The sequence below is a fragment of the Suncus etruscus genome, chromosome 19 (genome assembly GCF_024139225.1).
Source record: "Suncus etruscus isolate mSunEtr1 chromosome 19, mSunEtr1.pri.cur, whole genome shotgun sequence".
Lineage (NCBI taxonomy): Eukaryota > Metazoa > Chordata > Mammalia > Eulipotyphla > Soricidae > Suncus > Suncus etruscus.
Window position 1 is genome coordinate 7467784 of NC_064866.1, and position 102500 is coordinate 7570283.

The 102500-nt window shown below is 44.2% G+C and overlaps 1 protein-coding gene and 1 pseudogene across 1 annotated transcript; both read right to left on the reverse strand.

Moving 5' to 3' along the window:
• Positions 1–34195: 34195 nt before the first annotated feature.
• On the reverse strand, positions 34196–70385 carry ATP1A1 (ATPase Na+/K+ transporting subunit alpha 1). The gene is made up of 23 exons (XM_049765903.1): positions 70247–70385; positions 57973–58077; positions 56690–56749; positions 53976–54179; positions 53297–53410; positions 52598–52732; positions 52400–52517; positions 51832–52100; positions 51217–51415; positions 50825–50934; positions 48402–48536; positions 48003–48195; positions 46329–46504; positions 43339–43475; positions 41504–41654; positions 40362–40530; positions 40089–40243; positions 39488–39611; positions 38671–38816; positions 38457–38587; positions 37552–37653; positions 34931–35022; positions 34196–34553 (listed from the first exon to the last, which is right to left on the reverse strand). The coding sequence occupies exons 1-23, from the start codon at positions 70256–70258 to the stop codon at positions 34525–34527; spliced, it is 3066 nt and encodes a 1021-aa protein (XP_049621860.1). The 5' UTR covers positions 70259–70385; the 3' UTR covers positions 34196–34524.
• Positions 70386–72788: 2403 nt separating this feature from the next.
• LOC125997808 (uncharacterized) lies at positions 72789–72962 on the reverse strand (annotated as a pseudogene).
• Positions 72963–102500: the final 29538 nt, after the last annotated feature.

Sequence of the window (102500 nt, forward strand, 5' to 3'; positions counted from 1 at the left end):
TTGCCTCTCTTTGTAGTTCTGAGTTTTCCATCAGAAATCAAGCTTATGCAAAATATCACTGACAAAGACAGTATAGTATGAGTTGCTACAACCCTTTTTGGGGCAGCTAGGCAATAAAACCTATCCAAATATTCATCATTTGGAGGCTGGTGGTTCAGCACGAGAGGTGAAGCTTATGACTAGCATATGTAAAGCCAGGTATGTGAGCCCTGAGACTGCATAGCTCCCTAAACACTTCCAGGTGCTGAGACTCCTCAGGGCTGCTGGATATGGCACCTGTAAAAATGTTTTTATAATTTTTATCCTGCAATTTTAGTTTTAGGAATGTATCATAAGAAAATAGTCAAAGGGCAGAGCAATAATACAGTTTGCAAGGCATTTGCCTTTCACAAAGGTGACCCATATTAAATCATTGGCAAGTCATATGGTCCCTTGAGCTAAGAGTGCTTCAGGCTCACTTTGCTAAAAGTGATCCCTGAGAGCAGAGCCAGAAGTAAGCGCTGAGCATCACTGGGTGAAATAAAAAACAAAAAGGAAGGAAGGGAGGGAGGGAGGAAGGAAGGAAGGAGGGAAGGAAGGAAGGAAGGAAGGAAGGAAGGAAGGAAGAAGGAAGGAAGGAAGGAAGGAAGGAAGGAAGGAAGGAAGGAAGGAAGGAAGGAAGGAAGGAAGGAAGAAAGAAGAAAGAAAGAAAGAAAGAAGAAAAGAAAAAAGAGAAAGAAAGAAAGAAAGAAAGAAAGAAAGAAAGAAAGAAAGAAAGAAAGAAAGAGAAAGAAAGAAAGAAAGAAAGAAAGAAAGAAAGAAAGAAAGAAAGAGAAAGAGAGAAAGAGAAAGAAAGAAGTAAGAAAGGAAGGAAGGAAATATTTGAAGGGTTCAAAAAATTTTTTACTAGATGATTTATCATGGCATTATTTATAAATGTATAAATTGAAAGTAGTCAATATTTAGAATAATTGGGCACTGGTTAACTAGCACTTATTAAATCCCTCAAGAGATTAAGCACACTCAATGAAATTGCAGAATCCCATCAATGGTAAGTTTTCAAGCAGTAAATATGCCATGAATCCAATTTTGAAAAGAATAATAAGAACTCATAGAAAAATAATAGGAGAATATGCATCAACATTTCTCAAGAGTCGCTTCTGAATGTGGATGGTTGCTTCTTTCTACGTGAATTTTATTTTCTGCTTTGCAGATGTGCATCTTTTACCATAAAACTTTTTTTTGTTTGTTTGTTTGTTTTGTTTTTGGGCCACACCCTATGATGCTCAGGGGTTACTCCTGGCTATGTGCTCAGAAGTTGCTCCTGGCTTCTTGGGGGACCATATGGGACGCCGGGAGATCGAACCGCGGTCCGTCCTAGGCTAGCGCAGGCAAGGCAGGCACCTTACCTCCAGCGCCACCGCCCGGCCCCTACCATAAAACTTTTAAGTTTAAACATATATATATATATATATATATCTTAAATACTAATTAGGCATGAAATATTGGCAACATATTTAATAACCCTCAAACGTTCTGAGCAGCGTTCTGGCCTTTATGTATGAATATCAGATATGAGCTTTACTTTCTGAGGTAGAGAAGAAATTTCTACACCTGAACTAGGGTGTGGGCAAGGCAACTATGAGATGAGATTTTTTTGGGAAATGTTGCTATTAAGAAAGTCTTCTTTTGTTTTGTCATGCCTGGAATCAAGCCCCAGGCCTCACAAATGCAAGCTATATGCTTCATTGTGAAACCATACCCATACGTTTTTAATTTTTGTGTGTTGCTGAGGATCAAATTCATGCATACAAAGAATGTGCAAAGAAAGAGTATCCCTAGTCCCTGGAAGAAGAAAAAAAAGTGTTTTTTTCTTCCTGTATGTTGTTGAATTAATTATTAATTATAGAGAGTTCTAGTGGTGGTGGATGGATGGTGGTGAGGCCTTTCTCCACCCAACCTGGCTGGCTCCTGCAGCTCCTTCTGCCTATGGGTCTGTTGATTCAGGATAATGGTGAGGAAATGATCCACAGACAGTCAGTTGAAGTTTTTGGAGACATTTTTATTACAAGGCCCTAACCGCCATGTGCATATCTCACATGGCTTCTAAGCTAAACAGCCTTTTTCTTCTTCCTCTGCATCCATGCTGTCTCTCATCTCTCTTGCTGCCTTTGCTCCTCCTCTTCCCCAGACTAACCCCAGACCCCTCCCAGCTGTGGGAGGGTCTCACCATCCAGGTGTGTTAGGCAGAAAGTTGGGGGAGGGCTTGTTAGTCTAGCTGGAGAGAAAAGACTCTATTTACCAGGGTGAGAGGGCAGAAAAGGAACCAGCATTGTATTACACAGTCTCAGTGACCAGGAGACAAGATGCTGTCTGAGAGTGGCTGGGCCTGAGTGTAGTTTGGAAACTAGGAAGAAGTGGGAAGAGGGTAAACAGACTTTGTCTTGGTGGAAAGAAGTTTTCTCTTGTGTCTCCTTAAGTAATTGTCTTGCATCACATCAGAACTCAGATCAGACCAGTGAATCCCTTCAGCAGAGCTCTGATCAGACCATCTGTGAAGGGTGTGGTAGGGCCAGTGTGTCAGAGGGGTGCCCTGCTGGAGAGGCAGCTTTGCCCACCTCCAACTGGGAGGGCACCTGTAGTGTTAAATAATTAAAGATGGTGCTGGATGGAGATGGATGGAGGCCTTTATTCTTAGGCCATGGCCACGTGGCTTCATCCCCCATCAACCGGCGGGTCTGGGGTCCAGGAAAGTGACGGGTATTGAACTCACTCACAGGCAGGCTTTAGAAATGAAGATTTTTCCCCTGTTTTTGGGTTCTTGTGACTCAGGGTTATGTGAGGATATCCATATACTTGCAGTCATACCAAGGAATAGAATTTCTGACTCTTTCCTCAGTCATCTCTATTTCTCCTAGTGATTAACTTATAAATAAATCAGTTGGGTGAATGAATATTTGTTGAATACATTAATAAAAACATCTTATTTAGTTAGAAGATTTTAGAGAAGGTGCTTACAACAAAATCCACCAACATTCATAACTACTCCTAGCAGTTAAAAAAACTTGCCTTCCACATGGTCTACCAGGATGCAATCACTAGAACTCCAACTGGTTCCTTTAGCCCTACCAAGAGTAACCCCTGAGTGCAGAGTCAGAAATAAGTCCTGAATACTGCAGGGCATGGCCCCTAAAGAAGCAAATAACTGAACCACCACCCCCATGTTGCCATGTGTCTTCTTGACTTTTTTTATTTTCAGTTGAGAAAAGCCTGGAATCTCTCTTGCTTAGTTTCTCCAACACTACTTGGAAAGCTGAGGAGTTGGTTGGGTTGGGATAAGGGAGCCTAGGGTAACTATAAACCTGCCAAGGCACCCAGAAGCCAAAGCCTGCATATTCTCAGAGTATAGAAGGCCCCACAGTCTAGCTGATTCTCTTGACAAATAGTCAGGTTTTCCCAAATATTGTGCCTCTGTGCTGGGCACAGGAAGGGCAATGGGGGAAAGAAGGGCTGCATGACACAAAAACCCACCTACCTCAGAAATATTTCAGAATAGCAGGGCTGGGGTGGGCAGTAGTGCAGGGCAAAGGCACACCCTGGACACTTAGTAGTCTAGTGAGCATGCTGCCCAGGTCCCCAAGACATTCTGAGTAATAATAGTTAACAAGAACTTGGAGGGCCTCCTTGATGTCAGATGCCCTGGTAAGACCCCTGTTTCCCACACATACCTTGTGTTCCACCCACATCGCTGCCTGGCTGGCACCAGGCTGTTCAGTGTGCCAGCAGAAGGACAATACAAATTGCGTTTGCAGCTGCAGTGTGGATTTGTTCTAGAGAGTAGGCAGGTGGGCAGGTGCCTGAAGCCTCATCCCCCCATTCTTCTTGACCTTACCTGCAAGACCCCGCCCATTTCCTGGGAGGGGTCTTGAAAAGGGTAGATAAGGCTTTAGCCAGAGAGGATTAGGGCTTTTGGCCCTTTTGGCTTTTTTTGGTCTTTGGCCAGCATCGAGGTCAAAGGGAAGATGGCTGAAAGGAGTTAAGACGCAGGGCTAGCTAAGAATGGCTGAATGCTTAATTGGTTATGATATAGGCCACACATGTGGTGGATAGGGCATGAATAAAGTTGATTTTCATTTGCTGAATGAGAAATGTAAGTGGTATGTCCACAGTAAAGTGTGTCACAAAAAGAACTGAAATTTAAATAAATACCGTGGCAAGAAGAATATGGAGGGGCCAGAGAAATAGTGCTGTATGTATGATAATTGTTTTGCATGTGCCAAATTGATCCCTGGCATCTCATACGGTCCTTGGAACACAGTCAGGAGTAGTAATTCCTGAATGCAGGGCCTGGAGTAACCTGAGCATTACAGGATATGTCCCAAAAATTAAAAAAAATAATAAGATAATAATAATAATCTTGAAGATATTCTAAATAAAAGACAGCAAGTGTCTTTTATTTAGATGTCCAGATCAGTAGATTTTGACATCAAGATATTTGACATGCAGATATTGGTACATGGTTGCTTGAGATTGAGGCATTTGCAGAGAGGTTGGGGGTGATGGCCAAGTAGAGCTGTATTTCTGTGTGTGTCTGTGTGTCTGTTTGTGATAAAAACTTTATTATGGGGATGGAGTGATAACACAGTGGGTAGGGCATTTGCCTGGCACACAGATGTCAAGGATTTAATCCCCAGCAGCATATGGTTCTCCCAAGCACTACCAAGAGGAATACCAACAAAATATAAAGCTAAAAGTTAATATAGTAGCAGGGGTTTAATGGAGCTCCTTATCCTAGAGAATCAAATGGAGCTTTAGATTGGGGGTAGGTGGATGGGAGCGTCAGTTGACTGGACTCTGGACTCTTTGTTCCCTTTGGTAGCCCAGGGTGTGGCCCAGCTCCAAGTGGGCTTGTTGCGTGGCCACTAGACTCTAACAAAGCCTTAGTTTCTGGAGACAAAGACTAAAGCATGAGATCAGACCATTTGCAAGGCAATGATTCCTTTAATTGCAAGAAAACTCGCCATAAGAGCCATCTACTGCCCTCCCTCTGCAGGGCCTTCCCCCTAAAGTAGAGGAGGGGTGATGAGCTGACCTGATAGACTACCCCAAATGCTCCATAGCTGCCCAGAACCATCAAAAGCCCTCCTTAGCTCCTTTTTTAATCCCTGCATCATCTCTCCACCTTTTTTCTAACCTCACCAGACTATTCTGTGCTTCATGCATTTGTTGCTTTGCTATGAAGCCCTTTCTCCATTATTTCCTCTGAAAAATCCATTCTGCCTTCAAGATCTGGACCAAATGCATTTTTGTCCACCTGCCATGTGTTCTGATCCATCTGCTTCCTTCATGCTATCCAGTATCACAATGTCTCTCACTCCCTCCCCCGCAGTGCCCCCCCACAACCCAACCCATTTTCCTGGGTGGCTTCCTCCCCATCTGCCTATTGTGGAGATTCCAGGATGGTGAGTGAGCTCCTAGGGGTGGGTGATCCTAAATGAGGCCAATTTGTATGCTGGGGGCGGGGGTTATTGCAAATTCAACACATAGCAGCCTTCCAGAAAGGTCTGTGGAAGCATCTAGCACTTTTCCAAGTAAAAATGGGCTATGTTCTGCAGATACTTAACATAAAAAATTTACCACTAATAAGCTAGAAACTCGGGGCACTGATCCCATAAATCTCAGGTAACCTGTATGCAGAGTTTCAACCCCATTGGCCCATTTGTTCATTTTGGGATACAGCCAGCAGTCATCTCTGCCTTTCTGTATCTCTTTGTACCTTCCCTCAGGTCAGTTAGTATCTTATTAAGTGCCAGAAGCTTCCAGAATGTCCTGGGAACAGGGGTCCACTGAGAGAGCTGTGGGGGGACTGCTAAAGCTGAGAAATTTTCAGTTCATTATGTTCTGTTCAGTGAAGACACGGCTGATATTTCTTCTTTAGACCTTTATGTTTTTCTGCCAAATATAAAAATAGTCCAACCATTTGCATCCATATTAGTGAATTGCAGAGTAGCAATGATGACTTTTTTTTTTAGCGGAAAATGGTTATTTTTTTTTCTCTGTGTGTGATTTTTAAAGTCCTGTTGTCCCTTTGCAAAGAAGTTGATTATGTATTGGTGCCAATTTACTGTCCAGAGAAGCACATCTCTAAATTTTTAATGACAGGAAAAGAAAATGGGGCTTTGTGGCCTTGGCTGGACACCAAGTCTATTTAATTTTTGCAGAGGAAAGACAAAATAACAAGATCATGAGCTACAATTTTGGTTTCTCCTTCTGTTTCCCAACAAATCGCTTAAGGAATTCCCATCTTAATCATAACCATGAGTTAAGATATATCTAGGTTTTCAAAGTATAAACTTATACTTTTCTTTTGACTCTTAAATGTCAATTTGGGGTTGCATATACTTTGCAACTGTTCCCTTTGAGTAGAGCCAAGAACTCTGGTCAAATCAATCAATGGTTCATTTGACTTAATGAACTGAAAGAACATACGAAAATCCATTTGATGTTACTCTCTATTATTTCCATTACTTATCTTAGAATTTTTAGCCAGTACATATAAATAAATATATCCATCTTGCATAATTAAATAGTCTTTTATATTTACTTGATTGATCATAGACCCCTAAATAAAGATTTTTATGGTACCACAATCTCCAAAAACTATGAATCATTCTGAAATCTCATCTTCTCTTCCTAGAACAAATGAGGATCTGAAGGTACTTAATTTTTTTCTGCCCCCCCCCCGGTACTTAATTTTTCATGTTAGAATATAACCTGTACATATGCCAAAGAATCTCTCTTCTTCTTTTTGTTGTTGTTGTTGTTAGTTTTTGGGTCACACCCGGCAGCGCTCAAGGGTTACTCCTGGCTCTATGCTCAGAAATCGCTCCTGGCAGGCTCGGGGACCATATGGGATGCCGGGATTCGAATCACCATCGTTCTGCATGCAAGGCAAACACCCTACCTCCATACTATCTCTCCGGCCCCCCAAAGAACCTATCTTCTGCTGCCACCTCTTCTCCTACGTTGTTCCTGATTGTTCAGTCCCCTCCTCTAAGGAAACTTTATCTTGTACACACATATATACACTACACCACACCACAGACACATGCACACACAATATGTACACCTACAAACTACAAGCAACACTTTTTTCTGTTCTGTTCTTCCTCTTTAATCCCCTTTTGACAATTTGAGTCACATTAGTTCTACTGAAACTATACTCTTGGCTCTTCACTTAAAGATCACTCGTAGTGAAACTTAGGGACCATATGGATTATTTGGGATCAAACCTGACACAGTCATCTGCAAAGCAAATACCACCCTACATGTTATATGATACTTCAACTCCAAAGAAACATGTTTTACAATGCCACCAAAAATCATTAATTAGAGGTTGGATATATTATCTATCTGTCTGTCTGTCTATCTATCTATCTAGCTATCTATCTATCAATCATCTATCTATTTAACTATCTATCATCTATCTACCTATTTATTTAACTATCTATCATCTATCTACCTATTTATTTAACTATCTATCATCTATCTACCTATTTATTTAACTATCCATTTATCTATCTATCTCTATATATATCTTTATGGTCTAATTACATTCCTTATGACTAAAATTGTCATTCAACAAACAAGAATAGGGGCTGGGAAGGTGGTGCTAGAGGTAAGGTGTCTACCTTACAAGCACTAGCGTAGGACGGACCGAGGTTCGATCCCCCAGCGTCCCATATGGTCCCCCAAAGCCAGGGGCGATTTCTGAGCACATAGCCAGGAGTAACCCCTGAGCGTCAAATGGGTGTGGCCCAAAAACCAAAAAAAAAAAACAAAACAAAAAAACAAGAATAAAGGAAATGTTCATTCTACAGAACAGGTATACTTATTTCTATCTCCCAGCTACAGATTAGATGAGAAGAAATGCAAAATTAAAGAGTAGCAGGTAGGGGCTGGAGAGATAGCACAGCGGTAAGGTGTTTGCCTGCCAGGGGCAAGTTGTGAGCAAGGAGCCAGAAGTAACCCCTGAGCACTGCTGGGTGTGACCCAAAAACCAAAGAGTAGCAATTAGTCCATCACATTTCTGTATTATTGGGTTATACCTTATGTTACCCCAACATGTATAATCTTCCAGTTCATTGAGTCAAATGAACTGTTGAGTCATTTGACCAAGTCTTTGTCTTTACTCAAAGAAAAACAGTTGCAGAGTATTTGACCATCCCAACCTGACATTTAAGAAGTGAACGCTCCTCATCCCATAGATACTTTTAAAATATTAACTTGCCTTAAGTAAGAAAAGAAGAGCCCAAAATTATCGCTCTGCTTAGACTCCGAGTCAAGGCTGGAATACTTAGCATAGTCGTGTGTAATAGCTCTTTAGCCCAGAGGTCCAGCAATATGGGTCTGTGACTTTCTAATGTTGCCCCCATGGGACATGGGACATGTCCACATGGGAATGGGACTTCAATTATAACAGCTCCACTTTGCTGTTGTTTTGGTTTGGGGAGCCACACTTGGCTATGCTTAGGGCTTAATTCTGACTCTGTGCTTAAAAATCACTCTTAGGGTCCGAAGAGATAGCACAGCGGCGTTTGCCTTGCAAGCAGCCGATCCAGGACCAAAGGGGGTTGGTTCGAATCCCGGTGTCCCATATGGTCCCCCGTGCCTGCCAGGAGCTATTTCTGAGCAGACAGCCAGGAGTAACCCCTGAGCAACGCCGGGTGTGGCCCAACCCCCCCCCCAAAAAAAATCACTCTTAGAGGGAGCAGAGCATTGGCACAGCGGTAGGGTGTTTGCCTTGCACGCAGCTGATCTAGGATGGACCGTGGTTCAAGCCCCAGAGTCCCATATGGTCCCCCAAGCCACAAGCGATTTCTGAGCGCATAGCCAGGAGTAATCCCTGAGTGTTACCAGGTGTGGCCCCAAAAAACATAAAGCAACTAAAAAGAAATCCCTCTTAGAAGGACTCAAGAAACTGTACGCAATGCCAGGAATCAAATCTAGGTAGGTTCTCTGTAAGACAAGCACCTTTCCCACTGTATTATCACTTAGGCCCCTAGGACAGTTCCAATTTTTATCTCCTTTTGGATATTGAGTTTCTATGAGTTTCATTTTTTTCTTTTTTTTTTTCTTTTTTTTTTTTTTTTGGTTTTTGGGTCACACCCGGCAGCGCCCAGGGGTTACTTCTAGCTTCATGCTCAGAAATCGCTCCTGGCAGACTCGGGGGACCATATGGGACACCGGGATTCGAACCGATGACCTTCTGCATGAAAGGCAAACGCCTTACCCTCCATGCTATCTCTCCGGCCCCCATTTTTTTCTTAAAGAGTTCCTTTGCTTAAAGAAAAAATGTAAATTATAATAGAGACAAATCTCTCTTCTACTCCTAAAATTTCGAGATTTATTATTTCACATCAAAACTGTAGATGATAACAAAATACTAGACTATTTCTCCTTTGATACAAGCGACACAGAGGACTTCCTGAGCATATTGGGCAATTGTAGCCAAGTCCAAGAAGCTACACTCATAAACAGCAGAAATTGTTTTTCATGGTTCCAAAGACTAAGAGCAAACTGAGTGTGAGCAAGCAAGTCTGAAAGTTTTTTAAGTCTCAGACTATTTTCTTAACAGTTCCTCTCATGGTAGAGAGAGATGGGGTCCTTCCTTCTTTTCTGGGAAGGGGGAAGTTAAGGGGCAAAGAAGTTAATGTATTCCTTTTCTCTTGCTTTTTTTATCACTAAGAATGAATACCTTAAAATACCTTAATACCTTAAAACAATTCAGATCTGTTTGTTTAGAGTGTTGTGAGCAAGAAATCCTTCTCTCTGGACTAAAACCAAACTGCTGGTAGGTCTGCAACTCAAAGAGAAAATGTGTGTCCCTACCCAGGGATATACCCTAGGAACACAAAAATACAATTCAAAAATCCCTTCCTCACACCTATATCCATTGCAACACTATTTAGAATAGCCATAATCTGGAAACCACTAAGATGCCCTTCAACAGATAAATGGCTAAAAAACTGTGGTACATATACACAATGGAATATTATGCAGCCGTCAGGAGAGATGAAGTCATAAAATTTTTCTATACATGGATGTACATGGAATCTATTATGCCGAGTTAAATAAGTCAGAGGAAGAGAGAGACACAGAATTGTCTCACTCATCTATGGGTTTTAAGAAAAATAAAAGACATTGAAATAATTCCCAGAAATGAGGGCTGAAAGAACCGGCTCACAATATAAAGCTCACCACAAAGAGTGGTGAGTGCACTTAGGAAAATAACTACACTAACAACTATCATGACAATCTTAATGAGTGACAGAAGTAGAATGCCTGTCTCAAATACAGGTAGAGGTGGGGAAAGAGAGAGGGCATTGGTGGTGGAAATGTTGCACTGGTGAAGGGGGTGTGTGTTCTGTTTATGATTGAAACCCAACTACAATCATACTCGTGACCATGGTGCTTAAAGATTTATATATGAAAAATAAAAGGTAGAAATTCCCCAGTCCAAAAAAAATTTGAGTCCTTAACTTTTCTGGAGCCATATGTAATCCTAGACTGTGGCCCCCTCTTTTATTCTCAAGGCCAGCAACAGTGAGTCAAGTAGTTTCCACAGTAGATTTCTCATTCTTCTTCACTGTCACATCTCACTCTTAGTTTTATTTATTTATTTATTTTTGTTTTGGGGATATTACCTACAGGTTCTCCTAGCTTACTCTTGGCTCTGCACTTAGAAATTACTCCTGGCAGGTTCAAAACATTATATGGGATGGTAGGATGTACAGATCAGATAGAACCCAGGTCAATTGTGTGCAAGACAAGAGTGCCCTCCTTACTATACATCTATCTCCCTCTGACATATCTAACTCTTCTGCTGTTGCTGCTGCCTCTTCAAAACATAAAGATCCTTGTGATTATACTGAGCTCATTAAGATAATCCAGTATAATCTTCCTATTTTCCCATCCTCTGATTATCAACCCTAATTTCAGCTGAAACCGTAATTCCCTTTAGCAATCTAATTAATGCATTCAGTAGAATAACAGAGACATCTTTTGGGGGGAGGTACTTTTTTTTTGTCAACTCTACCTAAAAATAGGTGTCATCATGTGGCAATCCTGATGAGGATAAGAAAAGAAGTGAAATCAAAGAAATGAAAGAGCCTCAATATATTCCATGTGTAGTTACGAGGTTTCTCTCTTATTGCTAAATAACGCCTATTAAACAAGGGAGGCCACAGATGGGATTCCCCCCAGATGGTTGGAGATTTCTCTGCAGTTATTTGGGAGTGTTTGGGGATCACCTCCTTTAGAAATAAAAGAATGAAGGACTGGAGCAATAGCACAGTGGCAAGGCGTTTGCCTTGCAGGTGGCCAATCCAGGATGAAAGTTGGTTTGAATCTGGGCATCCCATATAGTCCTCCGAGCCTGCCAGGAGCTATTTCTGAGCACAGAGCCAGGGGTAACCCCTGAGCACATTTGGGTTTGACCCAACCCCTCAAAAACCAATAAAACAAAAAAAGAAAGAAAGAGAAGAAAGAGAAAGAAAGAAAGAAAGAAAGAAAGAGAAAGAAAGAAAGAAAGAAAGAAGAAAGAAAGAAAGAAAGAAAGAAAGAAAGAAGAAAGAAAGAAAGAAAGAAAGAAAGAAAGAAGAAAGAAAGAAAGAAAGAAGAAGAAAGAAAGAAAGAAAAAAGAAAGAAAAGAAAGAAAGAAAGAAAGAAAGAAAGAAAGAAAGAAAGAAAGAAGAAAGAAAGAAAGAAAGAAAGAAAGAAAGAAAGAAAGAAAGAAAGAAAGAAAGAAAGAAAGAAAGAAAGAAAGAAGAACTGAAAGGCTGGCTTGGCAAAAGAGAGTTGGGAGAGAGTTGGGCTGCAAAGCAGTCCCATAAGGGCCTTTGCTTATCCCCCCCTGAGAAGATTCTGAAGCTGCAGTGAGGGAAGTAGATCTCTTGAATCTTGAAGCCTCTTAATGTGAACTGGAATGTTCTCTTAATGTGAACCCCCTAGGAAGGGGGTGCTGTCTTCATAGCCCTCTACCTCAACAGTTATAAATTCTATCAGTATCTAAACCCAAAAGTAAATGATAAGAGGACAAAGAAAGAGCTCAATAGGTTCTCTCATGCAGGAGAGTGAGTTTAGTCTACAGCAATGCAAAATCCCTGAACACTTTAGGGAGTGACCCCCAAGTTCTAAACCCTGAGTACCTCAAGGTATGGCCCCAAAATAGAGACAAATGCTCTGAGAAATCTGGGAAACTCATCAACACAACCAACACAATGGAACTGGGGACTCTAGTTTGGAGGTGGCTGTCAGTTAACTAGGCCAGGAGGGGAGAAGTTGGGCAGATTTTTCAAGGTTTGACTCCCTGAGTAGCCAGAATACATTGGAGATGTAGGGATTTGCTCAAGTAGGCAAGAAGTTGATTCAGAGGGATGTTTCTCATTGCTTTCCTAAGCATCAATCTCAGTAGGAACCATACCCTCTACTCGGTGGATGTCCACAATACCTAATGACCACCCACTTTACCACTGGGAGTGACAGAAAGAACACATCATGGCGACAAGTACCTGAAGATCTGGTACTAAATAAGTAGATTTACAGAGCAAGCAAGAAGCAGGCCTCATCTTTCATTCCAGAAACCCAGACACTGACAAAAGTGAGTCAATTCATTCATAGTGGTTGGTTTGCAAGGAGGTTTGGGGGAGCATGGTCCCATGATCAAATGTCATCGATACCTCCATTCCTTATCATCTGAAAGAGGAAGGATATGGTTCTAGATCATTTAAGACTCACAAATTGTTTCACTTCTCTCACAATAAACTCTCCCTGAGCCTTGTAGCCCTAAGTCTCCCTCAGCTCTACTGGCACAGGTGGGGAGTTAGGTTGGTTTAAGGCTCAAGCACGTTGGGTGACAAACCCTCTTAGGGATCGTTGAAGAACCCCAGTATCCCAAAAGAAATGCTTTAACTTTTTTTTTTGATCTGCCACCCTCCCCATTAGGACATAAATCTTTCCATTTCATGTTTCAATACTGATTTAATTCTATACACAGGATGGCTACAACTCACTAAGAACAGTTTCAAGGCTTTCACTGAAAGGAAGTTCTGGAATATAAATGGAAGTATTCCAAAAGTTACACCCTCTTGACCTACTCATTCAACTCCTGCATGCCTACCACCTAACCCCAGGGAATGAGAATACCTTGTTCTCAAGAATGTTTATGACTTTCTGAATGACTGGCATGGTAAACATTTGAGTTGGCAGGAAAGAAGTGACTTGCACATAAAACCAATGTTTAAAATGCTACCCTAGCCGGAGAGATAGCACAGCGGCGTTTGCCTTGCAAGCAGCTGATCCTGGACCTAAGGTGGTTGGTTCGAATCCTGGCATCCCATATGGTCCCCCGTGCCTGCCAGGAGCTATTTCTGAGCAGATAGCCAGGAGGAACCCCTGAGCACTGCCGAGTGTGGCCCAAAAGCCAAAAGCCAAAAAAAAAAAAAAAAAAAAAAAAGTGAAAAGCACTTTGGGGCTGGAGAGACAGCACAGTGGTGTATGCCTTGCAAGCAGCTGATCCAGGACCTAAGGTGGTTGGTTCAAATCCCGGGGTCCTATATGGTTCCTTGTGCCTGCCAGGAGCTATTTCTGAGCAGATAACCAGAAGTAACCCCTGAGTACTGCCAGGTGTGGCCCAAAAAGCAAAAAAAAAAAAAAAATGCTACCCTAAAAACTATAGCTAGGAAGAGTCTGTAATAACAGGACCAAAATATGTACAAAAGACCACCCTAGATTCACATTAATAAATGCATTTTTATCTTAGCAATGTCAAAATGAAGCTCTATCCATGGAATAATATAAAAGCATGCAAAAGGCAAAGATAATCTACTTGGAAGGCATATCATAAGATTATTTTGCTGATCTGATATTTTCAAAATGGTGACATCTCTTTCTTGCTTGGTGGTTGAAAGTGAAGCAGAAATATTGCCTCCTTGCTAGATTCCAGGGAGCTGAGGAGCCTTGACCATGTCCAGGAGGTGCTCCCAGCTTGAGGGACCCGGGGAGCAGAAGTAGAAAAGGCACTCTTTGGCTTTGCTCTCCCTGAAAGCCCAGTTGGTTCGATATACACGAAATTCTCAATTCCCTGGTTTAGGACCCTCCATGAACTACTGTGCTGTGTGGCCAGACCTAGCATGTGTCTCCAAGTTTGTAAACTGCATTATAGTTGTGATGAACGTGGATCCTTTGCAAGCATATTTCAGGCCTGATGCTTAGTATCCACTGTGACAAAGGTGACTACCTTGTGGGCTGCATGAACCCCAAAAGAAAGAAGGTGACCTCGGTAATAGAGTGCTGACCCCAGCATAGGCACCTCAAACTCAGATGAACCCTGTCCAAGTACATGCCCACAACACTCCTCAAGTTTTCCAGGGGTGATGTGGGTCCTTTAAAAAGATAGTGCTGCAAGCCTAGATTCATTGCAGCACTATTGACAATAGCTAGACTCTGGAAACAACCAAGATGCCCTTCAACAGACGAATGGCTAAAGAAGCTGTGGTACATCTACACAATGGAATATTATGCAGCCGTCAGGAGAGATGAAGTCATGACATTTTCCTATACATGGATGGATGTGGAATCTATTATGCTGAGAGAAATAAGTCAGAGGGAGAGAGAGACACACAGAATAGTCTCACTCATCTATGGGCTTTAAGAAAAACAAAGGACATTATTGTAATAATTCCAAGAGATAATAGAGAGGAGGGCTGGAAGGACAGGCTCACCATGTGTAGCTCACCACAAAGAGCCAGAGAAATAACTACATTAACAACTACCATGACAATGTTAACGAGTGAGAGAAGTAGAATGCCTGTCTCGAATACAGGCAGGGGGTGGGGGAGGAGGGAGATGTGGGGGACATGGTGATGGGAATGTTGCACTGGTGAAGGGAGGTGTTCTTTTTATGACTAATATCCTACTATAAAAATGTTTATAGGGGCCAGAGTGATAGCGCAGTGGTAGGGTGTTTGCCCCACATGTGGCTGACCCAGGATGGACCTGCTTTGATCCCTGGCTTCCCATATGGTCCCCCGAGCCAGGAGCGATTTCTGAGCACACAATCAGGAGTAACTTCTGAGCATCACCAGGTGTGGCCCAACCCCCACAAAAATGTTTGAATCATGGTGCTTAAATAAAGATATTATTAGAAACCCTTAAAAAATAAAATAAAATAAAATATTCTGCCCCCCCCAAAAAGAGAGAGAGAGAGAGAGAGAGAGATAGCCTGCAGGGCTGTTGAATAGATAAAATGAGATAATATCTAAAAGGGTTAGCAGGTCACTGATGCCAAAAAGAAAATAATTTTCTCTGCCACTTTGCCTCTCCTCCCTTCTATGGTGAGTGAGTGGGTGTCTTTTAACAATTGAGAAAGGCACATTGTAAACTTGGCATTTATTTTTATTTATTTATTTAGTTAGTTAGTTAGTTAGTTAGTTAGTTAGTTAGTTAGTTAGTTAGTTAGTTAGTTTTTGGTTTTTGGGTCAGACTCAGCAGCACTCAGGATTTACTCCTGGCCCTATGCTCAGAAATCGCCCCTGGCAGGCACAGGGGACCATATGTGATGCCGGGATTCAAACCACTGACCTGCTGCATTAAAGGCAAATGCCTTACCTCCATGCTATCTCTCCGGCCTCTATTTTTGTTTTTTGGGCCACACCTGGTGACGCTCAGAGGTTATGTGCTCAGAAATTGCTACTGGCTCTGGGGACCATATGGGATACTGGGGGATCAAACCGCGGTCCTTCCTAGGTCAGCCACGTGCAAGGCAAACACCCTACCTACCACTTGCACCACCGCTCCAGTCCCTGAATTTGGCATTTAATCAAGCTTTGTAAATGGTCCTGGTGCTTCTCTTGCAGTCTACACACATTCAGTAGCACGGCTGCAGGTGGGTAGAAAGAAGGCAGATGATGTGTAGAGTAGTAGGGCAGGAGGGAAACCCCCATTCTCATGCCCAGGCAGTGCCCTGAAGCGTTATACCATTCTCTTTAGTGCTCTCTGCTCTTCCCTGCTCTCTCTTGTCCTGAATGCCAGCAGCAAAATTATGACTTATTCAGACTGAGAAAAGCAGCACCCTAAAATGCCAAACCTGCCAGCAGGTGAGGGGCCTTCCAGAGCCTTCAGCTGAGCAAGGCACTCCCTAAAAATAGCCACGTAGAGGTCTTGCTCAGGTCAGTTCCTTCTTGCTTTGGAAAATCAGGGATAGAGAAAAGAAAACTGTCTTCATTCCATTGCCCAAAGGAAAAATTTAATTTGTGTGTGAGTTTATCTTTTTTGTTTGTTTTAGGGATACACCCTGGGATGCTCAGGGATTACTCTTTGCTCTGCCTTCAGAAATTATTCCTGGAGCTGCTGGAAGACTATCTAGGATCCTGAGGATTGAACCCAAATTGGCCTTGTGCAAGGCAAAAATCCCTCACAGCTGAACTATTGATCCAGCTCCAGCGTGTGTGTTTTCTAATTTTTGTTTTCTTTTGTTTTTGGGTCACACCCGGCAGCACTCAGGGGTTACTCCTGGCTCTACATTCAGAAATCACTCCTGGCAGGCTCGGGGGACCATATGGGATGCCGGGATTCAAACCACAGTCCTTCTGCATGCAAGGCAAACACCCTATCTCCATGCTATCTCTCCAGCCCCTTTTCTAATATTTTAATTAAAGCACTGAGATTTACAATACTGTTTAGGATAGAATTTCATGCATACAACATTCTAGAACCTGCAAACTCCCTTCCCCTGCCAGAATACTCCCTTAAATCTGCCAACCTGGTTTTCCACCATGTTTGAATTTAAAGGGATTGGTAGGTGCACTTAATTTATAGAGCCCTTTCTCTTTCTGGTTATTGTGCTGAAATCTCTCTTAAATCTCACAAATGACTTCACAATATTTTGCCCTTTTTTGGATCTTGGAAAACAAAGTCTTTGGAGACTCCAAGGCTTGCCAAAGGTCGCTGCTAGAAAACAGTCAAGTCAATTTGTGAATATGAGTTGATCTTGGCTCTCAGCAGGGTGTTCTTAACCACATAGCCCTGAAAATATAGATCCACATTTTCTGCTTTTGGGTGTTCTCAGTTTTAGACCAGTTATGTAGCTCTAGTAAAGAAGAAAGCTGGCGGGCCTGGAGAGATAGCACAGCGGCGTTTGCCTTGCAAGCAGCCGATCCAGGACCAAAGGTGGTTGGTTCGAATCCCGGTGTCCCATATGGTCCCCCGTGCCTGCCAGGAGCTATTTCTGAGCAGACAGCCAGGAGTAACCCCTGGGCACCGCCGGGTGTGACCCAAACACCAAAAATAAAACAAAAACAAAAACAAAAAAAACAGAGCTGGGGCTGGAGAGATAGCATGGAAGTAGGGTGTTTGCCTTTCATGCAGAAGGACGGTGGTTTGAATCCTGGCTTCCCATATGGTCCCCTGAGCATGCCAGGAGCGATTTCTGAGCCTAGAGCCAGGAGTAATCCCTGAGCCCTGCTGGGTGTGACCCAAAAACAAAACTAACAAACAAAAATAGAACAGACCTGAGATTTAGATTTGATCCCTGGGACTGCAAAAGTTAATAACAAATCTAACATTTTCTTTCTTTCTTCTTTTTAGTTTTTGGGTCAGCGCAGCAGAGCTCAGGGGTTACTCCTGGCTCTATGCTCAGAAATCACTCCTGGCAGGCTTGGGGGACCATGTGGGATGCCGGGATTCAAACCATCGTCAGTCCTTTTTGGCTATTTGCAAGGCAAACCATACCACTGTGCTATTTCTCTGGCCCTACTTATTATTTCTTAATGTTCATGTTTTGATTTAAGCATTTTCTGCAGGACATGTTCTGAGGCATATCCTCCGCTTTGCCAGGTTTTCTTCACTAATTTTTTTTGGGGGGGGGTCATGCCAGCCAGTGCTCAGTGATTCCTCCTGGCTCTATGCTCAGAAATTGCTCCTGGCAGGCTTTGGGGACCATATGGGATGCTGGGATTCGAACCACTAACCTTCTGCATGCAAGGCAAACACCCTACCACAATGCCATCTCTTTCCGGCCCCTCCTTCACTAATCTTTTATCTGTTGCACATAATGTATACATAGTAGACCTGTGAACTCAGAACCACTCACAATGGATCTGAGTGAGGAAATTCAGCTCCATGATACCTGTGGCTAGCCACAGTGAAATGTCTAAGACCCTTTCTGTGGGAGGCTCAGGGATACACCCTGCTGTGCTTAGGTCTTACTACTGGCTCTGTGCTCAAGGACATTCCTGGCAGCACAGTGCTGGTGACTAAACCTGGAACCACTACATGTATGACAAGTATCCTACCCACTATAATATTGCTTTAGCTCCACTCCAGACCCTTTGCCTACAGTTGCAATAACTCAGTAAGGTTGCCATCTTGGAACCTTGGATATCCTTGGATAGTGAATCCTATCCTCTCCCCCACCAAAGGATTGGTGCATTTTATGCTTATTCCCTTCTTATGACACAATGTTGGATTTCATAGGAGGGGGAAATGCTCAGTTGAAATGCACTGATAAGTCAGTGCGCATGTGTGTTCGTGTGTGTGAAGCTCATCTCTCAGCACCAGCTAAAATGAGAAACAGCCAGTCTGTGCCAGAATTGAGGACACCATATGCTGGCATTTCTAGGTCTTTCTAAGAGTTACATAACTGCCCCCCCCCAAAGCCAAGGGGCATAATCAGGGCCAGCTATGGGCCATGCTTCCAAAGAGGAATACTGAGGAAGGACTGACCTTGAGGAGACAAGGGTGTTTGCCAGGCAGTGGAATGCTCCCAGCCTTGGGGCTTGAACAAAAACTGTATTGAGAGAGTTAGTTCTCTGTGGAGAACAGACCTTGCTTGTCTCCCTGTTTTGTCTTGGGGGCTTATCAAGGTGAGTTCTGACCCTCTGGGGAACGGAAGATTGAATTCAGAACTGGGCACTGCCAGGCCAGTCTCTGGTGATCTTCCAGTCATCTCTAATTAGCAGATTCTAGGGCCCACAGTGCCCCAGGATCTGGCCTAGCAGAGATGAGGTGAGATGTCTCTCCTTGAGGCAGGCAGATAGCTTGCTGAGAATCTTCTAGAAAAATTTCCTCCCCACCCTATATGTCTTTTCTACTAGATTAAGTTTATTTTTCTTCCAGGCCCTGGTTTGGAGAACTGGGGCCTAAAGAGCCATGCTTCTTTTTTGTTTTCTTTTGTTTTTGCTTTTGGGTCACACCCGACAGTGCTTAGGAGTTACTCCTGACTATGTGCTCAGAAATCACTCCTAACTTGAGGAACCATATGGGATGCTGGGGGATTGAACCATGGTTCATCCTGGGTCAGCAGCATGCAAGGCAAACGCCCTACCACTGTGCCATTGCTCCTGCCCTGATCAAGGCATATTTTTTAAAAAAAGCAAATTATTTTGCTTTCAAGATCCATTCACATATTGTCATAATGTTACATGTCACCATGTCTCAGATTATCATACATATTGCTAATCTGTTGTGGGTGCTAAGTGCTGCATTGTACATGGCTGACACACTTCTCTCTTACTGATGGAAAACTCTCTTCCACCACAAATGTGACAGCAGAGAATTTTCTATTAAACTTTCCCAGTGAGAGTGAAATCACTAGTCATATGGCATATGTAGCTCACAATTGGACCAAGAAAACTAGACAATTACATGATTTATATAAATAAATATAACACAGTTTATTCCACACTTGTGTCCAACATGGGCATGTCAACTCTAGCAGCTCTTCCTAGCTCCTTCCTTGCCTACTTCCTTTCCTTTAGTGCAGCAAAATTAATTGGGAGGTAAAAGAGAGTAAATTGGTTCTTTCTTTGCTTGAGATTGACTGTGGTCCAATTCCAGAACCACATATGTTTTTTTTTTGTTTGTTTTTTGTTTTGGGGCCACACCCAGCATTGCTCAGGGGTTACTCCTGGCTTTCTGCTCAGAAATAGCTTCTGGCAGGCACAGGGGACCATATGGGACACTGGGATTCGAACCAACCACCTTTGGTCCTGGATCGGCTGCTTGCAAGGCAAACGCCGCTGTGCTATCAGGGTTTACTCCTGGCTATGCGCTCAGAAGTTGCTCCTGGCTTCTTGGGGGACCATATGGGACACCGGGGGATCGAACCGCGGTCCGTCCTAGGCTAGCGCAGGCAAAGCAGGCACCTTACCTCCAGCGCCACCGCCCGGCCCCTGCAATAATATTCTTGTCTATTATTTTAGAAAACACTTCAAAGCTTGCAGCCAGTTCTAAATGGCTGCTTCCCATTATTCCCATTATTAATCTTCCAAAGCTGCATAAGCTCCCCTTATGCAAAAAAATTCTCTACACAGTTTTGCTTTTTAAGATCTGCATCCAGAACATCAAGAGGGAGGAGGGGCCAGAGAGATAGCACAGTGGTAGGGCTTTTGCCTTGCATGTGGCCAACCCAAGACAGACCTGGGTTCAATCCCCAGCATTCCATATGGTCCCCCAAGCCTACCAGCTTCGATTTCTTAGCACCCTGCTAAGTTAGACCAGTGACATTTCAAAGTCAACAAAGGCATGCCAAGAGTTTTAGGAGTCAGAGTGGCTTCCCAAGTAGAGCTGCTCATGGAACTAGGAGCACATTCCCAGAAAAGCTGGGGGGGGGGGGTCCATCAGAGCTACACTTTGTGATGAGTGGTGGAGCAGACATATGGCATTAGATCATGGGTTTTGATTTTTATTATAAGGATAGTTAACTGAAAAGACACCAGGCATCAACACACACTACACTCCAAAAATACCCAGAATACTCAGTTGAGGGATGTGAGTCCAGTAACACTAAGAGTTTCATTCAATTCAATTCACTAAGAGTTTCATTCAATCTATCTCTCAGTTATCCAGAAAATCATTCCTGGTCACCTGCTGTGTTTACGGTCTTATCACTAGCCTTAAGGATTGAATGAAACCAGGTACTTGTCCTGCCTTATTAGTATAATAAGGAAAAGGAGTCATCACAGAGGCCAGTGGCCAAATTCTTCTCCTCTTATGATCTTTTGCCAAGGATCTAGAAAGGGCACAGAGGAAGGCGTGACTCATTCTTAGGAGTAATTCTTAGGAGTAATCCCTAAAAGCTGCTGGATGTGGCCCAAAAATAAAAAATAAAAAAAGAGGAAGGGGGTCTGAGGGAAAGAAGGATGGTGTCAGAGAGTCCAGAACCAGCAGGAACGAAGTTGCAGGTGTCATCTCTCAGCCCTATTAATGCCTGGAAGTCAAACTGCCACTAACCTAACTGCAAGGCTAGGCAGAGATGTTTGGGATTAGAGCCCTGACTTCAGCCACCCAGTTATGTAAATTATAGTTTGGTCACTCAGTAGCTCCTGGGGGCAAATTCATTTGAGTAACTTTTCAACAGCATGGGCTTAATTTCCAAAACATTTTCCATGATCTTGGGTTTTACCACCCACTTTAACCTTCCCTGAGCTTTGGATTTTTTCAGAAAAGCAGTACCTTCCTCCTGATCTTGGCACCTCATTTTCTACCCAATATTTCCTGAGAGAGGTTTCTGGTAGAACATTTGAGGAGCCTGGACTCTGAGCTCAGCTGCTCAGGGATGAAGCAGATTCCTCCATTGCAGTCATTTATGAGTAGTGTGGCTTTGGATTAAATAATTCTGCTTCTCCAAGTCATGGGTTGGAAAAAGAGCTGAGTGCAGAGAGAGTTCCTCCTACACGTATAAACACTAGATTCTGCACCAGAGGATACTCGTGGTGTCATGGTGAAGTGCATGTCTGTGACTGCCTATAGTGAGATGCCTCTTAATGGACACACATCAAGAACAGATGAATGGCTAAAGAAACTGTGGTACATATACACAATGGGATGTTATGCAGCTGCCAGGAGAGATGAAATCATGATATTTTCCTATACATGGATGAGTGTGGAATCTATTATATTGAGTGAAATAAGTCAGAGGGAGAGAGAAAGACACAGAATAGTCTCACTCATCTATGGGTTTTAAGAAAAACAGAAGACATTTTTGCAATAATTCAAGGAGACAAAGAGAGGAAGGCTGGAAGGTCCAGCTCACGACATGAAGCTCACCATAAAGAGTGATGAGTGCAGTTAGAGAAATAACTACACAGAGAACTATCATAACAAAGTGAATGAGTGAAGGATGTAGAAAGCCTGTCTAGAATACAGACAGGGGTGGAGTGGGGAGGAGGGAGATTTGGGACATTGGTGATGGGAATGTGGCACTGGTGAAGGGGGGTGTTCTTTACATGACTGAAACCCAACTACAATCGTATTTGTAATCAAGGTGTTTAAATAAAGATATATATAAAAAAGAACTGTTTGCAATGTCAATTATGGTCTACATTTTGTCTGCATCATTTAATCTTCCCTGGGCCCCTGTGACAATGGCCTTTGTTTTGTAGACAGAAGAATTTGGAGAGAAGAATATGCCCAGAATTCTTACCTCATACATTACAAAAAGAATGTTCCTTCCATGGCTGAGCCTTGGCCTCCAGAAATTGCAGAGTGAGAGGATGAGTCATGGAAAATCCTTAGCATGTGGAACTCTTTGGACCCAGATGCCTCATAACCCCACAACCCAACTTCACTCCAACCAGGAGACCATCCTAAGAGGAACTCAATTGTACCCCCCTGTCTGCTATAGCTGGGTTGCTTCATGGGGCAGGGGCATGAAACAGGAGACCCACAAACTGAAGCCTGATCTCTTTCTGCTTCTCTTTCTTTTTTTTCTCAACTCCTGGGTTACTATCACTCTTGTGGGGTCCAAACCCAGGCCTTCCACATATAAAGCTGTTTGCCATTGTAGTCACAACCCTGCATAGGCTCTCTCTCTCTCTCTCTCTCTCTCTCTCTCTCTCTCTCGCTCTCTCTCTCTCTCTCGCTCTCTCTCGCTCGCTCTCTCTCTCTCTCTCTCTCTCTCTCTCTCTCTCTCTCTGTTGTTTTGTTTTGTTTGCTCGTTTTTAGACCACACTCGGGGATACTCAGGGATTGATTAGTCCTAACTCTGCACTCAAGAATTACTCCTTGGGCCGGGAAGGTGGCGCTAGAGGTAAGGTGTCTGCCTTAAAAGCGCTAGCCAAGGAACGGACCGCGGTTCGATCCCCCGGCGTCCCATATGGTCCCCCCAAGCCAGGGGCGATTTCTGAGCACATAGCCAGGAGTAACCCCTGAGCGTCAAACGGGTGTGGCCCAAAAAAAAAAAAAAAAAAAAAAAAAAAAAAAAAAAAAAAAAGAATTACTCCTAGTGGTTCTTGAGGCTTCATCCATATGGGATGCCAGTATCAAACCCAGGCCAGCAATGTGCAAGGCAAATGCCCTGCCCACTGTGCTATTGTTTCAGACCCCTGGTTTCTGTCACTGTCACTGTCTCTCCTCTCTCTCTCTCCCTCTCTCTCTCTCTCTCTCTCTCTCTCTCTCTCTCTCTCTCTCTCTCTCTCTCTCTCTCTCTCTCTCTCTCTCTCTCTCTCTCTCTCTCTCCCTCGGTCATGCCAGAGCAATCCCAGGGCTTCGCACATGCAAGGCAAGTATTCTATCTTACTGCTGTCCATTTAGCACTTCCTCTGTTTTCATATTGTGATTTCTGGAAATAATGCTTCAGTGAACGCAGCGGACATATGCCTTCTTGAGTTTCTCTCTCTGTATTTTCTTCAGATAGATCTCCAGAAATCGAAGATGGATCATACGTTATGTCTATTTTTAATTTTTAAATTAAATACCGTCTCTGTAGTGCTTACAGCAATTTACATGTCCACCAACAGTTCACATGAATTCTTTTTTCTGTATCTTCTTGCTATCATGTATTACTTCTTGTCTTTTTGATAATAGCCACCCTTCTAGGTGTGAGATGATCTTTTGTGATTTTGATGTCTATTTCCCAGATGATCAGTAATGGTCAACACCTTTTCATGTCCTGGCTGACCATATGCTTGTCTTTGAAGAGATGTTGATTTGGATCCTCTGCCCAAGGACCAAAGAGATTATGGCTGACCCATATTTGATCGTTGGCATTCTAGATGGTCTTCTGGACCCTATCGGGAGTGATCTCTGCCAGGAGTGAACCCTGACCCAGGAATAAACCTTAAGCACCACTAAGTGTGGCTTAAAAACAGAAACAAAATTGGGTTTTATTTTACTATTGAGTTGTATGAGTTCTTTATGTAGTTTAGATATTAATCCCTTATCAGTATGTTATTTGTAATGTTTTTGGGGGGTGGACACATCTATAGTCACAGACTATTTCTGGGTTTGTGTTCTGGGGTTAATCATAGTGATATTTTGTGGGAGATGGAACTCAGGTCTAACCCAGGCCTCTCACATACAAAGCAGGCACTCAACCCAGTAAGCTATATCTCTGTCCCAAATTTGCGAATATTTTCTCTCATTTAGTAGGTTGCCCTTTCATTTCGTTCTTCCCTCTTGCTACTAGATGTCTTTTATTTGATATGATTTCACTTGCTTTGACCGGTGTCAAGTAGAACAAATAGTTACCAAGACAAGAAGCTTACTGTCTTTGTTTGCTTCCAGTTTTGTTGTTCAGGTAGTTGGTTTATGTCCTAATCTGTTTTGAATTAGGTTTTGTGTATGGAATAAAATAGATGCTCAGTTTTATTCTTTTGCATATTGAGTTGCATTCCCTCATTGGCAATTACTGAAAAGATTGTTCTTTCCACATTATATATTTTTGACTCATTTGTTATAAATTAATTAACTTCTATATGAATGGATTTCTTCTTTATTCTGTATTTATATGTACTTTATTCTGTACATTTTACCTACATGTCTAGTTTTATGCCAGTCTTCTTGATTGCTGTGACTCTGTCATAAGTTTATGCACCTCATAGTGACATTTTGGTCAACAACAGACCACAGATGTGTGTGTAGTAGTAGGTGTGTAGTGGGACATACAGCTCAGGTGTGTGAAAGTACATTTTTTTGGGGGGTCACACCCAGCAGTGCTCAGAAAATGGTCCTGGCAGACTCAGGGGACCCTATGGGATGCCGGGATTCGAACCACCGTCCTTCTGCATGCAAGGCAAACCTCCATGCTATCTCTCCAGTCACACAAGGTATTCTGTTTACTTCTCTGTTTATTTCTTCATTGACCTTCTTGGTTGGTTCAGTAACAACACATTCTTTTTAGTTTTCACATATTTGTGAATTTTCTGGTTCCTTATTGTAACTTAATTGTAGTTTTATACATTGTGATCAGTAAAGGTGCTTGCTGTTTCAATTATTCTAAAATTTATTCAAGACTTGTGGCCTAAAATACAACCTATCCTGGAGAATCTCTCATGTGCATTTAATTTTTTTGGGGGGTGTGTGCATTATGGGCATAAGCCTAGCTGTGTTCAGGGATTACCTCTGGCTCTGTAATCAGGGGCCACTCATAAATAGTCCCTGGGATCAAATGCAGGTTTGGCTTCATGCAAGGCTTTATAAAGTTAGGCGATTCTAAATTGGGTGTGTAAATATTTACAAATATTATATATTCTTGTTTGTCTCACCCAATTATAATTATGTAATATCTTTCGTTCATCCTTATTAGTTCTTATTTATTTATGATTTTTGACTCACACCCAGCAGTGTTCAGAGGTTACTCTTGGCTCTGAACTAGAAAATTATTCCTGGTGCGCTCAGGGGTCCAATATGGGATGCTGGATATGGAATCTGAGTTGACTGCATGCAAGGCAAATGCCCTACCCGCTGTACTAGTGCTCTGGAACCTAGTCTTTATTTTAAAAATCTGTTTTGGCGTCTAGAGATGTAGGTCAGAGTTCTTAGCTTGCAGGATTGATTCCTAACAACACACACACACACACACACACACACACACACACACACACAAATTTTGCCTGATATGAGATTCTTACAGGCAATACACATCTAGTTTCTTATCTATTCACTCTAATTTGAAAATACAATCCACCTATATTTAATGCTAATTACTAATACTACCGCCATTTGGATTTCTTTTATCTTATTTCCTTTTGCTCCTTCCATTGTAATCTGATTACATTTAGTGATTTTCTATTTTTTAGAAAAAAAACTTTTGTGCACTTATTATAGGTTTTTGGCTTTGCAGTTATTTGTAGCTGCAGATGTAGAGTGTCCATGGGTGGTGATTTCATATTATATCACTATCTTAAACAAGAAGCACCTTCTCTGTATTTTATTTTATTTTTGTTTATTGGGCCACACCTAGCAGTGCTTAGGGATTACTCCTGGCTCTACCCTCAGAAATCACTCCTGGCAGGCTCAGGGGATCATATGTTCAGGAATTGAACCCGGGTCCATCTTGGGTTGGTCACATGCATGGCAAATGTCCTACCCCTGGAAGCACCTTAATCTTTAAGTGGAAAGTGTTGGTCATTGTATCAAGTGCCAACTTATCTTTAGAATACACTAAACATAGCACTGGGGAAAATGGGGGGAAAGAACAGACATATTGCACCTCAGGTAATATACATTTTACCAATGGCATCAAATAATTTGGTGGTAAACTTAATCTTTTACATGTTGATTTTCAGTGATGCATACTTAAAACTTGTATGTCATAATGCAATGTTACTTAAATAAAAAAAATCATTGCATAAGACCAGAGAGAGTGCAGAAGGTAAGGCATTATATATGGCTGTTTGGATTGGATCCCTGGCACCACACATAGTCCCCCCAAAACCACCTGCAGTTATCCTTAAGTACAGAGATAGGAGTATCCTTCCTAGCGATTATCTTTTTTTTTTTTTTTGGTTTTTCGGCCACACCCGTTTGATGCTCAGGGGTTACTCCTGGCTAAGCACTCAGAAATTGCCCCTGGCTTTGGGGGACCATATGGGACGCTGGGGGATCAAACCGAGGTCCTTCCTTGGCTAGCGCTTGCAAGGCAGACACCTTACCTCTAGCGCCACCTCACCAGCCACTCCAATCAATTATCTATCTATCTATCTATCTATCTATCATCTATCAATATAACAATCTAATATAGTGTGCCCCTTGTCTCTCTATCTCTCTATCTCTCTATCTCTCTATCTATCTATCTATCTGTCTGTCTGTCTGTCTGTCTGTCTATATCTATCTATCTATCTATCTATCTATCTATCTATATCTATATCTATCTAATAGTGTTCCCTTGTCTCCCCCAAAGAAGCATAAATGAGTAACAAAATCATGAGTTCAATGGAGGAGTAAATTAACTATATAATTTAGATATAACTATATCATTATCTATATAATTGAAGATGACAATCTATTTTGACAGTTGTATTGTATCATGAAAATATTTGAGACCTACAGATTCTAAAGGGCTGGAAACAGGCTCTAGAAAAAACTCTATGGTAGATAAAATACCCATCTTGAACATGAGGCCTTGAACTTGTCCTCACCAATGCCCTGCAGTCACTGCATATACCTGCCTGCTTAACCATTCAAGCTTTCTTTAGGCATTATCTCACCCAACTTTGCACCCAACTTTCTCTTGTTCATCCTGTTCATCTTTCGGGATACTTGAAAAGCTCAGTGGGTCTGTTTGGACTCAGTTGACTCTGGTGCTCATTCCTGTATTTTTTTATTTTTAAGCACATTGGCCAGGGTGTAGCCTTTCCAATATATGGCACAATTGATGCTTGTTGAATAAATGGATGCTTATGATCAGATTCTTTTCTTTTCAGGGAAACTGAGGTACACTGAATGGTGCTCAAGGGCCACTCCTGACTCTTCTCAGGAGTTACCCTTAGTGATGCACTCAGGGGACCATATATTGTGCCAGGGATCAAAGAGGATCAGCTGCATGTACATCTCTATACTTTCTCTCTAGCCCCAAGTTTATTATTGTAGCCCAAACATGTTTTACTGTTTTTGTTTGTTTGTCATCAGGGGTCATTCCTGGCGACTTGGAGAACCACAGGGTGCAGGGGGATCAAAAACAGTTGAGCGTGTGCAAGGCAAGTGTCCTACCCACTGTATGATCTCTCCAACTATCAAACATCAGATTTTATTTTTTGATATTTTGCTCTCATAGTGAATCTTTTTTTAAAATTATCTTTATTTAAACACCGTGATTACAACTATGATTGTAGTTGTATGATAACATTCATGTAAAGAACACCCCCCTTCACCAGTGCAAGCTTCCCACCACCAATTCCCCAGATATCCCTCCTCCCCACCCCACCCACACCTGTACTCAAGACAGGCTTTCTATTTCCCTCATTCATTCACATTGTTATGAGTTTTCAGTGTAGTTATTTCTTTAATTGCACTCATCACCCTATGTGGTGAGCTTCATGTCATGAGCTGCACCTATATGGGAAGATGGAGGGAAATAAGGGTTGGGACTGAGGCAGTAAAAGATTAGAAATGAGCTTTGTAAGGGCAGTATCAAGGTCACAATACAAGATGGATATTATGCATATATAAACTATATGCATAAAATACTATCAATAGGAGACCAAGGAAAAAAATTTCCAGTGACTGTCTCAACATAAATCAGTGCTAGAACGACCCGCCCTCCTCCCAAAGCGCATTCTCATTACTGTAGGGAGAGGTAGGGGGAAAGCCTGATGTCGCCTATAGAGCCCACCTGAACTGGTGCCCAGGGAAGGCCTGGAGTCTAGGGGAAGATGAGAGGGATGGAAGGAGTCCTGCCAAGCATCCCAGCTCTCCCCAGGCTAGGAAGAAGGCCTTCGGCATGGGGACTCCCAAATCCCATACCTGAGAAGAGCTGGCCTTCAAAATCAAAGGAGAAACTGGAAGCCAGATATCTGCCCGCCCTCCTCCCCATGCACCTCCTCCCTGGAGTATGGAAGGAGGAGGTAAGCCTGAGGACTCCTAAGAATCCACCTGAACCCACTTCTGGCCATCTGAGCCAGCACTCGGGGGGGGGGGGGGGTGGGGTGGGGTGGGGGGGGCTGGAGTCCAGGGGAAAAAGGGGGGGATGGCTGGGGGCCTGCCAAGCCTCCCAGCTCTCCCCAGGCTAGGGAGAAGGCCTCCCACATGGGGCCTCCCCAAATCCCATACCTGGCAAGAGCTGGTCTCCAGAATCAAAGAGGAAACCGGAAGCCAGATGTCTGCCCACCCTCCTCTCCATGCACCTCCCCCCTGGAGTACGGAGGGAGGGGGGAACCTGAGGACCACTAAGAGTCCACCTGAACCCACTTCTGGCCATCTGAGCTGGCACCCAGGGAAGGCCTGGAGTCAGGGGAAAAAGACTTTGGGGCCTGCCAAGCCTCCCAGCATCATAGTGAATCTTACATAAGATAAACACATGCACGGGTTTGACACAAATCTTGAATTTGAGCCTCTGTCTCTCAAGACTTTGTGAAGTTGGAAATTAGGAAGTATAAGAATGACTCTTATGAACAAGGGCCTGGAAGCCTGGTCCATGATAGGAAGCTTGCCACAAAATGTGGGGTAGTTACAGGTAAGACAGAGAAGGAACCATTATGACAATGATAGTTGGAAATGATCATTCTGGACGAGATCTGGGTGCTCAAAGGAGATAAAAATGATATGTTTGACTGGTATGCCTGGAGCCCAGAGTTATGCCAATAAAATTCAGGGGTGAGGCCTTCTTGTAATCAGGTCAAAGATTTTTTTTTTCCATTTTCCCCATAATTTGCTGGGCCTATGCGAACAATGGTGATTGCCACTTTCACATCTTTACTACTATATTTTTTTCTAACACTTATCCTTTAAGAAAAAGAAAAACAAACAAACAGCATACTGAACTTAAAAAAAATAACTGTAGTAGAATGCCTGTCTCAAATATAGGCAGGGGATGGAGGAGGGAGGGGGGCATTGGTGGTGGGAATGTTGCACTGGTGAAGGGGGGTGTTTTTGACTGAAACCGAACTACAATCATGTTTGTAATCATGGTGCTTAAATAAAGAATTTAATAAAAAATAAAGAAATTAAAGAAAATTATATGATTGACATTGGGAACATTGGGAAATGTGCAGTGGTGAAGGGATGAGTGTTGGACATTTTATGACTGAAACTCAATCATGAACAACTCTGTAACTATCTCATGGTGATTCAATTAAAAGTTATTAAAATTTCAAATAAAAATGTGTCAAATTGGGGCCAGAGTGGTGGCACAGAGCGTAGGCATAAGCCTTGCACATGCTAGCCTAGGATGGACCTTGGTTTGACCCCCTGGTGTCCCATATGGTCCCCTAAACCAGGAGCGATTTCTGAGCATAGAGCCAGAGTAAACCCTGAGTGTCACCGGGTGTGGCCCCAAAAGCAAAATAAAAAATTGACTTATTAATATGTACAATATATGAAAATGTGGGCCAGAGAGATAGCATGGAGGCAGGGCATTTGCCTTGCATGCAGAAGGACAGTGGTTCAAATCCTGGCATCCCATATGATCCCCTGAGCCTGCCAGGAGCGATTTCTGAGTGTAGAGCCAGGAGGAACCCCTGAACACTGCTGGGTGTGACCCAAAATCTAATATATATATATATGTAAATGCATGTTATTATTAAGACAACTTTTATCGTGTAAGCTTTATCACCAGTCACACCTACTCTTGACCTTAAGAGAAGTTAACTTTACAAGTGTGGAAATAAAACCAAAATGACTTAGGATGATAAAAAAAAATTTTGGAAGGGGGCAGGAGAGAGCATGGAGGTAAGGCGTTTGCCTTGCATACAGAAGGACTGTGTTTCAAATCCTGGCATCCCGTATAGAACCGAGCCTGCCAGGAGCAATTTCTGAGCATAGAGATAGGAGTAACCCTTTATCGCTACCAAGTGTGACCCCCCAAAAAACCAAGCAAACAAAACAAAAAACGTGGTAAGTGGCAGCAGGAGAAAAATCTGCAGAGAAACAATGACACAGGCACAGGTCCTTGGGACTTGTCTAGATTCAGAGCTTCCCCTTTTAAACTGGAGTTTAATCCAGTTATAGCAATTTCTGCTGGGTCATGCCCTGGATGCAATGTCCACCAAGGTTACACTTACTGCCAAGTGTATCTTAGAAGATGATACCAAATCAGATTTTACCGAACACCAAAGTCACCTGAAGATGGGAGGTTAAAAATATCAGGAATGCACCAGAGAGCGGGTTAAGAGCTTCCTTACACCTTGCTGATCAAGGTTTGACCCTGGCCTGGCATTGCATATGGTTCCCTGAGTTTTGCTAGGAGTCGTTCTTGAATGCAGAGCCAGGAGTAAGCCTTGAGCAATGCCGGATGTGCCACCCACCCCAAGAACATTTTTCTGAAAAAAAGAAAATTTTTTTTTTTTTTTTTTTGGTTTTTGGGCCACACCCTGTGACGCTCAGGGGTTACTCCTGGCTATGTGCTCAGAAGTTGCTCCTGGCTTCTTGGGGGACCATATGGGATGCCGGGGGATCGAACCGCGGTCCGTCCTAGGCTAGCGCAGGCAAGGCAGGCACCTTACCTCCAGCGCCACCGCCCGGCCCCCAGAAAAAGAAAATTTGGCACGATCCAGCACTTGTCAGGCTTGTTTGCTTTTTTTTTTGTTTTTGTTTTTGTGGTTGTTGTACAAGTTTTATTTTACCCACCTCTAACTCTAGCTCAAATAACCTTTCTTTTTGCTCCACAAAGGCAAAATCTCCTGATGGAAAGTCAAGAAATTCAGTGGAAGGGCCAGAGAGATAGCATGGAGGGAGGGCGTTTGCCTTGCATGCAGAAGGACGGTGGTTCGAACCTCGGCACCCCATATGGTCCCCCGAGTCTGCCAGAAGCGATTTCTGAGCTTAGAGCCAGGAGGAACCCAAGCACTGCTGGGTTACCAAAAACCAAAAACAAACAAACAAAAAAAGAGATGCGGTGGATCCTCTCCTGACCCACCAGTCAGTGAGTCTAAATTTGGGGTCTTCGAATCAGTGTGTGTCCAGGTTTGGAGCCTCCCAGAATTACCCAAACCTATGACTTTAAGTTGTCTTTTTTTTTTTTTTTTTCATTTTCTGGGGGTACACCTTTCTCTCATTACTGCATGTTCTGGTCAGCATTCCAGGGAGCATTCCAGGGGGGCAAACAAAGAAGAGTTTCTAGAACAGTCATGTCAGCCATGTCACAGTGGCACCATAAAAACCATTAATGAGAGATGTCCAGAGAGAGGACCTCACTGATGCCAGAAATCTCAACCCTTTAATCCTGAGATTAGTTTGGTAACTTAAGCCCAGCCCAGTTCAGTTCCTGTAAGCCAGAGGCCGCAGGAGGCAAAGTCGGGGTGATCCTTGAGTGCAAAGTCAGTAGTAAGCCTTGAACATTGGGGGGTGTAACCCAAACAACTAAAACAAAACAAAACAAAAAAAGATTCCTCTACAGCAGGGCCACAAAATGTTGTACAGAGGGCCGTTTTCGGTAAGTGTAAGCTAAGCAGAGCTCATGAAAGATGCTTTGCTGGGGCTGGAGAGATAGCACAGTAGTAGGCATTTGCCTTCCATGTGGCCAACCAGGGAGGGATCCAGTTCAATTCCCGGTACCCATATGGATTCCCCAGCCTACCAGGGACAATTTCTGAGTGCAGAGCCTGAGTAACTCCTGAGTACTATTGGATGTGGCCCAACAACAAATCAGCCAATTAATAAATAAAGTTCAAAAAATTTTTTTTCTGAAAAAAGAAAGATGCTTTGTTAAGACACATGGAGATTGTCCCAGGGGTAAGTGAGCAAGGAAGGAGGAACATTCCTAGGTCTTTCACTTGGTTCCTCCAGGAAGGGCTGGGGGACAAGCCCACTTCCACCTTAATGACTGGGAAAAGCACTATCGATAGTGGTGGTCTGAGTCCATGATCTTGGCCATCTTTTTTTGCTTGTTTTGTTTTTTTTGGGGGGGGGGGTCACACCCAGCAGCTCAGGGGTTCCTCCTGGTTCTACTCTCAGAGATTGCTCCTGACAGGCTTGGAGGACCATATGGGATGCCGGGATTTGAACCACCGACCTTCTGCATGCAAGGCAAACGCCTTACCTCCATGCTATCTCTCCGACCTGGATCTTGGCTATCTTTATTTGTAAAAATCCACTCAAGTGCCATCAACTTGACTTCCTAGAGGAAAACAACAAAGTCTGACCTATGATTCCAGCCAGAGAGATCATTGCCACTGTTGGTGCCAAAGGGAAGGAGTGTCTGCATCAGCCAGAGCGAGGGTGGTACCAGAGGACAGGCAAATAGCAGCATTCAGGGTGATGACTGCCCAAAGTATCTCTGACATTGACTCTTTTGAGAGTAGGAGTTCTCAGTCTTGACCCGGAAGTAAATAGATCCTTGTCACCTTTTCTCCTAAAATAACTTCTGGCATACAACTGTGTTCTGAAAGGCAGTAATCCAGTCTAAGTTAGGAAGAGTTGTGTGGTGGGGAACTGCTTGGTACCAAACACAGGCCCTCTGTGTGCTTGGTACCAAACACAGGCCCTCTGTGTGCTTCACATATAAGTTTTCTGCTTTTCAGACCAACTCTAGGGGAAGGTGTGTGTGTGTGTGTGTGTGTGTGTGTGTGTGTGTGTGTGTGTGTGTGTGTGTGTGTGTGTGTGTGTGTGTGTGTGTGTGTGTGTTAGAAGACAGCAGAAGGGCTGGGAACAGGGCAGGTTCTCAATGCATGGAAGACCCAACAATCTCCTGAAAGGGTGTGTGTGTGTGTGTGTGTGTGTGTGTGTGTGTGTGTGTGTGTGTGTGTGTTAGAAGACAGCAGAAGGGCTGGGAACAGGGCAGGTTCTCAATGCATGGAAGACCCAACAATCTCCTGAGTGTGTGTGTGTGTGTGTGTGTGTGTGTGTGTGTGTGTGTGTGTGTGTGTGTGTGTGTGTGTGTGTGTGTGTTAGAAGACAGCAGAAGAGGGGCCGGGCGGTGGCGCTAAAGGTAAGGTGCCTGCCTTGACTGCGCTAGCCTCGGACGGACCGCGGTTCCGCGGTTCGATCCCCCGGCGTCCCATATGGTCCCCCAAGCCAGGAGCGACTTCTGAGCGCATAGCCAGGAGTAACCCCTGAGCATCACCGGGTGTGGCCCAAAAACCAAAAAAAAAAAAAAAAAAAAAGAAGACAGCAGAAGGGCTGGGAACAGGGCAGGTTCTCAATGCATGGAAGACCCAACAATCTCCTGAAAGGTTTCCTACCCAAAAGAAGATTCCATGCCATATTGCCCGAGGAATCGCATGACAACTCAGAATGTATTTCTCTCTCAGTGCCCTGAAAGGATTCACGCAGGGGACTTAAGTCCATGATCTTGGCCATCTTTATTTGTAAAAATCCAGATATAAAATGTATTCTCTTTCTGTCATTCAAGGTAACCCTTTTTTACAAAAACAAAAAGGCACATAAAATCCTTTCCTGATGTCATTCCCCCTGACGATGGTTTTTCAGGCAGCCCTCCCCCCCACCCCCCGTATAGCTACATGCTTCATTCCGGGACATCTGGCTCCCACATGCTTCGGTGCTTTCCTACCGGCGTAGGGTTCTGAACTCGAAGACGGAAGTACACAAAGAGGGCGTGGGAGGGGTGCAGAGTGTGGCGTGGTTGCTTCTTTAACGTGCAGGACTAGGGTTCTAGTAGTAGGTCTCCTTCTCCACCCAGCCTGCAGACACGAGGACAGAGATTTACTTTGGTTACCCTCCTCCGGGGGATGGCAGTAGTGAGGGTGACATTGGTGTGGGGGCTGGAGAGTGAGCGTGGGACCTTCCACTGGGCTTATCTGTTACCAGGAGTAAGGGGCCTATGGAGATGCCACTGTACTAGCTGTTGCATGTTAGTCTCAAATGATTGCTTCTTGGGCCATCACTGAAATAGATCTCTTGGGGATGGTACTGAGGCCATAGTTAATGGCTAGGTGACCTATCTCAACAGGATTGGCATTCCCAAGAGAGGTCAGGATTCACCAGAATGGAGTGATGTTAGATACAATGGCAGCAATTCCCCAACCCACAACCCCAGAGCTGTATCCCTGGTAGTTACCTCCAGGGCGCCTTCTGATGATCAACTTTCTGACTTCGTCATACACGAAGATGAGGAGGGAGTAGGGGAAGGCACAGAACCACCAGGTAGGTCTGGAAAGGAAAAATAGGTACCAGTTATCACAAAGGACAGAGCCTGCAGAGAACAAAAGTAATGGAGTCACCAATCAGGAGAAAGCCCAGTTGACAGAGCTTGTACAAATAGCACCTGGAGAGCAGAAAATCAGACCTGATACAGGAACCACCCCTCACCAGTTTTGCCTTTAGTTGGATTTTATTTGGGGGGAGGGGAACTTTTGATGCCACCCTGGAATAATTTCTGATAGCATCTGAACTGGAGTCAGCCACATACAAGGCACTTGCAAGTGCCTTACCTTCTCCCTCTGGACTAGCTCTCTTGTCCCAGTCTAGTTTCTTTTACTTGTTTTTTGGGGAGGGTGTCTATACCTGGCAGTGTTCAGAGCTTACTCCTGCCTCTTCTGATGGTGCTTGGGGAATCATTTGGAATGCTGGGGGTTGAACCCAGGTCAGCAATTTGATCACAACCAGAGGTATTCAGGGATACCTTCTGGCTCTGCTCTCAGGGATCATTCCTGGCAGGTTTTGGGAACCACAGAGTGGGATATCAGGGATTAATCCTGGGTTAGCAAACATGCAAGGCAGAAACCCTACCTGCTATACTACTTCTCCAGCCCCTCGTCTGGTGACAATGAACTGAGTCTAGTCCCACCTTGCCATCCAGAATAGCTGCTCACTTATTTTCCCTTTCTAATATGTTTGGGAAACTCGGGACAATGACATGTGCGCACATGGATTCCTATTTTGACTTTTGGGTCACACGTGGTGGGCACAGTGGCGTTCACCTGACCCACTGAGCTGTCTCTCCAGCCCTGTCTTGGTGCTCTAAAAGATAACAGGTTTAAACCCACACCAGCAGTTCTTTATCGTCTTCTGACAGGGAGATTTGGGGGTAAACACTGTTTTCTAAACCCCACACCCCAAGAATAAAGAAGGTGGAGACCAAACAGATCCTGGGTCCATAGGGAGCCACCGCAGTATAGTCCCCAGCCTGGTAACAGTGCCCAGCCTGGCTTTGGCAGAAGCCAAGCTTTCATGACAACTAGCTTCCTTCGGTAAACACGCGTAGAAAGGTTGTAGCAAGGCATGACCTCCTCCACTTCCTGTCCTGTGTGCCCCACGAATGCTCCAAGATGACCTTGTTTGACTTGGCCATCAAAGTAACTAAACCGCCTTCCAGTTCAAGCAGAAGCTGGCAAGGGCGAGCCCCGTCGTCATAGCAGTTGTCCCAAGATGCCACTGGGAGGCATTTTCTGTTTCTGCCCTTAAGAGAGCTCCCTGACTTCTTCTAATCTCCTCTAAACAACCATAGCCCACTCTGACAGCTTCAATAAGAATGAGGCATGTCCTATTATTGTTCAGCATGCCAATCTGGGTATACTGCCCTGAGGGCTTTCCAGCTCCAAACTGGTGGGGACAGAAATGACAAATGCTAAACCTTGCCTGCCTGGAAGGAGGTGGGGGAGACATTATTACATGGGAGACAGAGGGCAAGGCTACAGGCTGATGCAAATGAGAGGGAAGCGGAAGAGGATTTAAGGGAACAGGTAAGCAGAAAGCAGAAGATTTGCCTAATAAGTACTTTCATGGGAACAGGCCAAGTGAGAAACGGTGAGACAACAAATGACAGAGACAGACACTGGATGCCAGCAGGCCCTTGTACCACATACTCCAATACAAGTCACAAAATGATCAGAAGGGGGGGGGGTCCTGATAATTCAAGTTTGTTGCAGTGCAAAATAATTTTCTTGTTTTGGGCTAGCAGATTCTGACAGTGCTTCTTCCTTTGATTCACTCAACTGTGATCTGATCGAAGGCACAAGGCCCAGAAAAGTGCGAGGATAGAAGGGAACTTGGTTATTTTTTTTTTTTTGGGGGGGGGTCCATTTTGTTTTGTTTCTTTTTGGGCCTCACCCTGTGAAGCTCAGGGGTTACTCCTAGCTCTGCGCTCAGAAATCACTCCTGACTCAAGGGACCATATGGGATGCCGGGGATCGAATCCAGTTCCGTCCTGGGTCAGCTGCATGCAAGGCCGACCTACCGCTGTGCTATTGCTCTAAACCCCCGTCAATTTCTTTTTATTTTGGGGCCACACCCAGCAGTGTGAGCTCAGATATTACTCGTGGTTCTGTGCTCAGAAATTGCTCCTGGCAGGTTCAGGGGACCATATGGGGCACCAGAGATCGAACCCAGGTCTGGCCTCATGCAAGGCAAATACCCTACCGCTGCACCATCACTCCAGCCCCAGGGAACTTGTTTTTAATCAAATCAAAATCTGGAACCCCCTAATTCCAGTACTACACAAGTATGGTTGGCAAGAAAGGCTTGGCCTGTATCATAAGCTGGGCTGAGTCATCCAAGAACTCTTTGGCCCCATCATGGCCCTTCTTTGGTCCAGTGTTGAGTGCTGGTTGTGATCATTGTCATCCTCACTGACTTAATCTACAAGGACAAGTGTGCATGGCAAAAAGTTATGAGAACATGCACAGGGCAAGGAATGGCCTGCCTGCTAATACCGTGATCAACTAAGATTGGGCGACTTACTTGAGGGGGTACATTCTCAGGGCCACCCCCATTCCAGGGCAATATGAAAGGAAAGCAGCAAGAGCCGTCTCTTCGAAGAGGCCGAAGATCAGAATCTTGTTCCTGAAATCAGAGACAAAGGGAGGAAATTGCAAAACATACCAAGTGACATTTACTTGTTCTTAGGGGGTGGGGAGGGGGAAAGTAGGGGGCACACCTGGCAGTGCTGAGGGATCACGCCTAGCAGGTTTGAGGGGACCATATGCGGGTACCAGGAACTGAACCCAAGTTGGCTGCATGCCATTACTCTGACCTCAACTGACATTTGCTTGTTATTTGTTTTGGGGTCCACACACCCCCGCCATGTTTAAGGATTAGTCCTGGCACTGTGTTCAGAAATCACTCCTGACAGACTTAGGGGCCCATATGTGAAGCCAGGGATAGAACCCAGGTAGGCCACATGTAAAGCAAGAGCCTTCCCACTTCTATGGCTCTAGCCCCTAACATTTACTTTTTATTTATCTTTATTTTTGGGGGGGGGGGGGCACACCCAGCGGTGCTTAGGGGTCACTTCTGGCTCTGTGCTCAGAAATCGCTCCTGGTAAGTATAGGGGGGCCATATGGGATGCTGGGATTCAAACTACCATCCTTCTGCATGCAAGGCAAACACCCTACCTCCATGCTATCTATCTCTCTCCAGTCCTTCACATTTACTTTTTAAAGCTAGAGGTAAAACACCAAGGTCTTTCTTTGGGCATTAACTGTCTTGAAGTTTGGAGAAAAATAGCAGAAGAATTAATTGTATCTTTCTTTCAAAGTTTGTTCCCCCCAATAAGAGATTCCAGAAACTTTGCCCTATAATGGGAATGGGGGGATTTCTTACAAAGGGCTTAGAAATTAGAGTAACCAAGATACCCATCACTTACTTCATGCCCTGCTGGAACACTGAGTTCCTCCTGGTCTTACAGATGACCAAATCAGCCCACTGCACCACCACAATGCTGACAAAGAAGGCCGTGTGGCAAGTGAACTCCACGATCTTCCTCTGTTCATAGGTCTGGAAAGCAACAAGCAGACCAATGAGCCTGACCCTGAGTGCTTTGGGGGGGCATGGAGGTTGTGTGGCGGGGCTCCACTCACCCACTGCTGTCCATAACTATCCTCCACATCATTGATCCAGCGGTCGTCCCAATCCACACGGATCCCCAGCAAGTGGAGGGGGAGGAAGCCATTCTCTGCCAGAATCACGAAGTACGTGAAGAAGCCACCCAGGGCCTGGATCATGCCTGCAAGGTGAAGAAACAGCCTAAATGTTAGAGCTGGGGGGAACTCTCCATGCATGACACCAAAGACGTGCCGGGGAGGTGTTTGAGTTGGAGGGGGCATAGAGATGTACTTTGTGCTTAGGACCCCCAGTGAGTTCTGAGGTGCTTCTCTTCAGCATTTCTTCTGTTACCACATTTCCCTCTTCTGAGAAATCTCAAAATTCCTTTCATAGCACCTTTCTTGCTGGTGCCCATGGAAACGGTTCACAGAGAGATCACACACACACACACACACACACACACACACACACACACGGCTTCTAGTTTACTTTCCCAACTCTTCTCTCTCCATATTAGCTCGCCCACTGGACCAATATTAAATGTCATGGGAATCTTGGCTAAAATTTTGGGTCAACAATGAAATCTTGGTTGGGGCTAAAGTGATAGATAGTACTTGGGTAGGGCGTTTGTATAGACCCTTTTCACTAAAAGCTTACCACCTGAAGTAACTGCCCAGTCAAACCTGAAAAACCCCTATAAGTTCTTCAAAGTCAAAATCTGTCCCCAAATGACTGAGCGCTGCCAGGAAAGCAGCCTGAGAGTCAAAACTGAAATCGTAAAACAGTGCCTGCTGTGTTCCAGAAAGCTCAGCAGTCCCCCCAGTTCACAGACAGAGTCACCACACTACTTACCAATCTGACCATAGGCCATGCTGATCAGCCGCTCATTCACAAGCTTATCTGTTTTAGGGTTCCTGGGCTGCCTCTTCATGATGTCGCTCTCAGCTTGCTCGTAAGCTAGGGAGATGGCGGGAACCTGAGAAGGGGTGAGAAGAGATTTTATTGAGGTTTGCAAACACCAAGGTGTTGACATCCTTGTAAAATCTAATGACCACGAACCAGAGACAGCTCAGCAGGCTGGATGTATTGACTTACAGAGAGGAGGCCAAGAGGTTAGATCTCTGGCACTGAGTAGTCCCCCCCCCCCCCCCCCCCCCCCGGGAAATGCCAGGAGCTAACCCTAAGCACAGGCCAAGAGAAGTCAGAGCATATAGAGTGTGGAGTAAGATAATCCATTGATAGATTATAAATTGTATTATATTTATAGGGTTATAAATTATACAAGAGTCTTCTCAGCTGATAGTTGCCTCTGATGCTGAATTGATTACTAGAATTATTATTAGAATTGATTATTGGCTATTCATTGGCAACTTTTGCCCAGAATGGCCCTGGGATGCCACATAATGAATGCATCAGCAAGTGTTGCCTGCATGCAACGACAGCTACAACTCACCATGTCTGTGCCCAGATCGATGCAAAGGATGGTGACAGTTCCCAGTGGTAGTGGAATGTTTGCAATAATAAATATCAGGAAGGGGGTGATTTCTGGAATGTTACTGGTCAGGGTGTAGGCGATGGATTTCTTCAAGTTATCAAAGATCAGACGACCTACGAGGACAAGAGTGTTACTTGAGGAGAGAGACCAGCTCCATAGATCCCACCGGAAGCAGATGCTTTGATTCTACACAGCATCAGCTTCGGGGTGTGACATCATGGCGCCTCTCACCTTCCTCTACTCCAGTCACAATGGAGGCAAAGTTGTCATCCAGAAGAATCATGTCAGCAGCTTGCTTGGACACATCCGAGCCGGCGATTCCCATAGCAACTCCGATGTCTGCTTTCTTCAGGGCTGGAGAGTCATTGACACCATCCCCAGTGACAGCCACGATGGCACCCTGGGGAAGAGAAAAGTGGCTGCTGAGAGTTGTGTACAAATGAGGAGAAGGCACTTGCCTCAAACCCACGGCAGCCACCAAACATTAGGGCAGTGACAGCACAGTATCCCTGCTGGTCAGAAGGACAGCGGTGAGTGGCACTCTGGGACGTCCATTCCTCTGTGCTTCTACCTCTAAAACTGGCATCAGGGTGCCAAGGCCACAGCTCCAGGTGATGGAGAAGTTTTGGGTTCTAGATTTACTTGCATTGAGAAATGACTATTTTTTGTTTGTTTGTTTTTGGGTCACAACCGGCAGTGCTCAGGGATTCCTCCTGGCTCTACGCTCAGAAATCGCTCCTGGAAGGCTCGAGGGACCATATGGGATGCCGGGATTCAAACCACTGTCCTTCTGCATGCAAGGTAAGCACCCTACCTCCGTGCTATCTCTCTGGCCCCTGGAAAATGATTATTAAATCACCATCGGATCCCCACATTGCTCTCTGCCCTGAGCTTCCTACAAGCACAGAGTCTAGGCTAGTGTTTACACCAGTGGTTCTCAAACTTTTTAAACAGGGGGCCAGTTCACTGTCCCCCAGACCATTGGAGGGCCAAACTATAGTAAGAAACAAAGGGGCCAGAGAGATAGCATGGAGGTAGGGCATTTGCCTTTCATGCAGAAGAATGGTGGTTCAAATTCCAGCATCCCATATGGTCCCCCGAGCCTGCCAGGAGCAATTTCTGAGCCTAGAGCTAGGAGTAACCCCTGAGTACCGCTGGGTGTGACCCAAAAACAAACACTATGAACAAATTCCTATGCACACGGCATATATCTTATTTTGAAGTGAAGACACAAAATGGAAACAAATATAATATGTGGCCCACAGGCCATGGTTTGAGGACCACTGTTTTATACCATAGTGGCTTTGGTTTGGGTCTGTGTCACCAGAGTCAAGAGCAGCCCAAAATAAGGCCTGGCTCAGCTGCATACTGACCTGCCTTTGGCAACCTTCCACAATGATAAGCTTCTGCTGAGGAGAGGTCCTGGCAAACACAATCTCTGTATGGTACTTCAAAATGTCGTCCAGCTGCTCTGAGGTCATGTCCTTCAGGTCACTTCCATGTACCACACAGGCCTTGGCATCTCTAGGATTGAGACAGAATGAAGGAAAAGGTCATCAAAACTTGGCCAGCGAGCCACTCCTCTCAAGAGCCAGGGCCAGACTGCACAGGCAGAAAAAAAGCCAGAGGGTAACTGCCCATGGACTCAGAAAAGTCTGCCTGGTTTTCAGATTGAAAAGCACTTTGCTCCTATATCATCGCTACCAAAAAACATAGCCTGTGGGCAATCTTGTTATCTTGCTGTCAGAAAACCACTGACATCTGACCTGGTTTTTAAGAGTTGAAAGCTGACCAACCTCCCAGCTAACAAAATACAAGCAAAGGAAACTAATCTCTCCTTAATCTATTTTACCTTCATGCCAGAATCTTTTTTGCCAATTACCCAGACATCAAACTGTGCCTTGCCCACTTGCTCAAACTTTAACATGAGTCCATCCACAAGGTGTCATTAGTTAGAGGCATGAAATCCAAAGTGAGGGGCCGGAGAGATAGCATAGAGGTAAGGTGTTTGCCTTGCATGCACAAGGATGGTGGTTTGAATCCCAGTGTCCTATATGTTCCCCGAGCCTGCCAGGAGCGATTTCTTCTTTTTTTTAATTTTTTAATTTTTGGGTTTTTTTTGGGTCACACCCGATAATGCTCAAGGGTTACTCCTGGCTCTGTGCTCAGAAATTGCCCCTGGTAGGCATGGGGACCACATGGGATGCCGGGATTCGAACCACCATCCTTCTGGATGTAAGGCAAACACCCTACCTCCATGCAATCTCTCTGGCCCACCAGGAGCGATTTCTGAGTGTAGAGCCAGAGTAACCCCTTAGCGCTGCCGGGTGTGGACCCCACCCCACCACACCCCAAAAATGTCTCAGTTGCCATGTCCTTAATAAGGTTATTGTCTTTAGATGGAGGGCCCTTGCTAACACCAAATTGGGTGGGAGAAAGACCCTAAAAACTTGTAAAGTTTTGAATATAGATGGCCCCTATCTTGGAGAAAGCCACCTTCTCACTCCTAGGGAGGTTCTCTACAGCCAATATTGCCAAGCTTAATGGTAGAATTATTTTTTCTTTTCTTGTTTTATTGTTTGTTTTGTTTTGGGACCACACATGGCAACGCTCAGGGGTTACTCCTGGTTCTGCACTCAGACAGTGCCTGGAAGGCTTGAAGGACCATACAAATGGCAGGGATCAAACCTAGATTGGCTGCATGCAAGTCAAACACCATGCCAACTATAATATCGCTCCAGCCCCCACATGTTCTAAATTTCTTTTTACTTTTATTTATTTATTTATTTATTTATTTATTTATTTATTTATTTATTTACTGATTGATTGGCTTGGGGCCACACCTGGCGGTGTTCAGCAGCTACTCCTGGCTCTGCACTCAGAAATCACCCCTTGACAGGCTTGGGGATGCTGGGAATCAAACTGGGTCCCTCCCGGATTGGCCGCATGCAAGGCAAAAAAGCCCTACCACTGTCCTATCTCTTGGCCCCTGTTCTAAATTTCTGACATGCTCCTTTATTCTGAAGCACTCGGTTCCCCAGGTATATGCTAAGAAGGAATGATGCCTTCCTTAGGCTGTTACTTTCTCAGCTGTCAAACTGCCTCTGAAAGAAAGTGAAAAGCAAAGCATTACTGCACCAAGCTAAAGGTAACCCACAACTGTCCTGTGTTGACTCCAGGCAGACGCTGTTTTCTCCTTCCAGCTCACCTGGGGTTCACCTGGCTCACGGGGATATTGAGGCGAGCAGCAATGTCTTCCACAGTCTCATTGCCCTCTGAGATGATGCCCACACCTTTGGCAATGGCTTTGGCTGTGATGGGATGATCTCCAGTGACCATGATGACCTGCAGTGAGAAACAGGATGAATCTACACAATGAAGCTTGGAAGCAAACAAACGACCTATTAAAATATTACACATAGGGCCCGGAGAGATAGCACAGCGGTGTTTGCCTTGCAAGCAGTCGATCCAGAACCTAAGGTGGTTGGTTCGAATCCTGGTGTCCCATATGGTCCCCCTTGCCTGCCAGGAGCTATTTCTGAGCAGACAGCCAGGAGTAACCCCTGAGCAGCACCGGGTGTGACCCAAAAACCAAAAACCAAAAAAAAAAAAAAAAATTACACATAAGCAGAAAGAAGTATTAAGGCTGGTTCAGTGAGGAATATAAAAAAAAACAGATGCTGGGAAGCAAGAATTAAAGCCCATACCTGATCATGTATGATGCCCAACGCTGATCGTTTATTTACTGTTACATAAAACTTTTAAATGTTAAGGGGCTGGAGATATAAGACAGCAGGCAAGGTACTTGCTTTCCACACTGTAGGCTCAAACTCTGGCACTGGCCCTGATCCTTAAGAATAGAACCAGGGGCCGGAGAGATAGCATGGAGGTAAGGCATTTGCCTTTCATGCAGAAGGTCATAGGTTCGAATCCCAGCGCCCCATATGGTCCTCCGAGCTTGCCAGGAGCGATTTCTGAGCATGGAGCCAGGAGTAACCCTGAGCACTGCTGGGTGTGACCCAAAACCAATAAAAAAAAAAAAAAAAAAAAAAAAAAAGGAAAAAAAAAGAATAGAACCAGAAATAAGTCTCTGGGGTGGAGCAATAGTGCAGTGGTAGGGCGTTTGCCTCACATGTGGCTGACCCAGGATAGACCTTGGTTCCATCCCTGGTGTCCCATATGGTCCCCCAAGGCAGGAGCGATTTCTGAGAGCAGAAACAGGAGTAACCCCCGAGCGTCACCAGGTGTGGCCCCCCCAAAAACAAAAACAAAAAAATAAAAAGAAATAAGTCCTGAGCACTGTCAGGTATGGACCCAAACTAAACAAAATTTTCAAAGTTACGCAACTTGAATGATTGCACTAGGCCTGCCGGCCTGCCTCCCTGATTTTAAATTCCTGTCAATTTACAGTGCTACCCCTCATTATCTCCCCACACACAGCAGCCCCACACAGGTCCTGACGAGGACAGAACCCCAGTCTCAACATTGCAGGGAAGACCAAACACCCACTACACAAAAATTCAAAGTTGGGGCCAAAGAGATAGCACAGTGGTAGGGTGTTTGCCTTGCACGCGGCCAACCCAGGAGGAACTCAGTTCCATTCCCGGCATCCATTATGGTCCCCCCACCTTATCAAGGGTGACTTCTGAGAGCAGATAGGAGTAACCCCTGAACACCGCTGGGTGTGGCCCAGAAACCAACCAATCAATGAATGAAGTTTAAAAAAAAAAATTGAAAGTCACTGAAGTCAGCCAGAAAAGAAAAAAAAAAAAAAAAAAAGCATCAAATGCTGGTGGAACTATAGGGTAAAGCCACATTCTGGCTCAACTGGGAGAAGAGCAATGGATCTAACATGCAAATATGGAAGATCCCAAAGGTACCAAGACTCAAAATGGTCAGTCAGTAGCAAAGAAGACAGTTCATCAAACCACAGACACACCTGCATCCGCCAACCCAGAGAACAGACACTGAACAGTCAGAGAAAAAAATTTAAGATGCAAATACCCTCTTCAGTGTATGCTGTACATCACTTTAGAATGACGCAAGTATTTCAATTTTTAAAGTCCTACCACTTTTTTTATTCTCTTAAGTTACCGTATTTGCCGGCGTATAAAACGACTGGCCATATAAGACAAGCCCCTAATCTTGTGGTTAAAACATAAGTTTAGGCCTATATTCACTGTATCAGACAGAACGTTCCTGTGCTGCAACTGTATGTTCCACAGGGAGCCCATCACAACAAGCAAAGGTCCAAAGGTTCTACTGTCATAGATGTCCTCTCTGACTCTCGCCAATCTGAGCTGGCTTTTGACAGTGTAGATTCGGGTCCTGAACATTGTCTAATTTGCATGCATAAAAAGCTTGCTTGGATTGGCTGAGTCAGAGAGCCGGTCCGAGCAGCCTGGCAGTGATTGGTGCTCAATCGAGTTGGAAAATTCATTTCGTGGCAATATTCAGACAATGTTCGTTTAGTGGCATATTGAAACATTTTTTGGGATATACTCGGCGTATAAGACGACCCCCGATTTTCGGTTGACTTTTTTTTGTTTCAAAAATCGTCTTATACGCCGGAAAAAACAGTAGCTTATGCTTATCTACAAAATGTTACTGCTTTTCTTTGTGTGTGGGGGTCACACCTAGTGAAACTCTGAAGACCATATCTTGGGGTTCTCGTGAATGGACAACGGGAAGAGAGGGTTCGGGTGTAAGGTATGTCCCTTGAACTAAAAAAAAATGCTGGTTTCTGCAGTTAAGAGAAATAACTGCACTGACAACTACAGAGCAATGTTATTGAATGAGAGAATTAGAATGCCAGTCTCAAATACAGGAGGGTGGAGAGGAGGGAAATGGGGGACATTGGTGGTGGGAATGTTGCATGGGTGAAGGGGTTGTTCCTTTTATGACTAAAACTCAACACAGTCATGTCTGTAATCAAAATGCTTAAATAAAGATATAAAAAAATTTTTAAAAAATGCTGGCTTTCTTTAAGTCTTCAACTACTCTCCAACATATCTGACAACCGTGGTTTTGTTGTTTGTTTTGGGGTAACAAAGATCTGATCTTTCTTGTGGCAACTGAAGTTTAGAAATGAGAAAGGAGACCCTCTGGAGAACAAGTGGTTGTTTCAGGGACACACGATCAGCTAGGGAGGAACCCCACTGTAATTTGGGTGACGCTGAAGCGGTGGACAGGCACTACCTTGATTCCAGCACTTCGGCATTTGCCCACAGCATCAGGGACAGCTGCCCGAGGAGGGTCGATCATGGAGATGAGGCCAACGAAGCAGAGATTGTCAACGGGGAAATTCACGTCATCTGTGTCGAACTGGAACCCTTCGGGAAATTGCTCATCGGGCAGCAGGAGGTGACAGAAACCTGCAGGGAACGTGGAGAGTCCGTGAGGACACAGAAAAATGGGGGACAAAGACACAGCAAACTTTTGCCTTCCCTGGCCTGTCTAGTCTGGAACAGGTTTTGAATTCTCGTTGACGATATGACATCTTTGTTTTGGGGCCACACCTGATGATGCTCAGAGGTTACTGCTAGCTCTGCACTCAGAAATCGCTCCTGGCTTGGGGGACCCTATGGGAGGCCAGGGATAGAACCAGGTTCGTCCTGGGTTAAGCCTTGTGCAAGGCAAATGCCCTACCTCTGCGCCATTTTATTTAACCTTATGCATCATTTGTTTAGAAACTAACTTCAACACAGAAGGCAGAAGCTATCACCAAGTTTCAAAGGAAAAGGAATTGTTTCCCAGGGAGGAACATGTGAAGAACATGTGAGTTCACAAGAACCGGGATTACAGGTGTTTAAGACCTATTCACCTTGTACCTTAGATTCAGAAAATGATGTCATGCTTGTCTTGTCTTCCTTCTCCCTATTAATTAATATTCAGCTCCCTTTTCACTGAACTGAGGTCACTATGACAACTCCTTATTTAATAAATCAGATCAGACCATTGTGGATCAAAGTTTTTTCATCCATCCAGTAATGTGTTTATACAAAACTCATATGATGGCCAACTGTTTCCTTCAAGCTTCTATGAAGGAGACAACGTACAAGGACAAAGTGCCATTGTTGAGTTGCAAGAAGAGAAACAGCTCCCACTCGGGGTGACAGAGCTGGAAAAACAAAGACACGGCGTAGGCCCAAACAGCCACCTCAAGTTAGAAGAGGGACCATGCGTTAGGAATCCGGTTCTAAGTTTCCCAAGCTAAAGGGAATGAGAAGGAAAACTGGTATTTTTTTCCTGCATATATTATTAATGTCATGTCATAAGATTATGCAATGGGGAAAAATGGGTTTCTAATCACCAATGGCTGAGAGAAAAAAAAAGGGGGGCATCCAGACCCACAATTTACTGTGCAGATCACTGATGTGATCCCACAAATGCACCACCATTCTGGCAGTCAGGAAATGCCTTTGTTCCAACTGCTCCAGTAATGAATTTTCATGTCATTAAATTCCTATCACAGAGCAATGCAAGCTCACCAACAAACTTACTTCTTCCCCCATCTTTCCTTCGAGCAAACAAGTGAACAGCGGGAAAGCTGAGTTCGAAGAATGAGTCAGAAGCAAGCCAGCAGGGGCCTGCAGCTTCCAGCGAGACATGCTGGCCTTTCCCCCAGCACTTATTGTTTTCACAGCAACAGGAAGCAAATAAAGGAGCAAGAGAGACTAACGAGGAGGCCTTGCTTTTTTTGCTTTTTGGGTCGCACCCGGTGATGCTCAGGGATTACTCCTGGCTATGAGCTCAGAAATTGCTCCTGGCTTGGGGGACCATATAGGACACCGGGGAATCAAACCGAGATCTATCCTAGGTTAGGGCGTGCAAGGCAAACACCCTAGTCACCTAGCTGGCAAGTCCATTTACCTAGCACTCTCTCCCCGAGGCCACCCAGTTCCAGGTAGGCATTCTGGAAGGCGTCCTTGAGCTCTTCATCCAGGGGCTGCTCTTTGCCGTGCAGAAGGATGGAACTACAGCGGTCCAGGATCCTTTCTGGGGCACCTTTCATCACCAGCAGATGCCGGGGCTCGTTTGTGTTGGGGTTCTTGTGAATGGACAACTGGAAGAGAGGGTTGGGATGTCAGCCCCTGGTGGGAGGGCAGGTGATCCCCTGGAAATAAAGCTTCAGAATTGGCTTCCTTTACTCAGCTCATGTCTAAGCACAGTGATTTTTGGATAAAAATGTAGAACTTTTGTGGGGGAAAAGTCCGAGAGATGAACTCTCCCCCCTCCCTGACCCCTGAGCCAGGCCCACTTGTACCCCACCTGGTACTTGTTGGTGGAATTGAAGGGGATCTCCACGATCTTGGCATATCTTTCCCGCATCTCCTTCACAGAGCCACAGCAAACCTCGATGCACTTCAGGAGTGCAGATTCGGAGGCATCTCCGGCGACAGCACGCTGCAGAGAGCCCCCAAATGTTAGTTATCTGCCCGTCTTCCCCGGCGTGCCCCTGAAGCACAGAGGTGACACCTAGAGCCAGACCTAGGGCTATTCTCAGTTCCCAAACACCGCCTCTTGGGCCTCTAAGCAGCCCTTCACCCCCAATCAGCTTCTGCTCTAAGGTGTCATAAAGGTAACAATTGCCTTTGAGTTGACATATGCTAAGCATATCCTTCTAGGCAAACTTGGGTTGTTTTAGTTTTTATTCCTGGCCTATTCAGAAAAAGAAAATCTCCAAGTTAACACTTTCTCTCACCACTTTTTTGTTTTGTTTTGTTTTGGGCCCACACCCGGTTGGTGCTCAGGGGTTACTCCTGGCTCGGCACTCAGAAAGGTTGGCGTTCAAGGGTTACTCCTGGCTCTCGCTTAGAAATCACCCCCCCCCTCCCTGGCAAATTCAAGAAACCATATGGGATGCTGGGATTCAAACCCGGGTCTGTCCTGGGTTGGTCGAATGCAAGGCAAAGGCCCTACCGCTGTGCTATTTCTCTGGCCCCTCACCACTTATTTCTGCTTAGAATTCTGCACTAAGCAGGTAAACTCGTAGTGTGCTCTTAAATTGTTTTTAAAAATGCTTTTGGTGCTGGTGAGGTGGCGCTAGAGGTAAGGTGTCTGCCTTGCAAGCGCTAGCCAAGGAAAGACTGCGGTTCGATCCCCAGGCGTCCCATATGGTCCCCCCCAAGCCAGGGGCAATTCCTGAGCGCTTAGCCAGGAGTAACCCCTGAGCATCAAATGGGTGTGGCTGAAAAACAAACAAACAAACAAACAAAATAATGCTTTTGGTTTCTAGGATTGGAGGCAAACTGATATGAGCCAAAGTAACCCGATTTGATATTCTATGCATAATTCAACTGGGCAAAACTATCTGGGGTCTGAAAGGCCTCGCTCCAATAAATGCAGATGAAATCCATGTCTGCTTATAAATGATGGAATGTTTAGTCAAAAAGCAAAAAGCGTTCTCATCTGGTGAGAAACACAAGCAGGCGTTATTTCTGACTAAGTGCCCAGCTATTTAAAGGCGGGTGACTGTTTATGTTTTGTTTGTTGTTGCTCCAATCATGTTATGAACATGGGCTCAACCCCTGAGATGCTTAAATAAATCCCACACTACCCCTTCCTGGGGCTTTTATTTACTTGTGTAGGAGTAGGCTTGGGGTTATCTTAGGGAGCACTCCTGGCAATGTTCAGGGGTCTACATGATGCTGGGGACCAAACCTGGGCCCCCAGCTGCAAACATGCACTTAATTCCTTGAGCTGTCTCACTAGGCCTTCTGGGGCTCTTAAATCAGGAAAGATTCAATACCTGAGCCCCAGTGCTGAAAGCCACTCTGAGAAAAGGAAAAACACTGAAGCGGGCATCTCATATTTTTCTCCCAAGACAAACAACTCCTCCTCTGATCAACATCCATTTAATGCCAAGAAAAGTCTCCTTAACAGAAAAAGGATCCTGCCTCTTCATATTAGAATTACAAACAAGCAAGTTAAAAACAATTAAGATAAGACAAATAAATAGCTGTTCAGCCCAGAGAGATAGCACAGCGGCGTTTGCCTCGCAAGCAGCCGATCCAGGACCAAAGGTGGTTGGTTCGAATCCCGGTGTCCCATAGGGTCCCCCGCGCCTGCCAGGAGCTATTTCTGAGCAGATAGCCAGGAGTAACCCCTGAGCACTACTGGGTGTGGCCCCAAACCAAAAATAAATAAATAAATAGCTGTTCAATTTTTAAGAAAACACATGGCTTAAAGAACTTGCTGGAATCTACTATATTCCAACATGTGATTATTTGAACCACAAAAATAGTCTACGAGATTAAGTGCTATGAAAACAGATAGAAACTACTTTTTTTCCTTTTTGTTTGTTTTTTTGGGCCACACCTGGTGATGCTCAGAGGTTACTCCTGGCTATGCGCTCAGAAATTGCTCCTGGCTTGTGGGACCATATGGGACGACGGGGGATCGAACCACGGTCCGTCCTAGGTTAGGGCGTGCGAAGCAAACTCCCTACCGCTGCGCTACCACTCTGGCCCCTAGAAACAACTTTTGATATAATTACTGCTCTTCATTTTCTTTGTTTGACTTTATCAACGATAATTCTTTCTCTAGTGAAGATTGCCTTTCACTTCCTCCAACATGTAGATCTTACTATTTGCCCTTCCTTTCCAGCCTCTACAAGGAGAATATAATGTATGTGGTCCTGTGTGGCCAGAAAGGTCGCCTGATGACTAACTGGAAGTCTGAAGCATACATACCTTCAGAATAGGGAGATTTTCCTGGTTTGCCTGAAATACCGCCCGGTTGCAAAGACCTGCGATTCTGGACAGAGCCATCCAGGTAACAGAAGTCTTGTCGAAGGAGACACCTGCCAATGGGCCACAGAAAAACAGAACAAGAACAGTGACGTCCTAACTTTGTTAGAGCCATAAAAATTTGACAGCCTATCTGTTCATCACTTCCCCAGGATATGGGACCTACCTGTCAGGCTTAGATCTTCTGGGATCTCATTAACAGGGAGACAAGCCTTTGACTGACTCCTGCCCACCCCCAAAATACTCTAAAATGTGTGTCCTTTCCCCAGCCTTTCCTCCCAAGCCTGCCAGTGAATATGCAAGGTGTTCAGGTGTGGGCCAGCCACTGGCCTTACCGCTCTGGTTCTCTGTCGTGTCAGCTTCGTGGATCTGGTTGTCAAACCACATGTGGGCGACGGTCATTCGGTTCTGAGTGAGAGTTCCAGTTTTATCGGAGCAGATGGTAGAGGTGGATCCCAGAGTCTCCACAGCTTCCAAGTTCTTCACCAAGCAGTTTTTCCGAGCCATGCGTTTGGCAGTGAGCGTCAGGCACACCTAGAGACAGTGGGGGAGAACCAAGACGGCATCAAACACCTACAAGTTGAAATGCACTCTACAGGAATTCTAGCTAGATCCCCCAAATGGAAGAAAACTGGCTAGGAGGAGGAAGCCTCCCCAATCCTCCACTTAAATTAGACCCTGCCATATTCCATATCCCTACTCTCTTTGTTCCCATTTTTTTTAAATACCCAGTGGTGCTCAGGGATCACTCCTGGCTCTGCACTCAGAAATTGCCCCTGGCAGGCTGGGGGACCATATGGGATGCTGGGAATCAAACCTGGTCCCTCCCAGGTTGGCAGCATGCAAGGCCAACGCCCTACCGCTGTGCTATCTCCCTGGGCATGGACACCCCAAGTCCCCACTCTTAAATTCTCCTTTCCATCACACCGTGCTGCCTCCTGGCCTCTCACCGTGACAGTGGCCAGCAACCCTTCGGGCACGTTGGCGACAATGATACCGATGAGGAAGATGACAGCTTCGAGCCAGGTGTACTCCAGGATCAGAGAGAGGATGAAGAAAGACACCCCCAGAAACACGGCCACGCCGGTGATGAGATGAATGAAATGCTCGATTTCGGCAGCAATGGGAGTCTGGCCCCCCTCCAGGCCAGAGGCCAGGGTAGCGATCCTCCCCATCACAGTGCGATCCCCAGTATAGACCACAATACCACGAGCCGTGCCTGGAAGAAGAGGGGAAGGGCAGTGTTGCAAACCAACAAAGAGAGACCAAACATGTCTTTTTTGAGGGGCTGGGGAGGCACACCCAGGGGTTACTCCTGGCTATGCGCTCAGAAATTGCTCCTGGCTTGGGGGGGTCATATGGGACGCATGCCAGGGAATCGAACCACAGTCTGTCCTAGGTTAGCGCGTGCAAGGCCAATGCCCTACCGCTTGCGCCACCACTCAGGCCCCAAGAATCCACATCTCTGATGCACACACATGTACTGTGTCATGCTCAATGTTTCCACCGGTTGGTTACCTTCAACACAGTTAGTTGAAAAGAAGGCAATGTTCCTGGTCTCCAGGGGATTTTCATGGGTGAAATCCGGAGACCTGGTCTGGGGCTCTGATTCACCGGTGAGGGAGGAGTTATCCACCTGTCCATGAGAAGCATCACATGAGCATAGTCTTTTCAGGGGCGACTCGGGTGCTCGAACCCAGGCTGGGCCGTGCTTACCTTGCAGCCGTTGGCTGAGATGATTCGCAGATCCGCGGGGATTCGGTCGCCGCCTTTCACTTCCACCAGATCCCCAACAACCACTTCTTCAGCATTGATGCTCATTTTCTCACCGTTTCGGATTACAAGTGCTTGCTTTGGGAGGGAAAATGTATTTATATTTACACCATAAAATATCAGCAAGCTACATACCCTCAAATACCAACCATCTGATCGCAAAAGGGACCCATGACTCTAAATGATCACAGATCATTTTTCTACATTCATGGAAGTTACAAAAGCTTGCCCCACCACCATTTTTAGAGCTGGCCTCTTGTTCCCAGGGTTCTCGCTTGGTTCTAAGGTCACTGGCTTGGGAATTGAGTATCTCTTCCTCTCTAGTGAACAGACTTTTCTTTTTTCTTTTTATTTATTGATTGATTGTTGGGCCACAAATGGCAGTGCTCAGGGGTTACTCCTGGCCCTGCACTCAAGAAATTGTCCCTGGCGGGCTGGGAGACCACATGGGATGCCAGGAATCTAACTGGATCCCTGCAGGGTTGGCCACATAGAAGCAAATCCCTACCACTGTACTATCTCTCTGGCCCCATGGACAGATTTTTCAAGTCTCTCCTTGAAGACTTAGAAATCTTAACACCAACAGATCACGTTCTTGGGACTACCATGTCACCCAATGGGGAAGGACAGAACTGCGAATACCTGAGGGACCATGTTCTTGAAGGATTCCATGATCTTTGAGCTTTTAGCTTCTTGGTAGTACGAGAAGCATCCAGTGATGATGACAACAGCTGAAAGCACCACACCAAGATACAGCTGAAAGAGAGAGAACACACATGTAAGGATCAGAGGTGCCATAAAACACCGTCAAAACAATGCAATCCGGCCTTAAGAAACAGAACTTGCAGGCCTTGTCCAGGAGAGTCAGGAAGGTTTCCACAGATATTTGGAAATGTCCCTGACTTAGTAAATAAAACTGCTCTTTAATATTTATTTATTTATTTATTTATTTATTTATTTTGGGTTTGGGGCCACACCCGGTGACACTCTGGAGTTACTCTTTACTCTGCACTCAGAAATCGCTTCTGGCTTGGGGGACCACATAGGATTGCGGGAATCGAACCAAGTTCGTCCTGGGTCAGCTGTATGCAAGGCAAATGCCCTACCACTGTGTTATCACTCCGGCCCCTATTTTTGATGCCACAGATTGGGCTTACTCTAGGCTCTGTGCTCAGTAAACATTTCTCATGGTGGTATCATAGGCAGATCACATGGGATGCCAGGAATAGCTGCATGTAAGGCAAACACCCTATCCACTGTGCTATCTCCTGGGCCACAAATAAAACTTGATTAGAAACTTCTCCCCCATGGCTGAACTCACATTATCATTTTGAGGTTCCTCTTCTGTGGCAGCTTGGATGCTGTAAGCTAAGAAACAAAGAATCGCCCCGATCCACAGCAGCATGGAGAAGCCCCCAAACAGCTGCCTGCAGAATTTGATCCACTCAGGAGTGGTGGGAGGGGGGGTGAGGGCGTTGGGACCATCGCGGGCCAGAATTTCAGCAGCTCGAGCAGTGGATAAGCCCTGAGGAGAGAAGGATGGAAGTGAGAAAACCTGCAATCCTTCCTCCCACGCATGAACACACCCACCAACGAGACCAAGAACTTGAGAAGGACATGAAAGTTCCTGGGTCAAGGAAAGTTCTGGCACATTCTGAAGATGAAATGCCATCATGTGCATGCATGATATATATCTATATCTATCTATATCTATCTATCTATCTATCTATCTATCTATCTATCTATCTATCTATCTATCTATCACATTCTGAAGATGAAACACCATCATGTGCATGCATGATATCTATCTATCTATCTATCTATCTATCTATCTATCTATCTATCTATCTATCTATCTATCTATCTATCTATCACATTCTGAAGATGAAACACCATCATGTGCATGCATGATATCTATCTATCTATATCTATCTATCTATATAGATATATATAGAGAGAGAAGAGCCTGAAGTTTCTTGAGACACCCACAATACCAGGATTAAAATTCTTCACAACTTGATCCAAGGGCAGATTTGAATTCCCTGTAGCCTCCTCTAACTTTTGGATAAGGAATTTATACCATATTGAATCTTTACCTAAAAGATAAACATTTCCTAAAAAAAAAAATTGGTTTTGTGAACCAATGCCTGAGCTATTTCTGTGTAGTAAACTTGCCAGGGAAGTGGGGGGGGGGGGGAGACGGGGGAGAAATTGGGGGAGAAATCCCTTCTATAAACATCCAAGGAGGAAAAGAGAAATCTGTTGGAATAACACTGGTTATTGGGTTAACAGCCAAGTTGTAAGTAGAGAACAACACTCGATAGCAATTAAAACGTTTGTCTGGCAGAGAGCAAGTTCCACATACGTGAAGATCTCAGCTGTTCCCTTCCTCACATAAGTCTGTCAACCGAATCTACTGGAAAAATCGACTGTGCCAAGACCTGCTTTTTGCGAAAGGGACCTTGAAATCGAGATCTACTGACAGTAAATACAAAATTTCTATTATGCAGAGAAAAAAATCACTCATACCAATGTGAGGAGGAAGACAATAAAACATGCAGGCCTCAGACCTCTGGCATTGTCTGTGTTCATGTGGTTTTTCCAATTGGAGTAAACATGAGGACTCAAGGGGTAAGTAACCTGCCTCAAGGTCATGTTGTGACCCTGGGCAGAAGAAACCGCACCAAATAGCTAAGGGGGCCTCTACATTCTTAAGATCATCCGGATGCTTCGAATGATCTTAAATCTCACAACCACCCCTTTTAGGGGTCCACTAGTCCTATTTGGCAAATCAGGGTGCAGCTCCATAGTACTTGAGAAACATACTTATAGGGTCACAAAGAATACATCTTAGCGGAATCTGATGACAACTTATCAAGGCCAGGGATGGAGTTGAGTAATAGAGAGGCCTTGGGCTCCAAACTGGCACTGGGCCCACTCATAAATAAAGACAAGTGAGAATGAAAAGTCTACTCTAGTGGTGTGCTCAGAACAGGAAGCCATGTCTTAGATCTTCTGGATAAACTTCCTAAAATAATGACACACCTTAGGAGGAACTCAAGTATTCCTCAGACTCTGTAGGGATTGACTAGGAATAACCAACCTCATTCCATTGAGACTTTACTTCTATAGTTTGTGACAATGTCGTATTTTATGTATGTTATATATGTTACCTAGAGAACAAGGATACACCAGCCCTGTAATACAGATAAATTTCTTTTCAAATAAATGACAGAACAACCAGTTTCTGACACACAACAAAAGAGCATGTCCGTAAATCCTAACATTTCTTGGGCACTCAGCTAGTGGAAATACAGAACTTAATGTATTAAGCATAGAAGAGAAGTAGAAAAGTTTGGAATCAAAAAGCAGAGAATGAAAATACCTATGATAAAGTTCATTTTCACTTCCCTTTGCTTCTTTTTTTTTTTTTTTGGTTTTTGGGCCACACCCGTTGACGCTCAGGGGTTACTCCTGGCTATGCGCTCAGAAGTTGCTCCTGGCTTGGGGGATCATATGGGACACCGGGGGATCGAACTGAGGTCCGTCCAAGGCTAGCGCAGGCAAGGCAGGCACCTTACCTCTAGCGCCACCGCCCGGCCCCTTCCTTTTGCTTCTAATGGCAGGCTCTTCTCTGCCCCCAAATGGAAGAATTCTCAAGTCTACTTTCACAAAGTTGGAGGGGAAATAAAGTGATGGGAGGTGGGGTGTTATTGGGCCAAGCATGGGGATACTCAGGGGTTACTCCCAGCTCTGCACTGAAGGATCATTCCTGACATGCTGAAAGGACCATATGGGAGATCAGCAATTGAACCCAAACCAACCATGTGCAAAGCAAGTGCCCTACCCATTGCACTATCTCTCAGGCTCCAGAAACTAATTTAAAAGCACACAGAAGTCTTAGCTTTGCCGCCTCACAGAACAAACAGGTATGTGAATGGTGGCAGTCACTCTCCTAGAGACATACAGATGAGGACAGTCTGGTAGGACAATTAGAAGGCTGTGCAAGTTAAGTTACAAATGAAGACGACGTACTCTGGTCAAATCTGTTCCATATTTGCGGTGAAGTTCATCCAGGCTGAGTTTATGGTCATCCTAAAGGGAAACAGAAACAAAGTGAAAGAATTAAACATTGTACATTCAAAAAAGAACCTCAATAACAACAAAACACCTCAAGGAGGGGGAAATGGCCTCTGCATGCAGAAGTCCCATTGAATTCTGGGTACTAGATGGTCCAAATGTAGCCAGGAGCAAAACTCACCCCTCCAACCTCTACCCCAAATTACAACAGGGCCCATAAACGTCTTCACTGCTAAAGTTTCTATTCTTTACAATGTACCCCATGGACATCTATTCATAAATTTATTAATCCTCACTTCACTGGAGGGTGCTACTGCTATTTTTCCTGCCACAAAGCTGTAACTAACTGTAGAAAGCCAGGAACACCAGGTAGGCATGTCAGACAGGCAAAATGCGTGTCGTGCAAGTTTCCAGGGCATGGAGAGGTAGATCTGAGGGTTCAGGTCAAAGATATCCATAATATGGAGTTTCTCTCTCTATGACTCTGCTTATGCCCAAGCATGGATGCATCTCTCCATGCCTCTTTACCAGTTATAAAAATCAAAGTTTCTTCCCCAAGTGAAAATAATATCAAGTTCATGACACCACTGAGTAGTCATTAGACCCTCTATAAGTTTAAATTTAAGAGGAATTTGATAAATTTAGAATAAGGTTCACATGTGTTATAGGTTCAGGATAAGAAGACTAATGATATACATGTCAAGAGTTTCTCATTTCTCACACCTTGGGAAGGAAAATGTTGGATATAACACACATAACTGGGGCTGGAGAGATAGCATGGAAATAAGACATTTGCCTTGAATGCAGGAGGATGGTGGTTCAAATCCCAGCATCCCATATGGTCTCCTGAGCCTGCCAGAGGCGATTTCTCAGCATAGAGGCAGGATTAGCCCCTGAGCACTGCCAGGTGTGACCCAAAAACAAAAAAACAAAAACAAAATAACACACATAACTAAGTGGAGATTATTTTACGTATGTGGGATGCATAATCAATTATAATGTGGTATGTTATGGCAATCATGCCAGATAACTTATGAATATTCATATAGGAAATTATTCGTGTAATGAAGAATTTATCAATTAAAAAAATGACAGCTTCTACAAATCAAGTTTCTGACTAAAAGGACTGGAAAGGGAAAGAGTAAGGCAAAACTCTTACAGTTATAGGTTAATAAAATTCTTTGAAACTTTTATAATTATTTTGAGAACAAAAAGCAGTCTTCTTCCTAGGATCTTACCATAGACACTTCTTTCTTCAATTCATCCATATCCCTATCCTTCTTCTGCTTCTTTTTGTTGCCTTGCTCTGAAACGGCTGCAGGCTCATATTTGTCGCGTCCGACCTACAGGAAAACATGAAGAAGAGATGGCGGTGAATGACAAGCAGCAACTAAGCTGACAGACTCTGGGACTTTAGTAGGGTTGAAGAGAGACATAATGAAGTCATCCGAATAATATTAATTGAATAAACTCAGATATTGGTGTAAGCCATGGACAAAGCAGAATAGTCTGTTACAAAAGCTCAAGGCATGGTCCATAAGTCCAGGCACTGAGACCAATGGGGAAGTCGAGGCAGAATACCTGCCAACCAGTCCTTCCCATTTGCCTTGACTGAATTGTGGCCTTCATCTTCTCACTCAAGGATGGTCTTTCCAGGACTAGAGTGGATAAAAATAATTTATCCTGGGCTCTGACTACCCTCCATCCTCAAGCAAATGAGCTCACTTCATTTTCCATTTTCTTCTCCATAGCAGAGAGATAAGAACTGTGGCCACTCCGTTCATATGTTCTAAGCTCAGATCTCCCATTTTTATTACTATGTTTAGATTCTTAGCTTTATAAAGAATCATGCCGTACATACAATGCTAGCTATCTTTAAGGTTCTCATACTAACATCTTAAAAAAAATAAATCAGCCCGATCCCCTAAAATTCTGTAAGTGAAAGACAAAAAGGAGTTTCCACCCCCAACCTACAGCCTGAAAATAACCCCCCCCCCCCCCCGAAAGAAAGTCACTGGAAATGTTTTGACATTAGCAGGATGTAGAAAAAGCCAAGGCATTATCACACGATTCACAGGATCCACCTACGCCTCTTGAAAACTGGAACAATTTTGGGAGAAGATGTTGATTCTGTAGTTTAAATTTAGGTTGTTCCACCCTTTCTTTAAAATGCTTCAGTTTATCTACACACAATCTAAAGTCAGTGCTCTAAATCTCAGTCCACAGATTACTAACCCTTTGCCCCAGATAAATCCCCCCTGGGGAAAAATAAAACAATATTCCCCCTAACAAGTACAATCTAAAAAGGGACAGATCAAGAGAGAGAGGTTGGTGTGCTAGCCCTACTTATTTTCTGGGGGTGATGGGATAACAAGATACATTGCCTCTGCTCAGGGATCCTGGTAGTGCTTGGGGGACAATATGGGAGGCTCTACTGGGAACTAAATTTGGGTCAGCTGTTATAAAGCAAGCCTGTTAGCCCCTGGACTATCTTTAGTACTATTTATTTTTTCTGTTATTCATTTGTTTCATTAGAAAACTTTTAGCAACTAAAGCTATTAAGAATATGCACCTTGGGGCCGGAGAGACAGCATGGAGGTAGGGCATTTGCCTGCATGCAGAAGGACGGTGGTTCGAATCCTGGCATCCCATATGGTCCCCTAAGCTTGCCAGGAGAGATTTCTGAGTGTAGAGCCAGGAGGAAGCTCTGAGCGCTACTGGGTGTGACCCAAAAACCAAAATAAATAAATAAATCAGAATGTACACCCAGGCTAAAATGGTACTGCACTGGGAATAAAACAGTATATGAGAATCAAGGTGTGTTTCAATCAGTCAATAAGGCAACTATAAATACAATCACTATTTGAATGTGAAAAATGCCCTAAGCTTCTAAAGAGAAATCCTGACCTCCAAATTAGCTGGTGTTGACATACCTGAAGAGACATTTATACTAGTCACATTGTTCAATTTCTGTGATCAAGTTCAGAGTGTCCCCTGACTAATAATTGCTTCCAGAAGTCTCTGGGGAGGAGTTATAAGTGTCTATCTTATCTGTTCCAAATGAAGCAGGTCTGAAGATATGGGCATTCTTAACATTCTCTGCATTTGCTGCAGAGACATTTGGAAGTGTCTCTTTGCGTACAGACAGCCCTGGATGGTGCTAGAGTTTTAATAGACAATAATGAAGCATTAAAACTGAACAAAGACTAGATGGGGCCTCTACTAGTAAGGAAAACACAAAACCTAAAAATCACACAGGGAAGCTGGAGTGGTAGCACAGTGGTAAGGCATTTGGTTTGCCTTGCATGAGGCTGACCCAGGACAGATGCTAGTTTGATCCCCTGGAATCCCATATGGTTCCCCCAGCCAGGAGTGATTTCTGAGCAGAGCCAGGAGTAACTTCTGAGCATCACCAAGTATGACCCAAAAAAAAAACCCCAAAACAAAACAAAAATAAATCACAGATAAGGGCCCTCTACAAAGCTTAGGAAGCCACTTTGTATTGATTCTTAAAAAACCAAGTCCACAAAGTCCCTTTAAAGTAATTTGAGTACCATTAAAATAACATTTAATTCAAACACATGAAATTCAGAATTAGAGTGCCTCTGCCTTCCTATCTGCAGACTTTATTTTTACTTTCAATACTTTCCTCTCTGAAGGAAGGAGGAAAGAATTATTGGAGCAATTTGGCCCTGGACACCTTCCCAACTTTTATCCCTACTTATAAAAGAGGGGAGACTTGCCCACAGCCTCCGAGTACTCAATGTGGTAAGCAAGCTGGAAATTTAGGCCCCCAAAATCATCACTAGGTGGGCCTGCCCTTACCCTGTATCAACTCATACTTTGTGAGTTGAAAATGGGGCCATTTGAGAAAGAAATATGGAAATAATACCAAGAAGTTCCTTTCTACCTTCAACAAAAAAATTTTTTTTAATAGACAATAATGAAGCATTAAAACAGAACAAAGACTAGATGGGGCCTCTACTAGTAGGGAAAAACACAAAACTTAAAAATCACACATGGAAGCACAGTGGTAGGGTGTTTGGTTTGCCTTGCATGAGGCTGACCCAGGACAGATGCTAGTTTGATCCCTGGAATCCCATATGTTTCCACCAGGCTGTCTGTTCAATAATGTCTTTTACTGGACTCACAGTCTCAATTTATCAAGAGAGTTTCAAAGGAGAGACAGAGAGAGAGAAGATAGATAAGAGGGAGAGGGAATGTGGGAGTGTGGGACCATAGAGGGCAGGACAGGGGGCAATACTAAAAATAATTTCAATGTTCTCTTTATTCTTTCTTTAAGAGGAATTTAGGGACAATAATAGATCATGGCCAGGGAGATGGCAAAGAAATCCCCAGTGACTTTTGTCACTGGAAACTGAGGCCACAGCTTTCTTCCCTGCCCACCCACACTGCCCCCCCAAAACAAGCTGTTAACACATATGCATTTCAAGGTGCGAAACCCTTTGGGAAAGGGCCATCAGCGACAAGTGAGTGTTGAGTTCTGGGGTTTTTTCCACTCTAATTTAGGAAGGTCATAGAAGGGCAGGGACACACCCAGTGTGATGGGGCTGACAAGGCCCCATTCCTTGAGGACAGCAACACCTACTGCAGTTGGCCCACTTGAACCCAGAACAGGGGAAGGGTGCTAGAAGAGGGTACACTGCAAGATCCTCTCACTCTCATTCAAAGAGACACACACAGGACCTTCATAATTCGGCGGGGATCTCTCTCTGAACCTCTGAGGGAGATCAAAGAAAGTGGCTCTCACATTTCATAGTAGATTGTAGGCAAGCACTAACCACTGAACTCACCCTACTGGCCGCTAAGGCAAGGTCTCCCTGAACCCTGCCCAAACTAAGTACAATGCCTGGTTGGGTAACAAGAGCCCGCCTAAAGGTAACTGGGAGCCAGGGTTCCTTGCCCATAAATAAGACAGAACTGGTGCTGTGGTATTGAGTGAGTCCAAGGCATCTAGCTGTGCCAAGGGCCTGTCTAGAACTTTCTACTGTCAACTTGCTTATCCATCACTAAAATGGAGCAACACTTGGTCTAACCGTGAAAAGATTCAGGGCTGGAGAAATAGCTCAGCAGTAGGGCATTTGCCTTGCATGTAGCCAACCCAGGAGGGACCCGGTTCCATTCCCAGCATCCCATTTGGTCCCCCAGCTTGTCAGGGGCGATTTCTGAGTGTAGAGCCAGCGTGTGGACCAAAACCCAATCAGTCAATCAATACATAAAATAACTAAAGTTAAAAAAAAAAAAACTATGAAAAACTCCAGGAAAGGCATTTTGATAATCAGATTATTTAAGGAAAACGCTGCCATCAACTGTGGAAAAAAAAAAAAAAAAGAAAATTCCAAGTTGGTTTGTTCCCAAACCCACCAGTGCCAGGGTCAAGTCTAGGAAGGTAAAAAGCAAGGACCTTCAATGGCCATACTAGTCTCCATCAAGGCTGCTTGAGAAACCCCTTAGGGCAGGGGTCTGCAGGCCGTTTGTGGCCCTCCATACAACATTTTGTGGCCCTGCCGTAGAGGAATCTTTTTTGTTTTGCTTTGTTTTGTTTCAGTTGTTTGGGTCACACCCCCCAATGTTCAAGGCTTACTCCTGACTTTGCCTCCTGCGGCCCCCAGGTAAATTGAGTTTGAGACCCCTGCCTTAGGGGCTGACCACACCAACTGCACCTTAGCAGGGACATGAGGACCAATCTCTGGCCTGCCTCCCTGGGGTCACATACTAATAACTCCTAAATCACTATCAATATATGTACATACATCAAGGGCTTGTGCAGAGAGGTTCCCATGACTGTGTTGATTAATATTAGTGACTGCCACCCCTCCTTTACTAATAAAAACTCTTTTAAAAACTTATTTAGGGGGGGCTGGAGCAATAGCGCAGCGGTAGGGCATTTGCCTTGCATGCGGCTGATCCAGGACAGAACTGGGTTCGATCCCCAGCGTCCCATATGGTCCCCCAAGCCAGGAGTGATTTCTGAGCACAGAACCAGGAGTAAACCCCTGAGTGTCACCAGATGTGGCCCCAAAAAAAACCAACCCCCCTAAAAAAAAAACAACAACAACAACACTTATTTAGGGCATTTCATCTTATTAGGGATGAAATTCTCTCTCACACATGTACACACAGAAAATTTAAGACATAATTAAGTCCAGTTCCTTACTTCTTCGGTTGCTCCCAGACAGTTAAGTAGTTTAGCTAATATAAGGAATTTTCTAGCCAGGAATCTGAGGATGGAAAAACACTGCACTAATAAGACTGAAACTGCTGGCCCAGGGAGGCATGGAGTTCCGTGAAATACTCAGGTCCCCTTTTCTCTGCAGAGGTGACCCTGAGGGACCACTGGCCGTCCAAGTCCTTCTCACCTCCCCTGCAACATGAAGAATGATCGTGGACAGAAGCCAAAGCAATACATTTGGCAAGGCCGGCTTAGTGCAGTCAAACCTGGCTGCAGTGCTCGGGCCAGCAGGGGCAAGGAAAATAGTTCCAGCTCTTTCTTGCCTGAGTTTCCCTTAGCCCCAGATGAACTATATTTTGACCTCTATCTTGCAAGAATAGGCCTGAATACAGTCTTCCTTCTCTGCAGCACGATACACCCACTATATTAAGTAAAAACGCTAAAATGTCTTTGAAAGAATATACATTAGAATGACTCCACGTTTTTCCCAATGATCACAATCTTTTTTTTTCCCTTTCTGGTTTTTGCGTCACACCTGGCGACACTCAGGGGTTACTCCTGGCTCTGTGCTCCTGGCAGGCTCCTGGGACCATATTGGGATGCTGGGATTTGAACCACCATCCAACCTGGATAGGCTGCTTGCAAGGCAAATAAATGCCCTATTGCTGTGCTATCTCTCTGGCCCCCATCACAATCTATTTCTAAAGCTGGGAAATGTATGTAACTCCATGACTAAGTGTATGCCTTGCATGTATGAGGCCTAGAGAATGAATCCCAGCAAAACACACACACACACACACACACACACACACACACACACACACACACACACACACACATCAACTTTTCAACAGGGCATTCAGCCTCTATATTAGGCCACAGAAGGGTTAAAATTTTCTGCCACTTCATTCCGTTTGCTGGCTCCCTCACCCCAGTTTTTTCATCTTGCCAGGCCTTATTTTGGGGGGGGGGTGAGTTAAAGGATCTGCTAGTTTGAGAGACAATGGAGTAAATGACTGGCACAAGAATGATTTGCTCCTCAGCAGGTATCCAGAAGCTGAAGCTCAGATGCAAAGCAAAATGGCTGCTAGGCAGAGGTAGAAGGGGGCAAGCCGCAGCTCTGGCAGAGTCCTGGGAGTGAAAGCAGTGACAGAGATATGGCCCCCTCAAGTGGGAGGAAAAGGGGAGCCGGGTTTGCAAAAACATCCCAACCGTGCCAGGAGCCATAGGTGCCAATATGGTTCCCGCTGTGACTGCAGACAAGAAGATAAACACCAGGCCCCACTGAGGCTCCAAGACCTCACAGCTCCCACCAGCAGGCCCCATGGTCAAGCCAGCCCTACAAGCAAGCAGAGAAGAACCAACTCCACGCCATTGATGGAAAGAAAACCTCATGACACGCAATATCAAAGCAAAGCAGATCAAGAGCAAGTCAGGTTCGGTGCATCATTCCTAGCTAGTCAAGTAAGAAGATGCTAAGAAATGAAATCCCATGGTCCCAGCTAGCTTCCATGACTGCAGAGAAAAGGGAAACCCCCAAAAAACTGCAAAGTGGGGGGCTATCCCCAGCAGTCCAGTGAATGCATGCAAAGATCTTCTTCCTTCTAGTGGATTCCTGACAACAGATTTCAGCCCATCTAATGAAGTGAGTCATATATGCAAAGAACAGTTTCTCTGTGTCTCTGAGCCAAAGAATACACTTCCTCTCTTAGACTCAATTCACAGAGACGTGAGAAAAAGTCCAAACCTGACCCTGGTGACGCCTCCATTTCCAAAAATACAGAGATGGGGAGTTGGAGAAGCAGAGAACCAGGTTTCAAAATCCTCTGCTTCATGCATTGGCCCAGCGTGGGCACGTTTTTTCAGCGTGTTCCTGAACTGGACAGCTCTGGAAGGGACAGGGGAAAATGTGCCCGGTGTTTTGCTGTGCAACAGCAGCTGCTCTGATAACAAGAGGCCCATCTGATGGGACGCTCAGGTTTCTTCTCTGAGCCTGATGGCTGGCAGAGGCCCCGAGTACTGCTCGGAGGAGGTGGCATCGTTTGCAAGCGAAACACACTCTCCATCCATATTCAGAGGCAGCAGCCAAAGGACATTTTTTTTCTCTTGCAAGATTTGACAAAGGCTTAAGCAAATGTCAGGTCCTTTCCTTGCCAAGTAAAATTATGTGGCGAGTGACCTCTAGGAGACACTCTTAAACAGGGCAGTGAGTGATGTAAGAGGTATTTCTACCTGGCTTTCCTTTGACGGGAAGGAAGATGCAGCATTTCCCATCATTTTATTTTCCGTTCTTATTTCAGACAAAAGATTAAAAAAAAAAAAAAATTCCAGCTTAGAATTGAGCAGAAAATCCAGTTTATAAGCAGAAAATCCAGTTTGCAAAGATCTGCCTTGGCCCCCGGGGGGGGGGGGGGGCCTATTCTTCGGGTGTTTCCAAGCAGTGAAAAGCAGGCCTACATTTGCACTCTAGGCCGTCACCCCTTCTTTGGGTTGAGTGGTACCCGAACCAAAGCTGTTAAGAAGATCTCTCTCCTTCACCTGTCTGCATGAAGCAACTACTAATTTTATTTGCTTTCCATCCCAAATCCTGGCAAAAGGAAAAGCCTAGGTCTCCCCAAGACAGCCTACCCTGAACAGAAAGTGGGGGGGGGGCAGCTGTTGATTTGTGGCTCAACTGATGGAGTGGAAGGTTCTGAGATAGAACAGTCTAGAACCATGAAGCTTCCAAGGCTTTGGGGGTCTGTGAATTCACTGTTTTTTGTTTTGTTTTCATTTAATGCTATTTAGGAAAACTTTCCCTGGGCCTATGATTGAAGTATTAACCCTCAGCTGGCTCTCCATTTTTTTTTAACCAGGTTAAAATGGGTGTCTGTGCTGTCCAGATTCAACTTAGCCTCCACCTACTCAGATTTATGATGCAGAACTACCCCCATGGCCTCCCCTCCCACCTAAAAAGGTGAGTCACTCCTTTTACCAGCTAGCTGGCACAGAGCCCTCCAGATGAATAAATAGCAAGCTCCCCAAATGAGCTCCACCCCTAGCACGCCTGCTAGCTAGCTAGCTAGCACAGGGCACAGGAAGAAGCCAGGGAGGCAAGCATAGGCTCACTTGGGCACATAGACGGATGGCTGTGATGCAATAACTTCTTTCTCCCTGCCCGGGGCCAGTCACCGGTTCCTCCAGTAACAGTTCTACTTGTTCAGGGCCTAAGGCCAAGGTCTGGGCAATATGCCCCTGGAAGACTCTGCCTCCCAGGGTTTTCGGTCTAAAGTACCATTTTTATAGCAGCCAGGGGAAGATTTGGTCACGCTTTCAAGCTAGCTGTGATCCCAAAGGGCAGTTGATAATGTCGCCCTACAACCAGGATTTCTGCTGACCTGTGGGATCCCTTGAGCAACCTTCGCCTGAACCCCCCTTTTCCCACTCCCTGATGCCTCTTGAAACCACTACCCAAGAAGCCGGGCTTTATTTTTCTAGGTAATGAAGTTAATATTCTGGGGCTGGAGAGATAGCATGGAGGTAAGGCGTTTGCCTTTCATGCAAGAGGTCATCGGTTCGAATCCCAGCGTCCCATATGGTCCCCCGTGCCTGCCAGGAGCAATTTCTGAGCATGGAGCCAGGAGTAACCCCTGAGCACTGCTGGGTGTGACCCAAAAACCACAAAAAAAAAAAAAAAAAAAAAAATGAAGTTAATATTCAAACAATGGAAAATCACAGAGAAAGAAAGGCCTTGGTACCACCACCTTCCCCTTTCTATCTGTCTCTCTCTCTCTCTCTCAGTCTTTTGTAAGCTTGAGAGAAAAAGTTCCTAATGGACCCTTGCAAAAGAAGAGTGGCTGGGAGATGTTGAGCTGCAGATGGGACCCCAGACCCTGGCCAAAAATAAATACATTAATTAATAAATAAAATAAAAACACTCCATACTGCAAAAATGAAGGGGCACAATCCTATATTTATTTCATCCAGGAATGATTCAGCAAGAACTGTTCTTTCAGTTGGCAACCCAAAGCTGGAAGAAGCTTCGTTTGGAAGGAAACAGAAAGCACCTGAATTGGCATTGAAACCCAGACCAGGCCCCCCCCCCAAAAAAAAAACCCAGCCCCCCAAGAACAGCGTGAAGAGGAGAAAATGAACAGTGACCTTAAAAATGAGCTGCTCGCGCAGGCTTCCTGGTTAACCAATCATCAGAAGGGTTTTAGTCAGCACTCCACCCACATTTTTAATCCCCATGTGGAAAAATCCCAACGTTTCAGTGTAGAATATCTTTCTGAACTGTCCCTAAGTCTAGGGGATTGGGGGGGACAAAAAAAAAAGGCAGTCACCCCAGGAGAATCTCACATGTCATGACCATTCCCCAGGCAATGTGTCAGGCTGCCCAAACTACCTTTTCCCCAGCAGAAAACAGCATACAGACACACAAAACCGTTCCCCAGGCAATGTGTCAGAGCGCCCAGTCTCCCTGCTTCCTAGCAGAAGCTAGTACATATGTGTAGAGATGTGTACACAAATGCAAATAGATCCCATGTTGCTGTGTCATCATGCAGTGGTGTTTGCTGAGCCACGAGATCATTTTTTCCTGAGGCTCCCACTAGGAAATATTTTATTTGGGGCCGGAGAGATAGCATGGAGGTAAGTAAGGCATTTGCCTTGCATGCAGAAGGACGGTGTTTCCAGTCCTGGAAGAACTGCCAGGAGCGATTTCTGAACATAGAGCCAGGAGGAACCCCTGAGGGCGGCCGGGTGTGACCCAAAAATCAAAATAAATAAATAAATAAATATATTTTATTTGCACCTCCGTTAACTCCCCATTGGTATGCCTGCGTGTGGTTATGAAACACATCTATGAAACACACGGGACAAACTTAGGAACCCCCCCCCCCCCCAACACACACACACCATCCAGGGCTTCCTCAATTAATTCATTCTCCCCCAGACCAACCCACCAGCTTCACCCAGGAAACTTGGGGGGGGTCCCTGCAACACAACACAGGTCCCACGGAATCTGCATAAAAGTGGTGCAGGGAGGGCGGGAGAGATAGCTTGGAGATGCACGCAGAAGGACAGTGGTTCGAACCCCATAATGGCATCCCATATGGGGTCCCCCAAGCCTGCTGGGGGTGATTTCTTGAGTGTAAAGCCAGGAGGAACCCCTAAGCGCCATCCGTTTTTGACCCCAAAACAAAATAAAACAGAAGTAGAGCAGGGCCTAGGGCCAGGCTTTGGAATGTCACTAAAGAAGCCATTTGACCTTGAACAAGTCACTTCAACCTCTGGAGGCCTCCGGTTATCTCTGATCTGCCACCACTCCCTACGCCTAAACCCAGGAACAGAGTTTGACTTAGAATATTATAATCCGACCATGTATATTTCTATAGATATATATAGATATATATATCATATAAAATTTTATATTTCTGTAATTTATATTTCAATTGTGTGACTCCCACTCTCCCCCCCCACCATTCACCATGGTGGTATCCAACCCTTCCAAATAAATCCTGAAAGTCCAGAAAACACTGCCTGCCACTGATAAGAGTTGGGGTGCCTGGAAGAAAAGCCTAGAAGACTAACCCGGGCTCCCCTGAACCCCCACATATCCCCTTGGTAGGTGGGTGGATGGTTTATCTGGCTAATAAACAAGATTTTCTAAATGAATGAATAGCTTTCAGCCCAGCTTAGGGGAAAGTGGGGGGCCAGGCCACCCACCCCCAAATCTGTGAATGCCCCCACAAAGCTTCTCCAAGGAGGGTTTGCACTGTGCAATTTTGGGGGGGGTAGGATAAGACAGTGCTACACCTTGTAAGGATTGCAGCTTCCATTTCCAGTCCTTTTTAGGGCTTTTTGGGGGTTCAGAAAAACCCTGAGGGGGGGGGAAGGAAGGAAACCTCTGGTGCATCTCATCTCTCTCTCTCTCCAGGAAGAAAGCAAATGGCTGAACCCCCTCTTTTCTTGCTCCCCAAGATCAAGACTCCCCCAGAAAGAACCCAGCCAGATCTCTCTCCCCCTCTCTCAGAAAGCAAAGAGCTGAACCCCTTTTTTCTTGCTCCCCAAGACCCAGACACCCCAGAAACATAGAGCCCAGCCAGATCTCTCTCACAGAAAGCAAAGAGCTGAACCCCCTTTTTTAAACTTCCTCCCTAAGATCCAGGCACCCCGAAAAAGAACCCAGCCAGGTATTTCTCTCTCTGGAAGCAAATAGCTGAACCCCCTTTATGACTTGCTCCCCAAGATTCAGACACCCCCAAAGAGAACCCAGCCAGATCTCTTTGAGAAAGCAAATAGCTGAACCCCTTTTTCTTGCTCCCCAAGATTCAGACACCCCCAAGGAGAGCCCAGCCCAGAGATCTCTCAATCTCTTTCTCTCTCTGAAAGCAAATGGCTGAACCCCCTTTTTTCTTGCTCCCCAAGATCCAGACACCCCCAAGGAGAGCCCAGCCCAGAGATCTCTCAATCTCTTTCTCTCTCTGAAAGCAAATGGCTGCACCCCCTTTTTTCTTGCTCCCCCAAGATCCAGACACCCCCAAGGAGAGCCCAGCCCAGAGATCTCTCAATCTCTCTCTCTCTCGGAAAGCAAATGGCTGAACCCCATTTTTTTCTTGCTCCCCAAAATCCAGGCACCCCCCCAAAAGAACCCAGCCAGATCTCTCTTTCTCCTCTCTCTCTGAAAGCAAATGGCTGCACCCCATTTTTCCTTGCTCCCCAAGATCCAGACCCCCCCCCCAAAAGAACCCAGCCAGATCTCTCTCTGTCTCTGCCTTTCTTCTCTCTGTCTCTCCTAGATGCACCTTCAAGGCCATCTTGGGGCCTTGGGGAGGACACACCCTTCCTGGCACCAGCCTGGGAGGGAGGGAGGGAGGGAGAGGCAGGCAGGCCGGTGGTGCATTGGGCGGGGGCGGGAAAAGGCCGCTGGCTGCACCCCAAAACACCCAGAGCCCAGCACAGGCTCGGAAAGGCTGGCTTGGGAGCTTGCTCGCGGGGCTTTAGAGAAAGGCCAACCCGGGAGGGCTCCCCGGAGGAAGAAGAAAAGGGAAGAAAAAGGAAAGGAAGGGGAGGAGCGTCCACCTTTTCTCGCTCCGGGCCCCCGAGAGAGAGAGAGAGAGAACAGAAAGCAAGCGGAGGCCGGCCAGGGAGAAAGCCTCGGGGCCCCGGTTCCTTCCTTTTCTGCAAAGAGCGCCGCCTCCAGGCAGTCGGCCGGGATTGCACGCGCCCTGAAACCCGGGCTCCCCGGGTTCCTTCCGGGGCTCGAACCCTTTGCCTTCCCTCCGGAGGACCTCCCAACCCTGGCCACTCTGGCTTTCGCGGGGTGCGGGCTCACTCACCCCCTTCCCCATGTTGGCGGCGGTGGTGAGCACTGGATCGGGAGTCTCGGGGAGCGGAGCCCGGTGCGTGCAGGAGATGCCGCTGCCGCTGCTGCTGCCACGTGTCCGCCTGGCCTGGGCTCGTCGCCTCCTCCCGCCGCCTTCTCCGCTGCCGCCGCCGCCGCGCCGCCTGAAATAGAAAAACCTGCGCCTGGGCCCCGCCCCGCCAGGAGTGACGTCAGCGTCGCCAGGGGCAACCGGGCTCCGGATTGGACACGCTACAGTAGCGCCCGCCCACTTTCTCAAAGACCTGGCTCGGGATTGGTCGCTCCTCTCAAACAGCCCGCCCTCTCTGGGAACTGGCCACGCCCCTTGCGGCGTCCTCCCTCCCCCCGGGTTTGGCCACGCCCGCAAGCAGCTTACGCCACGCCCCCGTGGTTTTGGATTGGCCACGCTGACACGCAAAGCCCGCCCAGTTTCCCGAATAGCGGTTCTGGATTGGTCAAATTCCACTCAGCTCTTGCCCTCTGTGTTGGCCACGCCCCTCTCGGAGCCCGCCCAGTTCTCCTCAAGAGCGGCCTCTGGATTGGCCACACCCCCGCGCGGCACCGCCCAATTGCAGGAAAGCGGACTCTGGATTGGTCAAGCCCCTTCATAGTGCCCGCCCAGTCCTAGGAAAGCGGGCTCTGGATTAGCCAAGCCCCTACCGCGCTTGGGATTGGCCAAGCCCCACTCAGCGCCCGCCCAGTTCCAAGCTCCGGGCTTCGGATTGGCTACGTCCTCGAGCAGAGCCCGCCCAGTCCCCCCCGTACGCTGAGCTCTGGATTCTCCACGCCCCCTCGCAGTGCCCGCCCAATCCTTCTGTGTTCTAGCTTGACCACGCCCTCTCGCAGCGTAAGCCACGCCCCCTGGGCGCCGGCTCCGGCGTGGCCACGCCCTTGCGTAGCGCATGCGCCGCCTCCCAGACGCTGGATTCTGCCTTAGCCACGCCCCCACGCAGAGCACGCTCCATCCCCGGGACTGCGGGGCTCTGGCTTGGCCACGCCTTCTCTCAGCATAAGCCACGCCCTCATATAAAGCTATGGGCTGGTCACGCCCCTAGAGGCGCAAGCCACGCCCCTTAGGTGCCCGGGCCCTGCAGGCTTTTCACCCTGCTAGCTGACATTTTTGCAAGGCGCCATCCGCACTGGGTAGGCGGGTGCGGGGATTCTGGCAGCTTAAAGCACATCTGGGGCTAAAGGGCACATCTGGGTGTTGCTACTGCTGCAGGGCTACAAAAGGGCGGCCTGGTTGCATGCAACACACCCACCCTCCATCCCCAGTTGCTCCGCGGAGACACCTGCCCATCAGGAGGCCCTGCCAACTTCTGGGTGCCCTGGGGCATTGGGCATGCTGCCTGCAGGACTTGGAGCTGCTTGTCAGGGCCCTGCCCAGCCCTGGGAGGAATGGGACTCTTTGCTGCTGACCTTGCCCCAGGGCCCAAGCAGGTCCCTCACCCTCCCCAAGGACAATGCAATGCAAAGGGCATTCCATGAATTAATTCATTCATGCACGCTGCTGTGAGCGTGTGAGCCGCTTGTCCTGTCCAGGGGTTCAGTTTGAGTTTTGTTTTGGGGTCACACCCGGCTGTACTCAGGGATCTCTGCTTTGGGATCACCCCTGGAGGTGCAATGGGGACCCTGGGCAATGCTGGGGGTTGAACCTTTGTCTGAGTATGTGTTGGTTCCTGGCCCTTCAGAGGTTTGTTTTTCAGGGAAGGAAGATCTGAAATGTGAGAGAGAGAGAGAGAGAGAGAGAGAGAGAGAGAGAGAGAGAGAGAGAGAGAGAGAGAGAGAGAGAGAGAGAGAGAGAGAGATCTGAAATATAAGAGAGGAGAGAATAAAAAAGAAAAACAAAAAAGAAAAATATCTGAAATATAAGAGAGAGAATAAAAAAAGAATAAAAGAAAAGAAAAACAAAAAATAGAAAAAAGAAAGATCTGAAAGCTAAATGCCCACCTTTAGCCAAAGTGATTGGCTCATGTGGGAGATGTCATTGGTCCTGCCCAATTGCCCCTCCTGCCTTCCACTGGCCAAGCAGTGCCTTTTTCCCCTTTCCCCAGCACCCCCACCTGCAGCCTGGATTGCTGGGGAGACTCCGAGCCTGGAATTTGTGGGAACACCCAAAAAATTATCCAGGATGAGGTCAATGGGCTTCCATCCTGAGTCGGCTTCTATTATTCTTTTAGCAGTGATCAATGAGCAAAGGTTTCCAACCTGATTTCAAAAGCAAAAGATTCCTTCACAAAGCTTCTAGGAAGTCAAGACTAGCCTAGGGGCTGGAGATAGCATGGAGGTAAGGCATTTGCCTTGCATGCAAAAGGTCGGTAGTTTGAGTCCCGGCATCCCATATGGCCACGCCCTAGAGCCTGTCAGGAGCGATTTTTGAGCATAGAGCCAGGAGTAACTCCTGAGCGCTGCTGGGTGTGACCCCAAAACAAACAAACAAAAAAAGGCTAGCTTGGAGAAAATGTTAAATTCACAGAGAAAAGTCCAGCTAAGATGCTAAAAATTTCTATAATAAATAAAAATTTTTTTGTTTTGTTTTGTTTTTTGTCCCCCACTACCACAAATTATGCAGTCGAGTTTCCCACATTTGGGGAAATCGCAGGGGTCAGCACATCCGGAGTGCAATGGATAAGCCTCGCCCTGGGGAAACCACCTTCATGATCATGGTATCTCCCCTGCCAGGTAAGTTGACTTTCTATGTGAAGTAAGCCCCTGCCATCAACTTTGAGTATTATTTTAATACCAAAAATAAATTTGTGAGGCTGAAAAGAAGTAGAGAAGGATAATACACAGAGATAATACAGTGCAGAGGGCAGGGCATTTGCCTTGTATGCTGTCCAGTCAGATTTGATTCTCAGCATTCCGTATACTCACCCCATTTCTCAGCCCTCACCGCCCCCCCCCCCAGGTTGCCAGGAGTAATCCCTGAACACAGAGCTGGGAGTAAACCCCAAGCACAACCTGACATGGTCCCCCAAAACCAAAAGCAAAATAGAAAAACTACCAGGATAAAGAGAGCTGGGAACAGAAAAAAAAGGATGAGGGTCTTAAGCAATAAAGGAATGATATTCCTTTATAAGGTCATTTTCTTTTTGTTTGTTTGTTTTGTTTTGTTTTCTTGGGGTCACACCTCATGGCGCTCAGGGGTTACTCCTGGCTCTACGCTCAGAAATCGCTCCTCGCAGGCTCAGGGGACCATATGGGATGCCGGGATTTGAACCACCGTCCTTCTGCATGCAAGGCAAACACCCTACCTCCATGCTATCTCTCAGGACCGACAGTCACTTTCTTATAAGAAGAGCAAAATCACTGTAAATTGATTTGAAATTCAAGACCCACACAATATATATAATCCCTCAAATGCCAATTCAGAGAATGATCTGTCTGAATGGATTGTCTCTAGGGTCTGGAAACATGTTATTTCCCCCACCTGTCAGTTTCCATGACCAATATCACTTAGCTTAGTTAATGTTAATGATATCTTGAGCCCAGAGGTCTAAAAGGAAAAGGTAATGAAGAAATCAGAAGTCTGAATTTGTGACTCTCCCTGCTACCTGAGCTCATTTAATTACCCTTTATTCACAGAATGATCATTTGTCCCACTCGACAATATAACCTGATAGATTATGGGCATTTCCATTAGATTTTAGAGATACTTATTTAATAGTTAAAGATGGCCCAAGGGAGCATGAAGGTAAGGCATTTGCCTTGCATGCAGAAGGTCGATGGTTCAAATCCCGGCATCCCATATGGTCCCCCGATCCTGCCAGGAGCGATTTCTGAGCATAGAGCCAGGAGTACCCCCTGAGCACTGACAGGTGTGACCCAAAAACAAAACAAAACAAAACAAAACAGAACAAAAGATGGCCCAAGGGGGCCAGAGATATAGCACAGTAGTGGAGCATTTGCCTTGCATGTGGCTGACTGGGGAGGGACCCTGTTGGATTCCCAGCATCCATGTAGTCCCCCAGTCTACCAGAGGCGACTTCTGAGTGCAGGGCCAGGAGTAACCCCTGAGTGCCACTGGGTATGGCCCCAAAACCAACCAATCAATTAATAAATCAAGTTTAAAAAAAATAAAAAATAAAGATGGCCCAAGGTCCTTGCAGAAGAACCTTAAGTTCCAAAATAGAGGGAAGCAAACAAACAATATTAAGAACTGTTAACTATAATCTGTATTTTTCTTTTGTTCCATAAGATACAGGTACAATTGCAGGTACAATTCCATGAGAATCTCAAAGGTTGACAGGTAAGACATGAGTTGCACTTCGCAGAGTGGGAAACTGAGAGGTTAAGTACTTTAAGTGATCCAGGAGACTGACCTCAAAATTGCACAACAGGAAATCCATTGTATGGGGTGGAGAGATAGATAATAAAGCAGGCAGGACATTTACATCGCATACTGCCAACCTGGGTTTGACCAGATTGCTCTCCAAGTTCTGCTGGGAGTGATCCCTGAGCACAGAGCCAGGAGTAAGTCCTGGGCACTGTTGGGTGTGGCATCAACCCCCAAAAGACAAAGAAAAACTCTTCTTCCTAGGGGCAGATTTTGGTGCATCTTTTTCTAACTCTCAGTACAGTTCAGGGAATGATCATGATTTCCCAAGAGGAGGTCAGACAGGTCCTGCATCCCTATTTCTATTCTGTTTCAGTCTATCGGGCCTATTTAAACTCAGAGCCTTGGGGCACAATGAAAGCAAGAGGCCAAAGAATCAGTCTTACAGCCCCAACTGTGGGTGGTTTCTAGGAGTTTTGGACCCAATCATGGAGGTTTGGCTCAGTCATTATGCATAGAGTCAGCAATGTATGAGAGATATGATGCAAGTGGGTATTTTGAGCCAAGAATGCTAGCTAGCACTTTGAGTAAGTACTTGCTGAATTGAACAAACATGCCAGTGCAATTAAGGACTTAGGAGATGAGTTGGAGTCTTCAACATTTTCCATAGGAAGAAAACATTTTGAGAGATCGATGAGCTAGAGATTTCTTTGGCCCAGCTATTCTTGAGCTAGCACGGAAACAATCTTAAACAGAGGTATTTTATGTCTTGTGGTATTTCTTAGGTACCCCAGAATGTCAGGAGCCATCCCTTCTTCTGTATAAAGCAAATGCATCCCACTGTCCCCTGAGTTATTATTTATTTATTTATTTGGAGGGGGTTTGGGTCACATCCAGCAGCGCTCAGGGGCTACTCCTGGCTCTACACTCAGAAATTGCTCCTGACAGGCTTGGGGGACCATATTGGATGCCGGGATTCGAACCACCATCCTTCTGCATGCAAGGCAAACACCTTACCTCCATGCTATCTCTCCAGCCCCTTGAATTTTATTTTACCAACTTCAATCCCCTTGTTTCAAATCTATTTTTGTTTCAACAGCATGTTTCCAGCTTGACAAGTCATTTAAAGCCTGCCACGGATCATCCAATACCTGTTCGTTAATTCTAACATCATAACTTTTTATCTCAGACTTGATTTTCTTCCCCCCTTTTTCTTCTCCTTTATTTATTCATTTGCAGTGCTAGAAATAGAACCTAGGGGCCGCCACTACTGAGTTATAGCCCCAGTCTTCTTAATTCTCTTTTAAATCTCTTGACCTCCCTTATTAATACATTTTCTCCTGTTAATGATTGTTGAAGTCCTCAAGTTTTGCCTCTGGGAATTTAGAAAAGTAAGCATTTAGTGGATGACTGTTCTGGGGAGGCACAGGGTCAAGTTCATAGAATCCCTTGAATACAATGAGCAGTCTCTGACATTTAACAATTTTAAGGGACTCTTGTTTTACCTCTCATGCTTCATCCCAACCCCCAAATGAAGAGCCAAGATTTTGTTTTCACTTATAGCAATATTTCCCCCAACTTCCTTCTAGCTCTTCCCTACAGTGTGAAGCAATATTAAATGTTACATATCCTGGCATGTGAAATTTACCATTTATGTCCTTACGACTCAGCAACCACTGGACCACTGAGAAGGAAATTATGACAAAGAAGAAGAAGGACTGAAAAAAAATAATGTGTTCTAGAATCTCATTGGCCATCAGCCAGTAGAGACGTGGTGTGAGTTTGGCTTACAACCTAGCATGGGCAAGCTGTGAGGAGAGAAGAAACAGCAGAAGGAAACCCTTCTTGTTCTCAGCCAGGAACACTAAGGAAAAAGCTGCACCATTGGGGGAAAATATCTCTGGCAAAAACCAGGGAGATTTGCTGGGTTTGGCCTTTAAGTCTTCTATGGAAAAACAATGAGAGATATTTCATCGGAGTTGATCCTAAAGAATGAGGCTCTACCCTGAACATCTTCACACCAAACTCAAGTTTCTAGAAAAGTGATGTGTTAATTTGCCTTTCTTTTTTCTTTTTTTAGTTTTTGGGTCACACTTGGCAGCACTCAGAGGTTATTCCTGGCTCTATACTCAGAAATCACCCCTGGTAGGCACAGGGGACCATATGGGATGCCAGGATTCAAACCACCATCCTTCTGCATGGAAGGCAAACACCTTACCTCCATGCTATTTCTCCGGCCCTTAATTTGCCTTTCAATCAGGGGAAAAGCCACTTTAAGAAGACAGGTCCAGGCTGGAGAGATAGCATGGAGGTAGGGTGTTTGCATTGCATGCAGAAGGATGATGGTTCGAATCCAGGCATCCCATATGGTCCCCTGAGCCTGCCAGGGACGATTTCTGAGCATAGAGCCAGGAGTAACCCCTGAGTGCTACTGGGTGTGACCCAACAAAACAAAACAAAAAAGAAGACAGGTCCATCCAAAGCCATCAAAAAGTGATTTGGAGTGAGTGTGGGCACCTGCCTCACCTTACCTTCTCATACTTCCAGAAGACCTGGCGGCCAAAACTTCCCATGAACTCAGTCCCTATGTCTACATTCAGCCATAGTCTCAATCTATTATTGAAGGAGATATAAACCAAGCCATGAAATGTTATGGGTATACCAGTCACACTCCAAACGGCTGACAGTTTTGGGAGGAGAGGCTGTCCAAATCCTTATCCTGCCAATGCCACATGGGCTTCACCCACCACCCTCATTTACATTGGCCCAGCTTCACCACTCATTTATGGCTCTGTGCAGAGACACCAATCTAACTAAAACTCCAGGTATGCTGGTATTTGGGCTGACATCACCAGGAAATTTTTGGAATGAGTGTAGGCACCCTCCATACAACGTCAGGCAATTCTGGAAGGCCTGACCGCTTTGAAACCAAGCTCCACAAAAGCTATAGTATCATTAATAGAGCTTGAAATTCCTGCAAAAAATATTTTTTAAAGTACTGTCACCCCTACAGAAACACACCAATTTAGACAGCAATGTATATCTGAAGTCACCTAATGTTCAGAAACAAAAGAAGTAAAAGAATAACCAACCTACAGCAAGAGCTTACTAAACTTCTGACAATGACCTCATTGAGAGATAAAATAATTTTCACAAATTTTTATGTTGCTGGACTCTTTTCTTTTTTTATTTTCTTTTCATTTTTAATAATTTTGCTCCCACCTACCTGGAAACAAATGTATTGGGATCAACTATGTAATAAATGATCTTTAAATAAAGTAATTCATATTTTAACAAAGTGACGTTCATTTATGAATGTCTGGAAGTTTTTGTAAGAGCAGAAGAAAGTAACCAAAAAATTAGGTCAGGTACAAAAATAGTAACCAGCTTAAATCATTTTTTAACACTTTGGGGTTTGCTCTGGAGGCTGCCATTTTGTTGATGGATGATCTCCACATGTATACTAGTAGAGATAACCTTGGGGACAAGGTTTCTATTTGCTTCTCTTTTACAGAGCCTTCTCCAACCCCTAGCTATATGTATCAAACATTGTCTAACAAAAGAGTCAGTTCATGTAAAATAAATCTATCTAGAACCTTAGAATGATAATTTAGTCTGAGCCTAGCACAAAGCTGGGTATTGGCATCATAGGATGACTCAAATACATGATCTCCTTTCAAGTAGCTCACCATCTGGTATAATGGAAAGACATGCAAAGAGATATTAGTAATGCAGTGAAAGGTGCTAGGTCTGGGGCTAAGAAGTAGTCTGCTCTGGGGAGGCTGAATTCTGATAGATGGATTAAACTCCTTAACTAGAACTGCATTGTGTGTACGCATGTGGGGACGAGGGAAAGGTTCACAACACAAGGCAGAATGTGGACAAATCTTCAGGACATAAACACAATTAGCCTGTTGGAAGATTGACCTTTCAAATGGTTAACTATGGTGAAAAACTGGTTTTCAGACATAATTTTGACTATGTGTCTATATTCAACTAATTCTACGTTGACCCCAGATGGATAGTTTAATTTGCAGAGAAGGTGCCGGTCTTCTCTCTAGTTCTTATATTTCTTGTTAAACGTTAGTTCAAATTGACCAATGACTTTATTGACTTCGGCTTCTCCTAGAGGACAGTTCTTGAGGCAATTTTACTGATTAAAGATTAATGTAGCTGCCTAACTCCTCACCTCACTTTTAGAGATTAAAGAGAACTAAGAGTCCAAATTAATGAAACTTTTGGTTTAATTTGTCCAGATTATTCATGTAAAAATAATCTCCAAGTCAGCAAATCTCAATTCTTTTTTTTTTTTTTTTTGGTTTTTGGGCCACACCCGGTGGTACTCAGGGGTTACTCCTGGCTATCTGCTCAGAAATAGCTTCTGGCAGGCAATGGGGACCATATAGGACACTGGGATTCGAACCAACCACCTTAGGTCCTGGATCGGCTGCTTGCAAGGCAAACACCATTGTGCTATCTCACCAGGCCCAAATCTCAATTCTTAATGTTTGTTGTTTAGTCTCTCTCTATTGGTTGGAGATCCGATAGCAAAGCAGTGAAGATGGTGTTGGTAATAGTGAAGGTATTGGTAAAAGATGATGGTCATCAAAAAGGTTGTTGTTGTAGTCATGGTGTTGTGATAGGAAGTAATGATGGTAAAAAAGAGATAGTGCTAAAAAAAGATAACAGTAATGGTAGAGCTGGTGGATCCAGAGAGTTATTCAAACATTAGGATCCCAATCAAATACAAATAGATTAATATCAGCTTCCTAATGCATCTGAAACTTTTGATTGTATTTGATCAGAACCTAGATTTCCCTCCTGATATAAGGATCTACTGTCTTGAGAAACTTGAGAAATTAAACATTGCTTGCCACATAGTAATTGTTCAAAAGAGTATAAGAAATTATCTTCTTATACAAAGAGAGAGAGAGAGAAAGAGAGAGAGACAGAGAGAGAGAGAGAGTTAGTTCACAGGGTTTAAGGCTCTTCCCTCGCATGTGACCAACCCAGGTTCAATCCTTGGTCACCCCATAGATACCCCAGCACCTTCAAGAGCATTCCCTGAGCTGAGAGTCTGGAGTAATCCTTGGGGCACCCAAAATCTCCCCAGGCCTCCCAACAACAAAAAAATTATCTTGTCTTGATTTCAAATTTCTGAAAGATTTCAAATTTCTGAAAGAAATGTGACCCAAATTGTCCAGAAGAGAAAGGCACAAGGATTGAATCTTCTTAAATCTTGCTTTCTCATCTCCCATCCACCTCCTTTCCCCAACAAAGGGGTGGGTGTTGGACTAAGCTGCCAGAGAGTTTAATAAGCAGAGTGCAGAGTTTGGGTAAGCACAGGTTGGTTCAAGCCAGTCTCCACTAGTCATGTTATCATATCATCATATCACCAAACCACAGGTGAGGACCAAGGAAGTCAAACATTGCTGCCCCAGTCCAGTCCAGCCCAGGAGACTTTCACCTGTAGAGTAAGAAACATCTGTGTCCATGTTCAGAGTTCAGGGATGTTGCCTGCACTCCCTCTTTGGGAAAAAGAAAGTTCTGTAGCTATAAGCAATGTCAAACTTTGTGTTTTTCTTTTTCCTCTTCCTCCTTTTTTTTTTTTTTTTTTTTTTTTACTTACAAGAGTGAAAGTTGGGGGGGGGAAGAGTGCCATCTGTTTAAATGCTATTTAATTAAGAAGGGAAAGTTCTAACAGTTTCCTAAGCACACACCCAAGAGGAGGCTATGTTCTGAGGAAGGAACATCCTAGCCAGCTAGGTACCCCCCAAGTCACTGCCTACAGCCATAGGGAGCTGTTATGTTAGGAAGCTGGGAATCTACATGTCTATCTTACCTCTTAATCTGATAAACTAGAAGTGCTCCAATTCAATGCATTTTCTCCCCCACTTTAATTTTCTTTTTTTTTTATAACATTTTATATCTTTATTTAAACACCTCGATTACAAACATGATTGTAGTTGGGTTTCAGTCATAGAAAGAACACCCACCTTCACCAGTGCGACATTCCCATCACCAATGCCCTAAATCTCCTTCCACACGCCCCCACTTTAATTTTCCATAATACAAAACAGGCAAACAAATAAACAAATCACATGACGTTCAAGTTCAGGAGGAAGAACCAGTTGCCATGCGGATAATTAAATTCTGCTAGCAGCTGGCCACCTGGTTAACATCAGAGGCTCCTGCAAATAGAGGAGTGTCAGCTCAAGGCCTGCCTTCACAGTCCAGGGCATGATGCAGAAACCTGACTTTCTAAATAGTGTGTGGGTCCTCTTTCATCAGGTTAGGGTCACATGTGGGAGATGTCTCAGGTTGCAGACATTCCAAAAGGCGACAGGACTGTTAGGTTTGTCTGTTGCTATCTCATAAAGCAAAAACTTAAATTCCTGTTCGTACTGGCTTCCTGTTTGGACATTGGTGACAGAGGCGTTTGTATTATTTAAACACTTTGCTCTTCCAAAGGTTTCTGGAGGGTTGAGGGAGGTAGGTAGAGGCAGTGTCTGTCGCGGGACTGGAGGACAGACACATCCTACGCTTGGCAGCCATTTGGGGAGCTAGACACTGCTGTTGCCCAAAAGAGAGGTGCCATCATGCAGCTTGAACCAGATTTCTGTTGTGGCCTGACCTCAGATGCCCTGCATACCAAGAGAAAAGGAAAGGAGCCAGAGCTCTGCATTCAATTCCCAGCCAGATCTGCCTTGGTCAAGTCTATCTTCTAATTATGTGCTGACACAAAACAGGTATCTAGAAGATTTGGCAAGGACAAGATTCAGGAAGAAATAGAAGTGCCAGGAACTTGGACAGTGTTAGGAAGGCCCATAGTATTCTTTAGATCTGTTTTCATGTGTCTAACGCATCTACAACAGTACAATCAAGTGTCTTGCATCAGCAATGTGATTCTTTGGTTTTGTTGTTGTTTGTTTTTGGGCCACACCGATGTGATGCTCAAGGGTTACTCCTAGCTATGCACTCAGAAATAGCTCCTGGCTTGGGGGACCATATGGGACGCCGGGGGATTGAACCACGAACCACTGTATGTCTTGGGTCAGTGCATGCAAGGCAAACACCCTACTGCTTGAGTCACCACTCCGGCCTAGCAATGTGATTCTGGAGTAGGTCTTGAATTGTGCATTGGAGAAACATCTCACTCATCAAAAATGAGAGTTGTACAAGTGACACAAAGCTCCTGACATAAGAATTCTACCCCAGAAACAACCTGCTCTGACATCTTTCTCAGACTTAAAATAGAGTTAAAAATTGAATCTGCAAAAAAATGTGCATGCTTTTCCTAAAGGGGATAGAACATCTGCTTCATGTGGAAGCAAGAATCTAATCTCTGCTTTTCCTACTGTGCCATCCTGTTTCCTTACCTTGAAATTATTAGGGAAATAATCAACTCTAAGAATTGAAATGCTTCTCCACCCCATCCCACCCCACCCCACCCCACCCCAAAAGAGCATTATCCAAGGTGTGGAACTTGAAGGACCTTCTTTTATTTATTTATGTATTTATGTATTTATGTATTTATTTATTCATTTAATTATTTATTTTTGGTTTTGGGGTCACATCCGGCAGCGCTCAGGGGCTACTCCAGGCTCTACACTCAGAAATTGCTCCTGGAGGACTCAAGGGAACATATGGGATGCCGGGATTCTAACCACCATCCTTCTAAATGCAAGGCAAATGCCCTCCCTCCATGCTATCTCTCTGGTTCCAGAAGGACCTTCTTTTAAAACAGAATTTTAAGGCTTGAAAGATAGCTTAGCGGGTAGGGTTTTGCTTTGAACTCAGCTGACTCAGGTTTAATCCCTGACACCATTATACCCTTCACCCCCAAGTCCTACCAGGAGCAATCTCTGAGTGTAGAGTCAGGAGCATTACTGGATATGGCCCCCAAACAAAAAGAAACAAAAATAAATTAGGGCCAGAATAATAGTACAGCAGGTAGACCAACATATCTTTGATTCTGGACAACACAAATGGTCCCGTGAGCTCACCAGGAATCCCTTACTGCATCATTTAAGGATCAAGAGTAAGCCTGAGTCAGGTGTGACTCTCAAACAAACAAACAAATGAAGTCTCTTGTTAGGTTCTTAGGCTCAGTAAATAACTTTGATTATTCCCTGGAAAATTTCTTCTTTTGCCAATGTCAGCCCTGAGCTTTTTATTTTCCACCAATGTGGGGTCCCCACAAGCTATTGAGTGTCATGGTTCTACTGTTGGCCATCTAATGTCTTCCAATTCTTCTTCTTCCTCTGAAGTTTGCCGGGAAAGGGAATTCTGAAGAGACTGTGGAATGTGAAGATCAGGCCTAGGGATGGAGCAAAGGGTAAGATGAGCAGATAATGGAGGTATTGTGGGAATTTTGAGGCAGCCAGAATCTGCTTCTAGTAGCCTCCTTCAATTTCCAGCAGGCTCATTTCTGCTGCCTAGGACTCAGATGTCTTTCTTTCCATTTTCTTTTATAGTGTTTTAGTTTTGGAAGTTTGGGGTCGCATCCAATGGTTGGGGCAGGAGCCACTCCTGGCTTCTGGCTTGATGCAGATCATGTGGTGCCAGGGAGAGACCAAAGGGACTCGCACACACAAAAACTGAGATCCATTTCATTTCCTGTCCCCAATCCATTCCTAATCTGATGGACAGACATTTGCCTAAATGTGACAAGGAGCCATATATGATTTCAACCATTCTTCTTCCCCAAGCAGTTGTCTTCAAAACTAGTTTCTGACAAAGAACATGAAAATTAGTCTTCAATGAGAAGATGACCGTAGGGGAGGGGATAGGAAGAGTGGGAGGGCTTAAGATTGTGGGGGGACAATGGAGAACAGTGCCCATTCTGAAGCAGAAGATGGTGCTGGAAGGGAGGAAAGCATTATATATCAAACCATATCAGTAACAGGATTGTAAACCAGAGTGCCTAAAGACAAACACAAATAAATTATTTTTTATTAATATCTTTATTTAAACACCTTGATTACAAATATGATCGTGGTTGGGTTTCAGTCACCCCCTTTCACTGGTGCAACATTCCTACCACCAATGTCCCAAGTCTCCCTCCTGACCCACCCCAACCCTGCCTGTACTCTAGACAGGCTTTCCACTTCCGTCATTCATTCACATTGTTATGATAGTTCTCAATGTAGTTTTTTCTCTAACTGCACTCACCACCCTTTGCGGTGAGCTTCATGTCATGAGCTGACCATCCAGCCCTCCTCTCTTTTGTCTCTGAGGATTATTGCAAATATGGCTTTTATTTTTCTTAAAACCCATAGATGAGGGAGATTATTCTGCATCTATCTCTCTCCTCTGACTTATTTCACTCAGCATAATAGATTCCATATACATCCATGTATAGGAAAATTTCATGACTTCATCTCTCCTGATGGCTGCATAGTATTCCATTGTGTATATGTACCAGTTTCTTTCTTTTTTGAAAGTGACCATAAATTTTATTCAGTTGCTTCAAAGTATATTTTACATATATTTTATAATTTTTAATAATTATCTTTATTTAAACACCATGATTACAAACATGATTATAGTTGTATGATTACAGTCATGTAAAGAACACCCCCCTTCACCAGTGCAACATTCCCACCACCAATTTTCCAGATTTTCCTCCTCCCCACCACCCCTACACCTGTACTCGAGACAGGCTTTCTACTTCCCTCATTCATTCACATTGTTATGATAGTTTTCAGTGTAGTCATCTCTCCAACTGCACTCATCACTCTATGTGATGAGCTTCATGTCATGAGCTGCCCCTACCAGCCCTCATCTCTCTTGTCTCTGAGATACTGTTAAAAATGTCTTTCATTTTTCTTAAAGCCCATAGATGAGTGAAACCATTCTGCATCTTTCTCTCTTCCTCTGACTTACTTTACTCAGCATAATAGATTCCATGTACATCCATGTATAGGAAAATTTCATGACTTCATCTCTCCATATACTATGGCTGCATAGTATTCCATTGTGTATATGTACCACAGTTTCTTTAGACATTCATCTGTTGAAGTGCATCTTGGTTGTTTCCAGAGTCTGGCTATTGTAAATAGTGCTGCAATGAATATAGGTGTAATGAAGGGATTTTTGTATTGTATTTTTGTGTTCCTAGGGTATATCCCTAGGAGTGGTATAGCAGGATCATATGAGGGCTCAATGTCCAGTTTTTGGAAGAATCTCCATATCACTTTCCATAAAGGTTGGACTAGATGGCATTCCCACATATAAATTATTAAAAAGTGCTGCCATAAACTCAAGAAACAGAAAACAATAGCGGAGGAAAGTGGACACTGGTGAAAGGATGGGTGTTGGACCATCATATGCTTGAAACTCAATAAAGAATAAATTTGTAAATAAAATTTCTTTCTGGTAGGGCTCTTTCCAAATCAGTCTGGAACCACTAATATTGCATATCCTCTGGCACTCTTGTCTCTTTCTTGACAACTGGACAATATATGACATGAAATCTGTTTTTTTTTTCCCCTGCCATTACACATCCTTCCAGTCATGCCTCTGTCTTCACAGAGTCAGCCTCCTCTCCTGTTGTCTCTGCTGAAAATTCCCCTCCCAGAGAATGCCCCATGTCTGTAGCCCTATTTCCTGGGCAGAAAATCAGGTATCATCAGATCTGGGAATATAGCACAGTGGCTGCAGAGTTGTGGTGGGTGAGGTGTGTGTGTGTGTGGGGGGTGCTGGCTGCTCTATGCAGAGGTACTTACAGGACTTAAGGGAATTCTGAGACTCAGGACCTAAAGCAAGGACTACTGATTTTAGCAGCAAAAATCTTCAATACAGGTCTTAGATATTTTTGTTGGCAACCTTTTTCTTCTTTCTTTCTCTTCTTTCCTTCCTTCCTTCCTTCCTTCCTTCCTTCCTTCCTTTCTTCCTTCTCTCCTTCTCTTTCTTCTTCTCTTTCTTTCTTTTCTCTTTCTTTCTTTTTTTTCTTCCTTCCTTCCTTCCTTCCTTCCTTCCTTCGTTCCTTCCTTCCTTCCTTCCTTCCTTCCTTCCTTCCTTCCTTCCTTCCTTCTTTCTTTCTTTCTTTCTTTCTTCTTCTTTCTTTCTTTCCTCTTTCTTTCTTTCTTTCTTTCTTTCTTTCTTTCTTTCTTTCTTTCTTTCTTTCTTTCTTTCTTTCTTTCTTTCTTTCTTTCCTCTTCCTTCCTTCCTTCCTTTCTTATTTCTTTCTTTTTTTCTCTTCCTATTTCTTTCTTTCTTTCTCCCTTTTTTTCTTTTTCTTTCTCTCTTTTTTCTTTCTTCCCTTCCTTTTCTTCCTTTCCTCCCTCCCTCCCTCCTGCCCTCCCTCCCTTCCTTCCTTCCTCCCTCCCTCCCTTTCTCCCTCCCTCTCTTCCTCCCTTCCTTTTCTTCCTCCTCCCTCCCCTTTCCTCCCTCCCTCTCTTCCCTCCTTCCTTCCTTCCCTCCCTCCCCTTCCTTCCCTCCCTCCCCTTCCTTCCCTCCCCTCCCCTTCTTCTTCCTTCCTTCCTTCCTTCCTTCCTTCCTTCCTTCCTTCCTTCCTTCCTTCCTTCCTTCCTTCCTTCCTTCCTTCCTTCCTTCCTTCCTTAAAAGGGCCTCCTCAGCAGTGCTCAGGTGTTTTGGTCCTTGAGCCAAACAATGTGGTGCTGCCAAGATTGCCAACGCTAGGGCCCGGAGAGATAGCATGGAGGTAAGGCATTCGGTTCGAATTCCGGTGCCCCATATGGTCCCCTGTGCCTGCCAGGAGCAATTTCTGAGCCTGGAGCCAGGAATAACCCCTGAGCACTGCCGGGTGTGACCCAAAAACCACACACACACACAAAAAATTCATGCTAAAATTTTGGGGCCAAGAGATAGCATGGAGGTAAGGCATTTGCCTTTCATGCAGAAGGTCATCGGTTTGAATCCCGGCGTTCCATATGGTCCCCCGAGCCTGTCAGGAGCAATTTCTGAGCAGAAGCCAGGAGTAACCCCTGAGCACTGCTGGGTGTGACCCAAAAACCACAAAAAAAAAAAAAAAAAAGAAAAGAAAGATTGCCAATGCTGGTGTCCAAGTATATAATACTGAGGATAAAATCCAGGGTTTTGCACATGCAAACCTAGTACTCTGCCCCTTGGAACTCTCTCCTGGGTCCATTTACTTTTTCTAGGTCTGCTTTTTTTTTTTTTATAAATCATATTGCAATGCACTAAATACAGATGCTTGGGTGTTTGTAGAACTATCCTGGAGAGAACTCCCTGAATGTTGCCCACAATTTTTTTGTTTGTTTGTTTGTTTTCATTTTTTGTTTTATGAAATCTACATAGTCTATAGAACAGAGCCCACATTTCTTAAAAATAGTCAAGGAAATAGGTCCCAGGGCTACAGGGGTTAAGGCTTGTGCCTTGCATGTAGTTGAGTCCAATTCTATTCCCAACACTATATACCATCCCCTGAGTCTCAACAGGAGTAACCCCTAAGAACAGAACCGGAAAGGATTAAGCCCTGAGCACCACCAGGTATCGACCAACAATCTCTCCCCTTCAAAATAAGACAGAGACATTAGGTCTGCTTGGGAATGCAATTCAGTGGTAAAAAGTGCAAGTCTTTTGTTATGATTTTTCTGTTTTGTTTTGTTTGGGGGCCACACATAACAATGTTCAGGGATTATTCCAGGCAGAACTTTAGGACTATATGGGATATTGGGGATCGAACCCCAATCAGCAGCATGCACTTACCTGCTGTACTATCTTTCTGGTCCCTAAAGTGCATTCCTTAGGTGCAGAAGATCTAGATTCAAACCCTGGTACTCCAGGGATAAGGGTTGGTGAAATAGTGACTATTTCCTCTCTGAAGGTGAAACTAAGAGACTGATAACCACAATCATCATTTTCATCTGCCATAACAAAACAAATGGGACAAAGAGACTCATCTCACGACCTGGGCAATTCCTGCCCTTGGTGTTACCCATACCCACTTGTATGTCCATCAGTAGGGGGGGTGACTGTAGGTTTCTTGTTTCTAGGTAGCCCTACCTTCTCCAAAGAGGTCTGATACAATCTCAGCATGTGGACAGAGGTTCTCTTACATTTTGTATTCTTTTCTTGTTTGTTTGTTTTTGGGTCACACCTGGCTCAGGGTTACTCCTGGCTCTGTTTTCAGAAATTGTTTCTGGCTTGAGGGAATTTATGGGACTCCGGGGATTGAACTGAGGTCATTCCTAGGCCAGTCACTAGCAAGGCAAGTGCCCTACTGCTGTGCCACCATTCTGGCCCCAAATTTTGTATTCTTATTTGCTTGTTGTCTTTGCTCCCAGAAGTTGAGTAACTTTTACCAGGTTATTCACCATCCACCGTTTTATTAGTTATATATATATATATATATATATATATATATATATATATAATATTTTTTTTTTTTTTTGGTTTTTGGGCCACACCCTGTGATGCTCAGGGGTTACTCCTGGCTATGCGCTCAGAAGTTGCTCCTGGCTTCTTGGGGGACTATATGGGATGCCGGGGGATCGAACCTCGGTCCGTCCTAGGCTAGCGCAGGCAAGGCAAACACCTTACCTTCAGCGCCACCACCCGGCCCTAATAGTTATATTTTTATAATTTAGCAAAACGTTGTTTATTTTTTAATTTAATCTAATTTATTTATTTAATTAATTAAATTTTTTGGCTCATACCCGGTGACGCTCAGGGGTTACTTTTGGCTATGCGCTCAGAAATCACTCCTGGCTTGGGGGACCATATGGGATGCTGGGGGAACTGAACCAAGGTCCATCCTAGGTCAGCTGTGTGCAAGGCAAGTGCCCTACTGCTGTGCCATCACTCCGGCCCCAGTTATCAAATTTTTCTGTTAAACTTTTCTTTATTGGTTTTGGGGCCATACTTAGTGTTGCTCAGGATCTATACCTGATTTTGACCCCTGGTGATTCTCAGGAGGTTATGTAGTTTTAGGAATTTTGGACCAGGACCCGCCGCATGCATATAAATATATAAATGCATATTTCATGTATTTTAATGCATATAAGAGTTAATCATAATTGCATAGCTGGATTTCTCCAGCTGCAAGCAACTCAAGCACCTTAATCATAGGCCCTTTTCATTCAAATTATCATCTTTTTCAGTGAATTTTACTAATCCAAGACCTCAATAAATGCAGGCATCAGATATTATGTTCAGGGACTGCAAACTAAGTGCTGCAAAGAAGTCATTTTTCCTAAATTGGGCTATAGATTAAAGAAAACAAGTCTCCCCTAAGTGCTCTTTTTGTGATGGTATTGGCCTATTGATCACATATAAAATATTCAACAGTACTGGATCAATGCTGCTCCTCATTTCTGAAAACCACAAGGAAAACCCTAAATCTGATCTTACCCCATGGGAATTGGGTTATAATTTGATGCTACATTTTTGTTCAAACACTTGATATCAAATAAACCATAGTTACCAAACATGTCATTAAATTAGAAATTTTTTTGAGGGGGGCACACTCGACATGCTCAGGATCTTTTGGCTCTGCTCTGGCAGGCTTGGGGGGACCATATGGGATGCCAGGCATCAAACCCAGGTCCCATCCTGAGTTGGCCGCATGCAAAGCAAAATGCTCTACAGCTGTGCTATTGCTCCAGTTCCCTAAATCAGAGATTTAAAGTTGATGTTATTGGTTCTCAACCTTGACTGAGTATTGAATTGTCAACAAAATTTTTTGCTATTATTATTTTTAATACCAATGCCTGAACCCCACTGACAGGGGTGGCGAACAAGTTCGACACAAAGGGCCAAAATTTTAAACTGTGAGAGTCAGAGAGCCACACTACGCAGTGACCTGCCAAAACAAACACTCACACAAAAGCATACAATTTTAACAACAATAATATATTAAACACATATTGCATTTTGCCATTTTGAGTTAGGGTAAAAATCCTGTTTGCCACCCCTGCCCACTGATATTCAATTGAAGTCAAATTTTTATAGGTGATTAGGTGAGCACAGACAGTTCACCCCCCCCCTCCCTCCCTCCCTCCCTCCCTCCCTCCCTCCCTCCCTCCCTCCCTCCCTTCCTTCCTTCCTTCCTTCCTTCCTTCCTTCCTTCCTTCCTTCCTTCCTTCCTTCCTTCCTTCCTTCCTTCCTTTTTTCCTTCCTTCCTATGCATTTTATGAAAAAGAAACAGCTAGGGGTCAGAGTGATAGCACAGTGGTAGCTGTTTACCTTGCATGCTGCCAACCTGGGACTGGCCCGGGTTTGATTCCAGGCATCCCATATGGTCCCCCGAACCTGCAAGGAATGATTTCTGAGCACAGAGCCAGGAATAACTCTTGAGCACCGCTGGGTGTGGCCCAAAAAGAGAAAAACAGCAACTATATTTGATACTTAAAAACTTTTTTTTAACAAATTGAGAAGCAAAGCTCAAGGTTTATTAACACTTCAAATTAAAATTTAGAGCTCATTTTGAAAACAAGTCACTTCATAAGGTCATAATATGCTGCTAGTTGCATGCTTTGCATACTCTATCCCCTGACTCTGAATTTGAACTCATGCCCTCAGGTACAAAGTTGGAAGGCTCAGCTTCATGAGTTAATGAGTACTTAGAAAGAGTCCAAGACAAGTGAAAAATCTCTATGCTGGGAATGGGACTAGGAGACTTTGGAAAGGAATAGACACAGTTCCTGTTCTTAAGAAGCATTGAAGGAGGGGCTGGAGAGATAGCATGGAGGTAAGGCATTTGCCTTGCGTGCAAAAGGTCAGTAGTTCGAATCCCGGCATCCCATATGTTCCTCTGAGCCTGCCAGGAGTGATTTCTGAGCTTAGAGCCAGGAGTAACCCCTGAGCACTGCCAGGTGTTACCAAAAAAAAAAAAAAGTTATTTAAGGAGAGAAGGGCACAATGATTCTGAAGTCAGGTCTCTGATCCTTAAAAATAAATAAATAAATAAGTAAATAAAAACTTGGAAATGCTGCTGTTTGCTGAGAGTAGCATTTGTTTCTAAATCGACCTCAACTTTTTAAAATCCACCCAGTTATTTTGGAATTGTGATAGTCCACAGACTACATTTTGGAATGCTCCGCTTTCTGTTTCAGACCAAACAAAGAGAACTGGGCCAGAGATAGCAAGGAGGTAGGGTGTTTGCCTTGCATGCAGAAAGACGATGGTTCGAATCCCGGCCTCCCATATGGTCCCCGAGCCTGCCAGGAGCGATTTCTGAGTGTAGAGCCAGGAGGAATCCCTGCCTTGCAAGCGCTAGCCAAGGAAGGGCCGGGGTTTGATCCCCCAGTGTCCCATATGGTCCCCCCCAAGCCGGGGGCAATTTTTGAGCGCTTAGCCAGGAATAATACCTGAGCATCAGACGGGTGTGGCCAAAACCCCCCCCCCCAAAAAAAATTAAATAAAGTAACATAGATAGAAAAAATATATATAAAAGAAAAACATATAGGCTGGGCAATGTGACAATAGAAGCATATGCATGATGTGCTTCATGTATGTTACACATGCATCATATGTGATTCATGCCTTCCACTCCAAGACAGTATCTGTGTTTAACCTACCTCAAAGAATACTCTAGGGCCCGGAGGGATAGCACAGCGGTGTTTGCCTTGCAAGCAGTCGATCCAGGACCTAAGGTGGTTGGTTCGAATTCCGGTGTCCCATATGGTCCCCCGTGCCTGTCAGGAGCTATTTCTGAGCAGACAGCCAGGAATGACCCCTGAGCACTGCCGGGTGTGGCCCAAAAAACAAACAAACAAAAAATACTCTCAAGAATAATTAAACTCTTAAAAAAAAAGTTTCTAATGACTCAGGGGTCCGACAACCTAGTATGCCTGGAACCCAGAGTCTCTTATGCCAGAAAACTTCAGGGATAAGGTCTCCTTGTATTTAGGCCAACGCTCTTTTTTTTATTTTTCCATTTTCCCCATATTTTGCTGGGCCTATGCAAACAACAACAACTGCCACTCTCACATCATTATTACTGTATTTTTTTAAACTCTATCCTTTAAAACAAAAGAAGAGCTTACTAGACTTTCTGTTGGTACTTTAATGAATTCATTGTGATTCAATAATTTTTATTTTATTTTATTTTATTTTGGTTTTTGGGCCATACCCGGCAGTGCTCAGGGGTCACTCCTGGCTGTCTGCTCAGAAATAGCTCCTGGCAGGCACGGGGGGGACCATATGGGACACCGGGATTACGAACCAACCACCTTTGGTCCTGGATCGGCTGCTTTGCAAGGCAAACGTGATATTCTTTTTTTTTTTTTTTTTTTTTTGGTTTTTGGGCCACACCCCGTTGACGCGCACGGGTTACTCCTGGCTATGCGCTCAGAAGTCGCTCCTGGCGAGGGGGGACCATATGGGACACCGGGGGAATCGAACCGCGGTCCATCCAAGGCTAGCGCAGGCAAGGCAGGCACCTTACCTTTAGCGCCACCGCCCGGCCCCAAACGTGATATTCTTACCTTTCTCTTCCATCTCTAGTTTTTCTTTCAATTTTTTTATTTTTTTAAATCATGCTGCGTTTGGTCTTCCTAAAACAAATGTATTATTATCAGTTATGTCAACTATGTAATGCATTTTCTTTAAATAATTAAAAATTATTTTAAAAGTCTCTCTCTCTCTCTCTCTCTCTCTCTCTCTCTCTCTCTCTCTCACTCGTTTTGTGTCACACTCAGTAGCACTCTGGGGTCACTTCTGGCTCTGAGCTCAGAAATTGCTCCGGCAGGCATGAGAAACCATAGGGATGCCGGGATTCGAACCACCATCTGTCCTGGTGGACCACGTCTTTGGCAAACTCCCTACCTTCCTACTGCTGTGCTATTGTTCTGGCCCCTCTAATCTCTTTTCAGCAGAACTTGGGGGGTTAGACAGAACCAAGGCTCCACATATGCTGGGATTCACACTGTAAACAATATTAATAGCCATGATATCAATCAGATTGTTTAAATAATTTTGCATTATGAGTGACATTTGTTTGGGACGAGGGATGTGTTTCCATAGTAGAATACCTGTCATACATGTCTGAGATCCTGTATTGCTTTTACACAGTGCATGAATGTATATACATACACACACCCCAAAACAAAGACTAGGATATTTTAAAAAGAAAAATTGAAAAAATGTGATCTAAGGAAAAAAAAACAAAACTCAATATTCCACAATAATTTTATTTTCACCTTTTTTGTTTTGGGGTCACACCTGGAAATGGTGAAGAGTTACTTTTGGCTTTGTGCTCAAGGATACTTCTGATGAGCTCAGAGGACAATAATATAGAGGTCAAACAAAGATTTGACTGACCTCTGTGTAAGGCAAATACTCTACCCGCTGTACTATTACTCTGGCCCCCAGAATAATTATTTTAAACAAAGGAAAAATATTTCTACATGTGTTTTTTTTTTTGGTCCTGATATTTTTTATATAAGATTATATAATAAATGTCCATTACCGTACATTTAAAAATAAAATTTAAAAGTAATATTTAACAACTATATCCTATTTTATGGCAATCATGATTTGTGATTAGACATACAACATGACTATTTTTACAATATACGAGAAAATTAATATCCAAGGAATCTTGACTACTGTCACTTACAACAGTGTATGTGGAGATTTTTTTGAACCTTCACCTAGTTCGGAAACAATTTAAAAGCACAGTAAAGGAGATTAAAAAGATTTGGGACATTGGGGATGGGAATGTGGCACTGGCGAAGGGGGATGTTCTTTACATACCTGAAACCCAACCATAATCATGTTTGTAATCAAGTTGTTTAAATAAAGATATTTTTTAAAAAAAGACCATAAAACAAACACACACACACACACACACACACACACACACACACACGAAGATCAGAAAAATAAACTTTATTATATGCCTGTGAAAAAAAATCAGGGACAATTTTATTTTTAAAGGTCAATTTATTTACGAGCACCCAGATAACACGCACTAATTGCCTAGAACTGTGCTTTCATTGATTTCTGAGTTGCAGTTTTATCTTTAACACCACCTGCTGGTTTGAGACACAGAATGGGAAAACATTATTACTGATTATTACTTTTTATGTCCTTTGCCTCCTTCCACACCCCTCACAAAATACAATAAAAACAAAAAAGCCCCCCAACACACACACACACACACACACACACACACACACACACACACACACACACACCCCTCTTGCTCCAGAACCAGATCAATGAGCAAAGGCTAAAAATCCTTGTTAGAACTTTGTGACTTACTGCATTACTCATGGGGCCAAGACCATTGCCAAAGGCTCTATAGCTCAGCGTTCCTCTTATCTCAAAGATAAGCTCAAGAATGTGTGGATTCATTGGGAACTGCAGGGTTATGTCAGGTGGTGAGGGACGGACAGGGGCAATGGAAGCTCTTCCTCCTTATCAGAATTCTAGCAATGGATTCAAAATGTTTCCTGAGAGGGAAATCGGTCTAAGTCATTCCTAGCAAGTCCCATCCTGTAGCACTACTTTCTACCACCAAGGTCAACTGATTTGTCAGTGACCTAAAGTAGCTGGTACTCTTACTGCTGGCAGACCTGCCTCTTGCCTCTCATTAAGAGACCAGTCATTGAATGTCCACTTGGGACACTAATCTAAGGCCAGTCTCAGCAGGTCTTTGACCCTCTGTAATTTCTAACCTAAAACCAAAACCAAAACCAAAAAATAAGCCAAAAAAAAAAAAAAAAAAGTAAAATTGGGCCCGGAGAGATAGCACAGCGGCGTTTGCCTTGCAAGCAGCCGATCCAGGACCAAAGGTGGTTGGTTCAAATCCCGGTGTCCCATATGGTCCCCCGTGCTGCCAGGAGCTATTTCTGAGCAGACAGCCAGGAGTAACCCCTGAGCACCGCCGGGTGTGGCCCAAAAACCAAAAAAAAAAAAAAAAAAAAAAAAAGTAAAATAAAATAAAAATAAACAATAAAATAAAATATAAATATATATAATATAAAAATAAAAAGTAATCAAATAAAGGACACACAGAGATTAGCATGGCGTGGTAAGGTGTTTGCCTTGCATGCAGAAGGTTGGTGGTTCGAATCCCAGCATCCATCTGGTCCCCTGAACCTGCCAGAGCTATTTCTGAGCATAGAGCCAGGAGGAACCCCTGAGTGCTGCCGGTGTGGACCCAAAAACCAAAATAAACAGACAAACAAAAAAGTAATGAAATAACAATAATAAAAAAATTAAGATAAAAATAAAATAAAACCAAAAAAGTAAAATAAAATAAAACCAAAAAGTAAAATAAAATAAAAATAAACAATAAAATTATAAAATAAAACATAAAAACAATATAAATATAAATAAAATATAAAAAATAAAATAACAAAACTAAAGAGTAATCAAATGAAAATAATAAAATATAAAAAAATAAATTAAAATAAACCCAGGGCCAGAGAAAATGGAAGAGATGTTAATCACTTGCCTCAGGGCAGGGGTAGGACAGAGGTTAAATCTGATTCTCATTGGATTTCCAGGTATTTGCAGGTGTGTTCCTCAAACATAGATTCAAGAATAAATCTTGAACAGGCCTAGTAATCTAATGCTTCTCAATATCCCGTCACTCCAATGAACAATAATGAAATAAAATGGAACCCTAATATTTGGGTTTGAGCATTTCTCTCTTTGGGATTTTGCTCCTCCAGTTTCTCTATGCTGACATTTATATCTGCACTCATTCACACCATTAAGTACCTTCACACCATTAAGATCAGATGCCCAAAGTTAACCTTCTGTAGGCCACCCAAAGAAGGCCAAGGTGGGTGGATGGGTAGGGCCTAGACTACAGTAGTCAGGGCACTGGCCTTGCACCCTTTCCTTCCAGTTAGAACCTTGGCATACCATATGGTTCACTGAACATTGCCAAAAGTAATTTCTGAGGGCAGAGCTAGGAGTTACCCCTGAGCATTCCTTGGTGTGGCTACAAAACAAAACAAAACAAAAAAAAAAAAATGATGACCAAGTTCAGGGGTAAGATCTTCCCAGGCTTTTAAAAATATCTTTGGGCCCGGAGAGATAGCACAGCAGTGTTTGCCTTGCAAGCAGCCAATCCAGGACCTAAGGTGGTTGGTTCGAATCCCGGTGTCCCATGTGGTCCCCCGTGCCTGCCAGGAGCTATTTCTGAGCAGACAGCCAGGAGTAACCCCTGAGCAACCCCGGGTGTGGCCCAAAAACTAAAATAAATAAATAAATAAATAAAAAATCTTTGATGAGAATTGGAGAGAATATACAACATACAAGATGTTTGCTTTGCACATGGCCTACCAAGGTTTGATCCCTGGCACCCACAATGGTCCCCAAGTATTGCCAGAAATGGTCCCTGAGGAAAAAAAAAAGAAATGGGTCCTGAGCACAAAGCCAGGAGTGAATTCTGAACAATGTCAGGTGTATGCTCCAAATAAATAAAAATAAAAATCTCCGATGAAAATACTTGGAAATCTGGAGTCAACTGATTACAATTTTGGGGGGCCACACCTGGTGATGCTCAGGGGTTACTCCTGGGTATGCACTCAGAAATCGCTCCTGGCTCCGGGGACCATATGGGAAGCTGTGAATCGAACCCACATGGAAGGGCCGTATGCAAGGCAAATGCCCTATCACTGTGTTATCACTCTGGCTCTTGTTTACAAAATTTTAATTAAAAATATTGGTCAGGGGCAAGAGCAATAGCATGGTGGGTAGAACATTTGCCTTGCACGCGGCCAACCTGGGCTTCATCACCAGCCTAATAGGAGTAAATTTTGAGCACAGAACTAGGAGTAACCCCAAAGCACTCTAGGTGTGGCCCCAAACCCAAATATATATTGGGTCATATCACTGGTGCTCAAGGAATGCATTCAGATCAAACCCTAGCATCCTGCATTTCTGCATATAAAAAAGCATATCTTCTAGCCCGTTGAACCATTTCTCCAGCCACTGATAATAATTTTTAAAACATTAGAAACAGCTTTTGAAATTCATAATTCTTTTTTGCCATTACTTTTTCTTTCTTTTTTTTTTTTTTTTTTTTTTGGTTTTTGGGTCACACCAGCAGTGCTCAGGGGTTACTCCTGGCTCTATGCTCAAAATCATTCCTGGCAGGCTCAGGGACCATATGGGATGCCGGGATTCAAACCTCGTCCTTCTGCATGAAAGGCACAATGCCTACCTCCATGCTATCTCTCAGTCCCTATCATTTCTTCTTTAACCAAAAGCTAACTAAAGCATTTCTTGCCAAAAAAAAAAAAAAAAAAATCACATGGCCATTATTAAGCCTGCATACCAAAATCTGAGTAAGATACATACCTATGGGGCTGGAGAGATAGCATGGAGGTAAGGCGTTTGCCTTTCATGCAGAAGGATGGTGGTTCAAATCCCAACATCCCATATGGTCCCCTGTGCCTGCCAGGGCATAGAACTATTTCTGAGCATAGAGCCAGGAGTAACCCCTGAGCACTGCCGGGTGTGATCAAAAACCAAAAGAAAAAAATAATAAAAAAAAATGATACATACCTATTTCTTCTGAGTTTTGGTGACAATTCCTTGATGTAATGTGTCTGCTAAAAGATTTAACCCCAACATTTTTCTGTTGTAGAAAGGCAGAGTATGTCATAGGTATTTACATATACATACATAGTTTGTGTTCTCAGGTATCACCTGAAAGATTATATCCAATAGTAGATTACAAAATTTTTTTTAAATACTTGTCTATTATAAAAATGATTTATTCTGCCAAAGATTTTCTCGTAAATCAATATCCTTCATTAGTCACTAGAAATACAATCAAATTCATATGAAATCTTTACTTTAAGTCAACCAAAAACGTCATGGTAAAAACAACAAATGTGGGGATGGAACTCAGAATAATACAAATACAAGGCAAGTGCTCTATCATGAAGCTCTGTCCCCAGTCCCTCAGATTTTAAAGTGATGATTCAAAAAGTACATGCCTATATTCAATAATATGAATTTATATCCTGGCTTTGTCGCTCCCTATAAGCTTTGTAGATTCATTGATCTCATAGATTTTTCTCTAAGGATGAATAAAGCAGTTCATGGTAAGAGTTTAGTCTTGTGTTTATAAGCATTCATTACTGATTTATAGTGCTGGTGATGATAGTTATTTTGGTGTTTTTTGGTAACCCTCAGCAAATTCAGGTTGCATCTGTGGTGTTCAGGGAATCGTGAGTTGCCAGGAATCAGATCGAGGCCTCCTTTATGCAAAACATGTGCTCCAGTTTATTGGATTATTTGTCCAGTTCCTACAGTGATCATTATCTCAATATATTGAAAACATGCAGGGTAGAAAGTCTAGGATGATTAAAAACAACTTCAAAATGATGCCATTCAGAGCATATCTAGTGTTCACTGAAATTGGTGTGCCTAGCAAGCAGTATAAGGAGAAATAATGTCTGTTTGAAGGTCGAACCAAAATTAAAAACTATTTATGAGAACATAGCTGGAGTGGCTTGGTGAGATGAATAATGACCCAATTTTCAAACCCCCAAAGATGTCTGAGTAACAATCCTTACTTACACCTGTGAACATTTTATTTTACATGACAATTGATTCGCATATGTATTTAGAGTAAGGGTCCAGAGAGGTGGAAGAGGTTATCCAAGTTAGTAATATTTAATGATAAGTTTTTATAACATATCAGCCACAGAGAAAAAGAAATGATACATTGAGATGAAGAGAAAAATAAAAATATGTATGCTCCTGAAAATAAAATGAGGAAAGGGCCATAAACCAAATTATTGTGGACAATCAAAAGATATGTTGTCCTGCCAATCCTTAGACGTTAGAATTTCTGACCCTTACAGCTATTAAATAGTAGTAAATGTCTGTTATTATTTGACCATTAGGAGTAACCTACTTACAAAGGCAAAATAGACTAATATAGAAATTGTAGTGTAGGGCCCGGAGAGATAGCACAGTGGCATTTGCCTTGCAAGCAGCCGATCCAGGACCAAAGGTGGTTGGTTCGAATCCCGGTGTCCCATATGGTCCCCCGTGCCTGCCAGGAGCTATTTCTGAGCAGACAGCCAGGAGTGATCCCTGAGCACTGCCAGATGTGACCCAAAAACCAAAAAAAAAAAAAAAAAAGAAAGAAATTGTAGTGCAATAAGACAACAGAGATTTTTAAAAATAAATAAAAAGTTAATATAAAGGGATATTTTACAAGAACAAAGAGCCCATACACCAAGAAGATATAACAGACATAGAACAACAGTGGATGGGATTATGAATATTTCACATATATGTGTATGTATGTTTGTGAGGATCCTGGACCTTGAACCTATGGCTTTATGCATGCAAGAAAAACCATTATTGCCCCAACCCCAAATATTCCTCTTAATAATGCACACAAAATCCAGAGGAAATATGTTTTATAATGTTACAAACCAAATAGTTTTAGAAGAGTTCCTAGAACATTCCAGCTACAAAGCTCTGAATACAGACTTCCCAAGTATACCTAGCACTTCCCTTCAAATAGATCATATACTACAAGGTCAAAAACTTAAGACACAATAAATTAAAGAAAAGACACAATAAATTATAATTCATAATTAGGGGCCAGAGTGGTGGCGCAAGCAGTAAGGCACCTGCCTTGCCCGCACTAGCCTAGGATGGACCACGGTTCAATCCCCGGGCATCCCATGTGGTTCCCCATGCCAGGAGCAATTTCTGAGAGCATAGCCAGGAGTAACCCCCCTAAGCGTCACAGGGTGTGCCCCCCCCAAATAAATAAAGGGTCATAATTAGATAATGTTCTTCAACCACAGTAGGAAAAAATAGTAACATAAAGAAACTTGGGCACAGATACATAAAGATAAAACACAAACTCATAAATAGCTAGGGTTATAGAAGCCGTAAATTTAGAAAAATCTTTGAATAGAAATGAAAACCACGAAATTAAAATTTATGGATGCAATTAGCACTCAATTTTGAGGGAAATTATGAAGCATAAAAGGATAACAAATGAATAAGTTATATTTTCCACCTTAGAACTCAGGAAAAGGTCAATTTAAACTGGTGTCACTTGCCTTGCCAGATGTCTCATATGTGGAACCTTCACTGAAGCTTTTCATTTTCCACTAAGATTTCTGGAGTGATAGCACAAGGGTGTTTGCCTTGCAAGCAGCCAACCCAACCATTTAACAATCCAATATTAATTAATACGAATCTCAAAATGGATTATAGAAATAAATACATAAAGTTAGATCATACAATCCTTAGAAGAATACCTAGATGCAAATTTTCTAAGGCCTGAAATTAGATAATGACTCAATACTTCTATTGTTCCTTTCCATTTGTACTTGAAAGAGCTCAGAGAACTCTAAATTCCCTCTTGTCCTATATCTTTTGAAGACCCTAGAATAAAAATAGCCCCAACTACTTCTGGGCTTGCTAAACTGAAGATAAGTTTCTTTTCTTTTCTCTCCACCCCCTCTCCCACCAAGATAAGCTTAAATGTAAGAGCCTCTAACTTCAACCCTGGGAGATAAGATTATAAAAGTCCAGACAGCTTACTTTTAGTTCCATCCCAAATCGAACTTCCATTTCAAAGAACTATTTCAAGGGCCCGACATATGTGAAACACAAGCTTTTTATAAACCACCAGAGATATGACAAAGAGCCTGAAAAGAGACCTTCTCCTTCCCACAGCAGTAGATACCCTGAGTGCCAAGCAAGGGGGTTTATAGAGAGAAATAGCTCAGTTTTGTTTGCCCGAGGACCATCTGGGATTCAAATCGTCTACTTCCTGGCCTCCCTGCAAGTTGCAAGCTGTAGGCATTTGTCCAGCAAAATCAGGTTAACAGAAGCAAAGACAGCCTGGAAGGGGGACATGAAAGAGGCTAAGGAGTGTATGTCATGTGTGGTGGACAAAGATGGGGTGGAGCAGTTTGGGGAGGTGAAAATTTGTTACTAAGCAACTTGCCCTGGCGACTTTGGAAATGTGGCTATATTTTCTTTGACACAGCAGCTGGCAGCCACCAGCCTCTTTTATCTCCCTCCTCCCCACATCGATGCCCAGAATAGAGACCTGAGCTATTGCTTTCAGAGAAAGACTGAAAGGATGATGGTGAAAACCTGCTAAGACTATAGAAAAAAACATGTGCAGAAAAAGGCAAATAACTCTCCAAAAGCCCACAGACCAGCTTTGATCTGACCATTCCCATGCACTCACCAAGATCATGCACAAGTTTCTTTCAGCTCTGACATTTGGATTCCCTTGTTGTAAAATTGGAGACATTCTATTTTTGCTGGGATATTTTTGGAAAGTTTAGAGATGAAATACGTAGAGAAGCCAGTCCAGTACCTGGAGCACAGCGGATGTTCCAAAATGGATCAGTAACAGTAAAAGTGTGTGTTTGGGCCCTAAATTGGCCTGGCATTTATCAGCTAAATGACATCAGGAAAGTCTCCTATCTTTTCAGAGTCCCTTTAAAATTTATTTTTAGGGTCTTTAGCAAATGGTACAGAGGATTGGATTCTTACCTTGTATACAGCTAATTTGGGATTGATCCCAAGTGTCCCATATGTTTCCCTGAGCCTGCCAGAAGTAAACACTGAGCACCACCGGATGACACAAAATCCAAAAAAGCAAAATAATTTATTTTTACATTTTGGTTCTGGGGCCACACTGGGCAGTGTCCAGAGCTTACTCCTGGTTCTTCGTTCAGGAATCTATCATTCTTTTTTTTTTTTGTTTTGTTTTTTTGTTTTTTGGTTTTTGGTTTTTGGGCCACACCCGTTTGACGCTCAGGGGTTACTCCTGGCTATGTGCTCAGAAATCGCCCCTGGCTTGGGGGGACCATATGGGACGCCGGGGGATCGAACCGCGGTCCGTCCTACGCTAGCGCTTGCAAGGCAGACACCTTACCTCTAGCGCCACCTTCCCGGCCCCAGGAATCTATCATTCTATATCTATTGCTTTTCTTTTGATTCACTTCACTAAGCATTCATATTCTCCATATCTGTTCACACTGCTGAAAATTCATGATTTGTTCTTTTCTACATATTATTCCATTGTATATATATATATATATCTCACAACTTCTTAATCAGTAGTTGGGCATTTGGATTGTTTCCATATCTTGGCTATTGTACTAAGTACTATGGAAAACAATATGGAGCTCTCTATAAAATCTAGAGATAGAACTCCCAAATGATCCAGAGATATCACTTCTTGGCATTTATGTCTGGAACATAAAATTAATTTATAGGGATTATATACATATGTATACATACCATAATTGGTGTCTTTTGCTCTTAAAGCTCAAAAAGATGATGTTTGTATTATAAGGATACCTCTCCAACCTTGGAGGAGAGAATAAAACAGGGCAACTTGTTCGGTGCTTGGCATAAGGTCCAGTCCAAAGTACTTCAAAATTGGTGTCAAAGACTACGAGCAGCCTGGGATCTGTGTCCATTCCAAATCCACTTCGGGAAGGGATGCAGAAGGAGGTGAAAGAAGTTGTGTCTTGGGGCCAGAGAGATAGCACAGCAGTAAGGCATTTGCAGCCTACCCAGAAAGGACCCAGGTTCAAATCCCGGCATCCCATATGGTCCTCCATGCCTACCAGGAGCGATTTCTGAGTGCAGAGCCAGGAGTAACCCCCGAAAGTCGCCAGGTGTGACCCAAAAACAAAAAAAGGAAAAATGAGAAAATGTGTCTTATAAGGTTTTGGGTGTGAGATACATGGTCCGAGGCACAGACAAAAGTGGTTGTCCTTGTTGCTCGCTTTTTACAAGGAAATGCCCTTTATTTTGACACCGAAGTTCTTCCACTGAGAAGGGACAAAGAAATGAGGGTGCTGTCCAAAGAGATAGTACAGTGGGTAGTGTGCTTGCCTTGCATGAGACCTACCTGGGTTCCAGGCCCAGCAGTACTGAACCCTCCCAGCAGCGACTCCAGAGTATAGAACCAGAAGTCAGCCCTCAGCACAGCTTTTTACTTTAATACAATCTGGAACTACTTAAAACAATAAGACTTGGC

What these genes read in the sequence shown, in the direction of transcription:
- ATP1A1 (XM_049765903.1), bottom strand. An exon ending in ATGGAACAGATTTGACCAGA is followed by an intron (nt 54,180 to 56,689) that starts GTACGTCGTCTT and finishes TTCTCTCCTCAG; the next exon opens with GGCTTATCCACTGCTCGAGC. An exon ending in GTGTTCCAGCAGGGCATGAA is followed by an intron (nt 37,654 to 38,456) that starts GTAAGTGATGGG and finishes CTCTGATTTCAG; the next exon opens with GAACAAGATTCTGATCTTCG.